The following is a 119,922-nucleotide window of genomic DNA, read 5'->3' on the forward strand; positions in this document are numbered from 1 at the left end:
ACCACTCCGTTTGCCGATATTAACTTGTGGAGCTAAGAGGGCTTTCATACTTAGGGACTAAACCCACCCACCTATCGCTGATCTTTATCATGAATTTTATTATACAAGTACTGCAGGTGCATGGTAAGAAACTTACAAAATACAGATAAACACAAAGACAGATCTATAGAAACACTGATTTCTAGGATATGCTGGCCAATAAAAACAGCCTAAGTGACTCCCTATCACCCACCCCATCTGCCACAGTCTTGCCTATTGCCTCTGGGTGACAGAATCAGGCTAGATGGAGTGTAGTCTCCGTTCCCATTTCTAAGTACAGGGTCCCTTGCCCTCAACTACCGGTTCCTGGTTGCCTGTGCGCGTTCACACCTTGGGCTCCAGGCCCCGCCCACAGCAGACGAACCGGAAACTAACCCCATTTCCGGCCTGGGGCCAGGGCCACGGATTCCTGCACCGGGCATGCGCGGAAGTAGGCGCGCCGTGGCCCGGCACGCGCAGGCGCACAGGGCTGCCCGGCGGTGCTAGTTCCTCTCGGATTCGCGGTTTCTGTCACCTTCCTCCCGGACCTTGGTCACGGCCGCAGGTGACCCCTTCCCCCAGCTCCAGTGGGCGGGTGGCAGGTGAGGATCAGGGCCTCTGCAGTCCAGAGGGGATGGGACCGTGTAGCACCACCTCGGGGAGGGAGCACGCCGGCCTTGGCCTCAGCCCGGGGGACCTTCTCTGGGGCCGATGCTAGAGTGGGCGTGGGGTCCGGGCGCGGGGTCGCCTGCCACCCAAGGGCGTGTGTGCTCCGCGGGCCTTGTGCCAGGCTCCACGCCGCCGCGGCCCTCGCTCTCCACGTCTGCAGAGAGCTGGAAGCGTCTTTGCAGCCCGCGGAGGTTGCAGGGAGGGGAAGCTGCTGCGAAGCGGGTGGGAAGCTACCCTCTGGCGCGCGCCCAGGCGTCCCCGAGACCCCCAGCTCCAGGCTCGGTGCCAGCCTGGCCCCCAGCAAGCCTCTTAACTTCTCTTAGGCTTAATTCACCCTCCTGCGGAAAGAGGTTACTAATGACCTGCCCTGCCAAACTCAGCATTGTGAGGCTGCAATGCAGTGTAAAAGCATTTGAGTCACTGTAAATGTCCGCTGTTGCTACACATACTAATTGTAAAGTATATTTACTGTGAAGACCGAAAAAGCGTTTATTAACAGGAAGCGGCAGGGTCAAAGATGTATTTTAACGTGTCATTTTTTCACTGTTTACTACGAAAGAGTTTAGCCCCAAGGAAAAATTTTCTTGGACCTACGGTTTGTACTTTTTTATGGCTACTTGAATATATGGTGTCTTTGGATTCAGTCACTTTTCGCAAATTCAAAGAGTGAGTAGAAAAATAAGCAGTACAAAGAGTGAGTAGAAAAATAAGCAGCATGACTCTGTATATTCAAAAACATGTAAGTTAAACAAAAATGTTGAATCCAAACACTTTTTTTGTGTTAGGAACACAAACACATTTGGTCAAACTACAAAGAAAAGCCAGGATATAGTAACAGCCACTTTAGTGAGGGAGGGGTGGAAGGTGATGGCAGGAGCGGATAATGAGCCAGGCCCCTGTCTTGGGATTGGGGTGGGAGAGGGACAGGGGAAATGCGAATGAAATATTACACAGTATTACTCATTCAGTTCTTACATTTTGTGATTTCTGATGGGATCTTCTTCACAGTTACTAAACTGGGTGTTGCCACTCTGCTTTATCATTAAAATGATAATTATTATGCTTGTGTCTGTGTAGCTCTTCACACTTTAAAAGATGCCTGTGCATGGGTGCCACTATTTAATCCTCTTTATTTTGATGTACCAACCTCATCTAAAAGATCAAGATTTTCAGAGGTTACTTCCCTTGGTCGTGAAGCTAAGACTCAACACAGTTATTGAGACCCTGCATTCAGAGCTCTTTCTGCCCACCCTTGCCTGGCAACCTTGCAAGAGGAGCTGAGAGGTGACCAGCACAGAGAAAAGAGTATTGGCAGAAAACCCTGTGTGGGTAGCCTGTCACCATCAGGTACTGCCAGTGTGACGTTAGGCAAATCAATTGGCCTTCTCCGCTGTACGATGGAGGTAATAATAATGCTTCATAAGTTTAGGATGAGTATTAAAGAATACAGGTAAAATGCTTGATCTGTAGTGAGTGTTCATTACATGGAGACTTCTGTTAATACATGCTACCTAGATTTCCACTACACACCCTAGTGCCCTTATGGAAAGAAATTTTACATGACTGCAATTTGGGAAAAGATTTATGTTTACAGAGTGTCTGTGTCCAAGAAATGAACCTGAGAAACTAAGTTTTAAATGTTGTTAGGAACTTTTTATTTCTCAAATACAGAATTACTTAAATTTAATATTTAAAAAAATTTAAACAATTAATTAAGCACATTCTTGTGCAAAGCCCTTAGCTGGACAAGGAGAAAGTCAGATTTCTTTGCTGCACTGTGATGGAAAGCTTCTGTAAGCTTATGTAAGCTTAAAATCCTATTTATGTTTTAATAAAAATAAAGCCAGTGATAGGAGGGAGTAAAGGTTTCTATCACGTACAAATCAAGAACAGATACTTGTGTTTTTCCATTTTTAATTATGAAATATAAAGATTACCCGTAACACACATGTGAGATTTAAAGATCAAGTCAACCCAGTCTTCCATTACCAGCATGAGATGGGGGCCATTTCCCAATTCGTTGAAACTCCCGTGTCCCTCCCCAGTCAAGCTCTCCTGCCATCACCTTCCACCCCTCCCTCACTAAAGTGGCTGTTACTATATCCTGGCTTTTCTTTGTAGTTTGACCAAATGTGTTTGTGTTCCTAACACAAAAAAAGTGTTTGGATTCAACATTTTTGTTTAAGTTACATGTTTTTGAATATACAGAGTCATGCTGCTTATTTTTCTACTCTTTGTACAAAATTGTATTTGTGAGATCCAATTTATGTGTTAGATATGGAAGAGTTCACTGATTTTCACCACTATTTTAATATTTTATGTTCTAGTATACCACAGTCTACTTATTTACTTATTATTGTGTCTACAGGCAGTGTTTATTTCCACTTTTTTTTTTTATTTGGGACGGAGTCTTGTTCTGCCGCGAGGCTGGAGTGCAGTGGCATGATCTTGGCTCACTGTAACCTCCGCCTCCTGGGTTCAAGCGATTCTGCTTCCTCAGCCTCCCAAGTGGCTGGGACTATAGGCGCCCGCCACCACGCCTGGCTAATTTTTTGTATTTTAGTAGAGACAGCATTTCACTATGTCAGCCCGTATGGTCTTGATCTCCTGACCTCGTGGTCCGCCTGCCTTGGCCTCCCAAAGTGCTGGGATTACAGACGTGAGCCACCACGCCCAGCCTGCGTTTTCTTTTAGGACTTTAGAAGAAAGGTATTTGATTTGTTATTTGTGAAATTCAGCATCATAGCTTACACTGCTCATGTACAGGAATTCCTCCATGATATGTATCTAGCAATGGAATTGGTAGGTCCTAGGTACTATGACCACATATTTATTGTCTCGACCAAGACTCCTTTAAGAGTGAAAGGAGACACTTAATGACTTTACTGAGGCCAAGCACAGTGGCTCATGCCTGTAATCTCAGCACTTTGGGAGGTCAAGGCAGGTGGATCACTTGAGCCCAGAAGTTTGAGACCAGCCTGGCCAACATATTGAGTCCCCATCTCTACGAAAAATACAAAAATAGCCGAGTGTGGTGGTGCACACCTGTAGTCCCAGCTACTCCAGAGGCTGAGGTGGGAGGATGGGCTTGAGCCCAGAAGATCAAGGCTGCAGTAAGCCACCATCGTCCCATTGCACTCCCACCAGGGTGACAGAGCCAGACTATGTCTCAGAAAGTAATAATACTAATAAAATAATAGGAATAACTTAAACCATGGGTGAAAAATTGAATTGTTCTGGGAAAAATCAAGATGTATAGTTATCAAAGTGATAAGATAATGTGCTTTTTAAACTTTACTAGATAATACCAAGTGGTTTCTCAACATGGATGTTCAAAGGTACACCCCTTTCAGCTCTTGCTTATTTTTCTAATGGATCATTTAGTGTCCTTTTATTAATTTGTAGGAATTCTTTATGTATTCTTCGTCTTAATCCTTTCTCAGTTACATTTGTTTGTTTCACTTTTTTTAGGTTTTTAGTGATAGAACTTTCCATTTTAATATAGCAGATGTATCCATTTTCCCTTTATGGTTTGTACTTATTTATTATGCCTAGTTTAAGAGGCTTTGCCTACTCTGAAAATATATTCTCTTATATTTTCTTTTGAAAGTTTTGAAGTTTTGCCTTTCACAGTTAATTTTTGCCGCCCCCCCACCCGAGACGGAGTCTTTCTCTGTCACCCAGGCTGGAATGTCGTGCCGCAATCTTGGCTCACTACAACCTCCACCTCCTGGGTTCAAGCGATTCTCCTGCCTCAGCCTCCCGAGTAGCAGAGTAGCTGGGATTACAGGTGCCCGCCACCACACTCGGCTAATTTTTGTATTTTTAATAGAGACAGGGTTTTACCATGTTGGCCAGGCTAGTCTTGAACTCCTGACCTCGTGATACGCCCGCCCCGGCCTCTGAAAGTGCTGGGATTATAGGCGTGAGCCACCGCGCCCGGCCTTCACAGTTAAGTTTTTAATGTCCCTGAGATTGATACTGTGTCTGTGGTGAGGCAAGATTCCAAGTTTATTTTTTCCCAGCTGCATAATTTGTCTACACATCACTCAAGGAAAATCGTCTTTTCCTTTGATGTGTGCTACATATTCCCTTGTGATAGTTCAGTCTTGTTTTTGTTTTTTTTGTTTTTTTTTGTTTTTTGAGATGAAGTTTCGCTGCTGTTGCCCAGGCTGGAGCACAATGGTGCGATCTTGGCTCACTGCAGCCTCCGCCTCCCAGGTTCAAGTGATTTTCCTGCCTCAGTATCCCGAGTAGCTGGGATTACAGGCGCCGGCCACCACGCCTGGCAAATTTTTGTATATTTAGTGGAGACAGTGTTTCACTATGTTGACCAGGCTGGTCTTGAACTTCTGACCTCAGGCGATCCACCCTCCTCCGCCTCCCAAATTGCTAGGATTACAGGCATGAACCACCGTGCCCGGCCCGATAGTTCAGTCTTTATACCATAGATTTTTGATGTATTCTACATAAATAATCATACACAAAGAATGAAGGTTTATATTTTTTTCTTTTCAGTTTTTATTATAGCTTTTTGTTATTTTTCTTGCCTTAAAACTGCCCAAGGACTCCAGTATTAGGCAGCATAAAAATGTTGAAGAGGACATCTTTATCTTTTTCTACTTTTAAAGAGAGTGCTTTAAATGTTTCACCATTAATTTAAGGTTTTTGGTAGGTACCCTTGATTGCATTAAGGAGGTTACTTTCTGTTGCTGGTTTGCTGACAGGTTTTATCTTGAGCAGATGCTGAATTTTATTAGATATCTTCTTGTGCATCTGTTGGGATAGTCATGTACTTTTATTATTTAATCTATCACATTAAACCAACAGTACATTTCTGGGATAACCTGAGTTTGGTAGAAAATAAATACATTGCTGATTCAGTTAACGAATATTTCAAGATTTTTGCATGTGTGTTCATGAATGAGATGATAGTTTCCCTTTTAGTATGGCCTTGTCAAATTTTGGTCTCAAGGTTATATTAGCCTTATCAAGTGAATTGGGTCATGTGTCTTTTTTCTTCTCTGCAAGAATTTTTGTACTGTAGGAATTATCTGTACAGAATCTTTGGTAGAATTCACTGGTAAACCCTCTGGACCCTATATTTTCTTTGTGGGAAGACTTAACTACTGGTTGTACTTTTTTTATGGTTATAGAACTATCTGGTCATATATACATGATTATTACTAGTGTCTGCTTTGCATTTGAACCTTACATTGGAAGAAGATTAAAGAAACCCTTGAAGTGAAGAAGCTATTTTGCTACAAATTATATGTCCCTTCTCACAAAATCTTATGTATATAATTTATATAGATGTAGCTTTATAATATGTATGTCTTCCCATTCATAAAAGCATCATCTAAATCATGTTTTGTATCATTTTTATTTGAGCATTCCTCTTGATTTTCTAGAGAAGAAACCCTCAGATCCTTACTCACAAGCATTTTCCTGCTTCTAGATTTTATTTGTGTGAAAGCAAAAGTGATCATCCCTGCCCTAAATTATTAGGGCTTTTTATTACTTTGGTATTTACTTAAGAATAAAATTTATTTTTTTATTTTCTTCTCAGAAGTGGTTTGCAGGTATTAATGAAAATTTTGGACATTCCCATTTTATCAGTTCTCTTTAATTTACAATTTATAAAGTTTTTAAGCTTTATGGTTTAGAAGCATTTTACCTTAATTTTTATTATTTTGGTGATGTTTTTCTAGGCGATGTTCTTTATTATTTTATCTCTGATAAACAGATTTCCCTAAATCTTAGAGGTTTAAAGCAGCTTCATCTCACAATAGTAAGAATTGTTTCTTAAAAAAGTTTCTTTACAAAGGCAATAAAACTTTTAAAATCTGTGAGATTGTATCAGAATTAGCTTTAGAACCTAGAATCTTGTTAGGGCTGAGGGGAGATGAGATGGAGGGAAGATCCCTTTCTCTCATCATTAGCTTATATGGAAATAAATTCTTATTTCTAAAATAAAATATGCAGACCACGGTAGTGCCTTCAAGTCCTGCTGGGAGACTTCAGAGGGCGCGCTGCCTCATGCTGCCTGTTGGCTCCTTGTGCCCGGCCTCTGTCCCTGCGCAGGAAGGACCCAAAGGAGCAGCCTTACCATGCACAGGGGGCTCCCCCTTTGGGGTTCTAGGGCAGTTTGTTCTTCGGGATCACGGTGAAACATGGCAGGAAAAAAAAGGTTTTACTCCTTTTCATTGAATTTTTTATTCATTTTATACTTAACAATTATTGGATGAATGTATAAGGGAATTAGTAACTGACCAGGCTGAACCGGAAACTTCTTCAAAATGTGTGACTTGGATTATGTACTTTACAATAATGTTTTGGGAAGGCTGACTCATTGGGAATACTGTGATGGAAATGTTGACAGTGAGAAAAGGGTAGTCTTATCTAGAGATCAGCTAAGTGTCATTTTTTAAGTAAAAAAGGTACGTGTTGTTTTATTCTGAAAAAAATCCCTTATCTTTTATCATAGTCTCTTAGATTTCCTTAACTTGAATTTGTTCACTATGAGAGTAAAACAACGTAAAGTAAAAGTTTTTCAAGGAAAGGAACAAATACTTTTTTACAGTTTGAGCTCTTTGTCTCATTCTGTGACCTCTACCAGCCAGTGGCCCCTCAATGTGCCAACTTTGGCTGGTCCTGGTTTCCCTACTCACTAGCTGTGTGATTTCGGCTTACATAGCCTCCCAAGGCCTCAGTGTCCTCATCTGCGAAACGAAGACAGTGATAGCAGCTGTCTCGGAGGGGTGTTCTGAGAATCACATAGGCATATGTATATATAGCCAAGGGCGTAGTATGTGCTGATAAATGTTAGCTAGTTGTGTTGTCAGCTTCAGCCATCAGTGCTCAGTGAGTGTGCTATTGTTTTCTTACTGTTTAAATTTTTCATGTCATTCTCACTGTATCAGATTTCCAGAGTTAGGCAGATAATATGAGGCGGGGCGAGGGGGCAGACGGCGTGGGGAAGAGTCAAGAGACTATTACAAATTGAAGAGTCTTGGGAGGGCTTTATGGAAGAGGAGGGACTTAGCTGAGTCTCAGAATAAAGTAGTGTTTATGTGGCTGGAACCTCACACCTATTGGAATGGCTACTATGAAATAAAATAAAAACAAAATAACAATTGTTGGCAAGGATGTGAATTCCAACCCTTGTGCACTGTTGGTGGGAATGACAAATGGTTCAGCCACTATGAAAAACAGTTTTTTGGTGCCTCAAAAAAAAATTAAAAATAGAATTACCATATAATCCAGCAGTTCCTTCTAGGTATTTACTCCAGTGATTGAAAGCAGGGTCTCAAAGAGATATTTGTACAGCCACGTTCATTGCAGCAGTATCCACAATAGCTAAAAGATGGGAGCAACCCACGTGTTCAACAACAGATAGCTGGATAAACAAAATGTAGTGCACGCATACCATGGAATATTTTTCATCCATAAAAAGGAGGGACACTGACCAAGATGTAGCGTAAATAGCCCTTGAGGACTTTATGCTAAGTAAAATCAGCCAGTCACAAGAAGACGATTGTCAGGTGCTTCCACTTATTTTATAGTGGAACGGCAGATGCTCTGGGCAGGGGGAGATGGGTATTGGGGGATGTTTAATGGGGATAGAATTTTAGTTTTGCAAGATGAAAAGTGTTCTGGAGATTGGTTGCACAGAAATATAGATGTGCTTAACACTACTGAACTTAAGGTGGTGAATTTTATGTGTATTTTACCATAATCAAAAGCACGTGGATAAGAAGTTGTAGAAATGGAAGTCTGAGTCATTTGAATCTATAAGCAATACGCATTTTTCGGTTGAGGTGAACGAAGATCACGCTCAGGGGCCTTCTCTCTGCCTTTGCTTTCAGGGTCATGGAGGACGCTGGCGGCGGCGAGGAGACCCCGGCCCCGGAGGCCCCACAGCCCCCTCAGCTCGCGCCTCCGGAGGAGCAGGGGTTGCTCTTCCACGAGGAAACCATCGATCTTGGCGGAGATGAGTTTGGATCCGAAGAGAACGAGACCGCATCGGAAGGCTCGAGTCCTCTCGCGGACAAGCTGAACGAGCACATGATGGAGAGCGTCCTCATCTCCGACTCCCCCAACAACAGCGAGGGCGACGCGGGCGACCTGGGCCGAGTGCGGGACGAAGCTGATCCCGGAGGGGAAGGCGACCCAGGCCCGGAGCCCGCGGGCACCCCGAGTCCCACCGGCGAGGTCGACGGCGACTGTGCGCCCGAGGACGCCCCCGAGGACGCGACCCCCAGTAGCGGAGGGGCCCCGAGGCAGGACGCGGCCCGCGAGGTCCCAGGCAGCGAAGCCGCGCGCCCAGAGCAGGAGCCTCCCGTTGCGGAGCCGGTCCCGGTGTGCACTATCTTCAGCCAGCGCACGCCCCCGGCCTCCAGGGACGGCTTCGAGCCGCAGATGGTGAAGTCGCCCAGCTTCGGCGGCGCCAGCGAGGCCTCGACCAGGACACCGCCCCAGGTCGTGCAGCCCAGCCCCAGCCTCAGCACGTTCTTCGGGGACACGGCCGCCAGCCACTCCTTGGCCTCGGACTTCTTCGACTCCTTCACTACCTCCGCTTTCATTTCCGTCAGCAACCCCGGCGCGGGCTCCCCGGCCCCCGCCAGCCCGCCTCCCCTCGCTGTGCCCGGGACCGAGGGGCGCCCCGAACCCGTGGCCATGCGAGGGCCCCAGGCAGCTGCGCCCCCCGCGTCGCCAGAGCCTTTCGCGCACATCCAGGCAGTGTTTGCAGGGAGTGACGACCCCTTTGCCACCGCCCTGAGCATGAGCGAGATGGACCGGAGGAACGACGCCTGGCTCCCCAGCGAGGCTACGCGTGGAGTCCTGCGGGCCGTGGCCGCCCAGCAGCGCGGTGCCGTGTTCGTGGACAAGGAGAACCTCACCATGCCGGGCCTCAGGTTCGACAACATCCAGGTGAGCCGGGTCTCCCGCCTCCGCAGCTCGCGCCTCCCCTCTGCGTCTTTGCGCACAGTGCCCCTCAAGGCACGGAGAAGGCCTTGTTTTCAGTAGTTCCTAACATCCCATTGTGAGCTCTGCGTTCCTCTGCCCCTGGGTAATTAGGGATCTGTTGGTTTCCCCAACAGAACATATTTAATGGACTGCTACTCAGAGATGTAGAAATAAATACCACCAAGGCAGACAGTTCTACCGTAATTCTCTCAGTCAGTTCTCCATGCCCTGTAATCCATTTGACATTTGAACTCCAGTTAATAATAATCCATTTCTTTCTTTAAAATGTGGAAAAATATATTCCTGTAACATATAATGTGCCTGATGTAGAAGTTTTATAGGTTGAATAAGAAAAATATGTGTGACCCAAAAAGTAACAAATCACAGAAATATGTAAATGTTAAGCTAAATGGTAACATACAAATGTTCGATCTCACTACTAATGAAAGACAATTGATGCAGGGTTTTTTTCGGTGCCGCTTTGCCAGCCAGAGACCTCCGTGGTCGGCGATGCCCCTGCCCAGGCCCCTCTCGGCCCAGGTTCTCCCACTAGGCCTGCCGGGCTGCACCTGCCTCGCGCTTTGGCATATCCCGTGGCCTCGGTCACTGTGCTCTCAGCCCCCAGCAGGAGGGTTGTGCGAGCAACTGAGTGTAGGGGTCCGGGGGGCTGCTCCACCCGCCAGCATAGGAGCAGGCTCCACACGGGGCTTGTAGCTGGACCAGGCATGTGGCAAGTGACTCCCACGGTGGACTCATGCGTCCAGGCGAGGGGAACACCGTGGCCCCCGAACAGCGACGCCCGCGACCCCGAAGCCCGAGAGGGGATGTTACAGCATGCACACAGCTCTTTTCGACCCACATCTGCAGCCAGACTAATGGGCATCTTAACGGCTCTAAACGGGCGCATGAACAGACCACTGCTTCCCGTTGAGTGGGGCAGCCGAAGGGGGTGGGGAATGGAGTGTTACAGTGTTATTGCTGTCTTGGTACCTGTACTCCGCGGAGTACTGAGTTCTTGTCCTGCCTCCAAGAAGAACGAGATTACGCTGACAACCAGAGTGTGAGGAGGGCGGAGAAGAGTTTTATTGAGCACAAAACAGCTCTCAGCAGAGAGGGGAGGCGAGGGTGGGCCCCCACCGGAAGTCACGTGGTCTCTCTCCAGTGTGGCTGGCTCAGGGGCTTTTTTGGGCTCAGAATGGAGAGGTGCATGCTGATTGCGAGTATGCAAAAAAGAAGGCTAAAACAAAGTCGCCAATCAAAGGTGGGCACGACAGTGGAAAAAACCAATTGGTGAAGGGTAGGTATATGTAAAATAGGTGAAGAGGGGTAATCAGTCAATCAGAGCAAAGTGCACCACACGGGACGAGAGGTTCTCGGTCTCTTACGTGGGTTTATCCGGGACTTGTAGCCAGGCTTTAAACTGTCTTCAGCTCCAGTCAGGTTTCACCGGGGACCGCCCCTGTCTGCCTAGGATTTGTCTGCCTCCTGCCGCCATCACACTCAAGTCATTTCCGTTTCCATCTATCAAGCATGATTTACTGTTTGTTGAAGTGTGGGAAAATAGCCTCTCTAAGGCAGCCCAGATGGGACCAAAATCAGTACAAACATATTTAAGTAAATTTTAAAATCAAATTGTGCATATCCTTTGACCCAGAAATTCCACTCTTAGGAATGTGTTGTGAGGACATAATCATACTTGCATACATATACCAGCTGTTGAAATGTCTATCAGGGTGGTTTGTAATTGCAAAGAATCTGAAATAATCTAAAAGCCCGTTATTAGGGGGCTTGAATACATTTGACTCACCTCACCTTTACAATGGAATATTTATATAAGTTTTTAAAATGATGCCAGGGGTTAGGGGGAGGAAGGGATGAACAGGTGGAACATAGAGGATTTTAAGGCAATGAAATATTCTGTATGATACTTTAATACTGGGTACATGTTATTTTTACCAAACCCATGGAATGTACCACACCAAGAGTCTACCCTAATGTAAGCTGTGGACTTTGGGTGACAATGATGTGTCCGTGTAGATTCATCAGTTGTAATAGGTGGACCACTCTGGCCAGGTGTGTTGATAATGGGGAAGACTGTGTGCGTGTGTGGACAGGCAATATATGGATGATCTCTATACCCTGCTTAATTTTGCAGCAAACCTAAAAGTGCTCTAAGTAATAAAATCTTCCTCTGATCATTGGTGAATAGTAATATAAATAAATTGTAAAATCTATTTTTAGAAAAGATATAAAACAGAATATTTAATGAGGTTCATCTCATACTGTTAAATTTGAAAATCAGGACAGAAGATAGCATGTAGCATGCATAGTATGATAAAATTTTTATAAATATATGTATACATATGTATCAGATTAAATCATATGCATGTCAGTTTTAGTTTATTGCAACCAAATTGTGGGACAGGATTAGTAGTTTCCATATGGCACTGTACATGGCGGGGCGCCCCACCTCCCAGTTTACTGGCCTCAGATCCTGTGCATGTCTGTCTTCCTGAAACTGAAAGAAGGACCTACAGTCCCCTTTAGTGTGACCACTTACCCACTCCCGAACCCACTTACCCACTCCACTCCCACTCCTGAACACAAGGAGGTAAGCCAATCAGCCAACTGTATGACTGTGAGTATTTTTATTGAATTGATAGACGGCTGAGACCTAGGAGTGGTGAATTCTCTAGGAAAAGAAAAGTGGCATGCTAGAGAAATGAAGCCAGTTAATTTTTTCAGATAACTGAAGTGTAAGCCTGTAGACATCCATATTTTGGGTATTTTACACAGCAGTCTTTCCAGAATATGCATTGACTAATTTACTAATATTCATTTACTGTATTGTGTGCTTACTCTTGACCAGGCATTGGTCTAGGCATCCTTCTCTACCCTCTTAGGCAGAATATACTGAGCATAATTTAACCTTTGCAGGATCTTTTTAATGAATACCAATTCCGGACTCTGATGTCAGGGGTATTTGGATGTGTGGGATTGGATTGATTTGTCACTGAATCCTTACCTGTTCTCCCACTCCCTGGTCTTGTCTCTGTACCCTATACCCCCAAGATGGCTTTTGTGTTCTGCTCCACGTTTCTTCCCGTCTCTCTCCGGGTCTTTGTCCTCTCTGCTGTGAAATGCCTTTAACATCTGTGGGTCTGGCCTTTAGCACTTTCTTTCAAACCCTCTGTTGCTTGCCTTGCCGTTTGCTTCTCCCTCTGACTGTAACTCAGAGGAAATCTGAAGGCTGCCACAGGAAAGACTTAATCTATTGCTTCCCAACTGGGTGCTGGAGTCCAAGGGTCTTAGGTACATTTGGAAAGGGGCAGAGGTGTTTCACTTTGGTTGACAAAAGGGCTGGGGTGAGCATATGACACTTAGTGAGTAGGGCTAAGAGTACTCAGTACCTTGCAACGAGCTCAAAGCTTTCAAGGAATGGAAAACACCTGTTCCTCAAAAAAGCTGAAAGGTCTCTGATCCAGTCCAGTTTCTCCTTTTATGATGAGGAAACAGATCCGAATGACTTGTGCATTCACCAGCCAGCCTGCCATGTCCCAGGCATCCTCTCTCCTCATGACACAAAGGAGGGTGTGATGCCCACCCGCCAGCCCAGACCAGGACAGATGGCCTAGACAAGGGAAGGCAGACCTGCAAATGGATAATTTCGGTGCCCTGTGGCTCAGTAGAGGTCCGGGCAGATTCCCATGGACGTGTTTACCCTAGATAATGCAGCCACTACACTGCAGGGCCAGTGCCAGAACACAGGTCCTGTTTGCCTTCGTTCTGACCTCTTTGTCTTATGTTATATTTCTCCCTACCATAGAAAATGACTAATTGTATTTCTCTCGGAAGGATTTCTGTTTAAGTTAAAGAGCTAGAAACAGCACTAATTATCAGTGAAATGCAAGTCAAAATCACAATGAGATATCACGGCTGTTAACCAAAAACTCTGGAGACAGCAAGAGTTGGTGAGGGTGTGGAGAAAGAGACCCTTGTACACTGTTGGTGGGAATGTAAATTAATACAGCCATTTTGGAAAACATAAAGGAGGTGCCCTAAAAAGTTAAAAATAGAGCTACCATATGATCTAACAGTCCCCCATTCTGGGTATGTATCCAAAGGAATTGAGATCAGGATCTCAGAGAGATGCCTGTGCTCCATGCTCACTGCAGAATTATTCACAGTAGCCCAGATAGGGAATCAACCTAAGTACCCATCGACAGGTGAGAGGACAGAGAAAATTTGGTATGTAGTGGCTTGCGCCCATAATCCCAACTTCTCAGGAGGCTGAGGCAGGAGGATCACTTGAGCCATGGTGTTCAAAGCCGCAATGAGCTATGATTGCACCACTGCACTCCAGCATGAATAACAGAGTAAGACCTGTCTCTTTAAAAGAAAAAAATGTTTTTAAAGAAAAGAAAATATACACAATGGAATTCTGTTTAGTCCTTAAAAGACAAGGGGAAACCTTGCCATTTGTGACTATCTGCATGCACCTGGTGGACATTAGGTTAAATGAATTAAGCCAGACACAAAATGATGAATACCACGTGATCTCATTTACATGTGGAATCTACAGAAGTCAGACTCATAGAAGCTGGGGCCTGGGGGTGTGAGGGGCATGGGGAGATGTTACTCAAAGGGTACAGAGCTTCATTTATGCAAGAGGAAGGAATGCTGGGGATGGAATGTACATTTAACATGGTGACTATAGTTAGTAATACTGCATTGTTTACTTGAAATTTGATGAGAGCAGATTTTAAGTGTCCTCACCACCCGTACACATATACACACACACTGTAACTATGGGTAGTGATGGTTGTGTTAATTATTTTGACTTTGGGATTCAGTACACAGTGTCTACTTACAACAAATGATCATGTTGTATACCTTGAATATATATAATTTCTCAACTAAATACTGTAAAATTTAAAAATAAAATGCCTTTTCTATTTACCCACATTTAAAAAAAAAAAAACTGGAAATCAAATGGCTTAATTTTAGTGTTCCGTAAAGAATGAGTAGCTGAGTCTTCTCCAGGGTCCCAGAAGTTGCCTGATATATGGACATATCCCTGATCAGTATGTGAGCTTAGGAAGAGCTTTGAATTAGAAGAATTGGTTTCAAATTGTTGCTTTGCCAATAACCTGTGTAACCTAAGGGAATTCATTGAACATCTGTGGCTCTATTTTCTTCTCTGTAAAATGAAAGGTTTTGGTAAGTCTGTCAGTTAGGCTGTAGGCTCAGCTGCATTAACAAAGAAAGCCAAAGGTATGGTGGCTGGAATAGAATACATCTTTATTTCCAGGTGGTAGAACACTTTGGAGATATGTCGGCCAGCGCTGTGGATTGACTCTACCTTCCTCAGCCAAGTCCAGGAAGCTTTTTCCCATTGCTGTCTTCCAGCCATCTGGAAGAGGGAGAGGCTGGAGAGCTCTGCAGTAGTCCTTTTACGATACATCATCTGGAAGACAGTGTGTCCACTCACATCCCACTACCTAGGGTTTAGTCACTTGGCCACACCAAGATGCAAGGAAGGCTGAAAATAGTCTTTAGGTAGGCGGCCATGTGCTCAGGCAAAACTGAAGTTCAGTTACTAGAAGAAGGGGAGGGCTGGTCACGGTGGCTCACACCTGTAATTCCAGCACTTTGGGAGGCCGAGGTGGGTGGATCACGAGGTCAGGAGATCGAGACCATCCTGGCTAACACAGTGAAACCCCGTCTCTACTAAAAATACAAAAAATAGCCGGATGTGGTGGTGCATGCCTGTAGTCCCAGCTACTTGGGAGGCTGAGGCAGGAGAATCACTTGAACCCAGGAAGCAGAGGTTGCAGTGAGCTGAGATCGCACCATTGCATTCCAGCCTGCGCAACAACTTTGTCTGAGGTTAAAAAAAAAAGGGGGGGGGAGATCAGAGATTGGTGGATGGCTGAGAGTCTCCTCCAGTGAGTCCTTCCAGCACCAAAAGTCTTGAATCTGGAATCCATAGTTACTGCCAGCCTTGAGCCTTTGCTGATAACTAAATTCCCACTGCTGTGTATATAAGAATTATCCAGCTTGTAAGTAGTTTCGAAACCCATTTTCTAGTAAATTATGTTATAAATCGTAGGTGAGTTTTTAGAATAAACCACAAAGGACTCTCTAGGTGGAACTTACTATAGAGAGATAATGTTGTATATTCTGTCAACTCACACACACACACACTCTATCCTGTTATTAGTAATTTAGCAAAATAAGAATGTTGGGAAAGCATATTTGAGTACAGTCTTTTGTGTGGATATATTTTTGTTTCTCTTGGGTAAAAACTTAGTAGTATACTTGCTGGGGCTTATGATAAATGTGCATTTAGCTCTATAAGAAATGGAACAGTTTCCAGAGTGGGCGCAATATTTCACATTTTCATCAGCAACATATGAGAGTTCCAATTATTTTATATCCATGGTATAGTCAACTTTTTTTGATTTTTGCATTTCTCTGATGACTGAGGTTGTATAGACTACTTGATACATAGGATCTGATATATTAATCCTTTGATATATAGTCTATTTGTATATCTTTATAAAGTATCTCTTCAAATGTTTTCTCCATCTTTCAAACTTTGGATGTTTGTCTTATTGTCACTGTGTTTTAAGAATTCTGTAAATATCCTGGTTGGAAATGAGCTATCATACACAATAGATGTGTTGCAATTTTTTTTTTTTTTTTTTTTTTTTTTACTGTTCTATGCCTTGTTTTTGCATTTTCTTAGGTGTCTTTTGAAGGGCAGAAACTTTAATTTTGGGGTGCAGGTGTACTAGCTACAGATTCTCTCAGCTTTTATTAGTTTCAAAATTACTACTTTTTTTTTTTTTTGAGACAGAATCTTGCTGTGGCGCCCAGGCTGGAGTACAGTTTCACGATCACAGCTCACTGCAACCTCCGCCTCCCAAGTTTAAGTGATTCTCATGCCTCACCCTCCAAAGTAGCTGGGACTACAGGCACGCACCACCACACCCAGCTAATTTTTTCTTTTTTTCGTTGAGACACAGTCTCACTCTGTCACTCAGGCTGGAGTGCAGTGGCACAATCTCAGCTCACTCCAGCCTCCACCTCCCAGGCTCAAGCAATTCCCCTGCCTCAGCCTCCTGACTAGCTGGGATTATAGGCATGTGCCACAACACCCAGCTAATTTTTGTAATTTTAGTAGACATGTGGTTTCGCCATGTTGGTCAGGCTGGTCTTAAACTCCTGACATCAAGTGATCCGCTCACCTCAGCTTCCCAAAGTGCTGGAATGACAGGAGTGAGCCACTGCACCTGGCCAGTTCTTGTATTTTTAGTAGAGACAGGGCTTCACCACATTGCCCAGGCTGGTCTTGAACTCGTGACCTTAAGTGATCTGCCCACTTTAGCCTCCCAAAGTGCCAGGATTACAGGCATGAGCCACCATGCCCAGCCTCATCTTCGTTATTAAAGGTTATTTTTGCCAAATATACAACATGTTTACATATGTAGAATTCTAGGTTGACAGGTTTTTTTTTTCTTTTTAGACCTTGTAAGATGCCATCCCACTGTCTTTTGACTTGCATAGTTTCTGATGAGAAGTCTGTAGTAATTCTTGTCCTTGCTCCTCTGTACCTAATTGAATATTTTTTCTCTGGGTGCTTTTACGATTTATCCCTGGTTTTTCAGCAGTTTGGTTGTGATGTACCTTCACATGGGATTTATGTTTATCTTGCTCGGCATTCATTGGATCTGAGACTTTATCATTTTTGTCAATTTGGGGAAATTTGGGGTCATTATTTCTTCAGGTATTTTTTGTGTTTTTTCTCTCTCCTACTTCCGGAAACTCCAAGTATATATACTGCTTAATATTGCCACAGAAGTTACTGAGGATCTGTTTTTGTTACTGTTTTTATTTTTCAGTCTTTTTCTCTTTGTGGTTAAGTTTAGAATTTCTGTTGCTGTCCGTAAGTTCACTTATCTTTTCTTCAGACTTTTTAGTTTGCAGCTAATCCTATTCATTGACTTTTCCGTGTTTTTTATCTCTGGAATTTTTATTTGGTTCTTTTTTGTATCATTTTTCTTTTATCATTTTCAAGCTTTACTTTAAACTCTTGAGAACATTTATAAAGAGGCACCTTAAAGTTGTCTTCGGAGCTGGGTGTGGTGGCATGTGCCCGTAGTCACAGTTACTCAGGAGGCTGAGGCAGGAGAATCACTGGAGCCCAGGAGTTTGAGGCCAGTCTGGGCAACATAGGCCTCTTTAAAAAAAGAAAGAAAAGAGAAAAAGTTCTTATCCGAAAGTTCCATTATCTATGTAATATCTGCATCTATTTTTATGTACTTTTTCTCTTAGTTACAGGACACGTTTTACATGTCTAGTGATTTTTTATTAGAAGGTGGACATTGTGGATTTCAGGTTTTGTGTCTACCTTTTTCATCTTCCTTTGAAAAGACTTGCCCTTTATTCTGACAAGCAAGTAACTTATTTACAGATTTAGTTTCATGTTTGTTTTTAGGCTTTTTAGAATGACTTTTGAGTAGTAGCTACTACTTTTGGGTGACCTTTCTAAAGTCTATACTGAATGCCCCTTCTGTTCAGTGAGAGCACTCCACCATGGCAGACCCACACTCAGCACCCTTCAGCCCTGTGTTAGCTCTGGGCTTGCCAGCTCACAGCACCCCTTCCATGGCAGACCCACACTCAGCACCCTTCAGCCCTGTGTGAGCTCTGGGCTTGCCAACTCACAGCGCCCTGTCCATGGCAGACCCACACTCCACACCCCGCAGCCCTGTGTGAGCTCTGGGCTTGCCAGCTCACAGCACCCCATCCTTTCCTGTCTTCAGAGCTGTACCCTCTGCACATACAGCTGAGTGATCAGCAGTAAACTCAAGGGCTCCCACACAAATCCTTTTTCTGCTTAGCTCCCTCCTTTCTAGATCTCTGGATAGAAGAATTATCCAGTTTGTAAGTAGGTTCCAAAATCATTTTCTAGTAAATTATGTTATACATTGTAGCTGGGTTTTTAGAATAAACCACAAAGAATTATGTAGGTGGAACTTATTATATAGAGATAATGTTGTATATTCCTTCTCACACATACACTCTCACACTTTCTCTGTCTCCCATTGTTGTTAATAGTTTAGCAAAATAAGAATGTTGGGAAAGCATATTTGAGTACAGTCTCAACCTCCTCAGCCCGTCCGCCTTAACCTCCTTGACGTCCCAAACCCTGCTTGGGATTCTCCTCCTGCAGTGTGGTCCGAAAAGTGCCATTGGGTTCAAGAGTTCAACTCATGTTTTCCTCCTGTCGGGTCACAGTCCTTTGCTGTGTCTGAAGACAGCTGTTAGATTTCTTCTAAGCAATGTTGCAGTTGTTCACATCAAGACAGTCCAGTCCCAGTTACCCTGAAATGGACAGAAGCAAATTACTGCTGCTTTTTATTCATTCATCAGTTGGTGGACATTTGGGCTTTTTCTACCTTTTGGCTGTTGTGAGTAATGCTACTGTGAACATTCACACACAGGCGCTTGTGTCTGTGTGTTCTCAGCAATCTGGGATGTGTAGCTAGGTGTGGACTCGCTGGGTTCTATGGTAACTCTGTTCAACATTTTGAGGCCCCACCAGACAGTCTTCTAAAATGGCTCTTCCATGTTGACTCCCCACCAATGATGTGGTGTGTGAGGGTTCCAGTTTCTCCGCACCCTTGAGTTTGGGTTTGGGTTTTGTTATAATTGTTGTGGTTTTTTTGTTCAGGTGGTCTCATTTTTCCCTGGAGTAAGCAAACACTGGAGCCAGAGGATGGACCCTGCCGGGATAAACAGGCACCTTTCTGCATTGGCGATGTGGCAGAAAGCTCAGCGTGTGCTGTGCCGGGTGCAGGGGCTGCTGCCTTTCAGCAGCACTACCCCATGAGCATTTGTGTCTCTGGGCTTCCCAGACAGTAAGGCCCATACGCTTTCAGTCCGCTGCTCTGGCTTCTGTTTTGTCTTTCACCATGAAAATCAAGAAGGGACTACTGACACTATTTCCCCATTGCAGGAAAGGCAGCTGGGCCCCTAACCACCTGTCAGCTGTGAGAACAGCCACTTGCTCCTCCATAAATCCACCTGACCAGGAGAATGGGGTGGCGAGATCACGATGAGTCCCAGATTGTGATATATTCATATATCTCCTTCGCTGAATGGCTTGCTGGGCTGAAGGAATCATTGGTTCTAGCTGGATTCCATCCCAGGTGTAGTAGCACAGCTCTCTAGAAAGCCCTGGGGGAAGCTCCCTCCACCCCCACCCCCCTGCCCCCCCCCCCAGCACAGTAACTGCTGGAGGAGATGCAGTACAAGCGTCTCCACCTCCCTGCACTGTCACTGCCTTCAGTTAGCGACACAGCAAGGGCGAGGTTTGTCTTAAGATGCTTGTCACATCCTTGGCCCTCTATTGGTGGGATATTTGATAGTCATGCATAGGCTAGTATCTCAGGAACTTGCTGTGGTAACTAAAATATTAACTAACAGAGAATTTTAAGGACGAGAGATTTTTGCAGCGTGGTCTCATTGATAATGTTGTGGGGATGGAGGAGTTGAATTGGCCCTCCGTCCCTGGCATTGCAATTTGATTTTGATCTTTACCCAGCTCGCTGCCCCTGTGGCTCAGATGCTCTTTGTCTGAGATGAGTTGCATTTTTGCAGAGCTTTATGGAGCCCTGTGTCTGAACTCTGTTATTTTGCCCTTTAATTATTGCTGCTAGATCAGTTAGCTGATTTTGTGGATCTGGTATTTGAAGTACTTCACCTTATGCTCTGCAAGCAGAAATTATACAACTGCTGCCTGTAGGTCTTTGCCTCAATGTGAGAAAACGTGAGGTCGGCCTCTGCGAGCACCAGGTTTAGCACCCAGGGAAGAGACAGACCTATGACCTGCAGCCACCCAGCCCCTCCTGCCGCAGGCTGTTGATCTCTCCCGGTGGAAGGGAGGCAGCAGAGTGGAGAAGCAGTGTCAGCAGCTTTTCTGATTCCCTTGCTCTCATGGTCTAGATTCTGTTCTTCTTTTCAGTGTCACTATTTTGAAAGATAGCAAAAGATTGAAATAACCTTGCTTCTTAGGAGAAACAACTTCTATGCTTTTCTTTCCCCCGCTCCCCCGCCCCAAAAAAAGGGTAGGAGAACAATAGGAAGAGATCTGAGCCAGCGGTGAAGTCCAGGCAGGGGGCACGCAGGCTTCTCTGCACCCTCAGTCACTGTGTGCTCCCAGTGGCCCGCCTGTAGCATGAGCATCAGCTTCTCTGTGGCTGGGAGGCAGCTTTGTGCTGAGACGGAGAGATCTTGGCTTTCTCCACCCTCTATCTTGGGGTTGTCCTAGTTTGAGTCTTTCTTCTGCTCACCCGAGAGACTGCAGGGCCTTTGTGTTGTGTCCCTGTCAGCAGCTGCTGCGGGCCAGATGCCCAGAGCACGTGTCAGGGAAGGTCCAGCCAGCTCCGGGCTGCTTGCTGTCTCCAGGCATTTCAGGGACCTCAGAACCACTGCTTCCTCCTCCCAGGATGCTCACTGTCTCTGGGCATTTCAGGGACCTCAGAACCACTGCTTCCTCCTCCCGGGATACTCACTGTCTCTGGGCGTTTCAGGGACCTCAGAGCCACTGCTTCCTCCTCCCAGGATACTCTGTCTCTGGCGTTTCAGGGACCTCAGCGCTGCTTCCCTTTCCCCCTGGGCTGCTCTATCCCCCCGGCTTCCCCGCCTCAGGCGTTTCAGGGACCTCAGTGCTGCTGACCCTTCCCAGGTGCCTTTCCTCAGTCAGCAGCACCCCCAGAAAGGAGAGAGATGGTCCAGGGCTGTGTCCTGGTCCCAGTTGTGTGTGAGAGGCTTCTCCTGCCACCCGTGGGAGCATTGTGTCCTGTGAGCAGCCTTTACTTACCCTGGGCTCTCCCTCGGCCTGCGGTGCAGCCACCGAAACAGCACCGAGGCCCGCGGACTGTGAGTTTTCTCTGCACTGGTGGGATGACTAGTTTGTCCCCATACAATAGACTTGGTAACTTCAGGCCTTTCCCTGGGGCCCCCGAACCGTGCTGACTCCTGAGGCTTATGAAAGCTGGCTCGCCCAGTATCTGGGCTTGATACCAGCTGTGAGATTGCTCCCTGCTCAGGGCAGGTCATTGGCACATCTCTTCTGTCCCCAGGCCACACAAAAGCACCTGTTCTCCCTCCCCTCGCCCTTCTGTGTCTTCCCTTTAAAGTAAGTGGCATGCTTCAGATTCCACTTTTAGTGTTCTTCAGCACCGTCTAAAGATCGATCTAATCAGAGGAGTCAGGTCAGGAGTAGAAACGGTCCCGTGCAGAGGCAACTGGATTCTTCCCTGGCTTGCAGCATGAAGTGCGCCCAGCAGCTCCTGGAGCAGGGCCTGGCTCAGCGAGGCTGTTGAGGACCTGCTGTGAAAGGGGGTCTCAGTTTTCCTTTGGCTTGGCTGGTGACCTCAGCACTGAAGAGAGGGCCATTGGTAATTTAACTTCTTCAGCCCTAGCCCTCCAGGCTTTCCTGGAGGTCCAGGCAAGCATGGGGGCATTGATGGGATTTGGGAAGACTATTCAGGCCTGCCTGCACCAGCGCGAGGCTGGCCACTGTGTGGTGCAGCCCCTGGTCCCCAGCGGTGTCACCTTCATGCTCCTGGACCTCCCTAGGCCCCTCACCTGAGGCCTCTCTGCTGGCTTGGCTTTGCCTCTCACTGCAAGCCTGGTGGGAGGCAGTAGGACTTAGCGTTTCCTCTTCAGAATAAAGAACATGCTTTCTGATCAGTGGTGAATAAAGATATAATTTTTAAAACAAAAAGAATAAAGAGCAATTCTAAAATTATGCATTTTATTAATGATTATGGTAATTTAGCTTCTGGTTAATTGAAGTTTTATGATACTGTAACCGTTACTTTTACCTCCATAAGCCAGTGGAGAAAAAAGAAATTGTGTTTAGTTATGGGTTCTGGTTAGCTGAGTTTAATTGACATTTTATTGTCTTGACATATTTTTCTTCTATTCTTCCCAGGGAGATGCAGTTAAAGACTTGATGCTTCGCTTTCTGGGTGAAAAAGCTGCAGCAAAGAGACAAGTCCTAAATGCCGACTCAGTGGAACAATCTTTTGTTGGATTGAAACAGCTAATTGTAAGTGACAATGTGTTTGATTTCAGTGTTGTTTTGTGATAAGTCCTGCCTGCCTTCGTAATATTTTCTCTAGAAGTTAATTATTTTGAATATTACTCAAAGCTCTTGCACAGAAGTAGAATTTTGTTGGAGTAGATGCCAGTCCTGTGCACCAAAAAGCATCATATTAATACATGGATACTTTTAAGCCTAATTGGTTAAAAAGCCATTATTGGAAATGATCAAATTACTCAAAGCAGCATATACTTTGATCGAGTTTGCTTCATCATATATAATAGAGATAAATGATTTGCATTCATTTTTAAAATATATTGCATTTTCTGCATTTTGCGTAGAAAGTTTATTATTGAATGGGTGAATTTCTGAACACTTTTAAGCTTTGTCATGAATTCTATAAGGAGGTTTTTAAAATTCATGGCTGGGCGCAGTGGCTCACACCTGTAATCCCAGCACCTTGGGAGGCCGAGTCGGGCAGATCACAGGTCAGGAGTTCAAGACCAGCCTGGCCAACATGGTGAAACCCCATCTCTACTAAAAATACAAAAATTAGCTGGGCATGGTGGTGCATTCCTGTAAGCCCAGATACTCGGGAGGCTGAGGCAGGAGAATCGCTTGAACTGGGACCCGGGTGGCGGAGGTTGCAGTGAGCCGAGATCACACCACTGCCACTCCAGCCTTGGATACCAAGCGAGACTCCGTCTCAAAAAAATAAAAATAAAAAAATCATTAATACCAGATCACCATTGCTGTACAGGTTGATCTGTTTCCAATGAATTTATAATCTTAAAGACAGCTGTAATCGCGTTGGGTAGTTTTTCTAGATTAAGGAGAAGATATTGGAAGTTCCTAAGGTAGCCATGGGGTAAGTACACTGAAATGAGAGCCCCATCTCACACCAAATCTCACCTCCTCAGTGTCGTCTCCTTAGGGGGCTGTGGAATTGCTCTGCGAGCTCATCCACGCGGTTGCCTAGAGTGGACTTAGCAAAGCCACGCTCCCATGCCTGCATGCAGTCAAGTTAGTGGGTGCACTTTCTGAGGGGGTTTGGAGAGTGAGGTCCTTGATTTTGGGAATAAGTCCCACCGGCTGTCTGAAACTCATGTTGAAATGCAGCCCTTATCCTGACTATATTTCAACGGCACATGGTCCAGACTCACTCTCCATTTGGGTGAACAATCTGGAGGACATATATTCACCTTTCAACCTTCAAAAAAGAGAATGGAATTTTCTAATTTACTTATTTTTCTAATAGTTCCCCATCATGTTTTTCTCAGTTGTTACTAATTCTTCTGCACCGGGCTTCAGATTTCCCCTACTTTTTGTTTTTTTTGAGACGGAGTTTCATTCTTGTTGCCCAGTCTGGAGTGCAATGGCATGATCTCAGCTCACTGCAACTTCCGCCTCCGGGTTCAAGCGATTCTCCTGCCTCAGCTTCCCGAGTAGCTGGGATTACAGGCATGCACCACCACGCCTGGCTAATTTTTTGTATTTTTAGTAGAGACGGGGTTTCACCATGGCCAGGCTGGTCTTGAACTCCTGACCTCAGGTGATCCGCCTGCCTCGCCCTCCCAGAGTGCTGGGATTACAGGTGTGAGCCACTGCACCCGACCAGATTTCACCTATTTTAAGCAAATTTTAGTTCCTAAAGATACAATAGCTGAGAAGTTTAGAAATTTCTCAAGGATTAAACTTTGCAGCCCATTGAAATGACAGGTGAAGGTTAGCCTGTGAACTAAAATAGAAAATGAGAATGTCTTAAAGTTTATTTTGGAGTAGCGCGTGGCTCAGTCCCAGCTCAAAGGCAACTGTCTTTTGTGTGAAAACAGTGATATGTAAATCACTTACTTGCACGAAGACTACAGTGAAATTCAGAAGAAAATAATCCCAGTTCCTTTTTTGTTGCATCACCTCTGCCTGTGTATTTGAAAGTGAGGTATTGCCTGTCCCCGTTCTGCCGGAAATGACTGATGTTTATGAGGCCGAAATCCTGAGCCAGGAGGGGAGTGATTTCTTGATCTTTAACAGTAGCATTTAACAAAGTAACAAAATCTTTTCCCTAATTGACTAGTTCTCTTGAATTCAGACACATCCTTATTATGTGTGGTTTTGTGACTTCTATGACACTTCAGAAGCTTTCCTGGGTTCAGTATGGATTGGGGGCTGCCTGAGACGCTGACCAGGCCACCTGGAACCCCTTTGCCTGGGGCCTGGCTCCCGGCTGTGATGACCCAGATCGCGGCTGTGTGAGGGCCTTTCGGAAGCACAGGCGGGGCTGCACTCCGCTGTGAGGTTGCGCAGGGACATCGTGCCCTGGGTTCCTGGATTTTCCAGTCCCTGTCTTCTGATTTTAAACTTCTCTTTGACTTTCTACTTTCTAGTGTTTTATTGTCAGCAGATCTCTTGCTTCCTAAGACAGCCTAAAGGAAAAAAAAATAGAATCCTCCCCATTTTACTCAAAAGTCAGTTTCTTATATTCTTCTTGATCTTGATTGTTAACTTCCTTTGATCCCTGATCTTTTTCCCAAAAAAAAAACCTTTTTTTGGAGTTTTGCCCAAAAAGCCTGTTTTTGAGAAAGTACCGAACATTGGCAAAGCAGCCTTAGTTACTTGGATTTTATCCTGACTTCATTATATGCATGAACTGGGAGGTGACATGTCATCAGTGTCAATAACAAATGCTGTAACTTGGGGGAGACAGAGCCAACCTACAAAAATTAAAAATCTGTAATAAACACCGTGACAGTCAGGAAGCATGTCTTGTTCTCCAGTGCATCTGAGGACCCAGCACAGTCAGGCACAGAATGGGTACATAGCGTCTTCTTGAATAAATAAAGGGATGAGGGGATGAATAGATAAGAGGACCCCCGGTCGGTAAGCTACTCTTTTGATAAAGAAGTAGCGTCAGAATGTTGGGTTTAAAGAAATAGAGAAGGAGCTCATACAAAAGGATAGAGCGGGGGGCGGTTATGGGGGAGGGGGCGCAAAGAGTGAGGAGATGAAACCACAAGAAGATTAGTCTGGAGAAAGATGGAGTGTTTCTTCCTCTGCAATGGCAGAAAAGGAAAGGAAGGATTTGATAGGAATGAAAATCGAATCTAGCACATTTTCAAACTGTGATTCTGAGAAGCCTCGGGTTCCAGGGAGGGGCCTCGGGGTGACTGGGCATGGCCTGCAGAGGCGACTTGTGGCAGAGCATTTCAGCAGGGTCTACTTTATACAGAAGTCTCTCTTGAGATGTCTTTTTTTGGGGGGTGGGGGGAAAGGTGAATGAATTTTACTATTTAAAAATTTGAAAAACTAACATAGTCCAAAATGCCCACTTTGTAGATTAGAACACTAAGATCTACAAAGGTGTAGAGGTTGGCCCCAAACAAATGTCCTTGCTCCTGTTACCAGTACCATCCCTACTGCCCCGTGTCCCTTACGTAGTCCGCACAGCCCAGCGAAAAGCACAGTTGCTGGTGGTGGTTTTGTTCATTGACTACTTCCCACCAGATGACTTAGTATTTCTGAACCATCGGATCTACGCGCTGTGGGAATTATGCTTTGCAATACAGCTTCTAGGACTGGGTTGTATCCAAGGGTAGGATTTGCCCATGAGAAGACCTTATATCTGATGGGATTGAAACAAACAAGTTCTCACTTGGGTTTCTTCATGTATTCATTGAGCAAACACATATTAAGCCTCTTCTCTTTCGAGCAATAACAATAAAGGTTGCTAAGCTAGCGCTCTTGCTCAGTGAAGTTCTGCCTTCTTAACCATTTATGGCATTTACTCAGATTTAGAAGTGCTGTTCTATTACTTTTAATTTACTTATTGCTGACTTGAAGCTCATACACTATTTTTAAAAGAAGTATATATTCCAGATTCACAAATTTATTGTAACTCTTATGATTCTTCATCAGTGTCTTCAGACACAGACACAAATTCAGCTGCACTCCTAACCCACGGCAGTGAAGTTTCCCTTTTCTCTCCTCATGCCCTGCATCCACTTCCCACAGAGAAGCTGCTTGTACCACATCTTGAAAACCAGTTCCTACAACCCTGCTTCTCTAACTGGCGGGAATCCCGAGAGCTCCAGCATGAATTCCTCAGGCCTCTTTTGCCCCAGAGCAAAGTTCCCAGCTGTTCCCCAATTTGCAGAGACTGAAGGACCCTTCCAGACTCAGAGAAGCCAAATCTTCCCCAGAGACGCTTCCCTCTCCTCCTTCCTTTGCATCACACTCCCCAAGCTGTGGAACTGTCACTCACATGGTCACGCAACATACACACACAGGTCTGTGCTCATTAGCTCGGAGTAAGCGTAAAAACCCAGGCAGAGACCCTCTCCTAAAATAGAAGCGGGAAATTATCTTAGGTGTAGGTGTTTGCTATCCAAATGCTTCTGGTAGCCTGTGAACCGCTGGAAACTATGCTCCCCAAGTTGCCTTTCTTCCCCACATACTTTACCATATTCACAGAAGCGTGTCCTCAAACAGGTAAGCAAGCATCCCTTGCTTACCTTCACACATCACACCAAGTTTAAATTTGAGTCAGTGCCAGTCGAATGCTTCTTTGAGTTTCTTTTACCGAAGTGATTCTGTCATTATTTCTATGATTGGAAAGCTTTGGAGAGGAGAGAGATGGAGATACTCTTTTTTAAAAGGGAAAAAACAGCAAATTTCTAAGTATCTGTATCCATTGTAATTTGCTAATGCAGTTACGGATCTCCAGGGTGGCCGTTTCCCTGGCCCATGCTCTGTTCGTGAGGGTGTGGACGTGGCCCCTTGGTTTGGCGGTAGAGAAGCTGCTGTGATGTATCCTCTTGAGGCAGGAATTGAACTGGCAGCATGACAGGGCTTTATAATAATGGGTATAAAAATCACACGCAAAGCCATGCATGTTAATTATAATTAATTTTTTCTACAGGCTATTTTTTACCCTCTTTGATTGTTCCTGTTATTAATAAATATATACAATGGTTTGATGTGTTTCATACATTGGAAATACTTGAGACCATCAGAAATTTTATTAACAGGCCTAACAAGGGAGCTTACGTAAGGTGAAAAATGTATTTATGAAAGGATCTTTACCTTGTCCTGGTATTTTAATTCTAGTGTGTCCTAAAATAATTCCTGTTGTCTTTAGGGCAGCCAGGAAAGGGTTTTTGAATTATTTTCCTAAGTTATGTCAGAGTTTCCTAAGATTGTAATTTACAGGGAAATGGATGTCACAGCCTGGGAGAAGGACGTGTTAATCACTTTAATGGTATCATATGTAGAGGTAATAATTCCCTTTGAGTCTTGGAGAAAAGTTATGTACATGCTGTTAGTTACTTGAGTGATTTTTATTAGACTATTTTTCTCATCATTTGGAAGTTGTGTAATGCCTATGTTCAGTTTCTCAAATAGACCCTGTATCATACTCCTAGCAAAAAAAAGTAAAAGTAATTTCTATCTAAAATCTTTATCTCATATCAGACTAACTTCATTATTAGAATTTTACATGTCATGTACAGTAATTATGAGATTTTCGTAAGATTTCTTTCACAAAGTTTAAAGTTTTATGTGGTATACTTTAGATTCTGATTTTAAAAGTAATTTCTTTGCTGCATATTTCTGACATCTATCATTGAAAATAGAGGAGGGGGGAGGCCGAGGCGGGCAGATCACGAGGTCGGGATCAAGACCATCCTGGCTAACACGGTGAAACCCCGTCTCTACTAAAAATACAAAAAAATTAGCCGGGTGTGGTGGCGGGCGCCTGTAGTCCCAGCTACTCGGGAGGCTGAGGCAGGAGAATGGTCTGGGAGGCAAAGCTTGCAGTGAGCCGAGATCACGCCACCACTCCAGCCTGGGTGGACAGAGCAAGACTCCGTCTCAAAAAAGAAAAGAAAAAGAAAATGGAGGAGGGCCACCAGGAGGGGAATAAGGTGGAAAATAATAAGATAAAAATAGCAAAAAACACACTAAGAAAATAAGCAATTATAATTTCAAATAGCAGACAGCATGCGATCATAAGAACTGGCTCTGGCTCTCACAGTAGCCAAAGTCACATCCCACCTTGGAAGGAAAAGAGTGCCTGGCATGAGAGAACGATGTTGTGCTGGTTCCTCCTGGCCGGTCGTCTCCTCTCCAGCATTTGTCCATTAACCGAGAGCCCTGGCTCTGCTAGTTCCACATCACCTCTTGGACAAGTCTGAAGATCAGAAGGCTGAGGCTGTGCTCTGCCGAGGCTGGTAAAAATAAACCTCCGAACATGTGTGCTTGACACGTGTGGCCAAGGAAATGTCTACCGTGCCTCCAGTTGGAGGCTTGTACCAGGAGAAACACTAAAGAAGAGGGAAACGGACAAGCCTGTCACACTGGCAGCACCAGTTGGTAAGGGTAGGCAACACACATTGTTGATGCGAATGTGAATTGTCTTGCAGAGCAATTTAACAATAGCTAATAAAGCTGGGCACGGTGGCTCACACCTGTAATCCCAGCACTTTGGGAGGCCAAGGAGGGTGGATCATTTGAGCCCAGGAGTTCAAGACCAGCCTGGGCAACATGGCAAAACCCCGCCTCTACTAAAAGTACAAAAATTAGCCGGGCGTGTTAGCACACGCCTATAGTCCCAGCTATTTGTGGGGCTGAGGCAGGAGGATCACCTGAGCCTTGGAAGGTCGAGGCTGCAGTAAGCCATGATCGGGCCACTGCACTCCTGCCTGGGTGACAGAGTAAAACCTTGTCTCAAAAAAAAATTTTTAAAAAAATAATAATAATAATAAAGTACATGCTTTGTATAACCTTTGACTCAACAATCCCACTTTCAATTATATACTTTAGAAAAACTTGTACATGTGTGTAAAAAGACATTCGAGAATGTTTGCTACTGTATTACTTGTATTACTTAGTCAAAAATTCTATTAAAAACCTTAATATTCAATATCCAAAAGAAGAGAATTACGTTATATGCAGTTGATCGGGCAGCACAGTGTGACCTGACCAAACTCACTCGGTGCCACCCTGGACGTCCCGCACGTGCACCTGTTCCCACACATGCTCCTTTCCTGCCCTGCGCAGCCCGCTGCAGCACAGAGCTCTGCACCATGGCTTCTGACCCCTGTCCAGCCAGGAGCAGTCTCCTGGCAGCTGTGATCCTCTTCCTGAGGCTGCCACAGCTGTCCTGCAGCCCAGTCCCCTCTGGCGCCATGCCCTCGGCACATCACTGTCCCTTGCCCACAACTTTGCAAAAAGTTCCTTCCTAAGACTCTCATCAGAAACTCCTGTGACCATGCATTAGCCATGATGTCCTGCCAGGCCCCCGACAAAGGATATGATAGCAAAGCCTGACCTCAGTGAAGAGAGACAGTTATGGTCTCAGTTGATCTCCTTTGGTGTGAACAAAAATATTCCTGTGCCTAGAAATGTTTTTGAAATACAAAGTAAACTTGAACTATAGCCAAATAGTTTATATTCTCTTATCAGAAAAAATCACCATTTGGGAAAGTATAAATTGTAAATGGTAAATAATGTGTTTTCTTCTCTTTTTTTCCTTTAATGTTTTTCTAAATGATTATACAAAGAGAATCATCTGGCCGGGCACAATGGCTCATGCCTGTAATCCCAACACTTTTGGGAGGCTGAGGTAGGAGAATCAGTTGAGTCTAGGAGTTCAAGATCAGCCTGAGCAACATAGTGAGATCCCTCATCTACAGATAATTTAAAAATTAGCCTGATGTGGTGGCACGCCCCTGTAGTCCCAGCTACTCGGGAAGCTGAGGTGAGAGGATTGCCTGAGCCCAGGCGGTCGAGGCTGCAGTGAGCCATGATCGCAACACTGCACTCCAGCCTGGGCAACAAAGCAAGACCTTGTCTTTAAAAAAAAAAAAAAAAAAAAAAGAGGAAGAAATCAAACACTCATCTTTCTGTTCCCTCTACTGATGCATCTGACTCTTACACCACATCTAAATTAGAGATGAAGGGGCTCTGTCAGTCACCTCTGCCCTGAATTGCAGTGGGAGCCCTCCCCAGCTGAGGTGTGAGGCTGGGTCTGGGCCTTGCCCCTTTGCTCCCCACTCCGTGTCCCCCAGCAGGTCTGCCAGCGCTGAGCCCTCTGCGCCTCCACCTGGGAGATGCAGGTGGAAAGGGCTGCCCAGACTCTCTCTGCCGCGTGCTCTTTTGTGTTATTGTCTCAGGGAATTGGGTTGTTCTGACTCCTAGAAAATTGGCTCTCGGGTCGGTGTAAGTTTGTATAGATATGACTGCATGTCATTTATAGACCAATCGATATTAACCAGTAAATTGCTTACTCTAATAGTGCACACTTAATCAACAGCAGCAATTATCCAAGTAAATCTTTCCTATTCAGTCATCTGTGGGAAAATTATATCGGGAGAAACTGTAACAAGAGCATAAACATTTCTGCTTTCTATTTTCAGTCAGGAAAGAAGCCACTTTTTAAAAGATTTACATTTCCCAAAGAAATGAATAATTAAGATGGTAGGCGTTTGCTTTATTTTTAATAGTTGTGATCTAGTGTGAGACATAGAAAACAAGTCTTAGAATATGAAATCATGGCAAAAGCTGAAGGCTTTTTATATGATATGTTTTACTATTTTAAATCATTTATGGAGTACTTTATATTTGCAAAGTCCTCACAAATAATTTTATTACACATGTAAATGTTTGATTGGTGGTGAGCCTCTATACATAGTGGGTATAAAATGAGATGGAAGCCTTTACTGTAAAATATTTCTTACTTGTTTAAAAAATACGTAAGTATCCATAATCAGATTTTCCCGTTTATATGCTTTTGTACCCACACAAAGTCTAATTGCCTTTGAGGTCCAACAAATAGATAACAAATTGAGGGCCAGGCGCGGTGGCTTGTGCCTGTAATCCCAGCACTTTGGGAGGACGAGGCGGGCAGTTCGCAAGGTCAAGAGATCAAGACCATCCTGGCCAACATGGTGAAACCCCGTCTCTAGTAAAAATACAAAAATTAGCTGGGCGTGGTGGTGCACGCCTGTAGTCCCAGCTACTCAGGAGGCTGAGGCAAGAGAATGGCTTGAACCCAGGAGGCAGAGGTTGCAGTGAGCTGAGATCACGCCACTGCACTTCAGCCTGGCGACAGAGCGAGACTCTGTCTCAAAAACAAATAAAATGAAATAAAAAACAAATTGAGTTCACTGGGCATTGTGTGGCATCACAGAATTGAACATCAGGAGATTGCATATCTACTGCATCAAAATCCTTTTATTTTTCAGAAAATCCCAAAACTTTGCTTATGCTTTAGCTGCTGTACTTAGTAGTAACTTACACCTTCCATACTTGTGAAAATGCTGTATTATTTCAACCAGCATGAATTTGGTTCCTGCATATCAAGCACTGTTCTAGGTCCAGAGACTGAGGGCGTCACTGTGTGGACAGAAGTGACATGCGCACGGTTGATTTCTGACAGGCCAGGACATCAAAGTGCTGTCTGCATGAGTGCTGATCCATCATTATTTTTTCATTCACAAAACTTTTTTCCTCCCTTCACAAATAGCAAGTTTCTGTGTCTAAAAGAGAAAAGAAAAATTGAAAAAAAGATTGCTTATATAACCACTGTCCTTTTACATTTTAGTGTATGTGTTATACATATGTGTGTGCATATCTATACTATACATAGTGTGCATGTGTGAAGATGGAGACACATATTTGTGTATATATGCTTAGGCACAAAATTCATATGCTTCTATCAGTTTGTGTCTTTTTATGATGTATTATACATTTAGCATTTCCCTATATTAAAGGGTCTTTTTTTTTTTTTTTTTTTTTTTTATTATACTTTAGGGTTTTAGGGTACATGTGCACAATGTGCAGGTTTGTTACATATGTATCCATGTGCCATGTTGATTTCCTGCACCCATTAACTCGTCATTTAGCATTAGGTGTATCTCCTAATGCTGTCCCTCTCCCCTCCCCCCACCCCACAACAGTCCCCAGAGTGTGATGTTCCCCTTCCTGTGTCCATGAGTTCTCATTGTTCAATTCCCACCTATGAGAGAGAACATGCGGTGTTTGGTTTTTTGTCCTTGCGATAGTTTACTGAGAATGATGTTTTCCAGTTTCATCCATGTCCCTACAAAGGACACGAACTCATCATTTTTTATGGCTGCATAGTATTCCATGGTGTATATGTGCCACATTTTCTTAATCCAGTCTATCGTTGTTGGACATTTGGGTTGGTTCCAACTCTTTGCTATTGTGAATAGTGCCGCAATAAACATACGTGTGCATGTGTCTTTATAGCAGCATGATTTATAGTCCTTTGGGTATATACCCAGTAATGGGATGGCTGGGTCAAATGGTATTTCTAGTTCGAGATCCCTGAGGAATCGCCACACTGACTTCCACAATGGTTGAACTAGTTTACAGTCCCACCAACAGTGTAAAAGTGTTCCTATTTCTCCACATCCTCTCCAGCACCTGTTGTTTCCTGATTTTTTAATGATGGCCATTCTAACTGGTGTGAGATGGTATCTCACTGTGGTTTTGATTTGCATTTCTCTGATGGCCAGTGATGATGAGCATTTCTTCATGTGTTTTCTGGCTGCATAAATGTCTTCTTTTGAGAAGTGTTTGTTCATGTCCTCTGCCCACTTTTTGATGGGGTTGTTTGTTTTTTTCTTGTAAATTTGTTTGAGTTCATTGTAGATTCTGGATATTAGCCCTTTGTCAGATGAGTAGGTTGCAAAAATTTTCTCCCATTCTGTAGGTTGCCTGTTCATTCTGATGATAGTTTCTTTTGCTGTGCAGAAGCTCTTTAGTTTAATGAGATCCCATTTATTAAAGGGTCTTTAAAAAACATTTTAATAGCCACATAATCTGAAGTTATAAATAATCTTAGGATGAACTGTCTTATACAGAATTCTACATATGTGATCATTTCTTTAGGGTAAGTCTTAGGAGGAGAATTCTGAAGTCAAAGGCTGTTCATAAATACTCCCCATTGTCGTTCAGAAGGTCATTCCAGGTTATGTTTTCCACAGCACCTGAGTGCACTGGCTGTAGCATCTCCTTGCCTATCCTGACTTGTATCTTTTTTTAAAAAATTTCTAATTTTTTAGGCTAACAATGACATTTGCTTTTTATTTGTTTTGCTAGTGAATATCAACTCACTAGTAAATTATAATTTGCATTTCTTTGATTACTAGTGTGGTTAATTAAGCATTAGTTTATTATTGTACTGTCTTCTTGTAGTACTATGAATTTACTGTCTGTTCCACAATTTTTTTGCATGCCAAGTGCCACACTAAAGAAATGCTTTTAGAAATTGAAAAACAATGCATTAGATGAGACCACTGCCCCAAGGAGCTAAAGGAGAAATAGGAATTAGGAATAGGAAGGTTTCACCATGAGCAGGAAAGGCACCATTAAGATCAGGTTTGAGGCCGGGCGCCGTGGCTCACACTGTCATCCCAGCACTTTTGGAGGCCGAAGCAGGCGATCACCTGAGGTCAGGAGTTTAAGACCAGCCTGGCCAACATGGTGAAACCCCGTCTCTACTAAAAATACAAAAATTAGCCAGGCGTGGTGGTGGGCGCCTGTAATCCCAGTACTCAGGAGGCTGAGGTAGGAGAATTGCCGGAACCCAGGTGGCAGAGGTTGCAGTGAGCCAAGATGGCGCCACTGCACTCCAGCCTGGGCGACAACAGCAAAACTCCGTCTCAAAAAAACAAAAAAAAAAGATCAGGTTTGAGGTTGGTTTGAGGTTACTCATCTTGCAATGAGCAAGTGCAGGTGCGCTCTGACTGGAGCAGGGGCGTGTGAGGGCTCGGCGACACAGCGGCCAGCCGCACCTTCATCTAGAACAGATTCACTGTCATCTCCAACTCCAGGGTGGCCAGCTGAAGACTGGGCCGTCATCTGTTCTGAATCATTGATATAATGTGTTTCCTATGACCTGTTCTGTTGTTTTAGACCTGGTCAGCACACTCACAACTTCGATGAAATTAGGAATGCCTTTCACACAGGGCTAGGCACATCAGTTGATAAGTACATCCTGAAAAGGCCCAACTTAGCCGTGAGTATTGGACATAAATAGGAGTTGTATTACCACAAAAGTAAGGAAAATATACCGTGTACAGAGATCTTGCTCATTTGTTAAGCAAAATAAATGGTGGTCTTTGCTCCCAAAGACCCTTCCAGAAGAAAACAGTTGAATACTTTCAGTGCAGAAGGACAACTCCGGGTTACTGGTAGAACTTAACTATTATTTACAGTTTCTCTTCTCAACTGTTTATAACTTTTGTTCATAAAAACTGGCAGTTTCCTTTGTCTAACCACTGCAGGCCGTCTTTCTCTAGGACTCTGGTTTTCTGTTGCTTTTTGTACTGCTTCCATTTGTGATAGTCAAAACAGTTGACTCCTTAGAGTCAAGGGAATGTGGTCTTGGTTTCTTTTATCCTGGGACAGCTAGTCATAGTAGTGGCAAAGGATTATCTCGTTATCTTCATTACTCATTGTCATCCCAGAGACCCTTGATGAAGAGCTTTTAGATAAAACATGAGTAGAGTGTCATTCGGCCAGTTCCGTAGCACCAGCAGCTCTTGTTGAATGGTGTTCAGTTAGTGAACAGTTTTATAGTTTCTGAAAAGGTGACTGACACATGTTCAAATATCAAATTAACAAATGATGTGTACGTGTGTGTGATGGAATATCATGCAGCCATTATAAATCATGTCCCAAGAAAATATTTGAGGATATAAGAAAGTTTTGAGTAAAGGATACAAGACAGTGTATGTTTTTTTTTAAAAAAACATGACCAGGATGCATCTGAGAATACTGTATCATTGTCCACAGTTGACTTTCTTTTTTCACTTCATACTTACTGTTTGTACTATTCCACAGTGTGCACAGGGATGAGGTGGTAGATAGGGGGTGGTAGCTAACTCTGTTGAAGCAGCTAACCTGCCTGACAGTACTGTAAGTGTTTAAAAGGTGTCAGTATGCGGAATCATCTCACCAGCACCCGCCACCTTAGCCTGCTGTTTCTGCTGTATCCTTTCAGTTAGCTTACGATAGTACCCATTTGCCCTGGCCAGAATCCAGGACTTTTACCTCCTAAATAATTCATATGAGTATTTGTCTCCTCCTCCCTGCCCCTCCCCTCCTGTGCTAGTTCAGGCTTCGTTTCCTTGTGCCTTGTTCACTAAGCCAGCTCAGTATCCTTTGTATTCACATAATACCCCCCAAAGAATTAGAAAACTAGGTACCCCTCACACATTTTTAAGCTATCTAAAATGTTTTATCATAAATTTAAATGGTTTCAAAGGATATAATTAATGTTTAGCACATAGTGTGTTGCATATGTGAGTTAATTATATTCCCATCAGCATGTAGGACTGCAGATTCAGCTCATTCAGTTTTGGGAAATGTGACCCACTTGGCAGCCAGTACCCATCGTAACCAGTCACTCAAACCAGGCACGTGTGATCTCAGAAGAAATCGCACTTCGTCGTGTGATCCAGATAAGTATTGCAGTGGGGTCCTGGCAGCAGTCACTCCACTCTGGATTTAGTCCTTAGAATTCATTCTCTCCCCTCAAAGCCCCCGGGTTCTTGTCCTCCCCCCCCCGCCCGCCACTCTGGGGTCCACCACTCTGGAGTCTAGCCTCTAGCTCCAGCTCCACCTCAGCCTCACCCCCACCACCCCCCTGACCCCATCCTCCAGCTGTCCCTGCTCTGCAGTGCCTTGAACGTGCTCTGCCATGTGTCGGCTCGTTTCCTGAATCCTCAGGCATCAGTGCCAGCAGTGTCCTCACAGAGCTGTCAAGTGTATCCATGCCGTGCCGCTTGTGCCTCTGCCCCGCGAGGGATGCCATCCCCCTCGTTGACGTGCATTCCTCTTGTTCATCGTGCGAGACTCCCCACCCCTGTGCCACCGATCTCAGTGTCTCCCACACTGGAGTGTCCGTATTTCATAAACACACGTATGTGTGCATGTATGTATTTCATATGGACATCACGTACGTTGGCCCTTCATATCTACAGGTTCCGCATCCACGGATTCCACCACCCGCAGATGGGAAACACGGTGAGGTGTGCACAGCAACCTTTCAGCCGTGGTTGGTTGAATCCACGCGTGTGGAACCTCCAGATACGGAGGACCAACCAAGGACTTGAGCAGTCACGGATTTGGTATCCCGGGGGTCCTGGAACCGGTCCCCGGCAGACAGAGGGTCTGCTGCTTGTGTTTATGCCTGTGTGTGTATGTACAGACAGTCCCCAACCTCCGTGGCTTGACTTCAGATTTTTCAACTTTATGATGGTGCAAAAGCGCTCCCCATTCGGTGGGAACCGTACTGTGAGCACCCACATGCCATTCTGTTTCTCACTCACGGTGAATTCAAGGAAAGACATGAAATGTCCAACACTTTATAAAGCAACTGCAGGCTAATGTAAGTGTTGTGAGCATGTTTAAGGTAGGCTAGGCTATGCTGTGACATTCGGTAGGTTAGGTGGTGCATTCATGTCTTTTCTTTTTTCTTTTTTTTTTTTTTTTTGAGATGGAGTTTGGCTCTGGCCCGAGCTGGAGTGCAGTGGTGCGATCTCCGCTCACTGCAACCTCTCTCCAGGTTTAAGTGATTCTCCTGCCTCAGCCTCCCAAGTAGCTGGGATTACAGGTGCTCACCACCACACCTGGCTAGGTTTTGTATTTTTGATGGAGCTGGGATTTCACCATGTTGGCCAGGCTGCTCTCCAACTCCTGACCTCAGGTGATCCACCCAGCTCAGCCTCCCAAAGTGCTGGGATTACAGACGTGAGCCACCGTGTGTGGCTGCATTCACTTATTTTCTTATCTTTTTTTTTTTTTTTTTTTTTTGAGGCAGAGTCTCGCTCTGTTGCCCAGGCTGGAGTGCAGTGGCGCAATCTCAGCTCACTGCAAGCTCCGCCTCCTGGGTTCACACCATTGTCCTGCCTCAGCCTCCTGAGTAGCTGGGACTACAGGCACCCGCCACCATGCCTGGCTAATTTTTGGTATTTTTAGTAGAGACGGGGTTTCACCATGTTAGCAGGATGGTCTCCATCTCCTGACCTCATGATCCACCCACCTCAGCCTCCCAAAGTGCTGGGATTACAGGCGTGACCCACCACACCTGGCCCACTTATTTTCATCTCAAGATATTTCTAACTTACAGTGGGTATGGATGGAGCATCTGTGTCTGTCTTGATGCACTGGTAGCCATTTGTTCTGTATGACTGTCCCTCATACCAAATTCATCTTTGTACTCCTGTTGCCTAACTTAGGACATACTTCCTCTTAGGTGCTTAGTAGATGCTTCTCAAGTGAGGGAGTGACTGGGTGCTTCTGTTAACAATATGAACAGGGAGCTAAGCCCGCTCCGCCAGCCCAGCCTGCCTTAAGGGCTGTCTTGTAACAGCTTCGCCTCACAGGCATTCACACTGTGACTTCCACAGGTAGGTTTCTTTATTCCTTCCCCGAAATGTCAGGGGCATTCTGTGGGCTTTCCTGTGTGTCCGCAGGGGCAGTTCTGTCCTTGGAAGCTGAGAGCAGAAGCACTGCAGGGCCCCCAGGCCACTTCCTGGGCACACCCCCACCTCTTCACTGCCCTCCCCTGCCCCTTCACTGTGCCCTCCTGGGCAGGCTTCCTCGGCTGCAGGGCAGATGCTCTGTGGTACCTGCCTCCGCTCCTCTCAGGAAGGCCTTCCTCTCCCTCGCTGGGTCACCTCTCCCTGGCATATGCTTCTCCCAAGCCTGCATCTCCAGTGTCTTCTCTCCTCAGCTACAACCTGCCATCTGCAGGTTTACCAGGCGCTTTTCATGTGACTGTTCCACCATCTTGTCATTTTTTGTATCTTCTGTCATTTTGTAAAACCCAGCTCATCTGCCTGCTGCGTCTCCATGTCCGGCCTGCCCTGGGTGGGTAGAGACAGGTTCGCGCCATCCCTCAGATTTCCACATTAGTGTTTTATTGGTTAGTTTGTTTCTGGGTCTCTCTCACCCTCTAGGGAGCAGCCACGGCACCCCCCACCGCCCCTGCTGCCTGCTGCTCTCCTCCTGCCGGGCCGGGTGATGCAGCACCTGACCACGTACGGTCTTTAGACTGCCCTAGTCGGTCTGTACACTGCAGCTGGATTCATTTTCCAAACATTTTATTTCAAAATGCATTTCTGTTTAGAAGCACCCAGTTGCCCCTCTTGCCTGGAACTGAAATCTCACCATTGTGACCTGATGTTGGAAACTTGCCCTGGCTTCTGGGACCTGGCCCTCTTCATCGGCCTTGTGTCCGCCCGAGCCTAGCACAGTGCCTGGTCCACAGCAGGCGGTCAGTAAATGGCCGCTGAGTGAATGAATGAGGAAATGCAGATTCTGCCAACATTTACTCATCGATCTTCTTTGTTCTCCTTTCCACGAGAATTAAAACCTGAAGTTTCTCATTTTTAAAAATGGTCATTGGCCAGGTGTGATGGCTCATGCCTGTAATCCCAGCACTTTGGGAGGCTGAGGCAGGCAGATCACCGGAGGTCAAGAGCTCGAGACCAGCCTGGCCAACATGGCAAAACCCCATCTCTACTAAAAGTACAAAAATTAGCCGGGCGTGGTGGCAGGTGCCTATAGTCCCAGCTACTCAGGAGGCTGAGGCAGGAGAATCGCTTGAACCCGGGAGGTGGAGATTGCAGCGAGTCGAGATCGTGCCACCGCACTCCAGCCTGGGCGATAGAGACTGTCTCAAAAAAAAAAAAAAAAATTGTCATAGAGGCAGGCACAGTGGCTCATGCCTGTAATCCCAGCACTCTGGGAGGCCGAGGTGAGTAGATCACTTCAGCCCAGAAGTTCAAGACAAGCCTGGGCAACATGGGAAAACCCTGTCTCTACAAATACTCGCCTGCTTCTGCCACTCTGCACCATCAATATAAATAATAACTAATTCACAATAATCAGTCATGAAAGAATAAAATGGAAAACATGCCAAATGCAGGCCCCTGCTTTGTTATCACTGCATACCGTACACATAAAGTTCTCTGTCTCGTGACTGCAGGAGCATCTCCATTCCTGTGCCTCGTCCTCAGGTATCAGTCACAAGCCACTCGTGGGCTGAAGTCAGCCCACAGTCCTCCTTGAAGTCAACAGAAATGAACTGCTGAGCCACGAGGGGCCTAGACCTGGGATCCGCCAGCATTTTCTGTAAAAGGCCATAGAATAAACATTGTAGACTTCCTGGCCATATGGTATCTGTCCAGCTCCTCAGCTCTGCTGTGAATGCCCAGCTCTTCCATGGTAGCACAGAACCTTATCACCATGCAGGTGCACACGAGGCTGGGCTCCGGGTTCCTGTGAGCTCTGCCCACCAACTCAGGCAGTAGGGGGTGGGGGGCATCCACAGGATGTGCATAGATTGCCAGCACCAGGCCTGGCTGCTGGAACATCCTCTTCATAGCTTTACTCACGTCTACACGGACGCCTTAAGTTCACCCCATCAGTGCAGGGAGACTGGGGCCTTCAAATGTGATGACACGACACTGCTGTGGCCTGTGCTCTTGGAAGCCTGCAAAGGCCAGCACACCTGACCCTCCTCTGCCTCACCTCCTGTGCCACCCCATCCTCACCTGCTTCCCCAGCCTCCCCTCATCCACACCTGCTCGGCCCCTCCTCCACCGCCTCCCTCCAGCCTGCTGGTCCTTACTGCATCCCCTTGGGCCCTGCACCCTGCCCTCTGCTCCCTGTACCCCCCGTGCCTGCTCTCGCCTTGCTTCGCACACATTCTGTCCTCTTCTAGGGTCTCCGCCCCCTCCTCCTCCCTGATTAACTCCTGCTTGTCCTTACTGTGGGGCATGTCCTGAGGGAAGAGGGCCCCAGCCTTTCTAGCAGGAAAGGCCAGAGCCTTAGGCCTAGGGAACCAGGAAGGGAGCAGTTATTAGTTGCCCCTGGATACAGAATCTGCCTAGATGCATATATAGAACTGGTTCAGACTTGGCACAATCTCTTTCCCTCTCACTCTTTCACATTTGCAATTCAAAGAGAATATACAGAGCCATTTGTATTATATAAAGTGATTATTGCATTGAATTTAGACTAGAGAAGGCATTTGGAGATCGTTTTAGTAAATTATCTTAACCAATCTAAAAATACTTCTGAACTGTCAACCAGAACACAGAAATCCTGTATTACTTGCTGCAGTCTGGACAGTTTGGGGGAACGTGGCACCAATCTCATCTTCACCGTGGATCAGTGGTTCTCTGACTTGGTCCAGTGGCCACACACCAGCCAGTGAAGAAAACCACAGACTCCAGCTGCACTGTGTATGCTCTGGTCTCTTCATTTCCAAAAAAAACAAGCTACAAGATATATTTTAAGAAATCTCATTTGAGTTGTCCTGCTAATATTTGCAGCTCGCTGGTGGGTGCCATGGAGGCCAGTACTCACTGTCAGGCTGTGGCAGGTACAGTGAAAGGAAAAACTCCGTGAGAGAACGGTGGAAAGTTCACCTGACAGTGAAACGCATGCCCGTTAGAGTGGCTGAAAAACAGAGCACGGACAACACCAAGTGCCACGGGACGTGCAGCCGCGGGACTCCTCACTGCTGGGGAAGGCAAGATGGCACGGCCACTTAGGAAGACAGCTTGGCGGCCTCCTACAGCACTAAACACACTCTGACATACAACCCAGCAATCCAGTTATTGCATTACGCTCCTGGATATTTCACCCAGTTATGCCGAATGCTTATATCCACACAAGAATCTGCCCAAAGCTGTTGATACCAGCTTTATCCATAGTTGCCAAAAACTGGAGCAACCAAGAGGTCCTTCGATAGGTCAGTGGGTAAACACACTGGTTATGTGGACAGTAGAATGTTCAGCATTTAAAAAAAAACAACTATCAACCCCTCAGAAGACCTGGAGGAAACTGAGATGCCTGCAGCCCAGGGACAGCTGGCGGCTTGTGGCAGGTCACATGGCTACTCAGTCGTAGAGCCTGGCCTGTCTGAAGCTCAAGGCCCAGCACCAGTTCCTTCCCTTACACATAGAGTTTCACTAGGCACGCACACGCTGACTCTGGATTGATGTAGAAACAGTTTGGGAATTTTTAACAGCATCGTTCACATTTTTAATGCCTGCCTCCTGCCTGGCACTGTGCTCAGCACTTTCATGTATCTTATTTAATTGTCACATCTGTGAGGTGGGACAGATGACCTCAGCTCTGTAAACTCCACCATTGCTGAGCCTGCAGTGTGAGTGTGAGGCCACATGTCAGAGCCCCGGAAGACACAAGCCCCACTCTCCTGCCTTCAGCACGGCCCCCCACACCCCCACTGCGGCTGGAATTGGAGCAGGTTGTTAGCTCCTGCCTGAGGAAGCCCAAATAAAGGACTGCAGAACAACTGTAGTGCAAAGCTGAGACTCATTGCCCTCCTAGGCACTTCATGAGCAGGCCCTGCGTTCTCTGTGTCCCGGCGTGGAGTGCAGGAGGTGTGGAGAGGGAGTAGTGTGTGTGTGAGTTAGTATACAGAAGAAGTGTGTGGCAGGCTCTACCACACATTTTTAAAATATGTAAACTCCTAAACTTCTTGTCAGAGAAGCGCTTGGCATGCACACAAAATCATTTAGCTAATTCTTGAGAAACATATTGTTTAATTGTCTGTCTCCCTTGCTAGATCATACCACTAATGAGTGCCTGTTCACTAACCTCCCCACCAGCCTTGCGGTCTCTGTCAGGCAGGAGGTACTTAAAGCATGTTTATTGACTGGCTGCAGAAATAAGGACATCTACCATATTCAAAGATAGCGCCCGTTACGTTGAGGAAAGACAGAGTGAGCATCCACTTTTAGCTTCTTAAAAGGTTCAAACATTCTGATCTTATTTTCCCATTCATTTGCCTGATGGCCGTCCTTTCTGTATTGCACGAGGGCAAAGATAAACACAGGAGTCTGCGCGAGTCAGCCAGTGTGTCAGTACCAGCCAGCCTTTCCATGTTGAAGCCATAACGTTAAGCGATGTGAAAGTATACCATGCATTGCCACGTGGGCCTGGAACATGTTGTGTTCACCCAGTTCATTGATTTTTTCATATTGATAAATTAGAATTAGGGACATATAAAGCCACTTATTTTAGAGTCACATGCAGATCTTACAGATACAAATAAATATGTCCAACACATGGCATAAAATTTCCTTATTGATGTTAAATTGACAGAAATCTGAAGATAATCTTGCTAAAAAGGAAACCAGTCATATAGATTGAGAGATGTGTGGAGCTTTCCAATAAAAAGCCTCTTCCCGGTGTTCTGTCGGTTGTTAAATTTTAATGTTTTTATGATTTGATTGGTTCGAACTGTATCTCACGCTTGGCTCTCTTATTTCCTAATTACACGTGCGGCGTTGACAAATGGCATTCCCCTCCATGCCGTCAGCACACTGACCTTGTCATGATTACTAATGGCTGGCTGGCGCTGCTTCCAGCAAGGTGAGCAGCTGTGGCCAGTGGCTATGCGTTTGGGTCATGTATTCCACCATGCCTTGCATGTGTGTTTGGTCACATGTTCTGCTGTGTCTTGCAGAGCTGCAGAAACTGGAGGGCAGCAGTGGACCTCTGCGGACGTCTCCTCACGGCCCACGGCCAGGGCTATGGCAAGAGCGGGCTGCCCACCAGCCACACGACAGATTCACTGCAGGTGAGAACACCTTTCAGGTGCTGTAGTTTAACCTGGCTTATCACAGTTTGGGGACATGGACAGGACCACGGCCTTTCATGCCGATAACAAAAAGTGTATTTTCATATCCTGCTTCTTTCTCTCCTAATTATATTGTATATACTATACTGGGGCACTGGAATTCTCACTTCGGCCCGTCAGGACGCCCGTGCGCCTCAGAAGCACACTCACAGGTGCCCACACTCAGTCTCATGGTGGGACCGGCATGGCTTTGGGTCAGCAGGTGGGGTCGCCTCACGACTGGCAGTAGCAACTGGCCTGTGCGGGGCTCTGGGGCGCGTCTGGGCCTCGTGGGAAACAGTGACAGGAGCAGTTGGTTCTGTCCACCCCAAGGACGGAGGGTCCATGTGCCATTTGATCCTCCTGGTATATCACTTGCTCTGAAATTTAAAAAAAAAGAAAAGGGAATGCACAAAATAGATTTGTGAACAAAAGGAAACTCATCTGAGAAGAAGGAACAGCTGCAAATGTTGATAAATTCTTACCTTTCCCTGGGGAGTTTTTTAACTGTTCTTCTAGCTTACATGGGAGTCCCCTGGGACTAAACAGATCACCAGATCCTTCAGAACTGTGATGAGCTTTTGAAAGGAGCAGCTCTGGGGAGCCCTGACAGCTTAGCTATTTCCAGCAGACTCCTTCTCTGTCTTCCCCCAAGAGCCAACAAGAAGAGCCGCTCTAGCTTTAAATGCACTTTCCCCCATCACCTGTCCATCCATTGGTTTGCCAAATCTTAGGCTGTTTTTCTATCATTTCTCTCCAACCCGTCACGACCCGCAGTTCGAGCTCTCATTGCAGTGTCGCTTTGGCCTCTTACATGAACTTAGTTCAAGTTTCTTTATTCGCATTCATTCCATAAACTACCTCCAAAAGAACTCTTAAAAGCACACTTTTGATCATCTCACTTTCCTGCTCGAAAACTGTGCCCAGCGCAGTGGCGCATTGACTGTAGTCCCAGCTACTGGGGAGACTGAGGCAGGGGGATCACTTGGGCCCGGGAGTTCTGGGCCGTAGTGCACTTTGTTGATCAGGTGTTGGCACTAGCTCAACACCAATATGGTGACCTCCCCGGAGCCAGGGACCACCAGGCTGCCTAAAGAGGGTGAACCACCTCCTTTCCAACTAGGTCTGAAACAGAGCTAGTCAAGAGCTGGACAGTTTCCCATTGCCTACCATGCGAAATTTCATCTTCGCGTGTTGTATGCAAACCCTCAGACCATGACAGAATATGTAGACACTATGGAATGGTTAAATCAAGCTAAATCACATGCATTGCCTCGCATGCGTGCATGCGTGCGTGTGTGTGTGTGTGTGCACGCGTGTAATGAGAACACTGAAAATCTGTCGTAGCAATTTTTAGTATACATTGTAACTGTGGTCACCATGTCTACAATAGATCTGTTGCGCTTATTTCTCATGTCTCACTGAATTTTGTTTCCTTTGACTAACATCTCTCAAACCTCCCCTGCCCTGCCCTCCTCCCCACCCCCAGCCCCGGCACCCGCCATCTACCCTGCTTCTGTGAGTTCAGTGTTTTCAGATTCCATGTGTAAGTGAGGTCACACGGTGTTTGTCGTTCTGTGCCTGGCTTGTTTGTCTAACATCATGTCCCCTAGGCTCATCCACATCACAAACGATGGGATTTCCTCCACGAAAGCTGAGTGGTATTCCACTGTGTGTCGTGCCACGTTCCTTTATCCATTCATCCCTCAGCGGACACTTAGTGAAATTCATTCTTCTCATCAGTAAAGTCAGATCAAATTAGGTCATTTCTAAGGTACCCCTTTTAATCCTAAGTCTCTGGCTCTGCAGCTGTCTAATGCAAATTCCCACCATTTTCCTGAATGTACCCCAGATGCTGCCAGAGCACACTGTGCTCTCTTGTATGTTGTGTTTTGTCCACTCTGTATCTTTGTCCTTACGTTCCTTGAACCAGCAGACCCTTCCTTAGCCTGTGGCGCCTTGAAATTCCGCAGCCCTGAGAGCTGCCCTCAAACACAACCCATCCCTGCGCTTCCTCTCCTTCCTGCTCCCGTTCCCGCCGTCATTCCCCCGCCCTCCACTAGGTGGCGCATTCCTTTGGTGTCTTTTCATCTTCATGACACCTAGCACAGTGCTTTGCACACACACCTGCCCAGTAAGCACTGTTAACTTATTGAGTAAACAATTATATAAAATCATTCACATTGTTATTAAGCTCAATAGTAATTTCTTTTTAGAGACAGAGTCTCGCTGTGTTGCCCAGGCTGGACTCAGTCTCCTGGGCTCAAGCGATCTTCCCACCTCAGCCTTCTGAGTAGCTGGAACTGCAGGCATGAGGCATCATGCCCAGCTTCAAGAGTAATTTTTTAAACACGATTGTGTAAATATGCAAAGATAGAAAGTTAGGTTAGCCCTTATTTTAATATATGAGAAATTAACCTCTAACACCAACTTCATGAGGAATAGCAATTTCTGAACTGGATATATGTAGATAACCTGTTGTTTCCATTGTATTTTGTTTTTAGCTCTGGTTTGTGAGGCTGGCACTGCTAGTGAAGTTGGGCCTTTTCCAGAATGCTGAGATGGAATTTGAACCCTTTGGAAATCTTGATCAGCCAGATCTTTATTACGAGTACTACCCACACGTGTACCCTGGACGCAGGGGTAAGGCCATGGTATTTAATATTTGTACATTTGTATGTGTGTCGCTCTGGTTTGCTTTGATTTGTACATAATTTGGTAGCCTCAGTTTTCCTTATTTATCCAGTCTTGAAAAATCAGATAAGTACCTAGCAACAAGCCTTGACTTACAGAATGCTCCCACTCAGATTTACCAAAACACTGACCTGGAGTTGCTCCCTAGTGCGTCTGTTTGTACATTTAGCAGCCATGTGTCAAGCACCTGCTGTGTCAAGGCAGCATGATTTGGTGCAGGGGCCCGGTGGTAGACGTCTGAGCTGCGCTCCACTGTCCCATATCGGGACCTGGTGCACAGAGACGCAGAGCAGTGGAACCAAACGTGTCCGTGCATGTGGCACACACCATGACATTGTCCGTTTGTCTCTATTCTGATTTAATTTATTTTAAAAATCTGGTTGTGGTTCACCCTTTGGGTCACAGTCATGACCATTGTTTGGAAAACACTAGGCTACAGCCTAGGGTAGTTCCAGGAGAGTGACAAATCACCAGTTGGGAAGGGAGAGGCGGGTTATGGAGAGCCTTCTGTAGCATGGGGAGCCTTGTGCAATGTGCATCTCTTGGTGGAGAACCTTATAAATATGTTTGAAGCCTCTCATATGTTCTTAAATAGAAAACAGTCCTGGCAAGGTGTCTCATGAGGGCAGTGTAAGCAGCTATTGAAAGCCCACGCCCCGTTGTCAGACATCCCCAGTTACATCCTGCTTCCCCCATTGACTCGTGTAGCCTTGGGGGAGTTATCTGACATCTCTGTGCCCCAGTGTCCTTATTGGTAAAACAGAGATGCCAATCCTCCTCGCTTCCTGGGTTGTCCTGAAGATTAAATGATGTCATGTGTAAGTTGCTTGGAATAGTGGCTGCTATCTAGTACCAACTGTATTTGCTGGTTTTCTTACTCTTTCCGAATGTATCGGTAACATGGGAAGGTCTCGCACTGCCGCAATTTGCAGGCTGAATTGTCAGCATCTGTTGGCTGAGGCAGTGGAGCTACAGAGAATTGTCCTAGTTGTCAGGAAATGCAGAGCCTGATTGGAGGTAGAAAATGTTTAAAACCAGTGGTACAAGAGATGCAAAGTCCTGATTAATAATAAAATAATAATTCCTATAGAAGTCTCAGAACATTTAAATAAACATTCTGTTGAACTTGGTTGATACTAGTAGGTAAATAGATGAACTAAAAAGGGTAGAAGTAAAAACAATCTTTCAGCTTCTTTGTGTGTTGTTTTTTGCTTAAACCTCAGCTCTGTTTCTTCGGAGGGGCATAGGAACGAATGCAGACGCCGGCTTTCTTTATTCCCCATGCTCTCTCCTTTATCATCTTTACCTTCCTCCAAGTAGGACGGGTGGGAATTGGTCCATATTACTCCGAGTTGTCCCGGAATTGATGGAGATTTGTATCATTTTTAGTATAAAGTGTTTTTTGACCTTTAGTCTCACTGGTATTAAAATTGTTTCTTCCTTCTGACTAAGGGAATTTGCCCCTTGTGGAAAAGAAAAATTGGAAAGGGTAACTTTTAATAACTAAAATAGGGCATAAATCAAAGAGATTGTTTTGATGGGGCTGGCTTGATTTCATGGAAGTGAACCAACCAAGCTAGGTAGCCACAGAGTCAGGAAGGACCAGCAACACCACTGTCACTCTCGGACGTAGGACTCTGTGTCATCCAGGGATGTAGATGGCAGTCCTTAATGTGTGACACTTCCTGCCCACCCACTGGCCTGTCCAGTCCTGCCAGCCTTCCACATGAGCAGGAGGAACAGACCAAAGCCAGGACCGCTTGAGGGTGCGTGTTCAGGAGCTTTGTCTGCCGTGGCCTGGCCAACAGGTGGAGGAAGTGGGGCCAGAGGAGTCTCGGGAACTTGCTGAAGGGCCCTCACTGGCGTTGCTGGCCAAGCAGGCCTTCTGTCCCCAGCAGTCTGGCTTTTGCAGCCATGAGTTGGATAAAGACGTCTTTACCTCTTCCCTGGGGTATTTCTTCTCCCGCACTCCAGCCTGGAAGCTGCCCGGTGGTCGTGAGCACTGTCCTCGAGGAGCAGGGCTTTATCCGTCCTCTCTCCCCGCAGCAAGTCTCATCTACGTCCCTCCCAAAGTTCCGTCCAGTCCGCACGTAGGTGGTTCCCACATCCGCTCATGAGTTGGAGAGATACAGCCATTGCTGGTTGTTCAAGGGATACTGTCCTACCTTGTAAATTAACTGGGCTCCCTGATTCTGTTGTGTCCCTTTCTTGTCTCCACTTCGTCGCCAGTTTGAGGGTCATCCTTTCCGTGTAAGACCGAATTTCCAGCCCAAAAAGAATGGGGAGCCTGTCACTTGGTAGGTTGTGAAGAAAAGATGGAAAGGTTAAAGGCATTGTTAATTGGGGAAGTTTGAGGGTGTTTCTATTTAGTCAGTTATGCCTGGTAGCTATCATAGTCAAGAAACAGCTGTTTTCCTATTTCTTATAAGGATCAGCTTTGTTTTCCCCCCCAGCATAAATAAAACCATCCCTTCCCCCTCTGCCTGACTGCAGCCTGAGCATCTCCTGCAACCCCGGCCTTCCCACGTGGTCCATAGTCCTGGGAGGGGGCTGGACCCAGGTCTGTGGGACTCTGCCTGGGCCGGGGACTGGAGGTGGGACTTGACAGCTGATTTTTTTAGGCATTTTGTCTGCTGCTAACAGAAAACTCAGGGCCTTAATGGAAACCACCAGATACCCTGAAGCGCACAGCTGCACCAAGTGCTCTGGTTTCTTTTTCTACTGAGGTCCGTGTGAATTATAGATTCCAAATGACTCCTCTTACATCACCTGCTTCTGAAATTTATGACAGGTGTTTAAGAATGAGTGTGACTGAAAGGCAGATGTTTCCTATGATGACCAAATAAAAATCTCCAGCTCGGCTGGGTACAGTGGCTAATGCCTGTAATCCCAGCACTTTGGGAGGCCTTGAAGATCTCAAGATCTCTTGAGGCCAGAAGTTCGAGACCAGCCTGGCCAATATGGCGAAACCCCGTCTCTCCTAAAAATACAAAAAATTAGCCGGACATGGTGGTACACACCTGTACTACCAGCTACTCAGGAGGCTGAGGCACGAGAATCTCTTCAACCCAGGAGGCGGAGGTTGTAGTGAGTCAAGATCATACTACTGCACTCCAGCCTGAGCCACAGAGCGAGACTGTCTCACAAAAAAAAAAACAAAAAAAACTCCAGCTCTCATTGGTCTCTAACCTTTACCTTTGGCCGTTCAGGAATGCCCAACCTCACCTTGTGTATCCTATTTTACAATGTGCTGAAGATTCCGTGGCACTGTTTACCCATCTCTAAGGAAAGGATTTTGATGGAAATGACAGAGTGCCCTTTAAGATAAAGAGTCAAACTCTGTGGGTTTAGGTAGAAACTACCTGTCATCTTTCCTCATTTTGAGGACATTTTTTCCTAAGGATGTTCAGTCAAACCTAGAAAACATGCTTTGATTCTTCCTGAAATTAAATTGCATTGGTAAATGGATAAAGAGAAGATAGCAGCTACGCATCATTAAGCAGCTAATTTAAATTATGAAATAGACGTAAATCATACATACATTTTAGCAAAAGTATATTAACATTCATCTTCAATAATATGCTGGATGTTTACTAATTTTTCTTCCCATTTTGTGGTGTAACAAAGCGTAAATGTAAGATTTTGATTCATTCACTTCATTTTTGCTTGTAATATATAAGCAAAGCAAGTTGTTAAAATGTGCTTTAAAAGGAGGCTATAATTATAAAAACTTTTATGAATGAGCTTTAATATATTTCATGTAAATATTGGGCGTAATTTTTGCCCATTCAGAATATTCATAACAAGACATGTAACGAATCATATGTAAAAATCATGAAGGTTTTTAAAAAAAAATTCATCCAAGAAAGGAACAGTATTATGGTTGATGTATTCACATGTCATATCTAGCAATTTCAGTCAGTTACTTTCAGCCACCCCCAAAGCCCAACCCCGTTTCTGACCCTGGCTCTGTGTCTTTCACTTGGTGGTTTGGACGCTGTCTCCTGCGCCAGGAAGAATCCCGAGGACTATGGGCCTGGGGCCGACCCGGCCCCGCGCCCCCGCAGCTGAGGTCTGTGCGGTTCTGGGTGGGGCCCCCAAAGCCAAAAGAAGCCCAGGCAGCACTGACTCTGACCTGGGTGTCCTCTCTTGATTTTTATTTCTTGCTCATCAATCTCCACCCCCTTTTCCTCTGTTCCTCTTCTACTGCATTCATTGCTTCTTCCCCTCTCAGACCCTACATCCATCCCTAGAACCCAGGGCCCAGCTTCATCCATCCCCAGAACCCAGGCCGCAAGCGGTGGAGGTGGAAGCTGCTTGCATCAAGCCTTTTATCAGAGTTCATTTCGTGGGTTGTGGGGGAGTCACTGAAAGCTCACATTTGTGTTTAGAAGCCAACTGGCTGGGGGTTGTGAGCAGATTGTCCACATCTTTTCATTCACTGGACGTCCTCTGTGTCCCTGCAGGACACACTTCAAGACTGTGTGGCTTTAGCTCCCTCAGACTTCACACATAACTTGGCAACTGAGCTTCTTCTGTCTAGAATTGTCATGCAGCTTCAGGAAATTCAGAGGATCGGCGTTGGTCATACTGGTGGAAGATGTCAAAACAAGAAGAATAAAAATAGTGTGCAGAAAACTTGCTCTTAGCCACTGTCTTATCTGTGAAAATTGAACTTCACTTGCGTAGTGATACCCTGTATCATGCATCTCCAGGGACAGAGAAAAAGATAAGTGTATCTTAAAGTTGCCTTTCCTCTTCGCATTTCTCTGATTTTGAAACAGAAGTTCCCTATCCGTGAATTCTTCAGATGGTTGAGGTACTCTTTCACTGCAAAGGATGTCACTGTTGTTTCCAGATGGATTTGTGCAAATTCAGATATTTGATTTTTCTATGTTGCCCACATCTATTTACTGTTTACTTTTACTTTACTTTTTTTTCTGGTCTAATAGCTTTTTAATAAAAGCTATTTACTTTTATTCTAACCCACTACTTCCGTACCTTATGAGAAAGTCTGTTTTGGGATCTGGTTGAATCTTTGCTCAACAAAAATCGATGTTTATTTAAATACAAATAGTAAATACGCAGACCATTAACAAATATTTTTTCGTATTTGCCTTAGACATTTTTGTAACAAATGAAAGCACCCATTGCTGATACAGCCTGTGAACCTCCTCCCAATTCAGTCCCCTCCCGGAGGGAGTCACAGTCATGGTTTGTTGTGTATTCTTCCAGGTCATGTTTTTACATATTTGCTTCATACACACACATATACATACACACAGAGAAATACATATACAGAGAGAGACTATTGTCTTACAAGCTTTGTAAATATACATCATGAGCATATCTGTCTTCGTTTGCTTTTTTTTTCCCACTTTGCATTATTCATATCCATCCATATCCGTATCCATAAGGATGAACAATTAGGATCTTTCCAACTTCCAGCTATTATGAACAATGGCGTCACGGGCATCCTTGTACATTTCCCTTTGTACATGTTCAGGAGTTTCTCTGAGCTGTAAATTTGAAGTGGCATATGTGAAAGTGACCATGCTAATTTCCACTGCCAGCCACAGCCTGTCAGTTTCTGTTTCCCACTCTTGTATAACTAAAGATTGTCAGACTTTCACCAGTGAGTCTAAAACTCTACCTCCTGTCGCAACTGACGTCTTTCTGATTTCTGCCGAATTATGTGTCCTTTGTCTGTCGGAGTTTCCTCTTTGGTGACTCACTCTTTCATAATCTTGGCCTGTATTTTTATTGGGTTATCTTTGTTATTAATTGGTTGAGGTTCATATTATATAGTAGGTATTTAATCCTTCATCTGTTTTGTATTTGGGAAATATTAATATCTTCTCTCATTCTGGGAAATACTATTTTCAACCCTGAAAAAATAATTCTAATTTAAAAATACAAACATAACCTTTTTTGTTTGCAACATAACACGTTTTAGGAGTATCTTCTTTATTCCACATACTGTTATATCAGGAATAATAAATGCAAAGAAATCGTGCCTATGTCATTGCCAAGTAGGCTGAGACAAGTAAAGACATTTACCAGACAGCTTTCCAGAACGTTTGCTAAGGGAGCGGCTGCACGCTGTTGCTGGGACCCTGCGCTGGGTGTGGGAGGAGCTCTGCACACTGTTGCTGGGACCGTCCGCTGGGTGTGGGAGGAGCTCTGCACACTGTTGCTGGGACCGTCCGCTGGGTGTGGGAGGAGCTCTGCACACTGTTGCTGGGACCGTCCGCTGGGTGTGGGAGGAGCTCTGCACCTGTTGCTGGGACCGTCCGCTGGGTGTGGGAGGAGCTCTGCACACTGTTGCTGGGACAGTCCGCTGGGTGTGGGAGGAGCTCTGCACGCTGTTGCTGGGACAGTCCGCTGGGTGTGGGAGGAGCTCTGCACGCTGTTGCTGGGACCCTGCGCTGGGTGTGGGAGGAGCTCTGCACGCTGTTGCTGGGACCGTCCGCTGGGTGTGGGAGGAGCTCTGCACACTGTTGCTGGGACGTCCGCTGGGTGTGGGAGGAGCTCTGCACGCTGTTGCTGGGACAGTCCGCTGGGTGTGGGAGGAGCTCTGCACGCTGTTGCTGGGACAGTCCGCTGGGTGTGGGAGGGTGCGTGGCTGGGGGGGGTGGGAGGAGCTCTGCACGCTGTTGCTGGGACAGTCCGCTGGGTGTGGGAGGAGCTCTGCACGCTGTTGCTGGGACAGTCCGCTGGGTGTGGGAGGAGCTGCTGCACGCTGTTGCTGGGACGTCCGCTGGGTGTGGGAGGAGCTCTGCACGCTGTTGCTGGGACTGTCCGCTGGGTGTGGGAGGAGCTCTGCACGCTGTTGCTGGGACAGTCCGCTGGGTGTGGGAGGAGCTCTGCACGCTGTTGCTGGGACAGTCCGCTGGGTGTGGAGGAGCTCTGCACGCTGTTGCTGGGACAGTCCGCTGGGTGTGGGAGGAGCTCTGCACGCTGTTGCTGGGACAGTCCGCTGGGTGTGGAGGAGCTCTGCACGCTGTTGCTGGGACAGTCCGCTGGGTGTGGAGGACCTCTGCACGCTGGTGTGCTGGGAGGAGCTCTGCACGCTGTTGCTGGGACAGTCCGCTGGGTGTGGGAGGAGCTCTGCACGCTGTTGCTGGGACAGTCCGCTGGGTGTGGGAGGAGCTCTGCACGCTGTTGCTGGGACAGTCCGCTGGGTGTGGGAGGAGCTCTGCACGCTGTTGCTGGGACCCTCCGCTGGGTGTGGGAGGAGCTCTGCACGCTGTTGCTGGGACAGTCCGCTGGGTGTGGAGGAGCTCTGCACACTGTTGCTGGGACCCTCGCTGGGTGTGGGAGGAGCTCTGCACGCTGTTGCTGGGACAGTCCGCTGGGTGTGGGAGGAGCTCTGCACGCTGTTGCTGGGACAGTCCGCTGGGTGTGGGAGGAGATCTGCACGCTGTTGCTGGGACCCTGCGCTGGGTGTGGGAGGAGCTCTGCACACTGTTGCTGGGACAGTCCACTGGGTGTGGAGGAGCTCTGCACACTGTTCTGGGACCCTCCGCTGGGTGTGGGAGGAGCTCTGCACACTGTTGCTGGGACAGTCCGCTGGGTGTGGAGGAGCTCTGCACACTGTTGCTGGGACCCTCCGCTGGGTGTGGGAGGAGCTCTGCACGCTGTTGCTGGGACAGTCTGCTGGGTGTGGGAGGAGCTCTGCACGCTGTTGCTGGGACCCTCCGCTGGGTGTGGGAGGAGCTCTGCACGCTGTTGCTGGGACAGTCCGCTGGGTGTGGGAGGAGCTCTGCACGCTGTTGCTGGGACAGTCCGCTGGGTGTGGGAGGAGCTCTGCACGCTGTTGCTGGGACTGTCCGCTGGGTGTGGAGGAGCTCTGGGAGATGCCGTGTTGGGAAGAGAGTCTACACAGCTGCTGACTTGCAGCTCTTCACCTGGAGCTTCCAAGAGCTCTGAGGCAGCCCCGCAGAGCCCCTCGTGCACACCTGTCAAAGATGCTCTCCCTCCTGGCATACCCTTGAGGCCCTAGGCCACCTGCTGCCTCGCCGTCTTCCATCAAGTGTAGTGGGATGCACTTAATGTGAGTGCTCCCAGGATCTCCTCCCACAGAGTCTTTGGCCCTGTAGACAGACAGTGTCTAATCTCCCCACAGCACGGCCATCCGCCTTCACTGGCACCCCAGCATGTGCAGGGAGCATCCCAGTCCCAGGAAACCTCATCCAGCCCAGAGGGCGGCAAGGTCGCCATGGATGCCAGCCTTTACCCAGCACTAAAAGTATTTTTGTTTTTGTTTGTCTTAAATGTTGATAACTTCATAATTACTATTCACGTTAGGGCTTTAAAATACCTTTCCAAAATCCTATAAAGTTTCTCTTTTGGGAGCCATTCTTCAGATCCCGGTACTAGCCTTCTTTCTTTAATTTTCTTTTAGATTTTTTTTTTAATTTTTAAATTGTTACACTAGTACAGATCGTTTCCCCCATTATAGGGTTTGCAGTCATGAAAAGTGTTGATAGGGATTATATCCATGAAAATATTTCTAGATCATTCATTCATTTTATATTAACAGCTTGCATTGGTGTGGTACATTTGTTACAGTTGATGAACCAGTATTGGTACAGCATTATTAACAAATGTTCATAGTTTACACTTGGGTTCACTCTTGTGTTGTACATATTCACTATGTTAAAGAAAATTAAATGTCCATTTCTGACAAGGTTAATTTCATCCTCTCTCAGACAGTTAAATTTTTCCAGACCCCCACCACCATCTTTTTAATCTGTTGTTTGGAATTACTCCTCTCGTTCCAAAGAAACATTCACGATGGCAGTGAGCATGTAAACTTTCATAGTGCTTTGAATTTTTAAAGTACCACATTCTGCATTAAATTGCTCACTTCAAGTTTCCATGCAACTAGAGGGAAAATAGGAGCCCAAAAGATGTTCCTACTGGAAATAAAGCAACTTGATTATCTTCACTATGCTGTTTAAGAAGTACAGTGCTGCTTCTAATACTAAATTCAGATCTGTATGTTTAGTCTAAGTTACAAGAGCTGTAATGACTTCACAGGAAATGGTACTTCAAAACTTAATCCTTATAGCTTACCATCAGGTCAAATTAAAGTGGGTGGGGCAAACACTTCCATTAATCGGATGCCGAATCTCTGTACTCTTCCATCAGCTGTCTGCTCCTCTGTGTGCGTAAAGGCACACTGTCACTGGGTCTTCCGTCCTTTTTCATCCTCCCTCCAAAATCATGAAATTCACATTTTGAGTTCTCAAATTCTGAAACTTTATCAGCACATAACCATACGTGATATCTCAGAATTAAATATTCAGCATGTTTCCAGTGTCGGATTTTATTTTTCATGACAAAATTACCTCACTTCGCAGGGTGACCATGTTCTGCTTTAGATTTCCAGGTCACAATGCTTTGCATCAGAACTCCGGAGCGTTGATTGTTGGACACGTGATTGCTGCTTTACTTGTTTGGAGAAGGCTCGTTAGTTCATCTTACTGCTTTTCACTTTGCCCACCGTTTTTATGAAATCTGGCATTTTCAGTCTTTTCTTAGAACAAACTACTAAAAATATGGGAATTTTCAGTTTGGGGTTCCGTATCTACCATGAGAACACCCAAATGGAGACCTCTCCTTACCCCGTCTGCACGAGATACAGGCCTTGGCCAGTCCCTGGGCTATAGCTGAAGCCGCACGTGGGTCGCACATGACTGTGGCAGACTCGTACAGAGGCAGTGACCCAAGCCTCAGTTTGTCTTCATGCTTCAGGGCTTTGGAGACTTTAGTTAAGTGAATCATTTAAATAATAAATATTTAAGGTATTTTTTTCTCTTAGGACTTTCTCACTGTTTTTGTGTTTTGTGTTTTGTTTTTAATTTACAATGCCACATTAAAGTCCAAAATGACTTGTTGAGAGCTGTGAGTCTGACACTGTGTGCTTGGCCGGGCACAGACACCAAGCAGTATCCCCCGCGATGAGCAGAGGGAAACCAAAGGTGTGGCTTATCCTACCTGCTGAGGTCAGGATAGGGAAGGACACACCCAGACAGGCAGAGACAGTGGGAAATAAATACAAAGCAGTCTTCCCAGCAAAGCACACGCATACCTTGAAAATGAGACAGAAATGCCAGGGCAAACTTGTAAGTTTGTGCCTTATTGAAGAAAGGGTAAAGCTGTTAAAATTGGGCAAAGGGTCTGGAAGGCTCCCGCAGCACGTTCTCTGAGGCAGATGGCACAGGCGTCCAGGCATCGTCATGTCACACCTGCTCCGGCCTCACGGCAACCTAGCTGCCTCTGGGCCCTCCTGCCCTCGTTTGCAGTGACACAGAAGGCTGCAGGGAGGATGTGATCCACCCAGCACAAACAGCTAGTGAGTGGTGGAAGGTAGCATACCCCACTGAAGGGAAGCTGAAATGTCATCTTTTTTCCCTTTCATTTTTCATTGCCCAGCACCAAGGCCCGGGCAATTCCTGGCACATTTCTCTTTTCTAGAGTAGCAGTACGGATTTTCAGCACAAGGGACGGTCTGAAATAAATTTTGTAGGAATATTTTCATTTAATGTTTTCCAAATGATTAATGAGAACACTTCTACAGTATTTATACCAACCTAGATTTTGGCAGGTCACAACTATACATGGGAATCTTCCAGAAAAACAGATCCACTGGAAATTGTTTTTCCTTACAGATTTTGACTAGCTTCTCCTTTTTTTTTTCCTTTCCAGTGCTCTTTCTCCCTGCAGGAGAGAGACAGGCCTCAGGGCTGGTGTGGAAGCCTTGCATATTTTATCTAGCTTGACAACCACCCTCAGCATTTAGGATTTCAGTGAGATTCCCAGGGTAGCTCTTCAGAGACAGGGGCTAGGTTTGGCCACTGAGAGAATCAGCTTAAAGGTATTTTTATGTGCATTTACTTAAGAACAAAAGTATGAATTACACCAAAGCAGCTTCTGTATGCATCTTGCTGAAGAGGGCAGTAGCTTCCCTGAGGACAGGGACCTCGTGGCTGTCATTGTGTGCACCCGGTGCAGGCCCTCCTGCCCAGCGCTAGGAGCTGCTGAGTAACTGTCAGCTCAGTGAAATTCACACGCCTTACCTGGAGCGTACAGACAGTTTCTCCAGCTGCTTCCATTTATTGTTTTAATTCTATGATCCATATATTTTTTCTAGGAAGGGGTGTTTTTCTTTCTGATTTAATTCCCTACATTTTTCTCTTTCATATGAAGTTGCAGATAATGTTTTTCCTTCAGATTTTTATTCTTTAAGATTTTTAACCTGTGCAAGACTTTTTCAATGATACAAGTCAAGAACGAAGAAGATCTTTTTCCACTTCAGTCTTCACTTGGCTCCAGCTATTGCTAAGAAAGGCAGAAACAATGACAGCATGTTTAAGGAAGAATCTGGCCGGCTTGGGTCACCGCTGCTGTCTTTCTTGGTTTTGCGTCTACCTGGGGAGGGCCCAGCTTTTAGGTTCCCATTGAGGGAAGCATGAGAGGATTGCTTGGGGGGTGCTGCCAGAGCTTCCAGCTGACAGTCTCTGCAGAGCGGCTGCCAAGTGGCCTGGTGGCCGTATGTTGGCAGTTTTTTGATGAATTGGGATTAGGGAATGTTTGTTTACTTGATAACCAAGTTTCTACAAGGAGAGGTGGCAGCGTGAGGGAATAGTGCCACCATAATGAGGACACAGCCAGCCATCTCTTCCCTGCCACAGAACCCCAGGCAGTCCCCTTCAGGCTGCAGTTTTCCGTCTGGACCAAGAGACTGGCCGGTGAAGCAGGAGGAGCCGATCACCCTCCGTGGGAACGAGGATGCCCAGTAGTTCGAATTACTGTGGTTTTTATGTTCTTTTTGAGATGGAGTCTCGCTCCGCTGCCCAGGCTAGAGTGCAGTGGTGCAATCTCAGCTCACTGCAACCTCCACCTCCCAGATTCAAGCAATTCTCCTGCCTCAGCCTCCTGAGTAGCTGGGATTATAGGCGCATGCCACCACACCCAGCTAATATTTGTATTTTTAGTAGAGACGGGGTTTTCGCCATGTTGGCCAGGCTGGTCTCTTAACTTCCAGCCTCAAGTGATCTGCCCGCCTCAGCCTCTCAAAGTGCTGGGATTACAGGCGTGAGCCACCGCGCCCAGCTGAGTTATTGTTAACTGTTACTGGGCGGGGGCAGGGGAAGGGCTCATTAACATTTTTTTAAATAACATTAACATATTTTCTTTTTAAAATGTTAAAATTTAATTCTGAAAGAATTTTGCTACATTAGTGCTAGTTTTAATTGTGATTTTATTCAATATGTCCCCCAAATGTAAGGAAGAAATGGGTAAATTTTGTTCACAAAAATATCCTCCCCACCTCCCAAAAGCAGTAGCAATGGGAGTGCCTTAGCACGGGGGAGATTTGAAAAGAGCCCGGAAGTTGGGTTTGTTGGAGGAGGAGGATCTGACTGCAGCTCAACTCCACCTGCTCCAGCAGCGCAGAGTCCACGAGTACAAGCAGGCGTTTGCTCCCCAAGGCCTCACAGAAGTTCAGGCAGAATTTCATCACTTTCTTTTCCCTTAACCCCCATTTAGGCTTTAAACGCCTGTGTGGTTTTTAAAAGGGTAGAGGTAGCAAGGAAACAATATCTATCTAATGAGGGACATTTTCCTGTGTGATATGTAATGAATGCACTGGATGTAGTACTGATTACCTGTTATAATGAAGGCACTGTATAGTACCGATTGCCTGTTTTAATTTGATCCTAAGGAAGGTCAGTGTGCATTTTGAGACATTATAAAAATATAATTGATATTACCTGATAACCTTTGAGTTAGCGAGTTTTAATTTCACATCAGTAAGGTACTGTTTTAGAGCAGTGCTTCTCCATCTCAGCCTGCACAGGAGTCACCCAGCCTCTTGGGGAGGGCAGGCCCTGATGCAGCAGGTCTGGGCAGGCCCTGAGATTCTGAAGTTCTAACAAGGGCACAGGTGATAAGACTGCAGCTGGTCGGAATGTACCTTTAATCAAGTATTAATATTACTCTTTCAGCTACAACTGGCCACTATATTTAATAGTATTTCTGAGAAAAAAATACATATTTCAAGTTTCAATTTGAGATCCCAAGAACACAGTCCTTTACCCCAAAGAAGTGGATCTGATTTTATCTTTTCTCATGTGGCAATCCCCATATCTGAACCACGCTCATTAAAAACTCCATTTTCCATCTAATACCTTGGAGACACCATCTTTATTGTATACTAAAGTATATGTGTAGTTGGGTTTATCTTCCCTTTTTGTAATTTACAGAAAAATCGAGTAGAGAGTTCTATATACCCTCTTTTCTTCTGCACAGTTTTTAATAACATCTTGCATTTTTATTAATAAGTATAAAAATTTTGCATTAGCGTAGTACTTTTGTTATAATTGATAAACCAGTATCGGTACATTGTTGTTAAAGTACATAGTTTACCTTAGGGTTCACTCTTGCTGTTGTCCATTCTGTGGGTTTCAACAAATTAATGACGTTGCGTGTTCATTGTAGTGTCATGCCGAATAGTTTCACTGCCCTGTGTATTAATTCCCCCACCACCCCTGGATTAATACCCCATCACCCCTGGATTAATCTCCCCACCACCCCTGGATTAATACCCCATCACCCCTGAATTAATCCCATCGCCCCTGGATTAATCCCCCAATCACCCCTGGATTAATCCCCCAATCACCCCTGGATTAATCCCCCAATCACCCCTGGATTAATCCCCCACCACCCTGGATTAATCTCCCACCACCCCTAGATTAATCCCCCCATCACTCCTGGATTACTCCTCCCATCGCCCCTGGATTAATCCCCCATTGCCCCTGAATTAAACCCCCCATCGCCCCTGAATTAAACCCCCCATCACCCCTGAATTAATACCCCCACCCCTGGATTAACTCCCCCATCACCCCCTGGATTAATCCACCACCACCCCTGCATTAATCCCCCATCACCCCTGGATTAATCCCCCATCACCCCTGGATTAATCCCCCATCACCTCTGGATTAATTCCCCCACCCCTGGATTAATCCCCCCACCACCCCTGGATTAATCCCCCCATCACCCCTGGATTAATCCACCCACCACCCCTGGATTAATCCCCCATCACCTCTGGATTAATCCCCCCACCACCCCTGGATTAATCCACCCACCACCCCTGGATTAATCCCCCCACCACCCCTGGATTAATTCCCTATCACCTCTGGATTAATTCCCCCACCCCTAGATTAATCCCTCCACCACCCCTGGGAACATGGAGTCTTCCCATTGTCTCCATAGTTTCACCTTTTCCAAAGGTTTTATAGTTGGAATCATACAGTATGTGGTCCTCAGATTGGGTTCATTCACTTAGGAACGTGCGTTTATGGTTCCGCCGTCTTTTTCTGCTTGATAGTACATTTCTTATCTCTGAATAATATTCCATTTTATGTGTATACCATAGCTTATTTATCCATTTCTCTGTTGAAGAACATCTTGGTTGCTTCTGGTTTTTGACAATTACGAATAAAGCTGCTGTAAACATTCTTTTGCAGGGTTTTGTGTAGACACAAGTTTTATCACCTTTATCAGATACAAGTTTTCCAATCCTTGGGTAAATCCCTAGGACTGTGATTGTTGGATCTTATGGTAAAAGTATTCTTAGCCTTGTAAATATCTGCCAAGCATCTTCCAAAGCTTTCATACTATTTTGCTTTCCTGAGAGCAATGAATGAGAGTTCCTGTTGATTCATATCCTCAGCCAGCCTTTGGTATTGTCATTTTTTGGATTTTTCGCTATTCTGATAGGTGTGTAGTGTTATCTCATTGTTATAATTTGCAGTTCCCTAATGACATATGATGATGGGCATCTTTTTATATGCTTGTCATTGATAAATCTTTATTAGTGAGGTGTCTGTTCAGATCTGTTGCCCATTTATTAATTGGGTTGTTTTCTTATTGTCTATTTTTTGGAGACAGAGTCTCACTTTGTCGCCCAGGCTGGAGTCCAGTGGTGCAGTTACGGCCCACCGCAGCCTCAAGCCCCTGGGCTTAAGCAGCCTTCCCACCTCAGCCAATGGAGTAGCTGGGACTGTAGGCACACACCACACCTGGCTAGTTTTTGTATTTTTTGTAGAAACAAAAAAAAGCGATCAGCTTGCCTCAGCCTCCCCACGTGCTGGGATCACAGGCATCAGCCACCATACCTGGCCTGTTGTTGATTTTTAAGAATTCTTCATATATGTTGGATACAAGCTCTTTATCAGATAGGTGTTTTACAGATATTTTCTTCCTATCTGTGACTTGTCTCTTCATTACTTTAATACTACGTTGGACAGAGCATACGTGTTTAATTTTAATGAAGTCCAACTTACTGATTTTTTTCTTTCATGGATTGCGTTTTTGGTGTTGTAGCTAAAAGATTATCAGCAAACCCAGACCACCCAGATTTTCATCTGTGTTCTGTTCTAGAAGTTGTATAGTTTTTGCACTTTACATGTAGTCTGTTATTGGAGTTAATTTTGGGGTAAGATGTAAGATCTGTGTCTAGATTCATTTTTTTTTTTCATGTGGACGTCCAGTTGTCCCAGCACCATTTTTGGAAAAACCTGTCCTTTCTCCATTGAATTACCTTTATTCCTTTGTCAGAGATCAAACTGACTATATTTGTGAGGACCAATTTCTTGTCTTTCTGCTCTGGGCCACTGATCTATTTGTCCATTCTTTTTCTAGGACCACACCGTTGCCCAGTCTTTTTTACAGTAGCTTTAGGGTAGCTCTGTAAGGTGGGCAGTGTCAGCCCGCCAGATTTGCTCTCTTTAATATTGTGTTGCATATTCTGGGTGTTTTCCTTCTCCATAGTAACTTCAGAATCCTTTTGTTGATAACCACAAAATAATTTGCTGAGATTTTGATTGGGGCTGCATCGAATCTGTAGGTCAAGTTGTAAAGAACTGATATTTTAGCAGTATTGTCTTCCTGTCCATGAATGTGGAGTATCTCTTGATTTCTTCAGCTCTGTGAATTTTTTCATCAGAGTTTTATAGTTCTCTTCCCATAACTCTTGTGCATATTTTGTCCATTTTATACCTGGGTATTTCACTTACTTATATGGAAATGATAGTGTGTTTTTTATTTCAAATTCCCATCATTTATTGCTAGTATCTAGGAAGCCAGTTGACTTTTGCATATTGATCTTGTATTCTGTGACCTTTAATCACTTCCTACTTTAGAAGTTTTTTTGTTCTTTGAGATTTTTCTTTATAATTATGTCATTGCAAACAAATAGTTTTATTCCCTTCTTCCCAGTCTGTGTACCTTTGGTTTTCTTGTCATTGCATTAGCTCCAACTTCCAGTACAATGTTCAGTAGAAGAGATGAGAGGGAACATTGTTGCTTTATTCATGATCTTAGGGGGAAATCACTGAGTTTCTCACTCTTAAGTATGTTGTTAGCTGCAGTTGTTTTGTAGATGTCCCTTATTAAGTTGAGGAAGTTTCCCTTTATTCCTGGTTGGCTGAGAGTTTTTATCATGAGCTGGTGCTGGATTTTGTTAAATGCTTTTCTACATCTATTGATATGATTTTTGTTCTTTAGCCTGTTTGATGTGGTAGATTATGTTAATTGATTTTGGAATGTTAGATCACCCTTGCATACCTGGAATAAATTCTATCTGGTCATGGTTTATAATTCTTTTTATACATTGTTGGATTTGGTTGCTAATTTTTTGTTGACTTCAGTTCTCTTAGATTCAGTTTGCTAATTTTGTTGAAGATTTTTGCATTTATGTTCATGAGACATATTGGTCTATAGTTTTTTTTTCTTGTAACATCTTTGTCTGGTTTTGGTATTAGGGTAATGCCAGACTCATATAAGAAGTTAGAAATGTTTTCTGGAAGAGATTGTAGAGAACTGGTAGCATTTCTTCCATAAATGTTTGGTGGAATTCACAGTGAAACCATCTGGGTCTGGGGCTTGCTTTTTGGAACGATTTTTCTTTTTCTATCTAAGTTACCAAATGTATGGACATAGAGCTGTTCATAATATTCCTTTACTTTTCTTTTACTGTCCATAGGATCCATAGTAATAATCCTTCACTTCTAGTACTAGTTGTTTATGTCTTCTCTTTTTTTTGACTAGCGTGGGGAGAGGCTTATTGGTCTTGTCAGAGTTTTATTGGTCTTGTCAAAGAATATGTTTTTGGTTTGGTTGATTTTGTCTATTGATTTCCTCTTTTCAGTTTCACTGATTTCTGCTCTAATTTTTATTATTATATTTTTATTTTGTTAATATAAAATAATATTTTTATTATTTTCTTCTCCACTGCTTACTTTAGGCTTATATTGCTCTTTCTTTCCTTCTAGTTTTCAAAGGTGGAAGCTGGTTTCAGATCTTTCTTTTCCAATATATGCATTTAATGCTAAAAAGCTTCCTCTCAGCACTGCTTTTGCTGCATCCCACAAATTTTGATAAGTTGTAGTTTTATTTTCACTTAGTTCAAAATATTTTCACATGTGCTTTTACATCCAGAAGCACCCCCATGTCCATGGGCAGTTGTCAGGGTAAGGGGCAGCTAACTTTCCGCCATCTTCTCAGGTGAAGTGGCTGGAGTCACATAGCCTGTTTTCTCACCATCCACCAAACTGTATTCCAGGTCGGAGTATTAACAGCTAGTCTGTAAATTGAGATTGGAGTATTAATAGCTAGTCTATAAATTGAGATTAGAGTATTAACAACTAGTCTGTAAACTGAGATTAGAGTATTAACAGCTAGTCTGTAAATTGAGATTGGAGTATTAACAGCTAGTCTGTAAACTGAGATTAGAGTATTAACAGCTAGTCTGTAAATTGAATGAGATAAAGCTAGTCTGTAAATTGAAATCAGAGTATTAACAGCTAGTCTGTAAACTGAGATTAGAGTATTAACAGCTAGTCTGTAAACTGAAATCAGAGTATTAACAGCTAGTCCCAAGTTGGATTTGAGGACTTCCAGTATGGGTTTGTTTCTGTGCTTATCTTATAGAGCTTGAAGGGTTCCTGAGATATTCTCTCCCTTGTGGTAAGTGCTAAACCACACAGGAGTGATTCTGGCCCCTTCTCTACTTGAGACAGAAGGATGGAAGTGACACGACTTACATATAACTTACCGTGTTGGGCCGGTTCCACAGTGACATGACTTACATATGACTTAATTGTAGACCAGTCCCCTGTGTCATTATGCTGATGGTCTAGAAATGTTTATTCCTAGAAAACCGAAGTGACTCAGGCTGTAACTTAAGCTCGGCCAGACATCTCTTGAGATACAGAAATTATTTAGTGGCATCAAAAAAGAAAGTTTAAACATTTTAAGTTCAATAATTGTTATCTTTCTTTTCTCCAGGCTTATAATCACCATAGAACTATTTTCCATAGTGTTCCTTAATTTTGACTGTCTTCTTTTTGGACCTTTCTTATTAGAGACCATAAACATAAAGCTCGTTTCAGTGTGGTCAAGGCCCATTCTCAGTAATGGTTAATGAATAGACAGATGGATACATTGAGGCACAGATGTGTTAAGTGGCTTGCAGAAGTCATACGCGTGTTCTCTCACCATCTTTCAGACTATATTCCAGATCCGAATATTCGTCGCTTAGGCCTGTTTTGAAAAGCACTTTACTGAATCTATGTGATTGCCCTCTGCTGGCATTTCTCTGTTCTTTATCTTATTTATAATGAATGCATGCTATTTGATTTTGTGATGATTGTTATCTACTTAGTGTACATACTACAGATCAAATTCCAAATCCTATTAGAAGAGAACACAATATTAACAAAAAGTTTACCTGACCCGGAGAGGTGATGCAGCCACAGGTGATACGATATAAAGGGGGTTTCTCTTGGGCTTCTTCCTCTTCTTAGCACACTCATAGCCAGGCAGCTCTGGGTGATGGATTTTTCAAGTCCAGCTCCCTTGTCTTCTGTTGGGACTGCTCAGAGGCGGAACGCAGGCTCCAGGGCCACATGCAATCCAGTGGGAGGCCCATCCCCAGGGCCCAGGCCTGAGATGCACCTGTGCTCAGTTTCCCCTCCTCCCCACTGGTTTTCCCAGGAGCACTTCCAGAACCATTGGCTGGCTTACATCTTCTCCCTTCAGGGTCTCCTTCTGGGGAACCCAACCTAAGCAACCTACCATTCGAGCTTGCTAAAGAAATATTAAAGAATATCTGAGCATTCTGGTTTTTCTTTTATTGGAGGAAGGGTTGGTGGTCTCTACTGTTTCATTCATTTTGGGATCGTTTCTAAATGATTGCAGTGTAGCTTTGGAAATTGTGGTGTCATCCACCTGTCTCCTCTGATAATTGTCTAGACATACATACATAGAGCTCCATAGAAAAAACCAGCATGTATTTTATAGCTGACACCGTTAAATACTTCACAAGAAATAAAGGGATCTGTCATCACTTCTGCTGGGACATCTGCGACGCCTCCTTCAAGTGTGCCAAGTATGAATGCATGCTCAGTTATGGCAAACAAACTCACTCAGCACTGATTGGATTCCAGGCTCCATGGTCCCCTTCTCGATGCGCATCTTGCACGCGGAGCTTCAGCAGTACCTGGGGAACCCACAGGAGTCGCTGGATAGACTGCACAGGGTGAAGACTGTCTGCAGCAAGGTAGGTGGCGCTGTCATTCTTCCCTGCCATGGGGAGAACGCGCCCTCCACGCCGTCCCCACAGGACATGCCCGTGCTGTTCCCTGCCCGTCCTGCCCCATGCACCATTGCTGCTTCTGCCTTCAGAAGGCTAGGTGACCCGGTTTGTGTGGCCTGGTAGTCGCGGCTCTTGCTGAAATCTCTTTTAGGGATGGTAAGAGTTTCTAGCAGAGCTTGAGTCCTGTAATTCTTACTGCCTGGTACTATGGGAAGCTGAAAGGCAGAGACATCTTTCTTGCCAAGGCTGCCAGCTGAAGCTTCAAGGTCAGTGTGCCAGACCACTCCTGTGTCCCACAAGTGCTCACACGCGCCTGCCATGTGCAGACAGAGGTGCCGGAGCAGTACTGAAAGCAATCATGGTTTAAGCTTTCACATCCAAGTAAGTGGTACTGCATTATGGCAACTGTCACTCATGATCCCGACTGCGAAGGCAGAGTCAGAGTGTTGTGAAGTCACAGTTAACGTGCGAGCCACCAAAGTGGCACATTATTACACTAACTGACATTGGGAAGAAATGTGGGACTCAGAGGCTTCGCTGTCTACAGGCCGTTATAGAGTATTCATCTCAGATTAGGAAGGATCCTGCCTTTCTACCCACGTCACAGTGTTCCGTGACGTAAGGTATGCGGAAGTACTTTGAAAACTACAACAACAAGCCGTTATTAGGAGCAGCAGCATATTGTAATTTTTGGAAAAACTAAGATTCTTCTTGTCGAATTCCTCCTTTCACTTCCCAGCTGTTGTGATGGAAGTTTTGCGGAGTTCCAAGATGATGGTGTTAACAGTGTTCCTCGTAAGGAAGGAAGGGGTCTCCTTATCCTTATCTGTGGAGAAAAAACGGGCATTTCTAGGCACCTTGTCCTGGGTTTTGTACCCACTTCCATTTTTTTAATACCATAACTTAAAAGATAAAAAGAAAAATTGTTTGCTTTATGTACTATATCAGTTGATGGAGAATCATGTTACCAACTTTTTTACATTTCAACACTTTTCTTGAATCTTAAAACGGGGTTTAATTTTATTTACAGAAATCGGAAGCACATAACTTGAAATTGAGAAGTTCTAAATCAGTGACTTTCTAAACTACACGAATTTTTCATTATCCTCCATGTCACATTGTAGGAAATCTTTATAGTATTTGAGAGAGAAAATTCTGGGCCATAGGGTGATTTGTGGATGGAAAAGCCAAGTTAGTTGAAGGAGTTTTGCAAGTCAGCTTTCCTGGTCCTGAAGTATGTCCTATTTCAGTATTATGCTCCTTAAATGCATACTACAGGCTGGGTGCAGGGGCTCATGCCTGTAATCCCAGCTACCTGGGAGGCTGAGGCATGAGAATCGCTTGAACCCAGGAGGCTGAGGTTGCAGTAAGCCGAGATCAAGCCACTGCACTCCAGTCTGGGCAACAGAGCAAGACTCTGTCTCAAAATAAAAAAAACTGCATACTACAGTGTAACGATCAGGGGAGCCACTTAGCACTAGCTGTGAAGCAGCAGGGACAGTGGAGCAGAGGGCAGGAGCTTCCCACACTGCTGCTCCGGGCACCTGCACTGACTCCACCTGACAGACACCTTTGTGGAATTCATTATGAGCCAGCCACTGCTCTGAGTTCCAATATTAACTCATTTAATCCTTATCACAACCCTACGAAGGAGATGTTATTATCCCAATTTACAGATGGGGAAACTGAGGCACGGAGAGGTTAGCTAACTTAGGATCACTTGAGTTGAACCCAAGTCATCTGGCTCTAGAGTCCATGCTCTTCACTTGCGCGGCTTCATCACTATAACATGTCCCGTTTGAAGGGAGAAGAACCGAGAGTCCTCTCTTCCACCCTGCACCAGCATTTCTGCTCCAAGAAAGGACAGTGCTGTCCGGGATCGACTGACATCTGCTCAGAAGACCCCTGTGCTGAATGGGGCCCTGCCCCTTCCCCCTCCCCCTGACTGATGTCTGGAGATGGGCTCGAGTCTGTGCTCTGCTGGGCTGGGCCCTCCTGAGACTCTTGCAGGGGCTTCCAAGCAACAGCAGTTGACAGCTAGGCATCGTGGGGTTGGGGAGAAACCAGAAGGGTTAGTGCAGTCACATCCTAGGAACATTTCTCTCAGGCTGACTGGGCCTGGGGCCACCGTCAGTGAGAGAGCCACTCATGCTTCTCATTCCCTCCGCTGGTCTACAGTTCCACCTGCCTCTCGTCGTGTGAATACATCACCACACTTCAGGCATCTCTCATGTTTAAAGATACATATTTTTTCCATGGCATGATCCAAATATAAGCCAGCATTCCTTATGGTACTTAAATGAGGAAATCGCAGTTTGTTCTAATCCTGGAAGAAAAACAAGCAGTTGGATTTATGAAAAGGTGTGTGTTGGTCTTCACCTTAAAGGATTTTCACAATTAATTTCAATATGTAATTACTATGTGTTCCTTTATGTGCCGACTTAAAATTTGACACCCTCTTGAGAGAGAGAGCTGCACTGTGGCACAACTGGTGGATGCCTGGACCAAGAGGGAAAGACCCAGGGCATGACCACGCAGTCAGCCTTGCCTGTCCGCCACCTTCCGCAGGAGAAGAAGCACCGTCGCCAACTTCCTCGCTCACTTCCTTGCACATTAGGGGCTCGTGGCAGCATGTGGGCATTCTTGACCTTTCTGCGGCTGGTTCAGTGTTGAACTGAGGCAGTTTTTATCTGGATGTGAATACTGGGCATTGTTGGGGCATGGAGCGATTTGTCTCCATGCTGTCCAGAACAGCTCTATCTGAGCCTGTTCATTTGTTCATGCAGCAAATGTCCTTTCAGCACCTACTGAGTACTGCACGCTGGCAGTTCGGGACTCAACAGAACGCAGCCTTTCCCTCAGTGAGTTTACAGTTTGGTAGACGATGCTTGTTTCACCTGTTCCTTTTAGGTTTGCAGCCATCACCAATACATTATGATCCTCCAAAATTTAAAAAGGGACAGTTTGTGTTCATGCTAGAATTTCTTTACTCAATAAGTGTGTATTAGTCCATTTGGCATTGCCATAAAGGAATACCCGAGGGTGAGTCATTTATAAAGAAAAGGTTTATTTTGGCTCACAGTCCTGCAGGCTGTACAAGAAGCACAGTGTCAGCATCTGCTTCCGGTGAGGCCTCAGGAAGCTTTTTTTTTTTTTTTTTTTTGAAACGGAGTCTCGTTCTGTCACCTAGGCTGGAGTGCAGTGGCGCTATTGGCTCACTGCAACCTCCACCTCCCAGGTTCAAGTGATTCTCCTGCCTCGCCTCCTGAGTAGCTAGGATTACAGGCGCCCACCACCACACCTGGCTCATTTTTGTATTTTTAGTAGACAGGGCTTCACCATGTTGGCCAGGCTAGCCTCGAACTCCTGACCTCAGATGATCCACCCGCCTCGGCCTCCCAAAGTACTGGGATTACAGGCATGAGCCACTGCGCCTGGCCAGGAAGCTTTTAATCATAGTAGAAAGCAAAGGGGCCGGGCGCGGTGGCTCAAGCCTGTAATCCCAGCACTTTGGGAGGCCAAGGCGGGTGGATCACGAGGTCAGGAGATTGAGACCATCCTGGCTAACACGGTGAAACCCCATCTCCACTAAAAATACAAAAACTTAGCCAGGCGTGTTGGCGGGCGCCTGTAGCCCCAGCTACTCGGGAGGCTGAGGCAGGAGAATGGCGTGAACCCAGGAGGCGGAGCTTGCAGTGAGCCGAGATCGCGCCACTGCACTCCAGCCTGGGGGACAGAGCAAGACTCCGTCTCAAAAAAAAAGAAAAAAAAAAAAAAAAGCAAAGGGGAAGCAAGTGTGTCACATGGTGAGAAGGAGAGCGAGAGAGGAGGAGGGAGGCACCAGACTTTTTTTGGCAATCAGATCCCAAGGTAACTAACAGAGCCAGAACTCATTCATTGCTGTAGGGACAGTACCAAGCCACCCATGAGGGATCCACCCCCAGGACACAAACACCTCCCACCAGGCCCCACCTTCAACACTGGAGCTCACATTTCAACATGAGATTTGGAGGGGATGAATGTCCAAACTGTATCATAGTGCCAAATCTAAAAATACTAAAAGCCAGCCCACCACTATTCCACCAGCGTTGATTTGGTGGATTAAAGTGAACGGCTTGGTGTGGCCTTCGATCCCCTCTGCTCTCCACTGGTGAATAAAGAGGGAGGTCAGACCAGAGACTCTCCAGGGTTCTCCAGCATGACGCTCTGATTTTCCCAGACCTTCGCAACTCCAGGAAGTCCTCAGGAAGTCTTAAACTAAGGATGTGTTCGCCAGACCTCTGTGCGTGGATTGCCCTTTGCTGCATTGTTTAAGGTATTCACCACACCTGCCCCAAACCACACGCGCGCACACAGCTCTGCTTAGGACACGTGCTGTGCGTCCCAGCACTGAGGTGCAGTCACGTGTTAATGCTGCATGGATGTGTGAGGTGCTGAATGCATTATGTTGACTACCCCCTACTAATGCCCACAGCAACTGCAGGTGATTTTATTATCCTCGGTTCCCAGATGAGGAAAGTGGCCTCAGGGAGGTGAAGTATCCCCCAGACAACTGCAGTGAGGCAGTGATGGAGCCTGGCTGAGCCCCATCACACAGCTCCAGAAGCCTCGCCCTTGAGCACCACTCTGCGGTTCTCTGAAATTAGACCATCAGGATTGTGGTTTTTTCCTCCAGATACAGAATTTTCTCTGAGGCTTTGTAAAGCAGGGGCTCTCAAGTTTGGTCTTAAGCGTCACTTGAACAGTTCCAGAAATTTTAGCAATCCCTACTGCACTTGCTCCTGCCAAAAATTGCTCTCAGTAGGTTCAGGGAACCGTGGACTCTTCCAGTGGGTGAGGAGAGTCAGAGTGAAAAGAAATGAGTCTAAAATGTTAAACATTCTTTCCTTCGGTGCCATTTTCCATTAGCTCCTCCCGCAGTTTACCCTCCTTGGTCTGCACCTCTGGCCCCTGGTCTTCAGCTCCACCTCAGGCTGCTAAGGGGAGCTGCGTGGGGAAGCCACCACCGCCATTCTGCACGAGAATTTCCAGTTACTCTCCTGAGCTGGGCCACACCCAGGCCGAGCCCTGGAGTCCTGGATGACCTCTCCTCTCAGGTCTTCAGGGCGGACTTGAGCAGGCGGAGGCCAGTGCTGGGGCTGCAGTTAGTGGCTGTTGGCTGGCCCAGAGCCTTGACACTGATCTGAGATGCTTAATTCAAGGACGTTCTACAAAACTGAGATCATTGTTTCTAGAAAGAAAGCAGATACTTGGTTCATATTCCCCAAAGAACTCTGTCCCGTGTGTTTTCACTGCTTGCGTGGCATCTGTTGTTGATCTTCAAAGTAGTGTTTCCAGGCTGGAGGTCAGGAATGACTGTAGAATCAAATGCTTCAGAAGGGAGTAAACAGTAGCGCAAGAACTGAGCGAGGACGGCGGAAGGTTTTCATCCCGTAGTGATCAAGTCAGCGCAGAGCATTCAGGTTGCTCAGGAAATGAACGCGCTGCCATTTGTACAGATGTGTGCTGAGCCCTGCTATCTGATAATTTCCACTCCAGCAGAAGTCAAGTCGTCTCAGGTTCAGTTCCCAGCATGATTTCCCACAGGAAAAGAAGCCGTCCTAGGTGACAGCAGAGTGAGGTGCGGGAGGGCTCGGGAGCAGCTGGAGTGACAGGCAGCGCAGTGCCTGCCCCCAGTCCTCAGACCAGGCCTCATGCAGGTTGGAGCTTGACATTAGGCTCTCAGGGGAGAGGCCAGAACAGAGCCGCCCCAGTCACCTGCGGGCTGCCGCTCACGAGAGTCGCCTGGTTTGGACGCAGTAGCTGCCGAATAGCAGAGGAAGAGGCTGGTGGGGGTGCCGCTGTCAAGCGTGCGTGGCCTCACGTGGGGAAGTGCTCGTGACATCACATTCATTTCAAAGCCAGAACTATCATTACAATGTGACCCTGATGAAGTAAGTGATATTCATTGGAGGAAGAATGCCCCAGTGTGTGAGTGGCATAAACGGTGTGATGAAAGGCCATGTAATTCCCCTTTTCTTATCCACGTCTCACTCAACGCATGTATTCATTTTATCATGTCATAAGACCTTTTGCTATTGAAAGAATGAAGACCATGGGGCAGGAGCGAAAATGAAGCCCAGAGAACAGCCGGTGACGCGAGGGTAGAATGTGGAGAGCAGCCGGTGACGCGGTTACACGAGGGCGGAGGGCGTGCCGGGAGCACAATCCGGGCCGAGGCTCCTGGTAAGGGAGCAGAGCGGGAAGCTGATCCCCCACGGATTCTTAGGGGGCCGACTTCTCCTGTGTTGAAGATTCACCAAAGACTGATTCGAGTCTGTGTTCAGCATGTGTGTTTTAGATTAGAACAGTGTTGAGAATTTTTATATGGGGCCGAGTTTTAGCAGGACATCATTTAGAATCTTTACAAACGAGTTCAGGGTACTTCATTTTATCTGTTGTCTTTGAGCCACTGAGTGAATTAGTAAATGTTTGGTGCAATTGTGATTGCATCAGTGAAGAACACGTACCACGATTTAAAATAAATTTCCCATGCTGCTGAAAAATCAGTGCCGCCATCCTCTGACCCTGCTCCTCCCACGCGCCCTGCAGGCTGTCTCCCTCTGGGGTTGAGAGAGCTTCACAGACCATTTGGGAAAGCCAAGCAAACACACTTCTACAAGCCATTTGCATAAGTAGACATAATCCATACGGAATGATGCACTGTTCGGTTGTAGTTTCATTCGTCACTGACCTGCATCTGCCCGCCCAGTCTTGAGTTCAGCTCCATCCCTCCCTGCAGTCCTGCAGCCTCCGGCTTTCCCAGCTCAGCTTGGCTGAGAGTTCCACGTTCATCCAAGTGCTTCTTTACAGACTCGCTCTCAGCTGGAGGAGGCAGAGGATAAGGTACATTTTCGTGCACCCTGGAAAAGGTATTCAACAATGTCGATGAAGCTTTTGCTTCTCTATTGATAGTTGCTAATGTGGTAGTGAGAGCTTTGTTTGTAGGAAGAGTTAATATCTTTTCTAAAAGGGTTTTTTGACAGATGGACATTCTTCAGTTTTGCTGTCTTATTTGTTAAGCAAAGTTAGAAACATAAGCGAGAACAGGCGTGGCTGGCCTCTAACAGTCAGGGCCAGCACTCAGGGCCTGGCCACCCACACACCGACGGTGGTCAGTTACTGCCATCACCGTGCCTGACCCAGAGGGTTTGGTTGCCCTTCTTTTCTGCTGCTTCCACAGAGAACAAATTGATTGTGGCTTAATCAGATGAGATGGGAATGACTGGCAGGTGGGGAGAAGAAAGGAAAGGCCGAGTGAGGATGGCCGTCCATGAAGGCCACGTCCCTGCTCTTTGCCATTGAAGCCCATGCTCTCTGGAACCCCGTGTGTGCTCAGAATGTGCAAGCAGGAGAAGCAGAGGGAGCAGAAAGCACTGGGCATCAGGACTTTGCAGAGGAATGTCTTGACCTGGCTGGCAGTGGAAATTCATACCTTCAGAAACCTCTGGAGTTCATCGTGGCCAATCCCGGGACATGGACTTAGGAATGCCCAACCCTGCCACTCAGCCGTGGCAACCCGATTCAAAACCGGATGCACCAAATGTGAACTCGAAGGCCGTAGCACTTGCCAGTGAGCCAGCCCTGAAGCGGGCATGATAGCCCAGAGAAGAGGCCTTTGATGTAAGACGATTCTTAAATCGTGCATTCCTTGTCTTGCTTTTCTTGGCACTATGTATTTTGTCAATCTGTGATCTGAATAGAAAGAAGAAAGTGTATTTTCAAGGTGTGAGGGGCCCAGAGGACACTGTCCTAAAAGCAGTGGTTGTGAGAGGCTTTGGAGTCAGGTTGACAGTCTGCAAACTTCCAGGTCCGCTCTGAAGTGCCGGCTGCATGACCAGCCGTCCAGCCTGTGTCCGCCTCGGCCTTCTTTGTGCAAGTGAGGAGTATTGCTGACCCCCCCGGGGTAGCCGGGGGCACACGTCAGTGACCCCGCACGGTGCCTGCCAGGCATGTGGTCTGTGTTTCATGATTCTTTGAGAGCTTTGGAGCAGCTCCAAGAAGAAGACTCTCACTTTGAAGAGGTCCCCTGGGAAGCTGTGGTGGGACTGGAAGGTCCAGGACTTCCCAAAATCTAAGGCTTTCCAGAACAGACCTGCTCCAACCTTTAGTCTCCACTCAAAGGGGTCCACTTAGTAAGTTCTCAGGTCCTTGGCTTAGTGCCATCTTCCCAGTAGTTTGTGTATTAGATGCCTTGGGAATAAAACCAGTTCCCTAAACCTATCCCATGATCCTGCACTCACCCACGACCCGTGACAGCCGCCAAAGGGATAGGCGCAAAGGCTCCTTCCTCAAGGCCCCCTGCAGACAGCACTTTCCACACTGAAGGTGCCAGTGACCCAACCAGAAAACCTGCTTCACCACCTCCTGGATGACTGCATAGGATGAGAACATAGATTTGGGTCTCTTTAAATATGAATAGGTTACAAATTGCCTTTTTAAATTTGCTTGAGATCAAGTGGTAGTGGTTATATATGGAGTCAAGCAGCTGGGGTATTCATTCAAGGCATATAATTTTCTTCATTCTTGGGACAAAACACAAGCAGGTTTTTAATTTTGAATAATTGATCTTCCCTCCTCTACTGTGGGCAGGTGTTGATGGTTCCCCACCTTGTTAGCCTGAAGCCTGTTCATCCCTGGACTGGCCATGACATGCCCAGTGCAGTATCCCCCATGGTGGGGCTGGCAGCAGCCCCTCCACACTATGCACAGAGCAGTCCGAGTCTGGAATCGTCTCTTCAGCCCCACAGCTGTTCCATCTGTTATTTTCTGCAGACTCCTCTTCCATGCATTTCCAAGCAGCGTCTTCTCATGATTACAGTCGCTTTCAGAGATGAGCTCATGCTGATACCAATGAAGAACCCAGTTCAGAATTTTCTTTTTTTTCTTTTTTTTTTTTTGAGACAGGGGGTCTTGTTCTGTCACCCAGACTGGAGTACAGTGGCATGAACGTGGCTCACTGCAGCCTTGACCTCCCCGGTTCAAGCAATTCTTCTGCCTCGCCCTCCTGAGTAGCGGGGACTACAGGCATGTGCCACCATGCCTGGCTAATTTTTAAACTTTTTGTAGAGATAGGGTCTCACTATGTTGCCCAGGCTGGTCTTGAACTCCTGGACTCAAGCAGTTCTCCCACCTCAGCTTCCCAAAGTGCTACAACTGACTATAAGCGTGAGCCACCATGTCCAGCCCAGAATTTTCAAATTAAACAAAACTAAACCTCCAACATGTTTCAGTACAGTGGCCTCAATACACTATTCCTCGTGCAAAGCCTTCAGTTAAAAGTGCTGGGTAACTTCGATTTACCTGTGTGTTGACCATCAGTTGTTGCCTAACAGATGATCTGCAACTCTGTGGGCTAAAACCACAGGGATGTATGACCTCACTATTTCTGTGGGTCTCGAGTCCAGCACAGCTTCTGGGTCGCACTGGCTCAGGTCTGTCCTGAGGTTGCAGTTAAGATGCTGACTGCAGTGTCTCACCTGAGGGCTCAGCTGGGGCTGGAGAACTGGGCTCCAGGAGGCTCCGTCATACACCCGCTGAGTTCTGCTGCTCTTGGTGAGAGGCTGGGTTCCTGGCCTCATGGTTCTTTCTGTAGGGCTTCTCATGCGTCTCACGGCATTGCAGCTGGCTCCCTGCAGAGAGGGAGGGAGGAGGAGGAAGCCACAGTGCCTTGCACGGCCGGGTCTCAGAGGTCTCTGTCCACTCCACCTGGTTCTGTTTGTTGGACGAGTCACTAAGTCCAGGCCACACACAAGGGATGGGAATGAGACTGCCTTTTGAGGAGTGTTCAGGAATGCATGGCCACGTTTAAACTGCCACACTGTGGCCAGTCAGCTGGGTCTGTTCCACTTCAGGATACACAGGCCTCTCCTGGCCCTGCAGGACAGGCTCCCCTGCCTCCACTCCAGCCCGTCCTGGTGGTTGTGAGCTGCACTTCACCTTGCCAGGATGCGGCTCGTACTGGGAGGCCCATGGGCTCCAAGAAGACTTCCCATCAACCTCCAGGCACCTTGAAACTGCCCAGCAGCCAAACCTCGGAGCTGTGGAAGCTCCTGGAAGTTTCAGAGACCTACTTAATATTTAATAGTCAGTGCAGCATTAATTTCATTGCTCCCCGATCCCACATATCGAAACCTTTCACAGTTTAGTACAGCGATGATGGTGAAAGAAACCACAGGGAAAATCCGAGGCAGTGGAATTGTTTAATTTCTGGTTGCTTCTCCTGTAATTTGTAATTAATATCCATTCAGCATTTTTAAAGCTTACAAAATGCTTTAAGTACATTCTTATTGGAGTTCCATGGTTTGTAAAACAGGCATGTGAAAAAATGGGAAGCTAAGGAAACAGGAATTCAGAGAAGGTACGCTGAAGATCAGCCTGAACCTGAACCCACGTCTTCTGGCACCAGACATCCCTGTTCTTGTCACTGCAGCACTTTGCTCTGTGTGTGGAAAGCGTGAAGGGCCCCTGCAAATGGGCATGATGCTGCCTCCTCCACAGGTTTATTTTTGTGAAATCAAACAGAATACTGTTTGTGCTTAAAAACCATCCTGCGCCCCCATCTGTAAAATACATCGTCCCCGGTACTTCCCAGCAGGCGCTAAGCACCACCCACACTGCCGGCGCCTGACCAGACAGCTCCACTGAGCTCCTGACCCAGCTTCAACCCACCAGGAACAGCTCCCAGGGAATGTGCAAGAAGGTGTGCCTCCAACACCCGGCCCTTTCTGCCCCTCGGCCCCTGTGGTCACTGTGCCCTCCACAGTCCTTCTGCCCCTGCGGCCGGTCGCTTACTGCTGTGTGCATCTTCCTGAAGCACTTGGCAGTGTTGCCTCATCTCTGTCCTCTTCCTCCTATGCCCTCGCCTGGGCCCTCAGCGGCTTCCAGCAGGGAGGATGTGGGTGCAGTGATTCGGATCATGCCCCTACTCCTCAGAGCCTCTTCCCAAACTAACCGGGTGTGGCGTGCCGGGCCTTTATTCTTTTGGGACACAAACATGGGACTGCTGATTGGACCCTGGAGTCTGGTCCTTTTGTCTGGGGCAAAAGGAACCAAGGAGGAAATTCCAGCCGCGCCACATTTGCAAACGACACACTGTCGGGCTTTTTTGCAATAACTGCATTCCTAAATATTCAGGCTTTGGATTGAGAACGTGTCTGTCACTTTCCTTTATAGAAATAACCTTTTGTAAATCAATGTACTGTTACTTTATAAAGCCAGACAACTGTCTCTAGATAGACAGCAATAAAAGCTACCAACTGTGAACTGCTGTTTCTTTTCCGTTCACTCATGGATGCTCTTCTGCATCACACTGGGACCTATTAATTGACATTAAATGACACACCCTACAAATAAAACAATAGTCGCTGAGGGTCAGAAGGTTGTGTCTGATATGCCTGTGTTCGTGTCAACAATAGGGGCTTTCTCCAGCTGTCCCTTTCTCGGGCTGAAGCACCTCAGTGACCCAGATCCCTGCAGGCACTTGGCGTCGTTCCATGCGTCCCTCTTCCCCAGCCAGGAGAGTGCTTTTTGCAGAGGGAGGGGTGTAGCCTGCCTGGTGTCTCCGTCTCCTACCCATGTGCCCTCCCAGCTGGGTAGGTGGGTCTGGAGGGATGTAGCCTGCCTGGTGTCTCCGGTTCTCCCTACCCCGTGTGCCCCTCCCCAGCTGGGTAGGTGGGTCTGGAGGGGTGTAGCCTGCCTGGTGTCTCCGTGTCCTACCCCTGCACCTTCCCAGCTGGGTAGGTGGGTCTAGGCCGAAAGCAGCTGCTGCAGGTGGAGCTCCCGTCACTGACTTGCTCTGCGTTTGATGCCTCTACTAAGATGGAGCTTCTGTTTCTGCATTTATGCATCATTGGGGTGGGAAACTCTTTTTCCTTCTTTCTAGAGCTTTCTCTTCCTGCCGCCCTTCTGAAGGACCTCATTCCCCCTTCTCCCCTCGTTAGCCATGATAGTCCACAGGGAGCGTCAGCCCCAGCGCAGCTTGTGCTGAGACCACCATGGCCCTGTGGTGTGGGTCTTCTCTCAGGCCTTGCATGCTCACTACAAAGTTCTAGCGTGTTTCTGCAGGGTTTTCCTCTCCACTCAGCACGTAGAGAGATCACCCATGGCATGGGGAGATGGCCCAGACCCACAGAGACCTCGCCGCATAGAGGATTTGCCCAGGCCCTAGACCCTGCCACGTGAGGAGGTCACCCTGGCCCGTAGAGCTCCCGTGGTGTGCGGAGGCACAGAACAAGCACAGGAGTCTGCTGACCTGGTGCGTCACACCCCGGGGACCGCCAGTGGGCGTGTTCGAGGCTCCGCTGACCAGGGCGCTGCCAGGTCTGGCTCGGGCAGCGGCTTTGCCTCTGTGATAGGTGTCCCGTCCCTCTTTCTTCCTGTGCTCCCTCTACACTAGCCTAAGGGAAGTTAGTTTCCTTTTTTTAATAAATTTTAATTTTTGTAGATACATAGTAGGTGTTTTTGGGAGATATTTTGATAGAGGCAGGCAATGCGTAATAATCACATCAGGGTAAATGGAGTATCCATCCCCTCAAGCATTAATCCTTTGTGTTGCAACAATCCAGTTATACTCCCTTAGTTATTTTTTTAATGTACACTTAAATTACTATAGTCACCCTTGTACTAGCAAATACTAGGTCTTATTTATTCTATTTTTTTGTTGTACCCATTACCATCCCCACTCTGTCCCCCACTACTGTTCCCAGCCTCTGGTAACCATCCTCCTGCTCTCCATCTCTGTGAGTTCCGTTGTTTAATGTTTAGCTCCCACAGATAAGTGAGGACATACAATGTTTGTCTTTCTGTGCCTGGCATATGTCCCTTAACACAATGACCTCCAGTTCCATCCATGCTGTTATAAATGACAGGATACCATTCTTTTTTATGGCTGAATAGTACTCCATCGTGTATATGTAGCAATTCCTTTATCCCCTCATCTGCTGATGGACACTTAGGTTGCTTCCAAGTCTTGGCTGTTGTGAACAGTGCTGCAGCGCACACGGGTGTGCAGAGATCTCTGATAGACGGATTTCCTTTCTTTTCTTTGGGGTATATATCTAGGCATGGATTGCTGGGTTGTATGGTAGCTCTATTTTTTGTTTCTTGTAGAAACCTCCAACTGTTCTCCATAGTGGTTGTACTGATTTACATTCCCACCAACTGTGGACAAGGGGTGAGGGAAGTTAATTTCATGGTAACAGCAAGCCTTTCCTTTTTGTCAGTTTTTGTTCTTATGATCATTCATTAGAAGGCAGATTCACTGAAGAATGTCATTTTACCTAGTTTAAACTGGCTAGGTTCTTTTCAAGGTTACAATTTTGAACCCTACGTTGTCTCCTGAGTCATCGAGGTAGCCCAAGATAACGGTTAAGAGGAAAAATCCTTTGTGTTGACAGCCAGTTGTTCTCCAGTTTGTGTTAAGTAATGGCCCTTGCAGGTGAGGAGAGGCTGCTTTCGTCCTCAGCAGGTGTAGACCGGGGAGTCAGACGAACGGAAATCCTCACCTCCTGGGGCGGGTCATGTGGGGAGTGTTAACTGGCAAAATGATCTAAATTCTCTACCCAGATCACAGCAGCAACAACAGCTTTGCTTTCAGAGAAGAAAACACAACACAAAAGAAGTGCCCAAAAGTTACAAACCAAGCAATAAAACTGTGGAAAGTGACGTGTTGCACAAAACGTATTTGGTACATTAAAAAGGCCACAAGCACAGTGCCCTGTAGGAATGAGACCGACATTTTCACATAAGGTCATCATCAGTCTCATGTGACGTACTCAATGCTTTTTTTTTTTTTTTTTTAAAGACAGGGTCTTACTGTCACCGAGGCTGGAGTGCAATGGTGCAGTCACTGGTCACTGCAGCCTTGACCTCCCAGGCTCAGGTGATCCTCCCACCTCAGCCTCCCAGGTAGCTGGGACCACAGGCACATACCACCATGCCCAGCTAATTTTTTGTATTTTTGTAGAGATGGGGTTTTGCCATGTTGCCCAAGCTGGTCTTTAACTCCTGGGCTCAAGTGACCCACCTGCCTCGGCCTCCCAAAACTGTTGGGATTACAGGCTTGATGCTTTTCTTAAAAAACATATTCCCTATGTATGATGTCTGCAGATACTTCAAGAACATCATAAACACCACTTTCACCATCAGCTGGGAGCAGAGTCCCTCCCCATTCACTGTCACCCCATGCCATAGGGACTGGTGATGTTTACAGTGTGTCCCTGTGGGTGAACTGGATAAGGAAAAGATGGTGCACATACACCGTGGAATACTACACAGCCATGAAAAAAAGAACCAAATCATGTCCTTTGCAGCAACATGGATGCAGCTGGAGGCCATTATGCTAAGTGAATTAACACAGAAACAGAAAACCAAATAGTGAATGTTTTCACATGTAAGTAGGAGCTAAACATTGGATTCACATGGACAAAAAATAGACACCAGGGACTAGCAGTGGGGGGGAGGGTAGAATGGGAGGAAGGGCTGGAAAATGATCTGCTGGGTCCCATGCTTCAATTGTATCCCCAACCTCAGCATCACCCAGTATACCCAGGTAACCTGAACACATGCCTCCTGAATCTAAAATAAAGTTGCAATTTAAAATAAAATATCAAATGTTTTAATATTTTTTAAAAGTGTGTGTGAACATCCCTTGACAAATTGTTTTCATCCAGAGAAATGTGCTGTACTGAGAATATAACAAAGTCTTAGACAAAAATTCGTTCTGATGATTTTGTCCTTCTCATTTGGAATGATTGCAGATCCTGGCCAATTTGGAGCAAGGCTTAGCAGAAGACGGCGGCATGAGCAGCGTGACTCAGGAGGGCAGACAAGGTGGGTCGGCCGGACTTTGCTGACTAGATGCTTCCCGGGCATCATTGAGAGACTGAGCCCAAAGCCTCTCGCTTCCTCTCGTTCCCTCTCGTTCTCCTTTCCTTTCTGTAGTCAGCACTGCACGCGTCCATTCGTGCATTTGCGACTCACTCCTTTCCTGGGGAAGCCAAGCACATCACTGGGTGATGCTGTGGGTGCGACGTGTGGCCTCAGACCCGAACCCTGCGCACGGGGAGAAGACACGCCTTCACCACAAAAGCACACGTCCCGGAACCTGCCGTGCCAAGTGGTCTGAGTGGGCACGAGGAAGGAGCCCAGCCCAGCCGAAGGGGCCCAGAGAGGCCTCTGCGTCGGGGACAGAGGCTCGGGAGGGTGCTTCAGGAGGAGCTGGAGAGGAAGGCGGGTGCTGCCCAGAGCCCGGGGGCAGGCTGAGGGGCCTGGGCAGTTCCCTAGAGCATTGGAAACCCCTTGGGGGACTGGGTGGGTTGACATGAGCCGATCTGCACAGTGAGGCCATGCCAGTTGCAGCTCGGGGAGTGCGTTAGCCAGGAGCAAGCTTCTGATCACGCTTGGAAACCCGGCCTGAGTGCTCCCTCCCAGGCAGCCCCACCCTAGCCTCCCTCACTCCTTGTGGCAGCATCTCCCCACAGGCCTGGTTGCCTGGTCATCTCCTCCTTCCCATAGCTTCTGTCCTGCTGGATGTGCGGCCCAAGTCAAGACCGGGTGGTCTCCATTTCCGCAGGTGTGCTGGGGTTTCTGGGGAACTGCTGGCTGGTGTGAGCTGAACGTGTGTGAGGTGTGTATATGTGTGTGGTGTGTGGATGTTGAGTTTGTATGTTGTGGCGTGTGGTGTGGGTGTGGTGTGTGCATGTGTGTGCACTTGTGCACTCTGTTTTCAGTAATTTAATTGCAAGTAGAGTAACAAGGTCTGAAGGAGAGACGTCAGCGTCTGCTCATGGATGTCCCGTTCAGCATTCTTGGCAACCAGTCATTTTACCCCTGGTTGGGCTCCTGCTTTGGTGGGAATGAGCATGTAGGTATCGGAGAGCAGAAGGCTGTTCCTGGAAATCTAACAGGTCACACCCGTGAGCATTTATAAGGAGGGTAGGGGAGGATTTAGAGCAGGAAAGGAATCTGCAAAGATCATCAGAATAAATATGCAACTCATTGAGACAATCCATATTTTACATCCATTAAGAGAAGATATTCAGAATTTCTTTTCACAAAAATAATGGTATAAGGGGAACATAAGCAGCTAATGTGTTTTTAATTGCTGAAAGACAAAGTGAGTTAAGTTTTTAATTCTAGCAGTTTCTGTGTGTTCTCCTGAAGCACACACTGAATACACATCATTTCTAGGTGATTGTTATCTCACAGTGGACGCTTGGTGCCAGCGGTGGGTCAGCGTCGGCCTCCTAAATCACAGCCTCAGAGGCGGCTGGGGACACACGGCTCCCAGTGCCCAGTGATGAGGGAGGCTGGGAGCACTCCCAGGGACTGGTGCTGCCCAGGGTGGCATCTTGGCACTTCGCAGTTGGAAATGTGGACTTTTCTTGGAGGAAGTAGACACAGCACAGGCGCAAGGAGCACTGGACAAGGGGTCAGATGGAAACGTCCCTGGCCTCTCTGGACCTCAGCTTGCCTGTCAATAACATTCATTTCAGATTAGCTCAGTCCTCAACCTGCGCCTTCCTCCTGGTCATCCCAATGATAAACAGGCACCATTGGTCAGCCCACCCTCCCCCGGGGCAGCTCCCAGGGGACCTTTGCAGACCCCAATAAGTCCACAAAGCCAGTTTGGAAAGTACTAGAAGAGATGGGCCCTGAAGGTTTGAAATCAGTGGAGGGATGGCTGCTAACTAAAGAATGTGCAGGGGAGAGCAGGGAGGGACAGGCCAGGCCAAAGGTTGCGGTCAGCCACCGCACCGGGTGCTAGGGAAGGAAGCCGGCTGCAGGGGAGTGCCGAGTCCCCAGCGGAATGTGCCAGCCACTTGAGTTCTGGACCAGGGTGTTGCACTCCTTGGTGGAACTGGCGTCTGCACCAGTCCATGGCCGGGAGGCAGGGGAGGCCCAGTAGCTGGGCATGGGTGGGGCCCTCCAGGTGGCCTCCCGTAGTTCAACTGCGAGAGACTGGTGGCCACCCTGGCCAGTGGCCCTCCCGGCCTTGTCGAGCTGCAGGCAATGTCGTCGTTTCTGTCAGCTTTGCTCCTTTTCTCAGGGTTCTGGCTTTGGAAACGGGGCTCCCGGTCGGACCGTTTGGCCTTGTGTCTGGGCTGATGCTGAGCAGCCACCCTCCTGGTTCCCTAATGCCGAGGGTCTCTTCCCAAAGCCACCTCCGGTCCCAATGCGAGTGCTGTATTTTCTGCCTCAGTGCAGCCTGCAGCATATTCAGCATTCCAGGCCGAAATCCAGTGGTGTTAACAAGAGGGATCTTTTAAAGTTAAATTAGAATTCACAGGACCCAATAATTGATGGCTAGAAAGAGCCTGGAATTTATTTGTGCACTCACAGGCTGCTCTTACCTTGTAGCCTCTGTCCGGCTGTGGAGGTCACGTCTGGGCCGGGTGATGTACTCCATGGCAAACTGTCTGCTCCTGATGAAGGTATGTGGGTGGCCAAGCAAGGCTGCCGTGTGATCTGGAAGAGGGGGGTCAGTGGGAGCCGCGAGGGAGCCGCTGGCATAATAGACGCTGGCAGGAACAGGCCGTGCAGAGAAGCCAGCTAAGTACTGGCTTAACGGGGAGCCCAGTGACACATTCTGGGGCTATATTTACTTTAATTTCTACTGCAAGAAATTTCAACAGAATGTGGAATTTAGATGATCAGATTTCACCATTGAAATGTGGGTCTAAATGATTTAATTAAAACTATTGTTCATTTCCCCCCATTTTTCTCTGAACTCCATCCCCAGAAGGTGTCCTTTGTTCTCCCTATCTTCATAGAGGGTGTTTTTTTCACCTCATGGTTTTGATTTTATGATTGATGCTTACAACACCTGAAGACAGGCTTCCCCACAAGACCTTCTTAGGGCGTCACCCCAGAGCTCTCAGCCCCCAGGGAAACAGCTCAGAAATCAAGGAGCTGAACTGAGGCTGTCATTTGTTTTTCCGTGTCTCCTGGCTCTTGCCAGCCGGTGTAACAGTGTTTTTTGGCTCCTCTCTTTGTTTGGAACGCACCCCACACCTGGCTCACCTCCCACACTGGGCGTCAGGGTGCCCTGTGTGGAGCTAGTGGCCCTGCAGCCAGCTGTGCATACTGAGAGCTGCTGCAGGAATCAGCTAGCAGCAGACGCCCCGAAGCAGTGCTTATAACACCTCCTGGGCTGTTCTAAGACAGCGATCTTAATTCCCACACCCATGCAGCTTTCATGCGGCCGAGTTCATTCCTGAGCTTGATATTCAGCAAGGCAGAGCAGGCAATTTACCAGGTGGAGAACTGTGCTCACAGGCTCTGTCATGAACCCTGAAGTGGCAACCCTGCTTTATCCACGGACCCTGCAGCATCCCCAGAGGTGACTGTGACCCCGAGCACTGCTCCGAGCAGGCTGGGTGCGGGTGTAGATTCACAGCCATCAGTGGCTCAGACATTCCATCAGGAAGACGTGCAGCCCGCACTCCGGCTTTAGCGCAGCCCCAGGGCCCAGCGCGGGGCCCCTGCCTTTGGGCTTCTGCATCTACGTCAGACTGGACACACGAGGAGACTCAGGGCATCCTGCTTGTCCTCGGTATCAAGTGACCGTGACGCAGCCTCACACTGCTGCAAGCCTCAGCCTCCTCCTTAAAATAAGGGCATAGATCTGAGATCTCTGAAATCCCTCCCAGCTCTGACATTCACACAGCTCTCTCCTCTCCTTCAACACACTGGATAAAGGAGATCACGGTTTTTAAGTTCCGTGGTTTTGCTCAGAGCAGGTTTTTCTTCCGCTGCCACCCCTGAGACATTCCCACTGCAGTCAGGTGGCCCGCACAGTCCCTTTGTTCTGGTCTTCACCCTCCTCCCCCCCACCCCCCTTCGCTTCTCCAGCCCCCTCTGGCTTCTGCAGCAGGGCTTGCCCACCTCCAAGTGGGAGTGAAAAGTAGGCCCTCCCCCTCCCCTGCCCTGGTGGCCTCTTCACCACCCAAGGCTTGGCCAGCAACCAGGTGACCCCGAAGCACCCGGCCTGACCCCTCTGCCCCCCAAAACAGGCCATTCTCCCTGTGCTGCCTGTGGCCAGCCCTGACACCCCCACCTGGCAGTCTGGGCGGTCCGCAGTAGGCCTCCACCTGCTGAGGGCATTGTCAGCTTCACCTGAAAGTCACCAGCTTGTCAGAACATTCTTATGCAAAGACATGAAGAACCAGTTATAAATTCACAGGACTGACGTTTCACTAATCATGGGGCTAAGACTCCCCAGGGAGGAAAGTTTCCTGTCCCACTGGCGGGCTTTTATTTGCATTTTCAGACACATTAATAGAAAACGATGGAATGGGCTTTTCTTTGTGGCACTGTAGTAGTAACACCACCACCAGGCTCCAAATGTGAGTCTTCTTCCTGTATTGCTGGGACTCAGTACAGAACATATTATTGCATTTCAAAAATACTTTTACAATAGACGTGATTTAATTTGGAAGTTCAGCTTAAGCTTTCATTTTCATGAGTTAAAAAAAGGAGTAAAAAATGTTGCAATTAAAGCCAGTCCAAGCATATGCACTCTCTTGCCATCTAGTGAGCATACAGGGTATTGCAACAGTGTGTGATCTTAAGACTATGAGGTATCCTGTTAATTAAATTATGTGTATGGGCTAACAATGAGTTATTTAATCAGCCATTTAATTATCTTGAATAACATTTTATTACAGTGAAATAAATATCAATTTAACTTCTTAACAATGAAATGTATTCATATGTTTTAGCCCTGGATAAATCTGCATGATATGCTATGATGCACAGTGGCATGTATTATAAAGCACTGGAAATGTTACTATCTCCACTTTTTAAATACTGCTTCCTCTCCTTAGGCCTCACTGTAGCCTTAGGGCACCTGCACTGGCAGACCATATGGATGCAGGTGCCTGCCACCTTAGGTGGCTTGGGCCCCCCCTCCCCCGGGTGCCCCTGGGAGGCCACTTCCCTCCTGGTGTCCCCACAGCTCGCCAGTCTGTGCATCAGAACCCGCCGTGGCTCCGCACATGATGGAAAGGAGCATACAGCTGCATCGGCTACCTTCCGTCTTGCTGAAATTAGACTGCAGAAGTCCTTTCTGGTTGCAGAATGGTTGTAAATCTAGTTTCACAGCCAGTAAACACATGTGACTGCTGAAAAGAAATGGTGAAGATTGAGCTAAAATAGGCTTGTCCCTGGAAGGAAGTCATTCATGTCCTTTACAAAGCCAAATCTACGTGATCTGGAGAGTAGGTTAAGCTCTCTTTAGGAGCTGCTTTTGGCCATTTTACCTGAAAAGGGCTGTGTTTCCTCTTCAGTAAATAAAGTCATTAAGTAACAGTCAACCTAAGGAAACTTTCTAACACAATCCCAAATCCTCATCTGGTTTATTTGACGATGGGCTCCTTGAAATGCACCAGAATTCTTCCCCCGACTGCAGCCGGGACACACAGACACATCACAGACACGTGTCCTGTTCACACCTGAGGGACTGGTGAGCGCTACTGTCACTGAGCTGGTGGGAGTGGCTGCCGGAAGGTACAGGGGCCCCCGAGATCCCTTCTCTGCCACCTGCCCCCTGGCCTGGAATCCAGCTTCCTCTCACATGGCTCCCAGGCCTGTGCATCTGCTCTTCCGGAAGAGCCATGCCTAAAGTAACTTCCCATCAAGTATCATGGCTTGGTTTTTTAAAAACCTGTCTTTTGTCATACTAGATTATCTTCAGAAACACTGACCCCTGGCCCCGAGCACTGAAAAAGAGTGGTTAGGGTGATGCAGCTGGCCACGGCATCGCCCACTAGCAGTGAGTGCTGCACCCCCACCATGCCCCCACCCCGCGCTCTCTGTGGTGGCCGCCTCAGCCTGGAGCATCAGTAGCATGAGTGGGGCACTGGAATGACCCAGTGACACTGCTGGGCTGATAAGAAGGAAGTCAAAGCCTGCCTTTTGTTTACTTGAAACCAAAGGTGGGACGTGTGTGGGATTAGAACAGACATTGCCCAGCATGATGGGTGCTCGGAAGCCCACTTCCTTCCCCAGAGAAGCCTAGAGGGGCAGCTGCTGCTTTTCCCTGAGCTGGTGCGAGCTGGTGAGTGCAGCTCCTGTTGGAAAGCAGGGCTGCTCCCCTAAACTTCTCAGATCAGGACCAGCCCAGGGTGTGCAGGCCCCGCAGCTGCATCTGGGGTGCCATGTCCGTCCCAGCTGCAACCTCAGCCGCCCTGAGTGCCCCCATGCCAGGTCACAAAGCCCTCCCCTGTGTGAGGGAGCTCACACACACGTCCGCACACACTCACGCTCACACACACATGCTCACGCTCACACACATGCTCACACACACACACGCTCACACACACGCACATTCATACACTCACACGCACTCGCACAACTAGACAGCAGAGACAGGCAGCAGGAAGGCGTGGGAAAGGAGACCGAGGCATGTGCTGTCTGGCTCCTCATGAGCATCAGGCCTTGAATAAAATTAGTTTTAATGAGCTGTACTCGAAGGTACTAGACTGGAGGGAGTCATTTTGGGTTTTTTTTGTTTTTTCCTTTCTACCAAACTGGAATTGTACTTGTCTGTCTTTCTTTGTAACGTCCCAATTAGCAAGCTAGTAACTCCAGTCCCAGTTTGGAGGAAATGGAACATGTAGAAGAATAAAGAAATAAAAGTACCTTCTGGGATTATACGATGAATAAGTAAGAAGAAAAACACCATTGGTGGCCATAGTTATTGCTGACCATGTGCTGATAGCTAAGTGCGAGAAAGCAGGGAAGTATTTAGGGCAGGGCCTGCTGCACAGAGCTCGCTCAATAAATGTGGCGATCACTGTCATCCTGGAGGGAGCCCGGGTTTGTTGGGGACTTGAGACAAGCTACCACTGTGTCCCACGTGACTTTGGCAAGACCTTCCTGCACTGAGACCGCTTTGCTCACGCCTGGAAAGGGTGACTGGGTCCACTCAGCATCCACCAAGTGCCTGTGATGGGCTGGCATGAGTGGGCAGATGGACAGTGAAACTGTGCTGCCAGGCCTTGTCCTTGAGGAGGGGCCGCGGGCCAGACCACCACAGACAGGGCAGAGCGATGAGGAATCCAGCAAAGGCCTTTGGCAGAAACCAGATGCCCTGAGCACGGCAGCTGGCACAGCGCTCCTAAATGTTCCCCTACAGCTGTCTCTGAAACGGAAGGGTCTCATGCGTGCCGCACAGAGCACACGACATTCACGCACGCTGCTCTGCGAGGCCGACCTCCATCGCCATACTCAGCCTCGCCAAATTTGTTTTGTGGGTTTTCTTTACATGTAAAGATTTGACCTTAGTTTCTAGCATAGAAAACGTTTAAGAGACACTTTAAATATTTGGCTTATGTATTTAGAGGATGGAGATGAGACAGCGTTTGCCAAATCACATAATAAGTTTGTCAGGAAAGAGAGTTAGTTGCAGTCCAAGTGAAATATGAATTGCTGTTTAGAACATGGAAGCAGGAAACAGACCCTCAGGCCCAACTAAACCCCGACAGCCCCCGGTGACAGGCAGGACCCTGCCAGCGTGATGCACACGGCTCAGAATCCCGGCCCGACTGCAGTCGGGAGAGCAGCCGCCCCCTCGCAGCCGAGCACCGCGTGCTGGTTTCCAGCTTCCCCCCAGCTCCTGTGTCAGCGTGTCCTCTCCACACCTCTTTATACGCTTGTGCTCTTCTACACGTGTGAAACCCACAGTGCTGTTCTCAGCTCTAAAGTACGTTGGGGTTTTCTTCCCACAGGATTACGTGCTCGCCGTGGAGGCGTATCATTCGGTTATCAAGTATTACCCAGAGCAAGAGCCCCAGCTGCTCAGCGGCATCGGCCGGATTTCCCTGCAGGTACCTGTGCGCGGTCAGAAAGGCCTTATGATAGTTCTTTGCTTGGATGGGCGACTGTTTGCTTTTAGTCATTTTAATATAAGAAAGACTGCAGAAAATATTCCAGTTCAAATGTGTGTGACCATGAAAAGGGTGGGTTCTTTCCAGGAGTTCTGGTTTGACTGTGGGAGGCCCTGCTGGCTTTTGTGCCTGTTGCCAAATGCGAACCCACAGAAAGTGTCATCGCAGCCGCACTGAAACGAGTTACTCTAGACACTGTCCTGCTGCAGTTACAAAAGCACTGACTAAACCGTGAGGAATCTTAGTTCAGCTTAGCCCGTAATAGTCACTCACTGATACTTTGCCTGAAATAACCCTTGAATCATGTTTGCTGGACACAAAGTCTAGACTGAACAGTGGTCTCAGTAATGCACAAAGCTCGGCAGGACCCCCTTTGCTAAGAATGTCCTTGAAGCTGGAATGCATTTTCCTGGAATATTTGGTGACAGGGAGGTCACGGGGAGTGATGAGTCCCACCCACATCCGTGTCAATCCCACCCTTGCAGGCTGAGCACAGGGCAGCTTCCGCCCCTCTCACCCTCAGTCTTAGGTCACATCCCAAACCTGGGCCAGGGAAAGGCGGCACGAGCAAGGGACGGCTGAGGGGGGAGAAGCAGCACAGACCTTTCACAGGCACCCACTCACCGTGAGCCAGGCCCTGCGTTGAGCATTTCACCTCACGGTGTGACTGGCTTGTTTTACAGAGGAGCGAACTGAGGTCTCCCGGTTAAGTGAGATCCAGCTACAGGAGGCCACATAGATAATGGGGGAGCTAGAATTTGAACAGGGCCTCTGTGAACTCAGGGCCTGCACTCTCAGCTAACAGCTGGTCCTCTCCTCCCCACACAGTTGCTCACACATGCACTGACACACGTAGGCACGCGTGCACACACCATCTCCCGCACGCCGCCTGCTTGTGGAGGTCCACACGGGACACCAGATAGTGTTGAGGACAGCCCTGTCCATGGGCCCCTGTGGTGGGGCACAGCAGATGACTGTCACTGAATAACCCGGGGCAGGCACAGATGAGTGACGCATGAGCTGCCACCATGGGCATCGGCTCCTGCCTGCGCTGGGATGCTCGCGGCAACCCTCGTCGCCTGTGTGAGAAAGTTCCATGTGGCCAGGACCTCCAGGGTGCCTCATGCGTAACATCCCCCCCTGGTTATCATAGTAAAATAGTACCCTGGGCCCGCTCAGATTCCTCACTACCCTGGAGACAATCTCGGAACTTGTATTTCAGAGTCGTATTTCGCACAATTTGAGAAGTAGATGCTGAATTGCTTTTGCACCTGGAAGTGCTTCTCCTTCCAGTGGGAGCCACTGGCTTGACCACAGTGAGGGCTCTGGCATGAGGCTGGAGTCTCAGGAGGGAGGCTTCGCTTCCACAGCGTGTTTTAAGCCCCATCTGGCTCACGGAGTGTGCTAAACGGGCTTCAAGGGAAGCCCTTGGTGTTCGCTGTTCTGAGGACCCGGGGAGGTGATAGCGGCGCTGTGGGCAAGAGCTTTTGCCAAAGGAGAATGGAGAAAAAGACTGAAGCACCCAGGCCGACTGGACTCACCGACACCCCACACAAGTGCCGTTCGCTCTGCATCGCTTGCAAATTATTTATCAGGCCTTGCTCACGGGTATTTTTATTGTTGCTGAAGAGCAGAGTCTCTGAATTCTGTTTTTCTAAAGGAAGTGGAGATTGCAATACCTAGCCATTTGGGACATCTCTGAAGACACTGTGCCGTGGCTGCTACAGAACTTCCCAGACAGCCTCGCGCAGCAGACGACTGCGCTGCCATCTGTGCATACAGAAAACCCGGCCCAGTAAGTTCCGGCTTCAGCAGGCCAGTGTGTTGTCTGAAGATGCTGGATCTCGGAAGAAGGATGAAGCAGGCAGGGTTTGCCCTTGAAGAACACAGCCATTTGTGGGAGTTGAGGCCGAGAGCACCGTTGTGATCAGCAAGAACAACCACATATCAGCCTAGTGGGTGCCCGAGCCCACAGCAGACCCCCACCCAGTTCTGAATCCCTCCTGGGTGCACTGCCTGTATCACCTGTACCCGCCCTCTCCAGCCCTCTCCTGTGTTGGGGCTTGTGCCTCCTCATCTCCACTGGGTTCAGCAGAGGGTTGCAGAGGCGGGACCCTGTGTGTACACGTGGTGCTGAGCTGCCAGAGATCTCAGCATGTCCCTCGTCCCCCATCCTGCGCGCAGCTGCCATTAGCCTTCCGGGAGTACACTCCACCCTGCCGTCTCTGGTCAGAGGTCCTGCTGGGGACCTGTGGCCTGTCAGGTGAGCCCACACTTAAAGCTCACATTCAGAGCCCTAGCTAACCTTTTCCAGCCCAGTGTTCTTCACCTCGTGTCCTTAGTCCCGTCAGACAGGTGATTTGCTGTTGCCCAGACGGGACCACACATGCTGCTTTGACCTCTCGTGGGCTGTTCCTGCTGCTCAGAACTCCCTTCTCCTTCTGCCTGTGCAAACCCTGCTCGTTCTTGAGGGCTCACTGGAAGGACTTCTCTAAAGTCACCCCAGCCCTCTCAGCAAGCTCTCCCTTCCCTCTTCCCCAGGGCGTCTAGGGGGGTAAAAGCACAAGGCTCAGGAGCTGGGGTTTGGAACAAGACAGACCCAACCCTGGTTCAGCTGCTCAGGCTGGCATGGCTCTGAGCAGTTTGTCTCACCTTCGTGGTGTCATTCCCCCCACCACAACCGCCTGCCGTGAACAGTCATCATCGTCGTGTGTAGATGATTAAGTTTACCCGTGTGAAATCCTCCACATCCGGCCTGGGACGTGCCAGGAGCGCTGTAAGCGTAACGTCCTGCCTGGGGCGTGCCAGGAGCGCTGTAAGCGTAACTTGCTGTCTTTCCTATGTCTTGAGGATGGGGTGTCTTTGTTCCGTTTCCTCACAGATCCAAGTGTAAGGGCGGCATTCCCAGGTCACAGCAAAAGTACGCATGCTCAGAATTGCCCTTGGAAGCCCCACTCCCACGGCGGGGCGTCCACCCCATAAAGTGACTCCATTGCACACGTGGGCACGAGGCCCTCCAGGATGGGCTATAGGAAGGGGCAAAAGCAGTGTCCCCACGCACGTATCCGGACACTCATACCCCACGCGCCAGCCTCAGAGCTCCTGCTGGTGCACCCTGCTCACCCCCAATGCTGCATCTCAGCACATTGCGGCTCACCCCCAATGCCGCATGGAGTCAGATCGCGGTCGATGCGAGGTCAGTAGTGCAGGACAAGATGGGGTTGAACTGGGACTCGAGTCCAGCAGAAACGCCTGAACTAAATGTAGACAGAATTGACTCCGCTCTGTTTTAAGGAGTAAGAACTCAAACGGAATGAACCGTAAAAGCCAGTAAAGAGCTCTCTTCCAAAGGGATGTAGCGCTCAATGCGTACTTTAAACTCAGAGTGTTCAGCCATGGTTAGATTCTTGGAGGAACAGCCCTCAGAGAAATCACTTTCAAGAAAGCACGTGTGTTTTCCAGCTCTTGCAATGTTCTTCTCCCTGAAGCACCTCATCAGTACCTGTGTCTTAATTATACGGTCTCTAAACTGGCTGTGTGTGAGCCATTCTGAAATGAGTTGGTGCCACTGTACAGAAGCAAAGAAGTATCACATACCCCGTCAGCACCTGTGTGCTGTGCTGTCAGAGGGGTAAATTTCATAGGAAATACATAACTGTCCCTCAAATGGTGAAATGATACTGAAGGTGCTTAGAAAGTACGGGACGAGGTTCTGGTTGCAATCAGTGGAATCCTCAGTGGCCGGTATAAGCAGAAAAAGTTTATTCACGGACAATAGTACAGGGAATCTTCATGAGGGCCCAGAGACAGGCCATTCTAGAGCCACAAAGCCAGGATGCCCTAGCATGTCACAGAGGCCCCTCCAGCAAGAACGGCACTGCCAGCTCTGCCTGGCATCTCACAGTCTTGTCCCCACCCTGAAGACCCAGATCCCCCACACGGCCTCCTGCTTCCGCCGCTTCCTCAGGCCATGTCATCTTACGTGCATGCATCTGTCTGGGGGCCCAGGCCGCAGGGCTGCCCCTCCCGCAAGAGTAGGGATGTGGGCCTGCTGGTTCCTCCTTGAAAGGACCCCTGACAGGCAGGAAATGGACAGAATCGGGGAAGGCAGGGCCAGCAGCAATCATGAGCATCCCTTACAAATCACGTTGTAACACCTGAAGTCATGTAACACAAAGCTAAACATGCGTGGAATAAGATTGATTTCGTTTCCCTGAGATTAGTTTCTACTCTTTTGTGCATGGAAATACAAGGGAGGCTCGGCAATTTCTACAATCTTGAATGCTATCTCCAGACCAGGGCGGATTTGCGTTTCATCAGCATTGAAGGTGGGAGATGAGGTGGGCATCGCGTTGATGCTGAGTCTCGGGGAGAAAGCTAGGAAATGTCCCCGGCAGGTAGGGAAACGCTTGGCAAAGCACAAAGGCAGAGGGACCCGCGTAGCTGGGCCCATTCTGCTCACGCCCTGGCACTACTGCGAGAACTGTGGTTTTCCAGGTCAGCCCTTAGCGAGGAGGGAGCACAGGCAGAGCTTCTCCGTGGAGAAGGCAGATTTCCAGCTCCTAAGAACGCCCTGTTCCACAAGGAAGCTGACGTGCCCCTCCCCAGGGACCCACGCCAAAAGACCGTTCTTCCAGGCCAGCGTCCCAGAGTGCTGCTTTGCATGGTTCGCAGCCTTGGCAAATGATGGCCTGCACTGCGTGCTGTCCCCCCGTTCCTGCTGGACTCTGCACTGTGTCCTGATCACCCTCTCAGCTGATAGTGGGCACTGCAGTGTGAATCTTCCCATGGAAAACAGACCAATCCTGCCTCCACCAGTGCCGTCGCCAAATCAGTAACACAGAGCAACCTCAAACGTTTCTGAATGTTTAGGTCATCTAATACTTGGCAAAAGAGTGGGCTGAACACCTCCACCCTCAGCTCTCTCTTCTGTTTGTGTGTGAGTGTGTGTAGCAGAGTCTGAGAAAGATACATACAGCCACCTTCCTTTTCTGAGCTTGGGAAAATTTAAACAAGAGCACTGAAAAGCAAACACTAATCAAAAAGGAAGTATTTTCCATTTTAATTCTAAAGAGTGGAAATAGAAAAAAATGATTTTACTAAAACAGAATATGCAGACACCTTTGGGAAAACGTGCTATAAAGGAACCATGCTAACTCCAGAGACGACCCAGCCGGACAGAGGTGAAAGGGGTGGACAGACAGCAAGGTTCTAGATGATTCCACACACTTGGGCTGAGAACACTGTCACTGCACCTCCTCTTTGTGTTTAAAATTTTGCATTGAATGTAGGTGCCTCTGAAATACGCGAGCTAAAAATAGGAAGCTCACTCACTTACCACACCAAGAGTTGCCCAGTCATACGAGAAGATACACTGGCGAATACAAGGATGGCACAGATGCCCTCACTTTGTGTTAGGGCTCCAAGGAGCAGACTTTCAATTTTAATGTTTCAAAATGTATTCTACTTTTGAATAGCAATCCTTGTTCTTTCCAAGAAATCCATAGCATAATTCTGGGCACTGAGCAAAGGGTCACCTGTTCAGTTCGTGTGCTGTTCACATTCCAGCTGGAAACCCTGGCTTAAATTACAGAATTATACTTGGGGTTTAATGCCTGCATATAAGGGAGGATCCATCTCCCAACTCGGCCTCGTCCCGCAGGCGGAACTGTCATAGCCACGTTCCCTGCCAACTGTCAGTGCACCCCCCAGCCAGGTGACAGTCGTGTTTAAAACTCACATGCCTGCTCTGATCATTTCCACAGTCCCTTCATCTTCATCACACAGAGCCTCCTTTAGAGCACCAGGGCCTCCACACAGAAAGGGGGCTGGGGATTAGAAGGAGAGAGAGTGGGGCCCAGTGGGAATTTCCACTTCTGAAGGAGATCTGTGTTGTAAGTGAGATTGAAGACATTTGTATTCCAGAGGAGTTTCTCATATAATCTAAATTAAGGAAGGGCAGAAGCAATCGTTCTTCAAACAGAAGAAGCGTTATATTCATACTTCTTAAAATTACTTCACTCCAACTTAGATTCCACCTCCTCAGAATCTCTTGACTTGGGACTGAGAGGGTTCTCACTGGGACTTGGGACTGAGAGGGTTCTCACTGGGACTTGGGACTGAGAGGGTTCTCACTGGGACTTGGGACTGAGAGGATTCTCACTGGGACTTGGGACTGAGAGGATTCTCACTGGGACTTGGGTCTGAGAGGGTCCTCACTGGGACTTGGGACTGAGAGGATTCCTCACTGGGACTTGGGACTTGGGTCTGAGAGGGTCCTCACTGGGACTTGGGACTGAGAGGATTCTCACTGGGACTTGGGACTGAGAGGGTTCTCACTGGGACTTGGGTCTGAGGATTCTCACTGGGACTTGGGTCTGAGAAGGATTCTCACTGGGACTTGGGACTGAGAGGGTCCTCACTGGGACTTGGGTCTGAGAGGGTCCTCACTGGGACTTGGGACTGAGGATTCTCACTGGGACTTGGGTCTGAGAAGGATTCTCACTGGGACTTGGGACTGAGAGGGTCCTCACTGGGACTTGGGTCTGAGAGGGTCCTCACTGGGACTTGGGACTGAGGATTCTCACTGGGACTTGGGTCTGAGAAGGATTCTCACTGGGACTTGGGACTGAGAGGGTTCTCACTGGGACTTGGGGTCTGAGGATTCTCACTGGGACTTGGGACTGAGAGGGTCCTCACTGGGACTTGGGACTGAGAGGGTTCTCACTGGGACTTGGGACTGAGAGGGTTCTCACTGGGACTTGGGACTAAGAGGGTTCTCACTGGGACTTGGGTCTGAGAGGATTCTCACTGGGACTTGGGTCTGAGAGGGTCCTCACTGGGACTTGGGACTGAGGATTCTCACTGGGACTTGGGTCTGAGAGGGTTCTCACTGGGACTTGGGTCTGAGAGGGTCCTCACTGGGACTTGGGACTGAGGGTTCTCACTGGGACTTGGGACTGAGAGGGTTCTCACTGGGACTTGGGACTGAGGGTTCTCACTGGGACTTGGGACTGAGGGTTCTCACTGGGACTTGGGACTGAGAGGGTCCTCACTGGGACTGGGAAAGTAGCTGTGGTGCGCAGGTGCAAGTCCAGCAGCCAAGCACAGACGAGGGGCCTGTGCTTGGCACTGGGGCAACTGAGCGCAGGGTGGTTCTGCAGTGTCTGCGGCCAGTCCCAGGCCTCGGTGTCCTGGACCCAAGGTCAGAGCCCAAGGTGATCAGGCAGGAGAAAGCCTCAGCCACTGCAGGAGTAGTGGGAAGCCTGGGATAAACCAGCCCGCCCCAGGCAGGACGAAGGGGGACGGGATGCAGGACCACTCAATGCTATGGCTGAGAGGACCTCAGCAAGAACCAAGGTCACCGCTGACCGAGTTCCCAGAGGGCAGGAACCCAGGGCAGGGTGGGGAGATGCTGAGGTGGAAGAAGGGAAGGAAGGGCCAGGGAGGCACTGTTAAGCTGGGAAAGACTTGAGCACGTTTTACAGAGGGGCACGACCCCAGGCTCCAGGAGGGGTGCGGGCACCTTGACCGTCTCAACCAGGAGGGTGGTTTTATGCACACAGCCATGTACCAGAATCCCTCAGGTTGTACATTCTGAAGACGTGCAGGTTCCTGTGCTTCAGCCATAGCTCAACAGAGACCTTCAAACAGAAAAAGAAGAGACTGACTTCTGGCTGCCAGCCCGAGCCGTGGAGTGTGCTGGCTACGGTCAGCGAAAGAGTGGGGAGAGCGTCCCCCAGCCCCTGCCACCCTGTGAGGCCTCATCATCCTGATGTGACACCGAAGTGCAAGCAAAAAAGAAAAAGTAGGTAAATGAGGTTTCACCAGAACTAAAAACTGTTGTGCTTTAAAGGACACCACTATAGAGAAAAAGTAAAAAGACAACCTACGGAATGGGAGAGATTATCTACAAATCCTGTATCTGATAAGAGACTTACATCCAGAATATATAAAGAACTCTTACAGCTGCTAAATTAAAAACGATTCATGGCACTAGCATGCAGCAGGGGAGAGATTGGACTCCGACTTCACGGAGGACAGGTGGGAACTGACAACCAGGGACCAGGGTTCAGGGTCAGGGCCCGTGGATGGAAAATTACCCAGAGGAAGCATCAAGAAGGGGTTTCTGGCCAAGCAGACTTGATAGGATCGTTGCTGACAGCTGGCCAGAGTGGTAGGATCTCCAGCTGCTGAGACACCGAGGGCGGGGACTTTTCTTAAACTGGCTTAGCAGGATTCCTGCGCACACTGGTTTCTTCAAGGACAGAGAAGGAAGCCAAGGTCAAGCTTGTCTGGTAGAGGGGGCTTCTGCACGGATGCAGCCTAATTTATGCATTGACAGCCTGCCTGGTTCCCAGCAGGCCCTCGGGTTCTACAGAGAGAGCAGGTGAGGGGGGGTCAGGGGAAAGGAGAGGACCCCTGGGGCCGGCTCTGCTGTGCTCACGACGGGGCGGGAAGAGGAGCTGGTGAAGGAGAACGCAAGAAAAACATGGAAGAGAAGCTAGGGTATTCTGAAATAGATCGCATCTTTCTTTTATTTGCTTATGTACGTTAGCCTGAGGGGATTTGCCCAGTTAGAATGGAACAGTTTTTCTGATAAGCTTTAAAATACAAGAGTGTTTTATAACATAAAAATTCAGACTAAACAAGTCTTCTGTGTTGGTTTTTGGGTAGGGTTTTTCTGGTGGGTTTGTTTTTGAGACAGGGTCTCGCTGTGTCACCCACACTGGAGTGCAGAGGCGCAAATGCAGCTCACTGCAGCCTTGACCTCCTGGGCTCAAGCGATCCTCCCACCTCAGCCTCCCTAGTAGCTGGGACTACAGGAATGCACCACCATGCCCAGCTAAGTTTTTGTAGAGAGGGGATCTTGCCATGTTACCCAGGCTGGTCTCAAACTCCTGGCTTCAAGCAGTCCTCCTGCCTCTGCCTCCGCCTCCCAAAGTTATGCGATTACAGGCATGAGCCACTGGGCCCAGCTGAAATGAGTTTTCTGTATCAATTCCAGACCTATGTTTCTGTGACTAAAGTTGATCAGTGGTAAATATGAAAAGAACTGGGTTTTCTAGCTGACTACAGATTTAATATCATCTAGCAACCTATGTGGCTGTTAACATAGCTGTTCTGTCTTTGGATGGTTTAAAATCATCTGACTCCCGCACCACAGAGAAGAATCATTCTTGCCTTCCTCTCCACTCAACAGCTCACAGCCACGGACTGCAGGACACTCCGCCTTGAGAACACTTTAAAATGGCCATTGCCCATCTGTAACGGCTTCCGTGCCACCGAGGTGGTGAGGAATCCCAAAACTGTGACAGAGAAGCAGGTGAAGGAGCTGAGAACTGGAGCTCTGCCCCACCCCTCAGTGCCCGTATTAGTCGGGGCTCTCTAGAGGGACAGGACTCATAGAATAGATGAATCTATGAAGGGGAGTTTATTAGGAGAATTGACTCTCGATCACAAGGTGAGGTCCCACAATAGACCATCTGCAAGCTGAGGAGCCAGGAAGCCAGTCCAAGTCCCAGAACCTCAAGAGTAGGGAAGCTGACAGTGCCGCCTTCAGCCTGTGGCCAAAGGCCTGAGAGCTCCTGGCAAATCACTGGGGTAAGTCCAAGGGTCCAACAGTTGAAGAACTCGGAGTGTGATGTTCCAGGGCAGGAAGCATCCAGCATGGGAGAAAGATGAGGCTGGAAGACTCGGCAAGTCCGCTCTTTCCAACTTCTGCCTGCTTTATTCTGGCCGTGCTGGCAGCTGATGAGATGGTGCCCACCCAGATTGAGGGTGGGTCTGCCTCTCCCAGCCCACTGACTCAAGTGTGAATCTCCTTTGGCAACACCCTCACAGACACACCCAGGAACAATACTTTGCATCCTTCAATCCAATCAAATTGACACTCAGTATTAACCTTGACAGCGCCCAAGGAGGGGAGGGCCAGACCCAGTGCACAGTTGTAGTTTCTCCCACAGAAGCACTGGCGATGTGTTGCTCCTAAGCTCAGAGCCAATAGGCTGGAGCGCCAGGGGTGCCATTTCCCCGGGCTTTTGCGTTTATAAGTGATGTTAGTGTCTGGTTTGCGTGTGCACAGGTGACGTCTCAAAAGGATATGGCGGCTGTTTTCTGTCTTCATATAAGTTAGAAGCTTGCTTTCTCTGTCTCTGGAAAACTTGAGTCATGTGGAATGATCTGTTCCTTGAAGGTTTAAGTATTCACCTGAGAATTGCCTTGCTGAGCACATGAGGTGTGCTGTGTGCTTTTCCTAACTTATTGTTATTAATCTGCCTCAGTGTTGTGTGCCTGAGGACTTTTCTGTGTTTCTGGGAGCCGTTTTGGTAATTGAGAGTTTTCTAGAAAGCCATCTGTTTGGTCCCCGTTTTCTCGTGGATTTGCACAGAGTAAAAGACAGTAAAAAAATAATGCTCTTACCATTATTTCTGTTTCCTTGTTCTGCCTGTGGCTATTTCTGCTTTTACATTTCTGTTTATGCTTCCTTTTCTGGATTAGTTTATACACTTACTATTTTTTGTTTTTTTTGTTTGTGAGACAGTGTCTTGCTCTTTCTGCCAGGCTGGAGTGCAGTGGCACAATTATGATTCACTGCAGAACTCGTGGGCTCAAGAGATCCACCTGCCTTAGCCTCTCATGTAGCTGGGGACCACAGGTGCTTACGGCCACACCTGGCTCATTTTTTTTTTCTTTTTTAATAGAGACAAGGTCTCACTTTGTTGCCCAGTCTGGTCTTGAACTCCTGAAATTAAGCGATCCTCCCACCTTGGCCTCCCAAAGGGCTGGGATTACAGGTATGAGCCACCATGCCCAGACACTGTATTTTCTTTTTAATAGTGTCTTTTACTGATTTGTTTTCTGCATATTCTGGAATACTTATAATTGCATTTTTATGTTTAATTTTTTCAGTTGCTCCTAACTTTTAGAAATCGGTAGGATTTTATATCCTAATTACATTTTAATAATTCTGAAAATGTCAACTTACTTTCTAATCATCAGGAAAATCAGTGGGTAGCAAAGAATATCCTAAGATTTCTCTGTTACCTTCCTCTAAGACATTGTTTGAGTACAAAGTCCCATCCGGCCTCGGGAGGCCTTGCAGGGCGGAGGATCAGCACATGGTCTGGGCGTTGGGCAGGCCTGGGTGTTGACCCCACACTGTTGTGTGTTAGCTGTGTGACCTCAGAAAATTGTCTCATCTTTCCAAGCCTTACTTTTTCATCTAGAAAGCGAAGCTAGTGACAGCATCTGCATCACAGGCTGTTACGAGGGTCAGGCCGCCGGCACGTTAATCTTGATCAGTCTTGATGATGAGCTGTAATCATCTTCAGTTCAGTATCTCACACGGTCCTGCTAGACAGGAGATGCAGGTGTTCGAGCTGAGGGCCATGTCAGAGAGCCCATGCTGCCTGTGGTTTCTTTTGAGTCAGCAAGTGGGAAGTCTATAGTAGTGGACTTCAAACCGCGTCGGACTGTGCAGACGACAGGCAGCGATGGACACATGCCATTCAGTATGTGGTGTGTGTGCATGCCTGTGTTTTCTCTTGTTTCATTCTGTTTTTTCTTCCTCCTCGTATGGTATTTCTTTTGTGAGATAACAGCAACAGTTGTGAAGGGCCTGAGATGTTATCCTACTTGCAAGCTGTGGAGTTAGCTGCCATTTTCATGGATGCTGGCAAAAAATGTGAGATTCCTACGTTAGAAATGAAGGATATTTATTACACAGCAACAGCAGTACAGCCAGAGTGGCATTCTTTCCACCAGACACGGGGCCCTGATTCCTCAGGGTCTTCACCGAGGGCCTCATGATGCCTGCAGTGGGCTGTGTGGCTGGAGAGGAATCCTGAACTTAGAACACCCAAATCCTTGCTACTGGGAGGTGAGTCTGCCTGCCCTTCACCCCAGAGGGATGTAGTTTAGCTTACAAGGCTGTCCTCTAAACAGGCATCCTTGTGTAAATGCTTTGAACAAAGCCCTGTCAGTGTCTATGCTTGGAAGACATGCAGAAACATGACACACGTGGAGAACCATCTCCCAACCAGTCAGTTGAGAGGTTAGCAGGCTTGTTTCAATGCCGGACAGATGCTTGGCGTGGAAAGCGTAAGAGTTAACTCGGCTGCTCAGTGATAGTGATGGGTGCCCCAGCCCTCCTCATGGAGGTGAGCCGCGCACATTCAGCTTGTTTCTCATGGGGACAGAGGACAGCATTCTGTTACGTTTCTGCTGCTGCCATGATAACAGAGCTTGCTGTCGCCATCTGGCTCCCGCAGGCTGTGCCCCGGACACAAAGCAACTGTCTTTATCCTCGTGAGCGTGGCTTGGGCCATAATAGGACTTCTCTTTAATTTGTATCTATTTTTTATTGTAAGCCTTAGATCATTTATTCCCTTCCTTACGCTTCTGGAGGTGAAAGAAAACCCAAGTCTGCCTTTGTAAAACCAAGCTGTGGCCTCAGGATTCAGGGCTGGGGCACTCAGCCTTCCACCCCCCAGGCATCCTCAGCCACAGGCCCGCTGCATCCGGCTGCATTTGAATCGGGCAGCCGGTGGGTTTCCTGACACGGGTGGTAAGAGTGGGTTTGAGTTTGGGTTTGGTTTGGCTTGTTTTTTACAGTAGAATTCTATATTATTTGGTCAAAATACTACTTTGCAATTTGCAAATGTGGTGGCACCTACCATTTTACTAGCCACAAGTAACTCATAAGTTGACTTGGGACCTGCTCATATTATACCAATATTTTAAGTATTTTATGTTTCATTTTATTAGTTATTCATTTTGTTTTACCTAATGTTCTGCCAGAATTCATTCCAAAAGGTAAAAATTACTAAACTATAAGACTTTTAAATAAGGCGTGTATATCAGCAAGTTAGTTGCTGACACATAGAACATTAACGTTCCACTGTATCTCAAATGTCTTTTGCCTTCGGCCGGGCGCAGTGGCTCACGCTTGTAATTCCAGCACTTTGGGAGGCCAAGGCGGGCGGATCACAAGGTCAGGAGATCGAGACCACAGTGAAACCCCATCTCTACTAAAAATACAAAAAATTAGCCGGGCGTGGTGGCGGGCACCTGTAGTCCCAGCTACTCGGAGAGGCTGAGGCAGGAGAATGGCGTGAACCCGGGAGGCGGAGCTTGCAGTGAGCCGAGATTGCGCCACTGCACTCCAGCCTGGGCAACAGAGCGAGACTCCGTCTCAAAAAAAAAAAAAAAGTCTTTTGCCTTTTTATTAAAAAATCATTAAATGGTTACTGAAGTTTTCCTCTGCCTGACATATAAATGTCTTCATATTCTAACATATTAGGGAACTAAATATATGAGTATAGACTTAATATTTCTTTTGTCAACTAAACTGACTAAATAATTTTGTCAAAGCAGATTGGAGACATAAAAACAGCTGAAAAGTATTTTCAAGACGTTGAGAAAGTAACACAGAAATTAGATGGACTACAGGGTAAAATCATGGTTTTAATGAACAGGTAAATATTTTAAAACTAAATATATGTTTTCTCAAATTTCTCAGAGGCATTTAAGCCCCACTTACTGAGTAGGAAAGCTCCCTAGAGACGCGCTTCTCTCTGTGTCTCCTCTTGCCCTGTGTCTCTCAGAACCGAGACCCAAGGAGTACACGGGTGTTTTCTTGAATCGCATGATGTTCTTCTAGTCACAGCAGCTGATTTTTAAGGAGATATTTCCCCCTTGTTCTTCAGAGAAGTGCTTGTATTGCCCCCGTTTTCAGCATATGTGTGCGTAAAGGTCACCATTGCTGACATAGCGGCCGTTCTGGATCCTGTGCTCTGGTGTTCTGTGGCAGAACGCACAGCGCTGTACGAGTGCACATTCGTGAGGAGGAAACACGCCTGGGACAAAGCCTGCACCCAGGATCAGAAAGCCTAAATGAAGCAGGTGTCCGTTTTTAGCAGGAAGTCATTTAGGTGAAGTTACTCTATCTCAATTAATAAAAACTAGAGTGGCTTGGCCGGGCGCAGTGGCTCATGCCTGTAATCTCAGCACTTTGGGAGGCTGAGGCGGGTAGATCACTTGAGGTCAGGAGTTTGAGACCAGCCTGGCCAACATGGTGAAACCCCGTCTCTACTAAAAATACAAAATATTAGCCGGGCATGGTGGCAGTCGCCTGTAATCCCAGCTACTTGGGAGGCTGAGGCAGGAAAATCGCTTGAATCCAGGAGGTGGAGGTTGCTGTGAGCCTGTGGGTTGTGTTGGGGGACAGCAGCTCCTGGGCTTCCCCGCTAACTGCCGCCGTTGCTTGTGTTACAGAGCATTCCTTCACCTCGGGCAGAACAACTTTGCAGAAGCCCACAGGTTCTTCACAGAGATCCTAAGGATGGACCCAGCAAACGCCGTGGTAAGATCCCCAAGCTGCAGCTCCTCCGTCCTCTGCCTTTCACAGACGCTAGAAACACACCCACACACGCCTCAGCAGGGGCCTGCGCTCTCCAGTCCACCAGCTCCAGGCAGTGGCCGTGGCCCTTAGGGGAAGTGACCCAGCGGGGCCACCCAGGCTCCGCCCAGCAGCTCTGCACCACCCGCAGGCCCCTAACACAGGGCCCAGCACGCAGCCTGGAACGGGCGGGCGTCTGTCCTGGTTGTGTGGGCCGACCCCGTGCGTGTGCTCCTCCCTAGGCCAACAACAACGCTGCCGTGTGTCTGCTGTACCTGGGCAAGCTCAAGGACTCCCTGCGGCAGCTGGAGGCCATGGTCCAGCAGGACCCCAGGCACTATCTGCACGAGAGCGTCCTCTTCAACCTGACCACCATGTACGAGCTGGAGTCCTCGCGGAGCACGCAGAAGAAACAGGCCCTGCTGGAGGCTGTCGCCAGCAAGGAAGGGGACAGCTTCAACACGCAGTGCCTCAAGCTGGCCTAGCTGCCACCAACACACTACGTCAGAAGGACCTGGGCCTTTGGAACTGTGTCATGAAGCTAATGTATTAATGTGACACGGAGGGACTCAATAAAACTCCTGCTTCACTGGTGTCTGGCTGCATGTCTTCTTGGTCCCAAGCCACGGCCCAGCCCAGGACTGCCCCGCAGTTGGTCGGCATTCAGCCACACAGTCCCTGCAGCTGGGCCACTGCTCATGAACGCAAGGGGCAGGCGTGCTGGGAGGACACAGCTCGTAGACACAGGAAATCTGGAGTCAGACTCGGGGCCTCTGTTCTGGGGGCCAATCCTGCTTCGCTCATTCCTTCTGGACATCCTCAGAGGAACGCTGGGAGGTGTGGAGACCCTCTCGCCATGCACCTGCACGTACAGGGGGTTTACAACAGAGAAGACACCCCCCACCGCTGCTCATGCTCCTCTTGCCCTCCCCACACCCCCAAAACTAAGTGCGTTGGTCTTACCCATCCGAGTCTCCTCCAGCCTGATGCCGGCCAAACGACCCCTGCCAGCCTGGCGGTGGAGGAGAGACCATCACCGTTTCTCCCATAGTTTATGCGTCCACGTGGAGAGTGAGCTGAGGAACAGGAACCACGACGAATAATCCAGTAAAGGAAGAGCGCGTAAAACACAAGCAGGCAGGAGCTGGGGGTGGTTTTGAAGCCAGACACATGTTTTCATGTGTTGACTCATGCCTGAAAGGCCTTTTGCCTTCACGTTTACAAAGTTATTCCTGCTTTTGAAGAACTTAAAGTACCTGAAAATTTCTTCACTTTACGAAAGAACTCTGACAAGGGTTCTCTAAATATCTACCTTTGTGGATCGTTTTAAATATAATTCATTTTACAGACTGTGATATAAACATCTGCACAAAGCGAAGCCATATTTCTGTTAATTTCTGTAATGGAGTAGAAACATACAAACACAGCATCTACCAGACAGTCTCAGCCCATTCGCTGACATCTAGATTAATTATGCATTAAAATAAAAAGAGGTGAGACAGCCAAAAGGACTGTTGGACACCAAGGAGGTTTCAAAATCTTTCTCTTCGAAAAGAAAAATGAAACTATTGTTAAGCCCAGAAAGCTGAAGATGTAATTAGAAGCCCTTCACCTTGAGGGTCTTCCTCCAAATCTGACTTCAGGGATGAGATGCAAGGCTCTTCCTCTGCTCCCACCTGGCCCCTCACTGCAGGCATCTTGCAGGCTTTGCCAGAGGTATGGAGCCTGTCCTTTCCAGGCCCGGGGCTCAGCTGTCCCCGGCCAGTTGTGCAGGAAAGCAGACAGCGGTGCCCAGGCTCCAACTAGACGTGAGCCCAGCAAATTAGAAACAGAGATCAAGGTTCCCTAGTAAGCTGGTAAGCCTAAATCCACCCTCCCGCCCAAGTCCCACCCCCATGCTGCTGGCATGAGGCCAGGCCAGGTGACAGTATCATTGCCTCATGTCTTGCCTGGATTATTGCTTTTTTTTTTTTTTTTTTTTTTTTGGAGACAGGATTTTACTCTGTCATCCATCCAGGCTGAAGTGCAGTGGTGCAAACATGGTTCACTCCAGCCTCAACCTCCTGGGATCAAACGATTCCCCCTCAGCCTCCTGAGTAGCTAGGACCACAAGTGTGCTCCACCACGCCCAGGATTTTTTATTTTTATAGAGATGGAATCTCATTATGTTGCCCAGGCCAGTCTCTAACTCCTGGCCTCAAGTGATCCTCCCACCTCGGCCTCCCAAAGTGCCGGGGTTACACGTGTGAGCCATGGTGTCCAGCTAATTTTTTTTCCTTACTGCCTGTATGATTGCAGAATTTTTTGTTTTGTTTTGCTAGAAGAGGAAAATGGTGCTGTGAGTGTCTATAATGTCTGGGACAATTGTTGTAACTTATCTAGTTTACACTTGGCTTTTCTTTAAGTAAATTATACATCCCTGAAATCTTTTCTAGAGCCAAGTGAAGTGAATGGCTAACCATCAGAAAGCTAATTTTCTAACTGGAAAATGGGAACCTCACTGAGTTGATGATGGGCTCACTACTGTGGAAATGCCACCCTGGAATGCACAGTGGAGAATGAAAAAGCCAGTAACCCTGATGGCCATCGTTACCGGATGGCCAGGGTATGCCAGGCGGCAAAGGTGGATTTGCTCCCTGAATGATCCATCCAGCCGAATCTTGGAGTCATTCCACATTTGCCACAAGAGGCAGTGTTAGATCAGTGATCCTCCAAGTGGGGTCCCCAAAGCAGCAGCGCCAGGGTCTCCTGGGAACTTGTCGGAAATGCACGTCCTCACACCCTCTGATCACAGAGGAGTCAGAACTGCTGGGGCCTGGGCTGGGCCGGGCCAACAGTGTCGTCTGCACGGCCCTCCAGGGGCTTCTGGTGCTCCTGCAGGTGTGAGAACGAATGTCAGACGCTGGAGGCCACAGACAGAATTCCAGTTACGCGGCAGGCGTTGGAGCCCGTGGGCATCGCCATCCTGCCTTACACTGCCGGCCTCTTCTGCGCCCCCTCGAGGACTGTGCCCCCACCTGTTGTGTCTGCCTGGACCCCTCCTGGCATGCACCTTCCTAGTCCCTATTCAGTGTCACCCCCTGAAGCCTGCCCTCAACCCCAGGACAGTGCAGCCCCATCCACATTCTCTTTACCTCTTGCCCTGGACCCACACAGGCTCCGTGACATCTGCTCCTGGCACAGCCCCACAGTTGCAGTGCATGGGCTGGAGCTGCCGCCATGAGGTTCTCCTTCAAACACCCAGTTCCAGCATTCTTCAGGAAGCTTCCCATGCCATCCTGTCATGTCTTGCACCCAGCACCAAGGGCGAGGCCCGGCAGAGCAGAGCTGCAGGGGCTCAGCTGTGTGCACCACAGTTCTTGAGACTCCCGCCTGTGTGTCCTTCCCAGTCTGCTCCACAGGCCCAGGCCCAGAGGTCGTCCCTGCGTTCCCATGGCTTCAGGCACATATGTGCAGACATGACGCCAAGAACGCCGGCTTTGCCACCAAGGACAGAAGACAGTCTGCCCCACCCGGGGTCACCTGCAGGTCCTGCTCTGACCAGGGTCCAGGCCGATTCCAGGGATGCAACAGCACCCAGAATGTCCTGCCTTGTGTGGCACATGGGACCGGGGACTCGGGCCCCAGGGCTCCCAACCCTGGCTGTGGAGAGAGGGTGGCTCCGCTGCTGGTCGAGGGCACTGTGTGGGCAGACAGCGTGCCAGTGGCCACAGGATGTCCTGACAGCAGAGGCACTAAACACTCCAGGAGCGCCTGAGCCCCAAACTCTGGTTCATCCCTTGCAAGTGAGGGAGACCCAGTAACAGCCAGACTCCATCAGTTCAGAGGCAGGGGCTAGAGACGGATTTAATTCAACTTAAAAATACAAGAATGGACCTTGTCTGCAGTCCTGAGGGAGTGGACAGGTGCGTGCATGCTCCGATGGTGGGATCCAGACCCCCTCATCTCCTGCTTTGGAGGTGCCACCAGGCCTCATCCCGAGCCTCTTACAGGCAGGCCCCGAGGTCCTTTCACCTTTCTCTTCTCTCCAGTGCTTGGTGCATTTTCAAACTCAGTACCTTTCTTTTGAATAAATGAGCAAGAATAAACCTGGTGCTGCTTGCCAAGCTCCTCTCCCTGGGTGGGGAACTAAAGCAAAACCATGCTGGATGGGGTCCCAAACACCCTAAGAAGGGCGAGCTTCTGTCGCTCTCCAGCAGTGCACCGAGGACTGGAGGGAGGGCCCGTCGCTCTCCAGCAGCACACGGAGGACTGGAGGGAGGGCCCGTCACTCTCCAGCAGGAGCACGAGGAGTGGAGGGAGGGCCCGTCGCGCTCCAGCACATGCACCAAGGAGTGGAGGGAGGGCCCCTTGCTCTCCAGCAGAAGCACCAAGGATTGGAAGTAAGGCCTGTCGCTCTCCAGCACGCCCCCCGCCCCCACAGTGGAGGGAGGGCCCATCGCTCTCCAGCATGAGCACCGAGAGACGGAGGAAGGGTCAGCCATTTGTCGAGCTCTGCGTGTGAAAAGCTGTGACTTCATTTCTTATCAGTTATTACTGTCACCATCACACAGGATGAAATTGGCCTCACCCGCTCAGGAGCAATGCTCCCCTCTCCCTGTCCTGCTCCGGGGTTGTTGAGGAAAAAGCCGGACTAACCCATTCCACACCTTAGCATCAGTTGCATAAATGCTATCTCAGCATGTTCTAGAACACAGTACTGTTTAAACAACGTTCTGGGTGTAGCCAAGTTTATAACTTGCAGACTCCATGGCCGTTAAACATGGGGGGCACCTGCCTGCGTTGGAGCAGCCGTCGGAGCCGCGCAGAGCCTGCAACACTCACACATGACTTCCGCCCACCAGGCCAGGTCCCTCCACTCCTCTAAATCCTTCCAGTTCTTCTTGGGCCACTTAAACGCCACTGTCTCCAAGAAGTCCTGTCGGATGACCCTCACAGGAAGTGACAAACCATATTCTGAATCCCTCTCCCCACCCAGCAAGGCCCTAGCCCGCGAGCATAGGGTTTCCGTTCTAGAACAGTGTTCTGTGAAGGGCCAGACGCGATATTTGAGGCCTCATGGGCCACATGCTGTCCCTGTTGCATATCCTTTTTTTTGTTTGGTTTGGTAAACTGCTTAAGCTGGCAGGACAACAGAACCCGCACATTCTCCACGCAGCCCAGCGCCCTTGGCCATGCAGGGCTCTGCCTTCTGCCAGCTCTGGAGGCCCGGGGGCTGGCATGGGCCTCCCGTCCTGAGCCCCCCATGTACATTGCACCCATACTGGGAATGCCCCCGGGATCTGCTGCGAGACCCCCAAGGACCAGCTTCTGCAGTCCTGGAAGGGCTCTCCTGACCCCCAAGTCTGCCATCTTCTGACGGTGGCAGGTGGGCACAGTCACTGGCTGAGCGACCGAGGGTCACTGAGATTACTAGGCCGGCGCTGCACCCAACTGAAATGAACTCACATGGTCCTCACAACTCCTAGCAGCAGATGCTGTCAGCCTCACATCTTACAAGAAAGGAACCATCTCCAGAAGACACTGAGCAACATCCTGAGGGTCACAGGGACAGTGCAGAGCCAGGACCAGCCCGGCCCATGGTCCCCCAGTGTGCACCGCCTGGCCCGGCATTGTGTGCTCAGCCACGAGGACCAGGAAGAGTCCTGCCCACAGCCCAAGTGTCTACACTGCACTGCCATCCAGGCTGTGAGCCGCCGCTGAGCATGGGGAATGTGGCTGCTGCAGAGACGTTATGAAACACTTCTAAAAGAATGTAAAAGATCTCATTAATAATTTTGAGTACCTGTTAAAATGATAGTAATTTTGGATATGGTAGATTAAATAAAACATATTATTAAAATTAAGATGACCTTTGAACATTTTTAACGTGGCGACTAGAAAACTTTAAGTTACGTGTGTGGCGCCCATTTGTGGCGCCCAATTCTGTTTCTGTTGGATGGTGCCAAAGAAACCAACACGTAAAAGGCCCTGCAGAGGAGCCGCTGCTTTGCCGATGGTCAGTGTGGGTTCTGCCCTGTGGGTTCCTGGCGACCAGGGCTGCTGAGGGCTGAGGCTGCCACGGGCTAGGCAGATGCTGGCCGTGCAGCCCACACCCTCTGGAGGGCGTGGGGCATGGGACGGGATGTTCCGGAGGGCATGAGGCATGATGGGACGGGATGTTTACTCTGCTCCATGGCCTTGCAGATGGCCTTGCAGTGTTGAGTATAAGTCAGCATTGAAAGCAGTTTTCCCGGGAACATTGAATTCTAGTTGATGTGGATCCAGAACCACGGAGGGTCCTACAACTGCTATGCTGGGGCTGACTTACCGAAGACCACGGAGCGTCTCTCCCCCAGCAGGTTGAACCCCACAGGTTCCTGTGGCACTTGCATGTGTGTCTTCTTTTTCCCCCAAATAATTTTCCAGTTTTATTATTTTCCTTTGACATAGAAGAACACAATTACCGAGAGAGAAAAAAGGAAGGCGAGGGTGACTGCGTGCCTCCCCCATCCCCAACCCCATTCCCACATGGCTCATTTGAGCTCTGGGAGGGTTTACAGGTAAGAATGTGAAAATCAGAAATGTCAGGTAACTTTTCCAAGGACCCACAGTTTAAAGTGGGAGAGAGGGAGGGATTCCAATCCAAATCTAATGGTGAGGCTCATGGTGGTACCGAGGATCTGTGTTGCCATTTCACACGCTGCATATTGCTTTGCAGTGGAGCGCTGAATCCACAGGCAGGGCCGGACCCACCAGTGGGCTGCCGTGGACAGGCTCTGGGCTCGTGCACCACACACATGGCCACACGCTTACACATACAACACCCACATGCACTCACACACAGAGGACCGTGCTCACCTGCATCTAGGTCCTTTACGCCTCGAGGTTTACCTTTATTGGACCTGGAACCCGATTATGGGCAGTCTGTTCCCGCGTTGCTCACCCTCGTCCGTGGAAGAAGTGCCATCTCCGAGACCATGTTAGGCGTCATCCCGCCAGCACAGCCAGCCAGGCTCTCCAGCCTCACTCCCTCGACCCCAGGGCCCCGAGACTCTGCCCACTGTGACCTCCCTCATCGAGATGACCCCCCGTGACCTCCACCCTGGCTCATTCTGACCGCCCTGACACCCACTCCTCAAATGCCCACAGTGATCCTGGGGTCCTGCTGCCTGTGGAGTGGACCCAGTGCATCTCCCTAAAGCCTCCGGCTGGCTCGGCCTTTGTCTCAGCCTCCACCTGCTGCCCGGTGTCAGGGAACCCCACTAGCTCCCTGGGCATGCTGAGCTGGACAGTCAGCGAACTGCACCCCTGACCCCTCGGCCACTGCTCCAGGAAACTCACCCAACCCCAGGGCTGCTGGAATTCACATCCGATGGGTGGAGTTTATTCTCTGCACCCCAGGGCCCCTCACACGTGTCAGGAAGAAGAGCTGCCCTGGCACCATGGGTAGACTGCAGGGAGACCCCAGGATGCAGGCAGACCCCAGGATGTGGGGAGGCCCCAGGCTGAGAAGGCCCCAGGCTGCAGGGAGACCCCAGGATGTGGGGAGACTCCAGGATGCAGGGAGACCCCAGGATGTGGGGAGACTCCAGGATGTGGGCAGACCCCAGGATGTGGGGAGACCCCAGGCTGCAGGGAAACCCCCAGATGGGGACTGAGGCCAGGCTGTGAATGGGAAACAGTGCTTCTGTTTCCTAAGGCTGCCATAAGACACTCCTAAGTATGAGAGCACAGACCTGATTCCCTCCCCATTCTGGAGGCTGCTGTCAGCAGGCCACTCCTAGAGAGGCTCCTTCCTCTCCTCTTCCAGCCTCTGGGGGCTCCCGGTGCCCTTGGCTTGTGGCCACATCACTCCAGTCTCTCCTCTGGTCACACAGCCTCCTCTGTGTGCCAAATCTCTTGCAGAGCCACTTAAGATGGTATTTGGGGCCCACAGTAATCCAGAATAATCTTCTCATCTCAAGATCCTTAAGCTAATTACATCTGCAAAAGCCCTTTTTCCAAAACAGGTCACGTGCACAGGTCCCAGGGCTTAGGATGGGGCCGTGACCTTGGGAATGATCAGCGGCCAACCACAAACGCCCACTCAGTAGCTTCCTGGGGCTGCTGTAACAAGGTGCCCAAACAGAGCAGCTTAAAATAGAACTGCATCTTCTCACAGTTCAGGGGGCCGGAAGGCTGCACGCGAGCTGCAGGCTGGCTGCGTTCTCTGGAGGCTCTGCAGTGGCGTCTGTCCCAGGCCTCTCTCCGTGGTGGCCGTGGCAGTCCTCGGTGCTCCTGGCTTTCGGCCATATGGCCCCAGTCTCTGCCTCTGTGTTTACGTGGCCTCCTCCAGTGTCTCTGTCTTCTATTCCTGCAGAGACAACAGTCTTTGGATCTAGGGCCCACCCTAGTCCAGGATGATTCCATCTCGAACCCCTATTACATCTGCAAAGACCATTTCCAAAAAGGTCACATTCCGAGGTTCCGAGCAGACATGAACTTTTAGTGGACGTTATTCGAGCCCCCCCACCTCACAGACAGGCTCTGGCGGCCTCCTCACCTCACCCCTCCTCCAAGGGTACATCATGTCCCCCTTTAGACAGGGAGACCGAGGCACAGCTTGAAGAACCTGCCCACGGCCACACAGCTACTGCAGCAGCAGAACTGGGGTGATTCCATCTGCGCCTTCATCCATGCAGACACCTCCAAGCCCAAGGCATCCACAGAGGGCTCTTCCCTCGTCCTCTCCACACCCCAAGCTCACAGGGATGTCTCTCTGCAGAGGTGGAGCAGGCAATGCTGCCCTGGGGCCTCTGTCCTGGGATCTCTGGGGCCAGCTTCGATGTCATGATGGGTGGCCACTGGCCCGAAGTCCTGCTCAGCAGCAGCAGCAGCAGGACAGGCCTCCGGAGAGCGTGCCTCTGTCTCTGGCCCTGCCAGTGGTGTCCTTGTGTCCTTGGGGAGCCCCCACACACACATTCTTCTGCAGAGGCAATCAATAAAGCCGGGGCACCAAGGAGGCTCCAGGAGTGATTAGCAATGGAGCAGGCTGGAAAATACGCGGACGCTAGGGCAGATCATATTGATTCCACTGACTTGCCCTTTGCCAGGCTGTTGTATAACTCAGATGAAATCCTATTTGGATTTTAGAATGGGTGGGATTTTTTGAACCGTTGGTGCAAAATAAACACAAGCATTTTTAACATGGACAAGGAAACACATTAAACTATAATAATAAAGGCAGGCAAGCACGTCCCGGGGAGGGTGGTTTCAGTCGAAAGCATGCTCCACCCTAGAACTGTCACACCTGCGCTGCTCACGCCAGGGACAGACCGTGATGGGAGCACAGCCTCCTGCCCTCCAGCCCCCGCCCAGCCCAGCTCCCCCAGCCCCGCTGACCTGGGGGCTGTCTTCATGCCCGGATGCTTCTAGTGCCCTGCACCCGCCGCAGTTAAGAGAATATTTTGAAAAGTAATCACTTCCCAAGGCAGAAAACACAGAGCAGAACACGGAGCGATGCAGAAGAGCCGCCTGCTCCGGGGTGCCCCGGATGTTATCTGCAACCTGGCACAGCCCAACTGCAGGCCTCAGCCCTGTGCCCTGGCCCCACCTGAGCAATTCCTCTGCCTTCTTCAGGGCCCAGCCAGGTGGTCACAGCAAATCTGGTCAGGACCAGGGACAAGGAGCCTGCAGTGACATCCTGCCTCAGCCATCCACCTGATGGTGACGACTGTCCCGAACCCTCTCTCTGAGCAGCTGTGCCTGCCTGGAGCCCCCATACTCCTCAACCAGCCATAAGGGCTGCTGCACCCTCTGCTGTCCTCACTGAACTGTGGCATCCTGAGGAACCAACCAGCCACTTTTTTATGCATCTCGGCACTCAGGGGACAAAACCAGCTCTCCTGGGGGGGCTTGTGGGACCGAGTTCCACTGAGAGACATGGTGAATAGAAGAACTTCACGCATCACAGCAGGCAGAGCGCTCCGGGAGCCCCTGACCCGACCTCATCTCACCAGTAGTAGGGACTCACTGCGGTAGTGACGTGGGTGAGGCCCAGAAGTCCCTCCTGCTCACTTGCGATGGGGTGAAGATATTTTTGAAACCTAGAGAGACAGGGTTATCTGACAGAGTAATAAAGCCAGGGCTGGCTTCTTTCCCCTCAGAATGAAGTTCAAGCCTCCTCAGTCCCATAAGTGCACAAATGTCCACCGTGCTAACTTTACAAGCTCCATTTTCACCTTGGGCAAGCAGGATTTGCGGCGTGGAAGAAATGACCTGGACATGAGCCAGCAGCGGCCTGGGCACAGGAGGCCCTTCGGCCGACGGCCATGCCTGCGCTGCGCGATCTTGTCCCTGTCAGAGCCGGTGACCTGGGTCTAGTCCCACAGAACCTCTCCTGGAGCCTTGGGGACCAGGGCTGGCAGCTGAAGTCACTCCTCTGCATAATGGAATGAGCAGTAAGGCTTTAAGACGTCAACACTGTGTCTACGCTGTGTCCCACCGTAAGCAGACGTGGCTTGGTCCCTGAGCCCCCAGGGCAGGAGCCCCCAGGCACAGTCTCCTTCACATTGGGCTCCTGTCACTTGTAACAAAAAGAGCCCCAACTAAGACAACAGAAGAGATCGTGTCACGACATTTCGAAGCACAGAGTTGGAATCCTGGGAAGACGGGAACGGCAATCCTGGGCAAAGCTCCAGGTGGATGCGGAGCCAGTGCCCTCCCTCAGGGCTGCTCCCAGGGCCTCCCCCCAGGGCTCCCAGCCTCTGCAGGTTGCCTGGGACAAGAGGTCTTCCTTCCTAGTCCCTCTAACCTGCCCACTGAGTGCACCCCATGAACCTGGTGCCCCAGGCACTGTGCAGGAGGGGACAGCAGGCCAGCAGCCTCTGCCCTGTGGGTCCACACAGCCTGGGGAGCGGGCACAGAATGCACCTCCCGCTGCGATCCACCTGCCTGCCTCCATCCTTCCCCATCCATTCCGAGGGCGGGCACTGCCTGACTAGGACAGGTCTTCACCTATTTCTCAGATGTCTGTTCCATTGGTTTCTCTTTCTCAAGATGTCTGATCCACTGTCAGCAGTTTCTTGAGTGGAGGTGAGCACTGTGGTTAGGGAGTCACACTTAGGCACCAGTTACCTACACCATGTAACAACACTGCTCGGAAACTTGTGCCTGAAGACAGGAACATACATTCTCGCCTGCAGTCTCTGGGTTAGCTGGGCGGTGTGGATTTCTCCTGAGGCCCTCAAGGTGACAGCTGGGGCTGCATCATCTGAAGGCTCAACGGGGGCTGGAGGACCTGCTTCCACACACCCCCAGCCAGCAGCATTGCTGGCAGAGGCCTCAGACCTCCCCAGAGAGCTGCACAAGTATCCTGCGGACGTGGCAGCCGGCTTCCCCAGAGCGCAGTGTCCGAGAGCAAGCAGGAAACTACATGCCAACAGAGGCCACCCACGGCCACCTCAGCCACTTCCTACTCGTTAGAAACAAGTGACCAAGAGAGACCATGCTGAAGGGGAGGATAAATGGAGGGAGATCTTCAGAAACTTGTGGATGTATTTTTAAAAACAACACAATTTTTAAAAAAATTGTTGTCATTTCACTGGATTTGGGGCACTGGGGAGATTGACCCACATCTTCTCCTCCACCATCCAGATTCCTATCATGTGCTGATCTGACCATGTAGTTTGCAGAAAGGAGAGAGAAAGTCTCTTCCAAGTTCTTCTGGAAATTCATCCCAATATTCATCAGATGCTTTTAAGGAACATCAGAAAAAACTCCAGGTCTGCCCTGGGGATAGCTCTGAGCCCCTCGTGTGGTTTAACACACAGAGAACTTTCCTGTTGCACTGCTGACAGGTGCCACATGGGGAAGAGCTCACTGGGGTCAGCAAAGCTGGGGAAGCAAAGCTAAGCACGGCCCCAAGGCCTCCAGCTGCTCCCGGCACCACAGCTCTCCCTGCGAGGGACTCAGACTCCCAACCCGTAACAGAACCCTTTAATGCATCACTTCACAGACTAGCTTTCCTCAGAGCACGCATTGTAAAGACACCAGCCTGGCGCATCAGTTTGGGAGTTTATCATCCAAAGACCATTAGAGGGGCAAAAATCCCCACCTGTCACTCAGCTCCAAGAGTCAAAGACCCCCAGGCCACAAGGAACAGCAAAGGAGCCCTGCGCCACAGGCTACTCAGCCACCTCCCTTCCGTCTCCAGGGGGGCTGAAGACCTCAGGACGGTGCGAGCCCCAGGGAGGCCCTGGAGAGCCTTTGCTTCCCCTTTTGGTAACGGAGCCAGCCCTGCTGCCAGCATCCCTGACGGGTCAGGCCATCCCAGGGCCCTCGCGGGCCAGGTGGCCCTGCACACGCATGCTCCCAGGTGGCACCCGGGGCCAGAGATCCCCTAATGAATTTCTTGCTGCACACAGGCTGAGTCCAGCGACCGTACATGCTCTCCCGCATCTCTGCTGGGAGCTCCACCTCTGCTGGGAGCACCATGCTATATCTGCTGTGTGTCTGTGACCCCCATCTGTGACACTCTGGTTCCAGACCTTATTTTCGGTCTCAACACACACCTAATAAAAGATGTGTGCAAAGGGACTTTCAGGATAAACTGGCTCCACCGCCCTATCCCTTCGCCAGCGCATGGCCCAGCGTCCAGCACACAGGAGGCAAGCATTTCTCAGATGTGGGATGCATGGCACATCCCAGCATCTTCTTGATCAGAGAATGAGGGAGAAAAGAAACCACCAGAGTCTCCTGAAGGCGTTGCTGTAAAGAGCCCAGCTCACTGGCCGTGCACTGGAGGCCCCTAGGAAGAATCTGCCCATCACAGTGGATGGAAGCCACGACTGGACATGAGACTTAATGTGAGCTCTGTGTACAAACAAAGCAACCGGCTCATCCTGTAGGACCAATACAGACCAATGCTGGCCTCAGCACAGCCGCATCCCTAGAGTTCTCCCACGCGGCTGACAACAGGCGCTCCATCCATGGCCCGTGAAGTGCCCACAGGCTACAGGTCTTCCCTTGAGATTCAGAGAGTACCAGCCGCTCAGCCCCTGTACACACCTGTCATGCCTCTCGGGCTCCAGTGATCCTCCTCCCACCTCAGCACCTCAGTATCTGGGACCACAGGTGCCTACCACCATGCTCGGCTAATTTTTGTATTTTTAGTAGAGATGGAGTTTCACCATGTTAGGTGAAAGTCTCAAACTCCTCAAGTGATCTTCCTGCCTTGGCCTCCTGAAGTGCTGGGATTATAGGCATGAGCCACCGTGCCCGTCCTTTTTGTAATTAGGTTTTCACTGCATAAGTCATAAAACAATTACAGGGTCTCCAGAAACTGCTGCCTGATACACTTTCCAAAGTAAACAGCTTTCGGAAAAATGGCTGTTTTTAGATCGCATCTAAATGTCGCATTCTTGGTCTGTGTGACGAGAACCAGACTCCAGCCATCCACCTGCCCACCTGGGGTACCGCACACCAGGCTCTGGGAACGCGCAAGAAGCCGGCACGCTGGGAAGTTACTCACAGCGCCTGGGGTCGCCCTCTCGCCCCACGCCCATCCGGATGAGATGTTTTCGTGAGTTGCGTAACTCACAGCCACCCAGTAACACGATCGACCAACAGAGGCCTCACTCTCGGGAAACCGAGGAGCCCGGCCGAGGCAGGGGAGCCCATCTTAGTTGTCAGAGCTGCATCATGAGAACAAAATGTCTGAAGCTGCCAACTTCACCACAGAACTAGGAAAACACCTCCATCAACAGAACCAGACGATCTCCTCGTGGACACGCAGCAAAACGTCTGCAGTGGTTACCTCACGCGCCCCCTCTTGGGGGACAGGCAGGGAAAGAAAGATCATGCAGCCCACAGTGCTCGTTGCATCCCACAGTTCATAACCACCAGCCTCTACAGGCTCTCTGGAGGGCTCGCAGAAGCCCACGTCCACACGCAGGCACACACGTCCAACCACATGCATGACGATGTGAGCACAGAAACGAGACCCCCTCCATCTCGGATTGGGTTTAATCTCCTGCAAATCAGCAAATCAGCAGCCGCTTTATGCAGGCAGGTGCCCACTGCAGCCCGGTTTGCCTTTCTAAATTTCATCTTAATTTAAGGAGGTAAAGAATGAAGTCCACACTCCACAGGATAACTACTTCTAAGGAAGCTGGAAAACTGTCTGGCTTATTGACACAAATTCAAGAAGGAATATTTCCTCCGAAGTCTTGGGTGAACCACAGCAGCTTGGACAGTGTGGACGTCTGGCGTCCTGAGCTTGTGCTGGGCTAGAAGGAGAGTGGGGGATTCTGTAAGCCAGGTCGCAGTGGTGTGGGCAGGAGACAGGGGTGGCGTTCACAGTGAGAGACAGCCAGGGGAGGCCCCTAGGAAGAATCTGCCCATCCCAGTGGATGGAAGCCACAATTGGACGTGAGGCTTAATGTGAGCTCTGGGTACAAACAAAGCAACCGGCTCATTCCGTAGGACCAATATTAAACATGCTTATACTTTAAAATACAATTTTGATGCAAGAATTGAATTTAGTAGCTGTATTTTCTAATCAAACATTAGAATATGTGGTCTGTACATATACGGCCAGAGGACAGAATGTTAGAAATGGGGACTGCAGGAAATGAACTGAGCTACGCGGCCACCGTGAGCCTAGCTCCTCCCTGCTTCCACCTAGTTCCAGTCTGATGAGTCTGTCTTCGTCCTTCCCTTCTGGAAGAGGTCAATTTAGGCTTTTTTAAAATGGAGAGTTCAGGGTCATGAGCTGATAGCAGAGGGCTCTTCGTCGTCGTTTTTAATCAGCTCACACACAGAGACCATCACTGGGGCCCTGGCTAAGGAGGGGCATCTGCTGACAGCCGCTGCTCAGAGGCCAGCGGAGCATCTCACCGGGCTCTCCAGTCTTCCTTCTACACTTCAATGATAAGGATTGCAAATTTAAAGTAAAATCCTGAGCCCCCCAACTGACTGAATGGGCCAACCTTAAAAAATGAGTTCCCAGCCGGGGCACGGTGGCTCAAGCCTCTAATCCCAGCACTTTGGGAGGCCGAGGAGGGCAGATCATGAGGTCAGGAGATGAAGACCAACCTAACACAGTGAAATCCCGTCTCTAATAAAAATACAAAAAATCAGCTGGGCGTGGTGGCGGGTGCCTGTAGTCCCAGCTACTTGGGAAGCTGAGGCAGGAGAATGACGTGAACCCGGGAGGCGGAGCTTGCAGTGAGCCAAGATCGCGCCACTGCATTCCAGCCTGGGTGACAGAGCGAGACTCCATCCCAAAAAAAAAAAAAAAAATGAGTTCCCAGGCACGATGAGACTGGAGGTCAGACACACCCCACCATACCCCCTCCCTTTTGGGGTTTAGACACAACTGGCCAGCATTCATGTTAAAATAGAGATGGTGAGACCACAGAACAGACTGTGGCAATAAGACACAAATCACACACAGGACCTAAGGCCTGGCCATGCTACAGCAAAGTCTCACACCCTGTGCTTAAATAAGAAACTGTCCTCACCACCACAAAGGTTTTCTTCTCCAGCAGCTAAACCAGCGTTAGGCCTTGAGATGAGCAGGATGAAAACAATTTGTAGTTTATCCACTACCCGATGCTGGCTAACTGGCTCCGTTCCACCAGCCTTAACTACAGCTTTGATGGAACAAGAGACCGATTTCAGTAACTTCCTCTAGACAAGAATGAGCCCATGGATGGGCTCTGGCTGGCTGACAGAGGCTGAGCGCTGGGAGCCTTCACGTCCGTGTTTCACCTTTAGAAGCGCAGAGCCTGCCTGGGATGCACGTAGATGTTTAGTCTCCTCTCCAAGGTGAACGTGGGTGTATGTAACGTGGATGTTTGTTCAATACACATGCACCAGGACCACTTCCTGAATATTCACAGCTCCTCCTGTAACCTGTTGAATATGTATGATCCTCCAGCCCGTTCAGCATAAAGCTCCTGCCTCTTCTCCTCCAAGGTGCCTGTCTCCGGTCTCTGCGGGAGGCTGTGCTTCCCAGCCTGCGGGATGCCACCTTGCAGAGTGTAACTCTTTACAAGAAATCATGTCTTTAGGCTGGGCATGGTGGCTCACGCCTGTAATCCCAACACTTTGGGAGGCCCAGGCGGATGGATCACCTGAGGTCAGGAGTTCGACACCAGCCTGGCAACATGGTGAAACCCCATCTCTGCTAAAAATCCAAAAAAATCAGCTGGGTGTGGTGGTGCATGTGCCTGTAATCCCAGCTACTCGGGAGGCTGAGGCAGGAGAGGCTTGAACCCAGGAGGCAGAGGTTGCGGTGAGCCAAGATCACGCCCCTGCACTCCAGCCTGGGCGACAACAGCGAAACTCCATCTCAAACAAAAGAAAAAGAAAGAATGTCTCCTTTTCTAAAGGTATAGATCGTGTCATCTTTTAGTTAACAAGAGGAAGAGATGGATGGCAAGAAGAGAAATAAAACTCAGAAAGGAGATGATCCTAATCACTTTTCGGAAGTGAGGACAAAACCAAATAGGTAAATGAAGCACCACAGGACGAAGAGGCCTTTCACAGCTATTCCAAACCGGGAAGGCGTCCTGGGGCCAGGACTTCATTGGGATAAGATGTTGAATCTGGAACAAGATAGAACAAGGCTGGACATTTCCTGGATGATCCATGCCTACGCCTTAGAAACAAGCGTGAAGTCCCCACAATGCGAGCGGGCCTCTCACCGGGTTGCCTGTGCTGTCTGCAGTGCGGTGTCTACCTCGAGTAGGAAGACGGCAGGGAAAAATCAAAGTGTCTTGAAAATGCCAA

At 48.2% G+C, this 119,922-nt stretch overlaps 2 protein-coding genes across 8 annotated transcripts; both read left to right on the forward strand.

Annotated features, from left to right (window-relative positions):
* The first annotated feature begins 418 nt into the window (after window positions 1–418).
* TRAPPC12 (trafficking protein particle complex 12) lies at window positions 419–103,759 on the forward strand. 7 transcript variants are annotated; one of them, XM_030799832.1, is made up of 13 exons: window positions 419–620; window positions 8,556–8,937; window positions 8,974–9,621; window positions 22,670–22,786; window positions 43,317–43,430; window positions 45,974–46,112; window positions 65,684–65,796; window positions 80,631–80,703; window positions 83,233–83,306; window positions 88,605–88,703; window positions 102,141–102,241; window positions 103,041–103,128; window positions 103,407–103,759. In XM_030799832.1, the coding sequence occupies exons 2-13, from the start codon at window positions 8,560–8,562 to the stop codon at window positions 103,647–103,649; spliced, it is 2,187 nt and encodes a 728-aa protein (XP_030655692.1). In that variant the 5' UTR covers window positions 419–620; window positions 8,556–8,559; the 3' UTR covers window positions 103,650–103,759. The 7 variants fall into 7 exon arrangements, with proteins under 7 accessions (XP_030655692.1, XP_030655693.1, XP_012353074.1 ...); XM_030799833.1 differs by having other exon boundaries at window positions 8,556–8,925; XM_012497620.2 differs by having other exon boundaries at window positions 8,556–9,621.
* A 1,551-nt stretch (window positions 103,760–105,310) lies between these two features.
* Window positions 105,311–109,010, forward strand: LOC115831504. The gene has a single exon (XM_030799837.1). It carries the CDS (start codon window positions 105,930–105,932, stop codon window positions 106,965–106,967), a length of 1,038 nt encoding a protein of 345 aa, XP_030655697.1. The 5' UTR covers window positions 105,311–105,929; the 3' UTR covers window positions 106,968–109,010.
* The last annotated feature ends 10,912 nt before the right edge of the window (window positions 109,011–119,922 follow it).

Source organism: Nomascus leucogenys, chromosome 19 (genome assembly GCF_006542625.1).
Source record: "Nomascus leucogenys isolate Asia chromosome 19, Asia_NLE_v1, whole genome shotgun sequence".
In the NCBI taxonomy this organism is placed as follows: Eukaryota; Metazoa; Chordata; class Mammalia; order Primates; family Hylobatidae; genus Nomascus; species Nomascus leucogenys.

Bases quoted from the DNA above. Each gene is read 5' to 3' on its own strand.
- TRAPPC12 (XM_012497620.2), top strand. From the start codon at position 8,560: ATGGAGGACGCTGGCGGCGGCGAGGAGACCCCGGCCCCGGAGGCCCCA. The intron at 88,704-102,140 runs GTACCTGTGCGC...TTGTCAAAGCAG, and splicing joins TCGGCCGGATTTCCCTGCAG to ATTGGAGACATAAAAACAGC. The intron at 102,242-103,040 runs GTAAATATTTTA...CTTGTGTTACAG, and splicing joins ATCATGGTTTTAATGAACAG to AGCATTCCTTCACCTCGGGC.
- LOC115831504 (XM_030799837.1), top strand. From the start codon at position 105,930: ATGCACGTCCTCACACCCTCTGATCACAGAGGAGTCAGAACTGCTGGG.